We start from the raw sequence: 105,139 nt of genomic DNA, 5'->3' as shown, positions 1-105,139 counted from the left end.
AAATTGAACCTGATGTTTCTCCCCTTTGAATCAACCGCCAGGGTCATGTAATGGGGCGTTTAATGGCCCCCACAGCTCTGTCGTTCGTCTCACATGATGATTTTCAGAGCTGTGCTCCCTACCTGTAGGGCCCATTTGTTTACCTGTTGGAAAAAATTCGCTGCATACTGTACATTGGAACATCTAAAGGCGGCATGGACTTGAGATCAACTTACAGAGTTCCCAGTGGCTCATATCCTGCTTTGACGGCTGTCTTTGATGTCTGGTATGCAGTCCGTCTAAGGAGTGAGCTTCCAGATAACGCTTAGCGTCCAATCCAACACATTGCTAGATTCTGACAGCACAGGAATTATCAGTTACATTTGATGTCACTTACTGGCATACCCCTAGTCAAATGCCTTAGATTAAAGTCCCCCTCCACTCAAAAAAATGTTTTTAATATTGTTACTTCACTTAGATGTTTGGCCTTCATTGTGAAGAGCGATGTTTGTGCAGTGTTTGACACTAGAAGGCTATTTTCATATCATTTAGGACATGCACTAACATGCATGCTTCTGTGCTTGGAAGCCAATCATGGTCCAGTATGAAACATCACACAACTGTGATGTATAAACCTCCAGGGCACATACAGTACACTGAAAATAGAGCTTAAAGTTCACAAATTTAAGACATTTCCATATTCCTAGACTGGATGGAGAGGGACTATGTAAGATTTTAACTGGGTAATTGAATGTTTTTGTGGAGAAACCATATCAGAATCACAATTGTTATTCCAGGCAGATCATTTGGATATGTCTTGAAACATGTCTCTAAAAGTTGACATTGCACACAAGCATCCACAACACAGTGATGGAAGCCACTAAATCACAGGTTTTGTGTTTGTGTTGGACATATCAAGTTTTTATCTCTTTTACTGACTGTTTTTTATTCACACACAGAAGATTACTTTGAATGAATCAGCATTAATAATCCATCTCATCTAGATATTAGAAGAAAAACAGAAATCTTTTTTGTCCCTTTACTTCTATTTAATAAAATATATGTTTATTTTGGTGTTGGACTCCAACTAAATTGTTTCAGCAAAAACAAGCTGATCTGTATCATATGAAAACAGAGCTGCTGATCTGTGTCTGCTGCCTGGTTCAGCTGCAGCTGCAGGGCTGCAAGTCCATTACAAAGAAGAGCTGTTTCTCCCTGTACCAAATTTATTTTTCTTATTCGCAGTCTGGAAATGTAATGATAAGGCAGGAATCTGTGTCTTGTCTCCCTCTGTCCCATCATTTTCTGAAAATGTCCTCTATTTTAACATCAATCTTTAGATAAATGGCATTCAAGTTATGAGAGCAGGAAGTAAAGAAGCAATTTTACAGATCACGTTTTATTTGACCTGAATTCTCGAGCTAGAGAGGAGAAATACACCTGATCGTGTTTCCTTTGAAAATGACTCAAATTTGATCTTATTCTCACTCACATCTCACTCTCATACTGTCAGAATTTGTGACGGTTGGAAGTGATACTGAAAAGATACTTCAAGTAGCAGGAAAGAAGGAAGCCATAATGTGCTCAGCGAGGGGCATCCGTCCAGAACAGAGTGGTATAGCTAGCAGAGAAGTCGGTACACACCTCAGCTTCAAGCTGCTCCATGGGAACCGGGGATGGATGGCAGCTGTTTCCCTGGAGACCTGGGGACTAACACGACTTGCTCTCTAATTACCTACGCCCACCTGAGTCAGCAGCGAGGCAGGGGAGCATGCCTCAGCTCAAGACCCTTAGCACAGAAACAACAAATATCTCTTTGATTTCGTTTTGCGACTTTTTTCTGAAATAGATGAATAAAGGCCAAAGGAGAGCAGCTAAGGAGATGAAGGCCGGGAAGGAAACGACACAGGCACGTGGGAAACAACGCTGGCATGACTGTAGAGCTAAGCTGACAGGTAAATTTGAAACGTTTTGGCTGAAGAAAGGTGGTAGAAGGACTGTGTCCCCTTTACCTGCATGATAGATCTCAAATTAGCAACAAAAAAGAGCAAGCTCTGAACATGTGAGTGAAACATCAGCTAATTAAGCCCCAGCGTGGCTACCCTGTTCAAGTCAAAGGACACGAGCTGTTGGTATATTACATGAGGTGAGGCATTGCTGTTCATTAGAGCTAATGCAAAGAGAGTTGAAGGCCTTGAAATCACCCTCAACATCATGAGCATTCGACACGTCATTACCAGACCCGCTGGTATACTACTGCTTGTGGCTTGAAGATATGCACAGAGGACCTTACAGGCTGGGACTCTGTCTTTAAAAAAGGTCTGTTGATTCATGTGTAGGTCCATCTCTCTGGAAAACGACAATCATTACTCCTCTTCCAAAAAAAGTTCCCCGGAAAAAATAATGACCAGTCAGCCCTGACCTTGATTGTAATGAAGTGTCTGGAAAACATAATGATGTGAAAGCTCACTTCGAACATAAATGGACAGCTAGATTCTTATCAGTTTGCCTATGAAGACAATTGTGGCACGGATCTTATTTGGCAAGGCCTACGTTAGAATGTGTGAGTTCTCCCATTCTGTTTACATTGTATACAAATGATTGTACAAGGAGTCATCCCAGCACTTCAATGTCAAGTTGTCTGATGACACATCTTGGGACTTATGAAATCAGACAACTGGCTTTAGTTGAAAGGTTAAAATGTGGTGCGATGACCATCATTTCATTGTAAACATTAAGAAAACTGAAGCAATTAATTTTAATCCAGGACATCTGGGAGATATTTTTCTACTATTGGTCCATAATGCTTGTATTACCCAGGTTTATTGTTACAAATACTCCAGTGTACACGTTGTCTGTAATCTGTCTTGGAATGTCCATGTACATTCGGCATGCACTGGGATCCAGGAACAACTTTACTTTTTTCGCAGTCTCAGGGTGTTTGGGGTTGGACAGAGGGTAATGATGTTATTTCATCATGCTGTGATAGAGCGTCACTTGTCTGGGCTGTGCACCTTACATCTGTTACTGCACTATAATTTGTATGTACTGTATGTGGCAGCCTTTATGTCCAAGACAAATTTCCCTATGGACAAATAAAGTGATCTTATCTTGAATATCTCATATGACAGTTGACGTGACTCATTCACTCAGAGTTCTGGAAGGAGAGTCTTGACTTATATCCCCCAGAGAGTCAATTATTTGTATGTCCCTCATAGCGAAACCCAGCCCAGTGGAGAACAAAAACTGCTTTGTGTTACAGCCTCTGTTTTAGGTCATTTGTTTTGGATCTGGGGATCTGATTTTGTTTTTGGAAGCGAGCCATAGTTAGAATGCCTGTGACTGTGATGATATCATGAAAATTATAAGCATCTACCATCAGCCATAATATCAAACCAAAGGGAGATACATTATTTTGATAACACTTAATCCTCAGACAGTGACAAATTCTGCATTGACAAGACAACAAAGGAACTTTCATGACCCGTGACATATGTAGACCAGAACGGTTTGTCCAGTCAGATTTTTCTGCCTTCTATGGGAAATTTGGAGCTGGACAGTCTCATGATCTTCAGAGAGGGTCAGAAAAGGGGCAACTGGTAGATACACATTAATCAGGAAAGCTAGCAGAAGGTGACCATACATACAGCCCAGGTCTGTCTTACTGTATTTGGCTACCAAATACAGAGGAATGGAAAGGGGTTTGGAAGGAAATATGCTATTATGTAATGGACCGGGAGCTCTCTGTTATCCCTATATGCCCCTACCTTTGGAACTGTGAGACAAAACGGGCACACATTAATGGTCAGTATGTAATATGACACCTGCTGGCTGTTGTTCTTGAACTTCTTTCACTTTGTGGAAACATTAGAGTTTGTCTTTTTTAGCGGACTGAGTGACTGCACAGGGTAATAATAGCAGAAGTATTTTGTGTCATAACCTTAGGGCTTTGATGGGGTCACCGAGCCCCTCTACGGTCAAGGTCTCTGTCACCGTGGGGGCTGGTGTCTGTAAACATATTGTTACTCCTAGCAACATGTAGGAAACACTCAAATCTGTTAATATTTGATTTTTGGAAAACTGCTTTATTAGTCTTGCGGCGCGGGTGTTTTAAAAAAACACTTTTCCCCCCGACACTGTATTATTACAGTTCACAATGCAGTAATGCCGAAAAACACTGTTCCACTTTTCAGGAACATTATCTTCAATGAACGGATGTCTTAGCTCCAGTGAGAAACAACAGTACATGATCAACACATGAAAAGAAAGTTATTAAAATGTTAAAGTGGTTGTAGCTGAAAAGCCCCAAACTGAGCTGCTCAGCAGTTCGCCAAAACCACTCCCGTTTCGCTAATGAGATTTTGGATTCTTTTCTTCCGAATATTTGAGAGTGAAGCCATTTAGAGGTTAGAATCTGGGACCCTGGAGGCAAATTCTGACAAGCCTTAAAATGCCTGGGAAGCAATTTCCTTTTGAACTGTGTCATAAATTCTAATGATGTTAACAGGTTTGATTTAGATTTTCTTAACTATAGGTTTGTTGTTTAATATATACCACAAGAATTCACCGCTTTCCCTCCTAAACGCGTGACAGGATTAATGTGAATATGGCACAAGACGTTTTTTACAGCTGCGGTGCAGCAGTGAAATGCTGTGGTTCAACAACATCCATCCCCTTTTAAAATATTATCCCACAGAAACACACATTCATGTATATACATACACCCACATAAACGTCCTTCCATGTTTACACACACCTTTCTTTTTTTAGCATCATATACCTAAGAGACTCTCTTATTTTGTATCCGTTTTTGAAGAACTATTAACAATATATAGCTGTACATTGTAAAGTGTAATGCCGTCCATTGTTGGGATGTGCCTGGCAGGCCGTATAAGCCAGCCTGCTGTTGTTTGTGTGGAGTCATTTTAAAAATGACCAAGACCTTTATATAGGCATCTTCCTCTTCCTTTTTGCCCAGAGACTGGCCACCACTTAAACAACTGTATAATTCCATGATTTTTCCACTGCATCAAACATGCTAATGTCTAGTCACTGCTAAAGAAAATGGAAGAAAAAGAACCAAATGAGGACTGATTTCTAACATGGAACAATATTTGTACTTTTGGATCACAGTTATTAAGATGGATTACTCCATCTCGTAAACTCACAGAAGACATCATAGATGATGTATTAGGGAATACCTTCATTCTGTCTTAAGCTGTGCTTGTATCTGGAGCCACTATGCAAAAAGCTAGAAGAAGTTGGCTATGTTGTTCTGGGCCAAGAGCATTTCCTGCATCTCCTTCGGTGGTGCATCCGCTCCTCATCCCAGAGAACATTGAGACAATAGAACAGATGGAGGAAGAACACTGTCCGCGCATCTGGTTAAATGCATTGAAAGGCCATTTTTAGCATGTCTCCCACTGACAGAGAGGCCTAAAACAACATTTTAGTGGAGCCATGCCACTATTTCATCTTCCACTAGCACAAACTAAACATGTTGTTCTTTGTAACAATGTGCAACATTGATTTACTGATATTTTAATGTGCTTTAAAATGCTCAATAACAGCTAAAAAGATGGTCATGTAAAAAAAAATATAATCCCGCCCCACTGACTCCATTGTGTTTGCGTAGCAGGGGTCATTTAATGTCAGTAGCTGACACGTTATATAATGTCATGATTTAGACTCCTTAATGGAAAATGAATCAGGAAATTGCTCATATTCCCTGTCCATTATCATTACCATTGTTAACAACCTGCCTACCAACAGGAATAAAGTGGACCTTGAGTTACCTTTATTTGTTTTTGTCTGAAACACGTTTCTTTCTCATGTGTGGTATTATCGCATGTTGACATGTTGTGAAATGGTACTCACATATACTGCAATAGACTTTGCAGGTACTGTAGAAATAGTTATGAGGTCTAATTTGAGCATTTCTCTGCTTTCTGTTTGTAGTCAGCATTACTTTTGACTATACCAATTGTTTTCCCAGCACTGAAGAAAACCAAAATTAATTATGAATTGACAATGTACTGCATTTCAATGCAGCGCTCATACCAGCAGCAGGGCTTTGTTTCCCCCCACTTGCCAGTGATTCACTTCATGGTGGTGTTTTTAATTTACAGAAATCTGAAATTGCAGAAGTGAAACCAAGCATGCATGCACTTTGTCAGCTCAAGACTGCCACAGCATTCAGCGCATGATCTGAGGATTTTGGAAATTAGAACAATCTGTGAGGGCACCGAGCAACACATGGCAAAAACGCCCCCTAAAATGGATCCACTCAAAGGCAAACTCTGCACTGTTGCTTTAATAAAAAAAGAAAGAACAAAGTTTCAGCTTAGTACGTTTCATCATCTATGTGAGGGACTTTTTTACTGAGACAATAGCTTTGGCAATAGTTGAACTCTTACTGTGTTTTTCAAAAGCAGGTGCTTGACTCCAGTGGCCTGTTAAGAGTCGACTTAATGAAAAGACAGGAGCATACATTGAAAACAGATGAGAATGCACTGTAGTAGAAAACAGTGCTTAAACCAAAAGAGGTGATCAGAAAAAACATTGCTGTATGAATGTGGCTCATTGTGTTGGCCCATGTGTGTTTGATGGAGATGGTTGTGTTCACATTGAAGGTGGGTATGACTCACTTCACCCATTAGATCAGTGGCTGGGGTTTGGACAGCAGCCCTCCCCTGATACCGAGACCACCGCATACAAACCTTCCCAACAGCCATCTGCTCAGCATTTCGACACTGTTTTTGAATCTTTAAAGACGAATTTAAATACTGCAAATGCAACACTTTGCTGTCCAAGGACCAGTCACTGCGCCGTGCTGCGTGGCAGCAATCACACTGCTGCGGGCCAAGTTTCCTTGAGCAAACGAGGCATGTCTGCCCTCCTTCTCTGGAAATAACTCTATTCACTGTAGGGGCCCTCGTGAGATCGCTGCATCACAGATGCATGGATCAAAAGGGGGACAGTATGCATTATGGTTCACATAAGAGCAAAGTATTCCTGTTTGCTCTACAAAAATAGATACATCGTACTGACAGTGTGTTGTACTTTATGTCGTGTAGATGTAGTGGTGTTGGTGGAATTCACAACTCTGGACTAATCATTTTCACACTAACTATGCACACCAAAATCTCAAAAGCTTGCCAGCATGTGAGGCTCTGTGCTGCAGTGGGAAGTTATGTCCTAATTCTGTTTGTACATGGGTGGTCAAACCAACAGTGTGAGCTTTTTCTCAGTTGGTTTCCACACCCACTTCCAGAGGCGTCTTTGCTTCTGTCATGCTGTCAGAGCAATCAGACTGACGTATCTATGTTAACAGTGTCAGAGGGGTCAGAGCTCGGGGTGATGCCAGGTTGCAATTTAGGATTTGGCTGAAGCAGACCACTGACAGACTCTCTCTAAACTAATTCCACTGTCCAAATGTACTGAGTGAGTTCTGACTTCATATCAGAGTGGTACTGTATATACAGCGTACCAAGGGTGCATACGTTGACCGCTGTTGTTTTATTTAACCCTCCTGTTGTCCTCGGGTCAAATTTGACCCGTTTGCAAAAACCTTCTTTATCAGAACTATGACAAAAGAATGCTGAAAAAAGTGATAAATGTTTAAAAAAAACTACAAAAACACAGGAAAAAAAAATCAACAAAAACATTTTTTTTTATGTTGAAAAAGTGACCAAAAAATTGGAAAAAGTAACAACAGTAACAAACACATTCCGCTCTTTGACAACAGCAAACTTCGAGCTAGCAAGCAACAAGCTTAAATTGCAAGTTTTGATGAAAATTGGATCGTGCAACAAGGTAGGCCTGCTTAGTTGCTTCGAGGAATGATTAAAAAGATTTACAAAGAATATGTTTACGGCATTTACAATGTAAATGGAACATCTTGGGGCCGATTGGTTGATTAATTGCTGTGGACGAAGTTCACACGGTGATACACTGGAAAGAGCAAATTATGTTTAACATGTAAACTGCTGATTTAAATAGCTCCCATTACTGTATTGTGTGAACAGTTTACTCCATTTAATATTTGATGTGCCGTTTTCTTTTGCGGGGTGCAAATGTTCCACCAAAACAAGTTCCTGTCACTGCCATCGAACCTAAAACCCATCAAAGATGATTGTGATTGGTTTAAAGAAATGCAAACAACCCAAAGCTTTTTTTCTCTCCTAGAACGTATCTGTGGTGTATCCAGACCTTATTCCACAGCTCTGTGGAGGTCTGGCAATGCGAGACCAGTGCTGAATTATCTTTTAACTATTCACAAATACTTAAAGTACAAAGTCCAGTGTTCTTAAAGGTGCTCTAAGATATGCCACACGTGTTTTAGGCTATGCATCAAACATCTCCTCACTATCCACAAGCTGCATGTCCCCAGAACACACTGTAGAAAACGCTGCAGCCACTAGAGAGCTTTGTCACTTTAACACTTTAGGGCCATTGAAACAATTGATGCTGTTGCTCTTATTTGAAGAGGCAGTTTGGAATAAACCCGACACGTTCAACAATTTCTTTAACATGTCTCTGTGCGTTTGAATACTCCTGCAGACATCCAACAGTGTCCTATATGATTGCGCTAAAAAATGATCCAGAAAGTACACTTCCTTTCCTTTGGAATAGATTTAGCCCAGCAATCATTTTTGCGTTCATTAACACCCCATAATCTGCACAGTAAAGCAAGCATGAGGGGGAGCGGCACTTGTTACTGCAGCTCTGCTGTGTTTACAGGGAAAGCTTGATTGCAGACTCCATTGCAGCCTCATATTCACTTCCTGTGTTAATCCCCCTTGCCATAGCAGATCTTTCTTTCTGAGGCAACGGCTTGGAATTTCACTTCTGCTTTGCTTTACCCCAAACACCATTCACACTAAAGAGCCACATATCCTGCTAAAACAAACAGCATTGAAGAGGTAGAAACAAATGCTTTTGTCTTTGAGTTATATTTAGTTCATGCCTGCCGTCACCCAAATGAGACTTGTTTGCCCTCAAACTGAATTAGATCATACATGACCATGCGGGCAGCAGAAGCACTTTTCCTCTGTATGTGATTTGACTCATGTCTGCATCGTCAACCTGCATACATAAAGCAGAAAGTAAACCCCTTCTGCTAAACGTTATCCAATTAGTCACAATCCAAACATTATATTGACATCATGTATCTCCATTTTCATGCGTTCTCATTTGTTAACCAGCAGGCTTTGTTCTGGAGATTTGACACACAGCTGCCCTGGCCTCTTCTAATTCTCCACTATGGGAGATACGCTGATGCTGTCCTGGCACTCCCTTCACTGATGGTTTCAGTACCGTAAACCCTGCAGGCCATGGCTCCTCGGAGAGTGGTGTGGTCCAGAAGACAGGAAACAGCTTGAGAGAAGCCCAGCAGTCAAGGCTGTGGGAGGGCAGAGGATAGGGTGGGAAATAAGGGGATTTCCTCATATGGAGCTTGGACTTTTGTTAAAGAGGGCTTTTCTGTTTGTCCAATATTTGAATATGTGATGAATTTATGTTTGATAAACCCTCACAATGGGTCTGTGGGATCTGTAGTGTAAACATCTAACGCCAAGGACCCATGCATCATGTAAATATCTTCTGTAAATATATATTCATGTAAATGACATCTGTATTCAGATCAAGTCTAACCCCTTCAGGATGATACTATATTGAAACAACCAGACTAACATAATCATTTTACTGTTATCAAAGTTTGTGCTGTGCTGTCTACATGACTCTCTATATGCAAATGTTGCTCCTGACAAACCGCCTTCCTGTAGACTCAAGCATTATGTTTGTGTCATTAGGCTACACAATCAATAGGCTTCATCTTGCTTTGGGTAAATTATTCACTGAGTTATTCAGAGGCTCTGTGATGCTCTTGAGGAAAGGGGGGGGGGGGGGGGAATCTCAGCTTACTGTGTCTTTAAAGTCGTGCAGAGGGGAGCTATACTAAAGAAAGGAGGGGGCTGCTGTGCGCCAGTTGGAGGTGTCTGCCTGTCGCTGCGGCTTTGGGTTGACATTAAAGAAGAGCGCGTCCATGCGTCAGCGGGGATCTACGGCGCAATTTGAGATACTCCGATTGAACCGGTTCCAGGCAGATAGTCATCAGACTGAAGATACATGGATGGACAGAGAAATAGTGCAATCGGAATTAACTTGTCAGCCGGTGCGAGGGATTTCTGTATATAATGGGGAATACGACACCTAAACCTTTGATAGGTGAGACTTGTTATTAATTAATGTATCATTCACGAGGCTTGCAATGCACTCACATGAAGCGGTGTCTGCGCGAAACCGCTTGATAGCCAGAGATACTCATGGCTAGACCTGATACCTCTACTTGTGTTCGCTGCGCGTGGAGACGCGCTTCCCATCACGGGGGGAGCTGAGCGTGATTCCCTCAGGGAGCAGGTCCAAACAAGCGCTCTCTGAAAAATATGCACTTTTTACTCATCAATTTATAGAATTAAAACCACTGATACAGCAGAAAATTAAGAACAAAGAGTAGTCACATAAAGGGCAACAATGGATGATCGTCGAGCAAGATTGTCAAAAAAAAGTGAAGCTAATTGGTAACTCTCATGTCATAATAATTGGGTTGTTGAGAATGTATTGTTTTAAATGTATCCCTGCTTGTATCACCAATTACCTATTTCTACGCCTGTGCATTGAATAGCTGATGAGTTTATGCTTTTTTTTGCATATAATTAGATTGTTTTCCAATGTTTTCTGAGACAGTAGGCTACGTAAGTCAGGCTTTTATCTCAGGCAGGAAATATTACTGTTTACTATACATTGTTGATTTAGATAGATAGATAGATAGATAGATAGATAGATAGATAGATAGATAGATAGATAGATAGATAGATAGCCTGCAGCAGCCAAGTCACACACAAATCACAAAACTAAGACGAGGACACATAAGAGGTCAATAAGAAACAAAACATGAATAACTACAATCTTAACACAAAACTGATTAAACACTTTATAATAAGACCTTTGTCTAATACAGATACTACATCCAACCGTCTGCAGTTATCCCAAGTATCAAAGCTGTCTTACATAAGGTACAATCTAAAGGGAATAATTGATTGTCAGCCCCAGTCTTTGCATTAAGCTGTCATTACGAGCTTTCAGAAAATCCCTTTGTCATGAAACCTACAGCGCGTTACTTGATAATCAGTGCCCCATATCACTTTGATTTAATGTCTGTCACAGTCCCACGCCCCCAACAGACCCACTCAGAGGCTAAATGACGTGGTTGCTGCCACCAGAGCCAGCTGTGGGGTTTGGACTGAGAACAGTAAGTTAGTCACAGCGGAGCAGGAGCAGCATTGGTCCTTCCTTGCAATGTATGGTTTAGATTAACATGGAATTAATATGAAACCTGTGTTTAATGGGTTTGTATTAGACATGTGCACAACATATCAGGTTTGTATAGGTTCATCTCAGTCAGTATAGTCACTTTGCAGGCCTATGTGTGAGGAAGAAGTCATAACAGCAGCTGTGAAAAGAGTTTCAAGTGATGTCATTGGCTTTTTCTATTTATTTTTTATTACCAGGAAATCTATGTTCACAACTAGAAGCAAAGATCTGACAAAACTCCACAGAGGCTCATCGCATCTTGCTCAGTGAATGAGTTAGTATGACGACCATACAGCCTAGAGATATGAGAGACTAAAGAGCCTGATCATCTTGTGGCCAAAGATAACTTTGACTAATGCACATAATCAGTCTTACATTTTGTAAAACTCGCCTCTGCGGGGCAGAGTGTGTCTTGTGCAGTCTCATGATTGTCAGGGAGAAATCTTTCCCATAATTCACAATTGAACCTCATGTGGTAGCAGAAATATGCTGTATTATTGAGACTGAGCTTTGCATGGTGACCACATTTATGATCCTGATGAGGTTGCTGTCTGGTCTCACTGTAAGTTCTGTCTCATCACTTTCCAGTCCTAAATCCAAATACGTATTTCTGTCTCTCCCCTATCTTTCGCTGTTCTCATGACTTTGGCGCGCCAGCGTGCAAGCCTCACCTATATTATTGTTAAGTAACAGAAGGTTGGAGTAGTTATCCATCACTGACACACATTACCATCACGCTTGAGTCACAGAGCTATGTGCCCGATTTTCCAAAAAAGGAGTCATCCAGTTATTTTTTAAAAACCCAGAAAGTGGTTTAATAATACTTAGAGTTTTTATGGGGGTATTTCCAATATCATCAAATAGTCTTTAACCATCTGGCATTCCCTCAGCAGCACATAACAATTATTAACCTGTATCCTATCCAGGAAGCTAGACACAACATGTGTCCTTGCTCTTTCTGTGCAACAATTACAACGTTTTTAAAGCACTAATTTGTTTCAATCAATATAGACAATATGATGAAGAGAGTAAAATGCTTTAAAAGGCCCCGTAGAGTTTTCTTGTCAACAAACTAAAGTTATGAAAACATTCGGTGTCACTCACCTAAACACGTTGTGTATGTGACATTCCAGTCTAACCAATGTGTTCATCAGCCTTACTAATTTTCATGAAGTGAAAATTGCATGGCAGCTTTGTGTGAATATGCAGCAAGTTGTTTTAATTGTTTATTTATTGTTTTTCAAATTGTTAGCCAATTATTCGTGTTTGCTTGCCAACTGTCTTTGTCTTTGTTGGAACATTGCTGCGTTTCCTAGCACATTACCGCCACCATGGTGTGAAACCATTGGCAGGGCTGTGTATTGCATCAGTGTGTCCACGTGCGTGTGTACAAGTCAACCAAAATGGGAACCCACTCATAAAAAAACTGTTCCACAGCGCTAACTCTGCATGGTAGCTTTGCGTTTTTTTCCCCACATTTTACAAACATGCCAATATGTCATTTTCAAACAGCCATTTTTGGACTGAGGGACAGCCATTTTGTGTGGCTGTCCCTCAGTGCATGTCCTTATGGGCTACAATGGCAAACAAGGGTCTATAATAGCCTTCACTGTAGGTTCCTTAACTGCAGAGTCCCAGTGTGTTCTTTTTTCAACGAGGCCGTTTAGCCTAAAGCCTACAGGCTGATCCTCAGCATGCTTTTTGTCTTCACACTTTACCCAAAGTGGGTTTTACTCACAATTTTACTCACAATTTCCCAGAAGTAGAAAGGAAGGGGGCACCCGCACATCATTTGAGATGTTACAGATGTTCTTGCTGCTGCTGCTGCTGCTGCTGCTTCATAGTTTAGAATATAATCAGTGATAATGTCTAATTTAGGAAATGTACTGTGGAACATTTCACTGAGTTATTGTCTTTACACCAGATCACAGTGAATTTTAAACAGAAATGTAATCACTGTGTGGCCCTGAAGGCGAGTAGAAACACTGCCTTGCTTTGAATGTTGGATTTCAGCCAGTCTATATACCATAAACACTCATCTACAGTTTCCATTGGATTTAATATAAAAAACCCAAAGTCTCATTTAAGCCAAGGCCCAGTTTGACTTGTTTGATTTCTGACCCATGTTAATTCGTTTTGCGATGTTCATGAAGAATTTCTCCTCCCAAGTAGAACATTGACTGCAAGATGAAGATGAGATCAAAGATTAAGCATTTGATTTGGGTATTTTTTCACTGTCTATTCAATGTGTGATTCCCTCTCTCTCACTTCTGAAGATAACATGAAGGAATGAAAGTGGCTATTCATGGTTTGTTTATGCTGTAGGCCAAGGGTGTGTGTAGCCCATAAATAAGAGGAAGGCTTATCACATCTGTTGTCGACTCTCCTGTGATGCTATTAATATTAGCACTGCTCAAATATATGTGGATTTTAAATAAGTCAAATGTCCCTTTTATGTTTCCCAGTGAAATATGCACATGGGTTTTGTCTAAATTTACCTTGTTTTATTTCTGTGATATAAATGTCCCATATGGATGTGGTAACTAGACTGATTTGGGACAGTTTGCCTCTTATACTGTAAATGTGGGTTACATACTAAAAGTGACGATTTAATGTACTTGCTTAGAGGAGAGGGGAGGCTTTAAAGTTTCAGTGTGGGAAAGGAAGTGTGTGAGACTGTGGGCTCTTTTAGTTTACTGGCCTCTGCCCTCTAAACCAACTGCCGGGGACAACTTGCAAAAGTTATTGTGTGCTGATATGTTCACCTCTTTTTCCAGCTGCTGGTGTCACTAACATTCCTGTTTTGACCTTGTCTGAGTCGCATAAAAGCAGACCTGCTGTTCATGTACCACGCTGCTCTCTTGTTTGGTTGATAAGGTTGAATCATTGAGGGCTTTTCTTTTCTCACTGTACCCCTAATATTTGGTACCCACAGATGCGACTCTGCATCCCCGCCCGGTGGCCAGCAGGCAGTACTACACCCTGCCTAAGAATGGGGCAGGTGTGGAGAGAAGAACGTCCGCCGCGCCGGTCAGCATCAATGTGGAGTCCCCCCGCTTTCACCCCCACGCCAAAGGCAAGAATATCCGGCTGGATGGGCAGCTTCGGCGTGCCACACGCAAGAACAGCTTCTGTAATGGCATCACTTTCAGCCACAGGCCTGTCCACCTCTATGAGAAGGTTTGTTTTCTAATTTGCATTAATTAATGTACTTTTAAAAGCTAGGAATTTAAAGAATTACATTTTGATTAATTCCATTCATTCAGGTTCGTCTTCGCCTGAGCGGCGTGCACACTGGCTGGAGTGGAGCTCTACGCTTCGGTTTCACCAGTTTGGACCCCAGCGAATTGGTTGCTACAGATATCCCCAAGTATGCCTGCCCAGACCTGGTGACACGGCCCGGCTACTGGGCCAAAGCTCTGCCTGAGAGACTGGCCTTGAAGGACAATGTTTTGTCATTCTGGGCTGATCGCCATGGAAGAGTTTTCTACAGCATCAACGATGGAGAGCCCATCCTCTTCCACTGTGGCCTCAGCATCGGCTGTCCACTCTGGGCCATCATAGATATTTATGGCATCACTCAGGAGGTCACACTGCTTGGTAAGCACTATATTTACTTGCTCTGTGAAATGACTTGTGAAAATACTTGTTTTTCTCATGACTCGGCAAGAGTTGAGAGAGGCGAGCAGAAGTTGAGTCATATTCCAAAGGGAAGTGTGATGAACAAATTTCACAGCTGACTGGTCATTAATCTGTACACTATCCATCATTACAATTCAGATATACCCAATAAAGTATTGAGTAATACATATTTTTTTCACCGGAATCGGTGTCCTCCAGAAGGCCATGTATTTTCACCATGGCTTTGACAACCCCGAAACCTCAGGAACTTATTTTTATAGGGTAAACACATTCACAGCTAATTTAAGCAGCTTCCTGAGAGTCAAGAAAGCAGCTGTGTTGGGAAGCTCTGCAACAGCGGAGGCCAGTATAGTTTAGCACAGTAGGTAGTAGGGCCTGGGGCGGCCCAATGATCTACTATATGTTTGACACGACTAGTTTGTCTAGAAACCAGAACCATAACATCCAGAGATAAACAGGATGTGGACCACGGATTTCAATCCCCCCTGAACGTCTCACTCCTAACCACTCTCCGCTCTCTTGCTATCACTTTGTCACTTTCTCCCTCTTCCCTCATTGCCATCACCCTCTCCCTGTGGTTCCCTCTCGTACTCACTGGATGTGTTTATCTTCAGTCTGACAAGAGCTATGGCCATGTTTGGTCAAGGCGGCAGATCCCAGGAGCTTTGGAGGGGCCAGTGCACTCAACTGCTCCAGCATCACTAGAAATAGTAATGATGGAATGTATCATAAGTCAAAGGGGGACGGCTAGGACAGCACTTTTTTATAATAGTCCCTCACGCATGGAGAAATCCAGCTGTACTATGAACTTTATAACTTTGCACTATGGGCTCATGTTATGGTAGAAAGGGAATGAAAAAGGGAGTTACATTTACTGGTGACCGTCAAATAAACTGCTGGCCAACAGCTTATTTGTACAAAAAACAAAGGTTTATTTAACTCCCAACAACAAACAACTCAACTAAAGCGTCATATGAAGGGCTCACAGCGTAGAGACTTGTTCTAGTTCTTGTATTAGGTCCTAGGAGTGTCCATGAACATGTAATATCTAACTCCTTGACAGTGAATGCTGTGTAAAAGACATGCTTCATCTTGTATTTCTAAACGGTTTGCTGTAAGTCACAGTGGGAAAAAGTCATAAATAAGTGGATATAAATAATAAATACAATAAATATGTTAAAGGAAAAGATGGAGACTCGAGATTGGGACTTGGACTCGAGTCACACTTAAGTTGCACAGACAGTGACTTCAGTCTTGAATCGAGATTGGTTCTTAAAAGACTTCAAACTCGACTCGAGACTTGGGAACAATCTTTATTGTTAGGAACCGTCTGATGAGATAAATGTTATTACCCTCTCTGCGTAACCTATAACCTACCTACATAATCTGTAACCTATCTGCTGTGCCACACGGGAGAGAGGACAACAAACTTGTCGACCGCACCGGCAGAATCTGTGCCATTCATCAGAATCTTTGGCTTTAAAAATGTCATACAACAAGGCCCAAACAAAAGAAGCGCTGGATTGCATACTACGTGGTATCATGATAAAGGATTCTTGCTCATCCACATCTGTCCATGTTCGCTAGGTTAGCAAACATGTTTAGCTCAGCATTGGCAATCTATGTTAGCTTGCTTCTTGCTTTAGCTACAACCTACGGGTGGTTAACTCTGACTGTTGTTGGCTAGATTTTATTATAGCTATTTAGCTATGTTATAATATGTGTATAAGCAGCCTGGATGGAACACAGCAGTTAATACAACACTTATTATAACCCCGAGAGACTTGAGACTTGGACTTTAGTTTAGAGATTTGTGAGCATCTCTGGTTAAATGTCCCATATCATGTTTATTTTTAGGTTCATACTTTTATTTTAGGTGTCTACTAGAACATGTGTTATATGCTTTAATGTTAAAAAAAAATTCATACTGTCTGTCTGGATATGCCTGTATTATGCCCCCTTCCCGTAAAAACCCAGTCTGCTCTGATTGGTTGGTCTTTCGCATCTGCGTTCTCTGCACCTTCATTAAAGTTGGTAAATGATAGTAAAGTCTCTGTAGCAGGACTTTTCCACCGATATATAGTGTAGTTGTGACATCCCAGTCCTGACAGCTCGTTGAAAGGCATTGTTTCTCAATACGAGCTTAATGCATTTCTCTGTGAGTTGAGTGTTTTGATACTTTCACAGTATTTATACAACGCCTCAACCTATTTAATCATCGAAAACAAAAGCTCACCTTGTACAATAATGGAGCTTTATTAACAAATTTGTAGAAATGTCATGTCATAAATTTCAAGAGCGTGTCAACGATTAGTCAATTAATTGATTAGTCAGAAAATAATTGGCAACTACTTTGATTAATCATTTTGTGAATATTTGCTGGTTTTCTTTGTCAATTGAGAAGACAATCAGCAAATTAATCTATAATGCAATTAATCATTAGTCGCAGTCCTAAAATATGCCCATATGAACAAAAGCACTCATTGAGCAAAAACAGACATCAATGAGGCGGCAGTAACACATGCAGATAGTATCTCAGCATGCAGCGTTTCTTCAGGCATCGTAGAAGAAATAAGGACGCAAAAAGAAGGGAAGTGACCCAAGCTTAGATCATATCATGTCCAAGTCACAGACTTATTTGTTTATATTCTGTACCACAGAGAGCACGTTTGCTGAGAGTGTGGGATCCAGCTGCCTGAGTGCGGCCCGTCTGAGTGCCTATCTGCCCCAGAGTAGCCACGACTCAGCCAATTACAACAACAATCAACTGGAGAACAACCAGGCTGCTGCTGCCAAGATGGCCAACCTCCAGCTCACTAACTACACTCAGCTCATCCCCTGCTGCTCCTCCACCTCTTCCTCCTCCACACAGTCCTCATCTGCCTCCACTGGATTCAGCACCCCGAGGGTGGTCCGGGGCCTTCCTTCCCCGCTGGACAATGACTTGCACTTTCACCCCGTCCGTGGCTCTGATGTAATACTCTCCGCAGACCGCTCTGCCGCCTGCATCCACTTTCTGGACAGCAGTCGGACTCTGGTGTTCAGTGACCGTCCGCTGCATGTGGGTGAGACTTTGTACGTGGAAGTCGGCCACCTGGGCCTTCCCTACTTTGGGGCGCTGTTGTTTGGTTTAACATCCTGTGACCCTGCCAGCCTACATGCCGCAGACTTACCGGCAGACCCTGAGGTTCTCCTGGACCGTAAAGAGTATTGGGTGGTGCATCGTGGCTTCCCCATGCTTTGCTCTGGAGATGTGCTCAGCTTCAGTCTGCTGCCCGGCGGAGATGTGCACCACGGGGTGAACGGAGTGGCACGTGGCAGGCTGCTCTGTGTGGACACCTCTCAGGTCCTCTGGGCTTTTTTCACCCTGCATGGGGCTGTCAACAGACTCAGAATACTGGGTAAGACGAATGTATTTACAGCAACACGGACAGGTGATGGCATGAAACACCAAATATTACTGAAGTCTTACATTTATTTGTGAAAGTATTGTAATTATGAGATGCAACACAAACTCCAAAATGGAATACTTTTCGGGAAACTTTCTTTCTGAGAGTTAGAAGAGGAGATTCATACCACTCACATATTTGTCTGTAGCAAAGCCTAGCACAAATACTGAAAATGGTGTTAGGTAGCATATTTCCCAGAATGTGTAACTTTTCTTTTTTATACTAAAAAGATAAATGCCCATAAAGGACATACTCGTCAATTATCATCAGTCTTTTTTTGAGTCTAGGCAGCCAACGCATTTTATTTTTTCCCAGACTAAAGGAATGCAGTAAGTTTATGTCTCTGTGCCTGTTCAGTTTCGCGCTGTGACCCATCTGTCCTCCTCCCACATAAACTCCCATCAGCTCGAACACAACAATATTATCCTCAAACAGACACTAAAAGAAATTCACTCTATAAAATTTCAAAGTATTACAGTTATGCATATCTAATCCGACTGGTTAGGGCCGGTCACACTCTGGCCTCACACTCAAACGGTTCAAGGACACTTAATTGAAATGATACCAACTACAGTTGAATGTACACTTTGTCTGAATGGCACATTGAAAGGCTTTACATGAGACTAATTATCTGGGTTTTGTTCATGTATATATGTCTTTGTGTTACAGGAACACTGCAGTCCAGTCCTCCCTCCACATCCCCCAGCACTTCTCAAAGCAGCAGTCCAGACGACAGTGACTCAGACCTGGCGTTCAGTGTCAACAGATCCTCCTCTGCCTCTGAATCCTCTCTGGGTAGGTCACCAAATGTTGACACCATACTTGATGCTACGATGTTTGTCTCCCCCACAAGGCCACGGCAGGAAGGCCCTTATGGTAGTAGCGATCATTGTGGTGTACTAGAGAGTCACGGGAAAGACGTTTGGTTTCACTTTTGAAGTGACAACAACATGTTTTACCTTGTTACAAATATTCCTCCATGATTTAAAAGAGCTTTAATAATCAGTCAATTAATTGATTAGTCAACCACAGAAAATGGACTGGCAAATATTTTCATTATTGATTAATAGTTGTCATTTGAAAAGTAAAACATCCAAACATGTTTTAAATGTCAACATTTGCTGTCTTTCCCACTATTATAGTGGTTTTTTTTGTATTTTGGACTGTGGGATGGAAAAAATTTAATTTGATGACATCATATTAACATATTAACATATATTAGTCGTGATATTAATCAGTGAAATAATTAATATTGAAAATAACTGCAGCCCAAGAAGGCTTTTGTGCAACAATTAATCAAAGATTATATTCTAACATTGAAATCTGTATTTGTCATGGCTTATTAACAACAAGGAAACACACTACTAATACAGACATATAAGTAGAATATATAAAAGCAACAGTATTACGGAGCTGAACCTTTTCCCCCATCAATGACAAAAACAAAAGTAATCTGTTTACATGCATCCAGGTCTGCTCCATTTCAAGATCCACACGTTTTCTTTCTTTTCCTGTAGTGACTGCTCCCAGCTCCCCCCTCAGCCCTCCCGTCTCTCCGACTCTCACCCCCTTAGAACTGCCCTCTGCTGGAAAAAACGGAGAATGCACCATTTGCTTCGACCAAGACGTGGACACCGTCATCTACACCTGTGGACACATGTGTCTGTGCAACGACTGTGGGCTGAAGCTGAAGAGACAGATCAATGCGTGCTGTCCAATATGCAGGAGGCCGATCAAAGATGTTATCAAAACATATCGGCCATGATGATCCAGATGTTCAAACAGGTGCTGTGACTTCTGCTGCTGGATGCCACCTGTGACCCCTTCTCAGGCTCGGTTGGAAACGAATCTTGGCCCCAATTGGAGATTAGCCAAACCAGGACATAATTGTGCCTATATGTCTATTTTATATGGGTAAATCTTTTCTGAAGATAGTCATACACATAACTGTGATCCTCTTTATACAAACAGTAGACTGCTACATGAGCTCCTTTGATTTGACTGAGAAAGAAGAGATGAATCATGCTCTCCTTTTTTGTAATGTCAATGTGATGTCTCTTACATCACATGGATTTTCTGAGCAGAAAAAGCCTGCTGTGAATATTTTGTCCATACACTCATCGTCCTAGATTAATGTGTGCTTCAGCAGGGTGTCTGGACCGTAGTCTATGACTTGTAGTGCCTTAGATTTATGTCACATTGTGCGTACAAGTAATCATGCTACCAATCCTAGCCATATTTTTAATGTACAGTACTGAAAGTGTGTGGTGAAAAGGCTAACAGATGCAGAATATATGCAATGAAAGGTGTTATAGAAAGATTCTTTAGTGGAAAGATGTAACTGTGTATTAAGTGTGTTCAGTGCCGTGCTTTAAGAAAAGTATGTTTGGAAAGTACAAAATGAAGACTCCGGTTTTACACTTTGAGAGATTAATAAAAGTGGACTGTGTGATTAAAATCTGTGTGTTTTTCAATGATAATATTTTAATATTTTTTATAAAAAAACAAGTTTTCTACATCACAATCACTTTCATGTAGCCCTTCTATAACCTTTGCTTTTCAACCGGAGAGGGACCAAATCATGAGTATTCTACTTCAAAATATGCATCAATTTTAATTTGTTGTCTTTTTTATCGGAAGTGAGATTAAAATTAATCAATTATATCTGCATAGCTGTAAATAAGGCGGCCCTTTTAAGTGTCATGAGAATATTTTTGGGGAATTGTTTAAGCATTACCACTGCCCCCTGTGTGCTTTTCTTCTGAAATAAGAGTCAGCTACTTTTTTTTATGACATTTTGATAGAAAATCTGTCTCAATAAGCCTTGCTAAACCTAGGGCGTTCTTTTTCACTGGAATTGTAACTCATACGATTTCAGGTGACAAATAAATGCTTGATTGATTGATTAATTGATTGATGGATTGGTTGATTGATCCAAAGTCAAGATTGAAATTGAAAGCCAACGATCAAGGATGAGAAGTCCTGGAAATGCTCAGAAAATAATCAAATTTTAACATCTTTCATTTCATGACAAGTGATATAATAAAAATCTCTGGAAGAGCTACTAAATGGACCTTGTGGTGAGACAGTTTTGACAGGCATTTTGCATTAATTTTATATTTTCCTACAGTAATAAAATAGAGAATTAGTTTAGCATCCTAGTAAATATACACACCACATATATGTATACATCAGGCATCAGACATTTTGACTTGTCAGCAGAAAAAGCCCAGTTGAAGCACATTTAGTTAATGGAGCAGTTACATTAGGTAATGTACGTATATAAAATCTGAATGTCTGCTATATGAAAAATTCTTTTTTAATGACGGTAAAGAGGGTGGAGATGATTGGTATCTGTAATATCCAGACAAAGTACCATCTGAGGCAAGTTGATTTTTCAGTCTCTTGCTATACAGTCTCCTTAAAGTAAATTTGAGTATGTAGCCCAAAGAATTTACGGAAGGTATCATCAACATTTATATCACCTTTAAAAAATGTGACCTTGACACTGCAGTATGCATCTGCCAAGTTATTTCCGTAATGACGAATGGTGTTCACCGACAGCCAGGATTGAGTTGAGAATGTTAAATCTCTCTCCAGGGTTCTGAGTAAAGTTGTTGTTTTTACACAAGTTGACTCATTACAGTAATAGATTACTGTATCACACAACCACAGTGCTTGTGGGAACTGAAACTCCATTGTTAACATGAGACTCAGTCACACTGACTGACAGTTATGCACATTTTCGTCATGAGAAAAGTAATTAAACAGTTGTGTCAGGAGTGTAATTTGAACTTTACAATTTGATGAAGTGACTGCGTTATAATTCCTTGGAGATGGCCTTATATTATTAATGAGGTACCAAACGGAAATAGCTTACAATAGATCGTTTTTGGAAATTGCACAGTATCTTTGCAAGATATTAACATGCTGAGCAAGTATCCTCAAATGCTTAAATGACCTAACTACAACTTACGTCTTGAAGGACATTTCCTTTAAGCATTGTATGACATGATAAAGCACCGAAGAAAGCTTGTGCAGACAATAAGTGGATCCAAACACAAGGTCTCTCCATCACGATCACATTTTTTCAAAGCTTTTATTTTCTGCCTGCAGAGACCCACACTTCATCTTGCAGTAAGAAGGCATCGGCCTTAGTAAAGTGTAGTCTCTCGTACAGGATATTGAATTTCCTCTTCCATCAGCAGGGATCTTTTTCCATGATGGAGATTGCCCTCTCTTTTCTGTAGAATGAAAGCGGTTGCAATGTACTACAAACATATGCAGACATTTGATACAGTTCCTGCAACTAGCTGTTTATGTACCAACACTGTACTTTTGAGCTCCACCTTATGAGTTGAGTTATCCAAAATGTAAGCTATAAAGTGTCAAATTCTTAGCGGAAAGTGTGTCATAAATATGAGTCAGCGTGGCATTTTGACTATTAAATTTATTATTACAATTCAATGCAATTTGCTCTCCATAAATTTAAGGCAATCCGAATAGGTAAAGGTGACATAACCAGTAGAAATAGCACACTTGAAATTATAAGGATTTAGATATGGTATGTGCCATATTATATTGCTGAGTGTCAGTACCGCTTATTATTAAAGCCACCATGTGTACAGTTTGAACATTTTGGATTTTGGTTCAGCAGACAACTATTTGCAATAGACTTATCACCTAATTGTTTCCGTGTTTTTGCTGTCTTTATTTAATAGGCTTTTAACAAGGATGTAACGTGTTGTGAACAACGCCGTCACTCACCAGTAGGTGGAGCTCCACCTTCTACAAACTGTGTGGTGCTGGGAATGTAGGATCCAGTGGGATTGTCAGTGGGAGTTTTGTTGTTGTCGTTGCTGAAATCAGTTGCTCATGTGAGAAAACATAACGATAGCAGCTCAGACTTGACCATACCGTGAACTTGCAGTTATTTGTCAACAAAAAAATCCGTGAACTAGGATTTCAGCGATAAAGAGGAATGAATTATACTGAATGTTTTTCCTATTTATTCCTATAAACGTGCACGCCATTGGGCAAGGCTGGTCAAACCATTTGGAAATGGTGGACAGAAGAAATATTTTGGTTAAGGTTAAACCGACTCCTAGACCTGTCCATTCTACATATCAGCCTGAAAACGTTTATTTGGAAACATGCATGCATCCACAGGAGACATTTTTAAAATAAATATAAATAAGAATAAAAAAACCTCAGTAAACCTAGTAAAACCTCATTTTCTTTAGCCATCCTCCGGTCAGGAGATGGACACAGTCAGGTTACTTTTCTTAGTTTCAGCTGGTCAAACGTCCACTTTGTCCCCTCTCGTGTAAGCAGGTGTTGGCCAGACAATTTCTCTCCATTTTGGAATTCTGTCCATCCTACACCGACATTTTTCACAATTGAAAATGAAGCTTTTTCCAAAATACTTTTCAGATTGGATAAATTCAATGTTCTGTTATGTTACAGAAACCAGTCAGTTAACATGGTAATTAGATTTTAACAAACAAAAAGAAAAATGCGCAATGTTAGCACAAACCCAACCAAAATAATAATCAGATTCTGCCACAGTGCAACAAGATTGCGTAATAATGCAGAACCCGATCAGCATTGTATTTTAACGGTGGAAATTCTCTAATACCTTGAGATGACGAAAAAAGCTCACACTCACACACCGTGAACCTGCTGTTTTGGGGGCCCTGCAGGTCTGGGGCCCCAGGGCTTTGGCCCACTTTGGTTTTATTTTTCAGAAGCACACAAAAGGTAGAGCTTTATTTAACACCAATGATACACAGTTTATTATAAGAAATTATAATTTGTAAATTAGCTGTTTTGGTTTTCGATGTTTGCAAGAGCCTCTATTGGACACATGAAGGCGCCGTTTCCATGCGCATGGAAGAATAGACCGTTTTAATGAAGCTGCATTAAGAAACCTGCAAGTTGTAAAAGGGCTGCTGTTAAAGCCAGCTACAATATCATTGGCACTACGGTCCACAGACACGCATTCAGTGTTTTTATTTAATGCAACTGGTACAGAGAAGAGGGTCACGAAGTACAGATTGCACACTATTTATAGTTGGAAACAGCTCACATTCTTAGCTGACTGGCTGTTGTTTTAAATCAAGCGCTTCGAGTCTGGATGCAGAAAGAATTGACACACAAATATAATCTTTATATTATTATGATTAAAAAAAGCTAACACGAGACTCAACGTTGCCATATGAGCCTCGCACCCTGAGAATTTCCATTACGCACAGGAGAGCGCTCAGATGCCTTCTGGACGAGCCCTTGAATGAAGCAGCGCGCAGGGAGAGCCTTGGTGACTCATGAGGACCACTGAGGACGGCAGTGAAACAAGAGCTCCTGGCACCATTTATCACCGTTGATATGAACTTCTTAGATTTCCATGCATGCATGCATACAATCTATTAATATTCTATTATCATGTCATGGATCGCGTCCTCCTCCCAGTACTCCACAGGCGGAGCAGGAGTGTCAAAAAGTTCAAGACTCCCTCCAGTAAAGTCTTTTTGAATTTTTGGTCTGTAGATTTTCAGCTGAACATTGGAGCCTTCCCACCATGGCCGCTGCACCCTGAGGGGAGATGGATTTAGAGGTGAAGGATGAAAACGGGTCGAGTTGTGTGTCCCGGAATGAGAGCGAGCGCGGACTGAGCGCGTCCTCCGCCGGAGTGTCCACTGCGCTGGCCAGCGTGCTGATCTTCACCATCGTGGTAGACATCCTGGGCAATGTCCTCGTCATCTTGTCCGTGTACAGGAACAAAAAGCTCAGAAATGCAGGTGAGAGATAAAAAGACGATAAAGTGTCGATTTTGGAATAGACACAAGATACGATGTACTGCATGGTGATGGAAATAACAGCTTCATTTGACAAGTTAGGGACAAGCAGACACATAAAACATATTTTATTTCATCAAAATGAATGTGAAAGAATTTTATAATTTCAGAAAGAAAATCAGTTTGACAAGTGACTCTTTAACAAGTCACATCTGCTCAAAGCCAAAAGGACCAATCTCTGTCTCAATGACATACAGTACTGAATGTGGGTTGCCTTGTTTTCCTCTCTTCATTCATAACTACAATTATGTAATATAACGTGTAGCTGTGAACTATTTGCTTGACAATCTACAGCTGGTATCTAAAGTGAGCTTCCAGTGTCAGTGTGATGGAGTTTCCTCAGCTTTGCCTTTGCTACCTTCATATTTCTTCATAATTGATTACCCCCATGGCTTTACCCTTGGTTCCCCATCCCAGATGGATCACATGTATATCAGGACCTGTAGTGTCTCATGGGCAGCCAAGGTGAGAGATGCTGGTGTATAGCTTCAATGCCTTTTTGTGCATTTTTTTAAAAATTTTTTGGGTTGAACTCAACCTCATATTTTGTTGTGCATTTAAAGCAGAAACCACTGTGAAGATGATTAAGCTATTTTTTTTTTCTTTCATGGCAAATATGCCATCATCATTTAATTGAACCCTTTACTTTGTAGCCTTGTCTCAAATGGACAATGTTCCTGTCATTTCCATTTCCTTGCACTAATTTAGAAAAATAGTCCAGAAATTGTTCCTTTTAAGTCTTTGTGTCTGTACGGTGGGGAGGGACATTTCTGTCCAATCCCTAAACAAATCCAAGTATCAGTCATATTTTGCATTGCAGATTGTGTGTATTGCTGTCCATTTCCTTAAATTAGAACAGATAATCTAATGTCGTGGCAGTAACAGTAAGAAACAGTAACAAGAAAGTCTTAGCAATAGTCATGTATTGAAGCCCTGCAGGGTTTATGACACAAGAAGCAGTTGTAAAAAAAAACACTGCATATTTTATTTTCAATTCAAAGAAATTCTAAAAGAAGCACATTTTAATTACACGATCAAACCTCATGATTTTGTTCTTAAAAAACAACTGAGCAGAACACTGAGATGTTTCTTCCATGGGACGAAAATAGAACAAAGAGTTTAAAAAATTGTATATTTAACGTTGTGCTGCTCTGAACCAGCAGCTCTACAGTCAAAAGCAAAGTCAGGAAAGCCTTCTGCTGTGTCAAACGACTAAACACAGTGATCACAACACGGAGCTAATGAGCGCATGAGAATCTGGCCATGGGATTAGGTCAGCAAGTGTTTGGAATAATGAACTTTTAATTACAATTTCAAATACATTACATAACACATCCAAAGTGTTCCTGTGCCAAAAGCGGTGCAAGGAGTTTAGTAGCCTGGAGAATAATTTCATTATCTGGATTGGAAAAATGCCACAGTCGACTGGTCTCAAACAAGAGGACCAGAGTAAATGGCCTGTACAAAAGTCTTTTCCATGCTGGCAAACTATAGAAATTGTGGTGATTACTGGCCTAATGTGACCTATATCCTTCTCTGCTTGGACTAAGTGACAGACCAAGTCACAAGAGAGTCCTCGCCAGTGTTGTTGTCCTTTAGGTTTGCATGTATGAGCAGTAGAAACCTGAAACTCAAGCACATCTTAAGTGTGTCCTTAAGTGACTGAAATTGTTACTGCTGTTAGCCTATCATCACTCTCCTTAACAAGTTATTTATAGATTTGGCTCACTTTGAATCAATGTTTAATTGTATAGGGTTTTTCCGAAAGGAAAGCATGGACACAGCTACGACAAACAGCTGTAGGGAAGATCTGACCCCTGTTGAAATCTGCTTTGTTAAGGGGTTATGGGTGCAGTAAATTGCAACACCACATTTGGGCCCACAAACTGACTCATGAGTGGTACACTGAGGTATGGTGTAAAATTTCTGTGAGGAAAGTCATATATTGGTGAATCTGGTGTGGCAGGCTGACTGCTAAGAAAACATCCCATCTCCTCTCTCCATTACACACTGCTGGTTAGCTTCCTCATTGCAGCAGCAGCTTTCCGCTCTGCTTCACTTCAATTCACCCCCTTGCCTCCACACATCCCTCCACTATCCACCACTCAACCAACCCCGGAAAAAAAGACATGCATGTGTGCATTTGGTAGATGCTGGTATATTTTTGGATTTGTCTCTAATATCTTCATGTATTTGGGGAGAACTGGGACCATATGTTCCATATTTTCAAAGGTTTGCAGGTTCTCTCAAGTGTGCAAATGTAATAGGATATATCCAGTGAATCTTCAAAGGGTAAAACAAGGCACCATGGAACTGCCAATGGGGTGTTAACAATAGAGTTTCCCACTGGGGTTAACCAAACTAAAAATACACTCTGAAAATGCACTCATGAGAGAGGGACAGAGGAAGAAAACGATGATGGGGAGCAGATGGAGGCAAATAACGAAAGAATAAGCTTATGTGTGTGTGTGTGTGTGTGTGTATGTGTGTGTGTGTGTGTGTGTGTGTGTGTGTGTGTGTGTGTGTGTGTGTGTGTTTGTTTGTTTGTGCAGCTTGCACCTCCATGTAAAGAGCTGGGGGTTGCGGGGTGTGTAAGAATGGGAGATTGAATTTAGTTAAATCATGCATCGCATCCTCTCAGTCACTCTGCAGTCATGAATAAAATCTGAAAACCGGAGTGTCCAGAGGGGGTTAATTGAGTCAGTGGACTTAGTGAGTCTAACCAGAAGCCAATTTAAAATGACAGCACAGATCCACGGGGAATATCACTTAGCACACTACATTAAACATGCCTTCTTTTCCCGACAACAAAATGGTCACTTAGTTTTTTAATGTGGTTAGCATGGAGGTAGGATGTTATCAAATTGGGATTATTTGATGAAACCACACCAAGAAAAGCAAAATGCTCTGTTATGTTTACATTACATCCAATCTCTCCTTTGCTGTTCTATTTTCAATTTGCATTTAATTCACCATCATCCTCGTATTTCCGGGATTGCGCCTTACGAGTGAAACCTTGTTGGACCAGACCCTGCTTTTGTCCTGATGGTCTGATTTCTCTCAGGGCCAGTGAGACTTATTTTCTCAGACATAGAGGATCTAATGGGTAGATGGCCTTTGATGATGATGACAATGGTGTTTTGGCCGGATTCAAAGAAGGCTGCATCACCAAAATGCAGCTTGTATCAGTTTAATGTTAAACTTCTTCGAAACAATTCTCTGGCCCCTTGAACACAAGGTCATGAAGTATTCACAAGTAATTTATCAGCACTAATGCCCTTGCCGAAAGGTTATTGTTGCTTATTTATGATAACGTGACTGACTAACTCAAATGTAATCTAATTTTTGAAATACACTCGTAGTAATAAGCCTCACTGTACTGATTTACAGCCGGATCCAAGCAATGCTGACCCTCCTGCACATTTTTTTTTTTTTTTTGTCTTTCAAAGGTTTATAAAAATAGCTAGCGTGAATCATAGCATAGTAATATCAGGTTTTCTGTATGAGCAGTGAGAGTGATGGGATACAGACGGTGGGTCGGAGATTCACGTGTGTACACAGACATGGAACTCCTGTAATTGAAGATCAACTCTGCTTTTGTTTTGTCTTTTGGACTGTTTATCTCTCACACTTACTTCATTATGTGTCTATTCTTGCTCCGGCATTACTAATTTTTTTACATCCTAAATTGTTCCTTTTACTATTCAGAAGTATTCAGCTGGAAAAAGCAATATGCCAGAAATACGTTGCGTACCAAGCCTATTTTTAATGCATATGTAGGTTTATATGCTAGGTGGGAGGCAGTTTCTGTCCAATATATTTTTGAATATGCTGTAGCCTGGTGGGTGCTGCATGATTCTGGTGAAAAATGTCTTATTTCAGTCACACAGAGCTCAACAGTTGCCTCTTATTCAGTTTTGATTTATGTCACATGTGACAGTCAAAAAGAAGGAGAAACACCGGGGGAATCCATGGGGTGGTCCCTCAACTCTCGGGAGGGACACACTTTAGAGCAGGATTAGTTGATTTGATGCAGAGTTTCACTTGGTTGACCATTGTGTGTGAGTGTACTGTAAGATCAGATTCTAGTTACAGAGGCAATTTCAGAGAAGGTAAAGGCTGCAGGTCAGCTGTCCCTGTCGGCATGTAACCAATCAGCATTCAGGTTAAGCTCTATTCAACTCACACCCGTTGATATTAATAGCTGCAAAAGATGTCAGCAGGCACGACTCTATTCTGGTATCCAGGCGTGACAACATCAGTGTTGGTCGGCTGTTTTACACAAAAAAAGGAGTCCTGTGGGAGTTCTGGGAGTTTGGGCGTGATGAGCAGCAGTCTGTCCAAGTTGGTTGATTAAACTTGGTTTGTCCAATGTTTTAATAATGGATGCCAACAAAATTAAGAGTCATTCACAGCAATCCTCTCCGCTGTGTTTAGCACTTACCTCATGCTCTTGATGATAAGGGGGGGAGAGAGGGCCCAGCCAGATAGAGCTAAAGGCTGTAGCTTGCCCTGTCCAGCCGCTAACATGAAAACACTGAGCCCCATGCTGTCAGTGAGGAATCAAACCTCTGCACAATGTCAAATGCACACAGCGAGTACTGTGAGCGTCACAAATACAATCTGACAGATTTGCCCACTGAGCTGACTCGAGGATGAAGAACAAATGCATTTATTTTTATCTCAGTAGGGTTGGAGAGATGGCTCGTGCTGTTTTAGTAACTTGGAAATATACTGTCTCTGAGTACCTATGCCAGTACTATGGTAAAACACGAGGTCAACATTTGACTGTCTTCTACGAAATTTAAATCATAAATGTCCCCAAGTTATGAAGATATAGGAATAAAATGACATGATTATGATGTTTTATGTTCTTTGTTATTTGATGAATCGAGTTCGGGCGATTCAATTAAAATTAGACATGGGGTGACTCGAGTGTGCTGGGATTGGAACAAGCTTTGAATGCAGAGGATTGATGGCCAACATGTGTTTTAAATTCACTCCCATCATATCTGCCAATCAACCCTGTTGATTCAGCTGTTGTGAGCAAGAGCCTTGCGCCTTCAAATTTCAACTTCAGAAAGTATTTTTTGTTATATCAACCGTGAAATCACCCCAATGTGAGAAATGTTGTCGAAATGAGGCACATTATATATAATCCTTAACAGATTATTTACAAGAAGCATCAATGTTTATGTTCAAACCTGTGATGTAATGGTACATGAGAAACTGGCTAAAAGTTGATATTGACAAGCAGTATGTAATTGTGTTTTTGGACTGGTTTTATTTGTATCAGCTTGATGCTACTCGCTACATAATTATACAATAAAGAGTTTTATCTTTTAAAGACTGGGTAAACTGTATATATTGGTGCAAACACTGAGTTTATTTGAGCAAAATCTCCACTTCATCACAAATCTTTATTATAAATTGTGTATCTCGCACACACAATCCACTCTCTATTGCATGTCTACTCAAAACGTATGGGAAGCTAATGCCTCTTTTGCAAAACACCAATTTAATTGCATTGTGGCTCCACTGTACTACATATTCTTGTTATCTATCATCTTGTCTGACACAAAATTACAATTTGATATATTGTTTTATTCTCCCCCACCAAGAACAGCTGCACTGTAACAATATTAGACGTCATTTTCTATGATTCATGTGTTCTGAGGAGATCCAGTGTCACACAACCAACAGCTAAGACCTCAGGAGGACAGGAACTTGTTTGGATGTAATAGGACACTAAAATCAGCCATGCCATGGTTTCTATGTGCTTAAACTCACTGTGTTCCCCAGGGGCAAGGAAGCTTTAAAACAAAAACCGCCTGATTTGAGCATTTTATTGGAATGGACCTGCCAAATATACTAGCCTGATCATACAATGAATCGCTTGTTTCTGTGACTAAATAGATTTATGGGATGTGTGTTGGGAAACAAATTCATACTTTATATCGGGTCTGATACTTGTGTTAGTTCACTAACATGTAGTACACTGTGTACATATTGTACTTACTTGCCTAGTGTGTGAATTTCAACAGGGTAGTGTTGTCGACCGCACACACAGCTTCCTCTGACGCCATTGGGCGAGAAGTGTCGAGCGTTGACCCAACTTCTTGACTGTTATGAGAGCAGCATACGGGTACTCATAGTGCAATACATTTTGCCATACTTACATATACTTTATATACAAATATAGTAACATACTGAGTGTCAACACACTTATGCACTCAAAATAGCAAGTTTAGATACGGAGGTAAGTAATTTGAGAAAGCATGAGAGTCAACAGCCATGCTAGCAGCTCTAGCCTGCTCACAAAGACAATGCCAACATGGCAGGTTTAATATTTATCATCCTTGCTAATGTCTAATGTCACAAACGTCCATAATTGCTAGCGTATAAGCCCCAAAAACAAAGTACAGCTGAGGCTTTAGTTTTGCAGGCATGAGACCAAAATATTGGACAAATTAAAATGTTGACCTGATGATGATGCTAGATTAAATGAGTCAAAGCCACAATTATTACTTACTTGTTGTTATGAAACAAGTGGATCACGATTCGTATCCTTTCATCTACTATCTCGACCTCTGTGAGTTCATTTTGAAAGCAGTTACTAGCGCTCAGGAAAGAGACACGAAGCAGTGTTCAATTCACAATGTTCTAAAGGTTTCATGAGACACACAAGAATATATCAATTTTCTAACAATCCGTTCCCTTCACTGATGAGAGAATAGATGGATAAAAAATGAAAAGGAGGATTGGTGCAAGGTAGGTTCACGCAGATAAATCTTCAGGATGGAATATACATTATGGTAATCCATCCAACAGATATTTCACTCAAAACTATAAATCTGGATGGTGGCGCTAAAGGAAAAGTCACTGGGATTCATCCTCTGGGTATAATGAATATCTGTACTAAAAGGCATGGCAATCCATCCAAGTGGTGGACCGACCAACAGTGCACCATTGCCATCCATATGTATATAGCACTTTTAAAAGTGCTATATACATACAAATGTATTATTATTATTATAATTATTATAATTATTATTATTAGAAGTAAAATAATTTGAATGTTAGTTTTTTCTTCATGTGAGGAAAAAATGGTGTTGAAAAAAATGCTAACACTGAGAGAGCTGTGAAAATAGAGCATGTGTCTGTCTCCATATCACTGTAGTGGCGAGTACATGGTAAAAGCGTCGCCAAAATGAGCCACAGCGGCCACAGTGAAGCTGCTCTTTTATGATGGTTACACACAGTTGTACAGTGACCCAGAAAGTGGAAAGGGAATGATAGTTGGGGTCATGTTTTGTTCTGGTATCTAAACCTCTTCTGTTTCTCCAGGCAACATCTTCGTGGTGAGTTTATGCGTAGCAGACCTGGTGGTGGCGTTGTACCCCTACCCTCTGGTCCTGATAGCTATTTTCCACAATGACTGGACCATGGGTGACTTGCACTGCCAGGCCAGCGGCTTCATCATGGGCCTAAGCGTCATCGGCTCCATCTTCAACATCACGGCCATCGCCATCAACCGGTACTGCTACATCTGCCACAGCCTCCACTACGACCGCCTGTACAGCCTGAGGAAGACCTGCTGCTACCTTGGCCTCACCTGGCTGCTCACCGCCCTCGCCACTGTGCCCAACTTCTTTGTCGGCTCTCTGCAGTACGACCCTCGGATCTACTCCTGCACCTTTGCCCAGACGGTCAGCTCATACTACACCATCTCAGTGGTGATTATTCACTTTCTGATCCCGCTGCTGGTGGTGTCCTACTGCTACATGAGGATATGGGTGCTGGTGATTCAAGTGAAACATCGGGTTAAACCAGACCAAGGGACCAAACTGAAACCTAGTGATGTGAGGAACTTCCTTACTATGTTTGTGGTGTTTGTATTGTTTGCAGTGTGCTGGGCTCCACTGAACCTCATAGGCCTGGCTGTAGCTATAAACCCTGCAAAGGTTGCGCCATACATACCTGAGTGGCTCTTTGTCACAAGCTACTTTATGGCGTACTTCAACAGCTGTCTCAATGCCGTCATATATGGACTACTAAACCAAAACTTCCGTAAGGAATACAAGACAATCGTCCTTTCTATTTGTATCCCTCGTTTGTTCCTTATGGAGACCTCCAAGTGTGCCACAGAGGGACTGAAGAGTAAGCCTTCTCCAGCTGTAACCAACAACAATGTAGCAGAGATAAATGTATGAACTTAATATTTCACTGGGAAACACAGATTCACTTTCTCTGGAGCCTCGTTGTGGACGTGTGCCATGATTTACTCAGTGCCTTGTCACAAGATGTGTTTCATTTTCCAGTTGTAAAGATGTTATTGTATTTGGAAAGAACACTGCTGCCATCCCATTCCTTTTATCCATGTCAGACACCGTTCCCTCATATAGAGAGAACAAAAAGGAATTGTATCACCGGTACATTGGGCTCCTTTGTGACCCTGCACTCTATTTAAAGACAGACCATCTGGTTCACAAGCAAGAAAACAAACAGGTAACTTGTCACCAAAAGAACACTCAGACCATGGAGGGTAATCTCTAATACAACGAGCAGAGCCGTCGCAGGGGGGTGCGAGGCCCTGTGTTAACTTAATGTGCAAGCCCTTGCTCATTGACACACACCGTGATGCACACGCAAGATTCACTGTCAACCTGAGCAGGGACTACCATTATTCAGACAGCTAAATAGTCATATCTTGAGGATGTGTGTGTGTGTGTGTGTGTGTGTGTGTTGTCTTCTTGCTGTGTGTGCACGTATTAAATGTGGACGTACGCCCTCTGTCAATGTTGCTGAAACACGTGCCAAAATAGATGATGAAAGGCATTGGGACAGAGACAGTTGCATTTGTATTTTGATATTAAGAGATTTAACGGACTATTCAGCTGTCAGAACAATAGGCTGTCTGACCTACAGCAAAGCAGCTCAGCTGCATGTCACTTTATATTCTTTCTATAGCTTTATATAGCATACAACTTACCATGCTGGATAAATTGAAAGTCACTTTTCTTGCCTTCTTTCTTGCAAACTCACAATAAAGTCTTTTTAGTCCAGTGTTTGTGAAATTGGCCGGGCTCTCGTGTAACTGACCTCCTTTCTCCCGTCTCCTTCTTCCTTGTTCGCACTTTTGATTTTTTGACAAACTGGAATTTAATGTTAGATCACACTGAGTGGACGACATCACAAACAAATATGGAATGTAAAAAAAAAAGAAGAGAAAGAGAAAGGGGGTAAGCCAGCCTCCACTAAGCGTAGCTCCCATGACGCCATTTTTATGCTACCTAGCACTCACCCGTCGTTAGCATTCCATTGACTGCCATTCATTCTGATGTCCCTTTGACAGCAAATAACTTTACATCTGAAGCTATTTGTCATTGTTTAATTCTAAAGAAACACAGCAATGTATAAAAGGGCTCTATTACCCTGTATCTCACGTTATGGCTCCGTAGCAGACGTTTTTTGTAAAAATAGGCTAAAGATTGTGTCATAACCACGTGACTTACTGTCGCATAGTAGAGGAATTACTGAACAGTACAGGATAAGCTCACAGGCAGTTTGGACTTACATTAGCTGTTTAGGTTTAGATACTAATGTTAATTAGCATTTTACTTAGCAATAATTAGCCTGTGCCTATGTTATCCTAATGCATGTACCTACCTAACATATACCTACGCTCTCCGTCTCTGGAAGATCTGGAGTAATTGAAATTTGTCTTGGCACAGCTACCAGAAGACTTGCAGCTTTCAGACAGGTTGCTCACGTCCCATCCACGTCTTCAAGCTCAGTTTGAGGCTGCACAGTAACGCTGAGCCCTCACCGGAAAACTGCTTCTAATAGCCTTCACTGGTCTCTGTGGAAATCAACGGGGTCACATTGTCCATTTCTTTTACTGTCTATGGGCGCGACGCCCTGTGCGGTCACACAGTTGGCACAACCCTTGCGACGGTTCTGACAACGAGTCAATACAGACGGTACAGACTTACGTTCTCATGTCACATCCAAGTACAGTATGTGTAATTCATGTGCACGAGAATGACACACTGCTTATTTGCACAGATCAATCATGAGTATGCCACCCGCCTCGTCAAAAGAGAATAAATGTATTTCTTATTCTCACTGTGTCTCTGTGCTCTTACATGCAGCAGTAATGATGGAAATAGATGTTTGTTTTCCCTCAATATAATCCTTAATCTGATTTTGGATAGAAACTCAAGCCTTTTCATTCAATGCTCGGCTCAATTATCAAGGATTTAACGCTGTCATTATCATTTTAGTGACTGACACTATTAATTCTGTCAAAGCGATGGTGCATCCCATATTTCATCCAGAGTGTGAATGAATATCTCAGGCGCCTTCTCACTGGGAATGCGTCCGGTCTAAATTCACCATGATGCTGGTTCACCCTCAGGGTTGTCTTCTGAGAAAAGATGCTCTCACAAAACACACTGGGAAGATTGTGGAAACTTTTGCTTGATCTGAACAGCGTTTGTGTGTTAATGGAAACATTTGTGCCTTGTTGTTTGTAACGTTGAATTCCCTCACAGTTTCTGTTAATGCTTCTGGGAAACAAAGCTGTCTTTGAACTGCGTGGATCAATATATTGGACTAAAATGTTTAATGTACCAGGCGCCCACCCTCCCTACCCCACCCCCAAAATCATTGAGGAATTGGTAAAAGTTTGAAAAGGGGGAAAAAAACAAAGCTAGCTTTCTCGTGTGATGATGCCCGGGGGGGACTGGATGCGCATCAGGAGCCAGAAATGTAATTTCCGTGTTAGTGCAAGTGTGCCTGAACACATGTCACCCTCATCGAGATGAGCTCCGACAGCCTCGCAGCAAAACTTCAACCCAGCAAACAATCTATGAGCGGTTCACCTCACAGGGAGGCTCCAAGATGTCAGTGTGACACATTCTTTATATGATGCTCTGTTACTGGAATATTAAAGACATCACACATTCATAATGTCTTATTCAGAGGATTCATAAATATGTTAAGCATATTTTTAACATTTTGATTTAGATTTTTTTGTATTCTGCTGTGCTTTGCTGCAGCTAAACTTGGATAGGCTGCCTGACGATTAGATATGCAGGAATAGGGATCTGAATCCCTGATGGATCTTGGCTCAGGTGGTGTGAAGTTGCAGAGCAGCAAATTGGCACAAAACTGTTCAATCCTGCTTACAATCTTACAAGACAGCGTCACTGATGTGGAAGAGAAAAGCAGCCCACATGCCAGTGCAAGGTCAGCTACAGATGAGTGAAGGGCTCGAGGGAAGGTGACAGAGTCGAATATACGACATCATTGAGTCACAGACTAATGGCAGGATTATTATTCTTCCTCTCGCCTTCCACTCTTCATTCTCTCCTGATACTGCCCTTTTAACCTTTATTTATTCATCCCACTATCTCCTTAGGTAAAGTTTGACATTTGGGGAGACAAGTTTTTTTTGCTTTCTTGCCAATAGTAAGATGAGAAGGATCAGTACCAATCCCACATTTGTCCTTTAATACAGCCAGGAGACGGGTATCATATTTTAGCTTAACTTAGCGTAAAGACAAAGATATACTGTATTAATCCCGCGGGAGAAAATGAAATGTTCACTCTGTTGTTATTCGAACACAAACGTGCACGCACGCACGCACACACACACACACACACACACACACACACACACACACACACACACACACAGAGGCCCTAATAAACACATGCACAAATAGGCCCTAAACACGTGCATTATGTAAGAGATGTCAGAGTGAGGGAGCTGCCTCATAGGACAGCGCCCTGAGCAGTTGGGGGTTTCTGTGCCTTGCTCAAGGGAACCTTGGCAGTGCCCGGGTGGTGAACTGGCACTTCTCCAGCCATCAGTCCACACTACATACTCGGTCGATTACGGGACTTGAACCAGTGACCCTCCGGTTCCCGATCCAAGTGGGCTGAGAAGAGAGGGAATAAGGGAGAGAGAGAGGGAAAGAGCTAGCCTGTCCACAGGTCTGTTTGTTTGCCTACCAGCATTCACTAACACATTCTAACTTGTTTGTTTAATACTAACAAAAAATGACAAGTTCTCGTAAAACCAAGATTTTAATAGTCTGGCAGTGGTAAATAACCCCTCATGGTTATATAACCCCACAACTTGTGATTTTGACACACTGAGCTGTAGTGCTGAAGGGAGATTTCCATGCTACTGAAATTTCCACTCAAGCATGAACAAATTAATATTAGAAACACAGTGTAATGCAGGCTTTGTTAACATAGAAATTGGATTTTGCACAAATTCTATGTGGATAACCCATGAAGATATAACGTGTCTTTGTAAAATAGTAGTTGGCATTTTTCCGTTAAACATATTCATAGAAAGGATTGTGACACAACTCATATTCCTCAGTGAATAAATCAAAGGACAAAAAAAGTCCAGGATTTAAAAAAAAAAAAGAAAGAAAAAATGCAGAAATGTCCAGTCTATCAACCCACACTGTCTGTCATTTAGCCAGTGTTTAAATATGAAGGGCAATGGCTTCTGGAGACATATTTCTTTTATTATATTCAAGGACAGCATCATCTGTCCGCCTGACGCTATATGGTCCATCATTACTCATGACTTTGTTTCTGCCAATTTCACACACACACACACACACACACACACACACACACACACACACACACCACACACACACACACACACACACACACAACACACACACACACGCACACGCACAGACACACACACACACCACACACACACGTGACTATGTCTCTGTGGCTTACATTGTCTCCTGTTTGCTTTTGCTTGAGCTGCTACTTTGTTTCTACAGACAAGTCATGCCATAAATCCCTATGTACTGTCAAATACTTGGAAATCTCAGAATGTATTACCATAAATGATATCCTTCTGTCATATACAAGACAGTAGATTTATGCCTTGTCTTGTTTGTTTGTTTTGTTAATGAGAGATCCGCAGCGCTCTCTGCAGCATCCACGTCATGGCACCGAGATTTTATTGCCCGAACTCGACCAAGCAAAAGGGGAATGAGGCATACATTGAATTTTTTTTGACGACATGATTCTCTCATCCCTCCACAGCAATGTTTTACTTTCTTATTTCCCTCTCTTCCTCAGTGTGTGAAAAGACGAGCTGAATCTCCCCGGCTACTCCCACTATTCTCCCAGAGTGAGAGGCCTGCTCAGAGAGGGTCTTCACACAATGCATGAGGAGTGAGACATTATATGGTCCAAGGCTACAGCGTGACATGATTGTTTTTTCGCCCCGCTGGATGAAGTCAGAAATAATGCCCCTCCTTGCACAGTGGAATTATACAGCTCTTACACATCATTGCATTTTACAGGGGTCTTACACTGGACCCGCTGTCCCAATAGCAAGTCTCCTAATGGATTTGTGGAAAGGCTTTACCACTGCCTGTGTTCTCAAGCATATGATCTTTTCCTACATGTCCCAATGGGCTGTGGGTCACAATACTTTGAGGAGGTTTTAGGTGTTTTGGGTCTAACACAGCCAATAAAAGCAAGAAATGGAGATGATTTTTTCTTTATTTATAGACCAAATGGTATAGGCACAGGGGATTATAGATGGATTTGTAAATGCTAAAAGAAATGTACATAACTAAATGTTTCCTTGCACCTTGTATTTACCATTAGACCAAAGGTAATATAGGATATACATATATATATATATATATATGTATATATATATATATATATATATATAGGCATATATATACACACAGTACATTTACCGTATTTCATTTAAGTATGAATACAACTCGTCCATATAAAAATACTTAATTGCAAGTAAGAGTTCTGTGTCAAAGAAATACAGTATTATCAGCTATACTATGTAGGCCTAAAGTTCCAAAAAAAAGGTACTAAATTAAATTGTCAATACGGAAGAAACAATATATGCATAGTAAGTAAAGAATAACTGTTGTAGGTGGTTGAGGTGGAGCTTTAACTACTTTAAGTTTAACTGTTTCAGTCCAGTGATTCCCATCATGGGGGTTTGGTCCCCTCCAAAGGGTCATAAAATCCATTTGGGGGTAGCAGGAACATTAACAGGGTGGGAAAGAAGAAAAAAACGATGAAAATCTTTTGAGAGTCTATTGAGAGTCTTTTCAAATGTGTTTTGAGAAACCCACAGAACATCACATTTCTACAAATGTTTTGGACTTTCCTCAAACCTTTGCTTTAATTATGAAATATTGGAAAATTGTACCTTTTAGTGCCTCGATTAGTTTGACATCTTGCAAAGCTAATTTGCATTGCTGTCAAGTCTGACACCCAGTCTAACCCTCCATTCAGCAGATTAAACAATTGAGATTTGACTATTCTTAGTGAGTTTAGAGTTGTTGGTTGGCAGACTTTGTTAGGTTCTGTTTGCCTGTTCCCAGTCTTTGTGCTAAGGTAAATTAGCACACACACTAAAGAGTGGTGTCAATCTTCTCATCTAACACTCAACAAAGAAAATAAGCATATTTCTCAAAATGTCACGCTTTTCCTTTAACACGCCATTGTATTTTCTTAAAAGCAACTCTAGTTGCTAAATAAATGCAACGGACAAATATTTACCCCTGAAATTTAGTGTTGAAGTATACATAGAAGCAAAAAACAAAACTACTCAAGAAACCTGTGCCTCCAAATTTTACAAAAAGTACAATAAAGCACAGTAGTTGAATAAATGTACTTGGTTACTTTCCAACACTGCATGATAGAAGAGGAAAACACTAGCACATGAGCAGCGGAACACAATGCTATGAATAACATGGGATCCTTTTTTAAAGTGTTTTTTGTTCTTACTCTGATTTCTAATGGGAACTTCATTTCAAGTTACAACGCTTTGACACTGTGTCGCTCGGTCAAAACAACAGGTGTGGCGTGCCTCATGTTTGACACAGAGCGCTGGTGACACATGGAATGCAATAGGCGAGGAGTCCAGAGCCATGGGAAATACTTGCAGAAGGTCAGAGGTCAAGCTCTAAGAGGAAGGACAATTTCGTATTGAACATGCAACAGAAGACCTCTTGACCAGATCTACACACTGTTGTTCCGTTGAGAACGCAACTTTTGTAAAGCTTCAATTTTAGACGATGTTTTATTAAATTTCTTAATCCCACCATAACGGGATGAACAGGTCCTCTGTGGTTTGCAGTCTATTCTCAAAGCTCGTTGCAAAAAAAACAAACAAATTTAATTAGATTTTTGCATCTGTTTCCAGAGAAAATAAAAGTGCAGTTTATTGGGAGGATGCCATTTGGATCTGGAATAATTACTGGGGACCTGTTTATGAAAAAAGGTCACTGTTTATTTTAGTCACTGCTAGCTTTAATGATTATTGATACATTATTAAGAAGTCTATCTGCATAATTAGTAACCAGACTGTATAAGTTGCCTTGACTTCTATAAGAAAAGATGTTTGATTTTAATCAATATGTTGTTTTAGGTGCATGTTGCATGTGGTTGATGTGTTACATATTGAAAGAACACATCAACTCAGTGGTGGGAAGTAATCAAGTACATTTACTCAAATACTGTGAAGTACAAATTTTAGACAACTTGAGTATTTCTATTTCTTTCTGCTACTTTACTCCACTACATTTATCTGACAGATTAGTACTTTGCAGATTCAGAATAACACTACAAATCTACAAATTGGGATTATTATAATGATTATTTTATTAATAAGGCTTGTAGTACTTTTAAAATATTAGAGATTCAGAAAACAGTAACATTGAATTGCATGCATTTCAGAAAATACATTCCTGTTCTGATTATATCGTTCTTTTTAAGTACATTCATGTTTTCATTTTAAGGTTTAAGCAGCAATGCCTATAAAGAATAATACCAGCAGGCCTTTAACTGTACCATTGATTCTCAAACTTTAAAAAATATTGTGCCGCTTTTGATTTTTTTCATCTCCGACCAGCACAAATACATTTTTGATAGAAAAACAACAATATTGTAACTGAAAAACACCAAAATGCTACATTTCAAACGTTTCGAATCATTAAAACTATTCATTAGAATAGTACCCCATTATTTTAGGAATTATGCATGACTGATATTTTTTAAATAAACACTTGTTAAAAATCTCATGCACCCCTTGCCGTATCCAAAGTATCCCTAAGGGTATGCATACTCCCATTTGAGAAACACTGCTGTATAATGTACTGGGCCTGTTACTGTTATACAACGTGCCTAGAGGTATTAAGATCAGCCTTTATTGATCCCAAGAGGGGAAATTTGAGTGTTGCAGCAGCACAAAAATTGAGAAAAGTAAAGATAAATAGTAAAGTAGAAATAAAATTCAAATGAATTTGAACTAGACAAGAGTTTTTACAGTCAAAGTTACAAGGACGTGCAACATGTGTACTCATGATATCTGAATACAGATGAATAAAAAGACATGTATTTGGTTTTGAGTGTTTCAAGTCACATACAGGCGTGTACACACATGATCTGTGGGTTGCTATAAGTGAAGGAGGGATTGAGGGACACTGTGTTGGACCTCCCTCCACACACACACACACACACACACACACACACACACACACACACACACACACACACACACACACACACACACACACACACACACACCACACACACACACACACACACACACAACTAATATAAACTTGATTTTTCTACCGCATCAACACTTACCACTCTGTGTTAACACAACTTGACCTGAGATAGTTTGAGGAAATGAGTTTTCACACAAATTTCCAGTAAACCCAACTAATTTGGGATAACGGTGTACTCTCTAATTTGAATCACTAGGTAAATCCTCTGCGTCTCCAGAGTCAATGAGGCTTTTCGTAACTACACAAAACCCTGCATTATTCTTAGTGGTTGTGGCTTGTTCCCTATTGAGAGTCTTTTCAAATGTGTTTTGGGAAATCTGCTGAGCGTGGACCGGTGAACACAAAGCCAACTGGAGCAGAAATGTCACTCCTTGACACTTAGTGAGACTTTGACTAGAAACACAGCCAGTGCACGGCACCAAATTGATATACAGTCGACACAAAATGGACTTAATGGCTCTCTGTTTTATCTGCAATTAAACAAGAAATGGTCTACAGCGTTGCATTATTTAGGAATGTAGGGTGAACAAGCACATGCCATAAAACAAGACTGCCATAAATGATCCTTGAATGAAAAACTTACCGGTTTCCATCCATCCTCTCTTAGCTTCTATTTTTAGAGCCTAGTAATGGGAATGGAAAAAAATGAATATTTAATCTATTGTGAGGACAAATAAGTTTTATATAGACCCTTTATAGGAAAAGGAAATGCAGTGATCAATCCATAAGAGTCTAGAACTCTGCCCTAAAACACTAAACAGATATTGTGAGTAAATAGTCCAGCCAAGATGAATTGCATTACTCTTATGTCAATGTCAAATGTATTTATGTAGGATTTTATTTTTTATTTTTTATTGGGGGGGGGGAGGCGGGGGCATTTCAGGTCTTTATTTCCACAGGACAGATGAAGACATGCAAGGGGAGAGAGGGGGAATGACATGCAGCAAAAGGCAGCAGGTCGGAGTCGAACCCGCGGCCACTGCGTCGAGGAGTAAATCTCAATGCTCGTGCGCCTGCGCTACCAACTGTGCTAACCCTGCCAAACATAAACAAAGGTAGAACAACACAGAATATTAAATATCTTATCTTCTCGCCCAAGGCTTATGATATTTACAGGAAACTCGAAAAACAGGAAGAGATACACATTGCTTGTCCCATATTTTAAAACATTTTCCACCCAAAAGTATCCTATATTTCTGCAGGATGTGAACCGGTATGAACCAGGCATCAGCCAGGCCTCGCGAGACTAAGTGGCGTCTGACCGCGTCATGTGACGGTCCCCATGATCCTGTGCGGAAGAGGAAGGGATTTCATTAGTGACAACACGCTAACATTTACCTGCTTATATTTTCCGCTTGTACCTTTACCTCGCCGCCATCAGCCCAGCAATGGACGGATCTGTCGGAGCAGCTTCAGACGCAGGACCGCCGGCTTATTACAGAGGGTGAGAAAACAATCCATTATTTTAAATGAAAAGCTTACCTTAGCTAGCTTCTTAGCTTAGCTAGTAGCCTTTTCAGTCCGCGGAGTGACGTCTGTTCTCAAAACAACCCGTCCCCCTCGGGCTGCTTTTTGTTAAAGTGCCAAAGTTTACCAAGCTTTTATTTAATGTGACGTAGTCCTGGAACCCAACCTGAATCATCCCCACAACAGTGGTCAGCATGTCAGAGTCCGCTGGTCCCTAACAGTTAGGTCACTGTCTCGTTTTATCTCGGCTGACTCATGAACTTGTACTCCTCTGCAGAAATGAAAGCTCCCTGGTTTCAGCCCTCAAGACCCTGCTGTTCTTCACCATCCTGATGGTCACGCTGCCCATTGGTCTCTACTTTGCAACAAAGGCGTTCCTCTTCGAGGGTAAGGTTTGTAGCACCACCCTGGATGAGTGTGCAGCCCTTACAGTGTAAGGGCTGCACACTCACTAGGTGTTTATCTAATTAAACGTGTACACTTTTAATTAGATAAACACCTAGGCATATTTAGTTTTGTTTTAAGTCTTAGCCCACATGTTGTCCTCGGGTCAAATTTGACCTGTTTTTCTATATCACTGTTCGTTTTAACTACCCAAAATAACATGATTGATTCCACACAACGCTCTTTGGCAAGTACAAATCTCTACTTTTATTAATTTTGGGGCGTCTTATTCAATTTTATAGCATTTCAAGAAAAAAAATTGAAGTGGTTTTGAAATAATATTGAGTAAAAGTTGACATATTCCAACCTCTGATTATCCATCAACATACTTTCCATTAATTTTAGTCTAAGTAATTCCTCCTTTCTGCTTTTCTCAAACATTAGGTCAAAGTTCCTATGAATGGGGTTTATTAACCATAAATTAATTGTAATTTAGTGTTACGTAGTGTTGAAAATGTCAAAGAAAGTGACAAACATTGAAAAAAAGCATTGTGAATTGTTAAAGGGACAGAAATGTAAGAAAAAGTTAAAAACATTGATTAAAAAGTGTTGATTTTTAATTTTGGCGGGAAGTCAACACAAGGGTTCATCTTTGTTCTAGGTCAGGAGTGTCAAAAGGCCCACTGGATGACTTTTGCAAAGTTTGAAAATTGCAGAGAAGTAATACATTCCAATTCCAAATTTACCACTTTAATCTCACAGAATAGCTGATAAAGGGTTGAGATCAGGAGAGGACGAGGATGAAGACTTCAAAGATGACGAGTCCAAGGATTTCAGATCATTTGCAGCTTTATTCAAACAGTGAACAACCTTTCATGACACAGTGTGCCGACTCTGTACACACACGGATGTCAATACAAGAGGGACCAGTGAACATCAGAATAACGGTGTTTCTTGTAGTCTTCTTGTCCGGCAGCGGCCAGTTGATCTACTTCTGTGAGACAGTTACCTTTTGAAACGACTCCTTATTAGTGAGACACTTCTACTCGTTTACACATTCTGATCTATTCTTGCAACCTAGTGTCCCCTTCATGCTGACTCTGCCCTGAAAACTCCCTTTGAATGGTTAACTACATTTGAACTCTGACATGCATAAATATCAACCTATCAATAGCCAAGTTCATTTCCCATAAATTGACGACTTTACAAGGTTTTTTTCTTGGATTATTACCCCTCTCTCCCCGGGGATCGTAACATTAATGTCATTATTATTATTATTATTATTATTATTATTATTATTATTATTATTATTATTATACAAGCTGACAAGAGACTCTGGCAGTTTCTGATCTTTCTGGAGACTAAAAGCTTTGCATAGGAACCAGACTTGGATTGATATGTTGATTTATTGAGATATTCACATTGGAGAGTTTAAAGTAAAAAATTACAATGTGATTGTTTTTATTGAAATAACATGTTAATGTTTCTATTTGTAATGCTAATGTCGGCAAAGAAATGGTTTGCAGTATTTTCCTTTCATTGTTGGTAAAAACTGTCTTCAAAACATAAAAAAAAACCAATCCATTTATTTGCAGAACTGTATCTATTGGGTCCAACAGTGGCGTTTTATTATTAACTTTATTTCTAATGATGACTTTAATATTCACCAACCAGTTATTTCTTCTTAAAACCCACCTGTGCCATTTACATGGAGATTTTGACATTCGCTAATGCTTTATTTGGCATCTGTTCTTAAGAACTAAATCTACGCACACTTGCTGCCATGATTCTGTCGCGCTTCAATATCCACATTTAGGCTCAAGATATGATTCGAAATCGATTTCTGATTCAAAAACGATTCTCAATAAAATAAAAAAAATGATTCACAGTATGTAAATGTAGTTACTTTTACCATGTGATAGTATACACGCCATTACAAAACGAAAAAAAAAAAAGAATTGATTTTTGGAATTCTATGAATCGATTTTGAATCGATAGAGCTTGAATCAATTCATGAATGTGAATCGATTTATTTATTTATTTATTTTTTTGGAACAACACTAGCACACTTACGCACATTTGAGTGCTGATGTGGTTTTGCCAACTACTTGGTTATTGCATTTTCTTTAATTTTACATTTGTATAATATTGGATTCAAATATCAAATGTTGGATCATCACTTTACAAATTGTTATGGTCTTTTAAAAACACTTGAATTCCCATCAGTTATGGTAATTGGGATCCATACCATCCAATAATTAGTGAATGAATCACAGTATTTATAGGCCCAAAGTAGGCCTAGTTCTACTGGCTCAACGGCATGTTTCCTGCTGGTGATAAGGTGTTGCAGATCATTCCCTGAGGAGGGAACCCGTCCTCCAGGATCATTTAGGCCTAGATCTTTTTAATTAGCAGAGAGTGAGACACTACTGAGTTTGACACTTTGTTTGACCTTTACGTCCTACAGAAGTACGTCCACTTCAGAACTATTGTTCTGTAGTATTTTTATTTTAAGTTTGGAGTCTGGTGCTCCACCCTCTTTAAACTTTTGTTGTTGGCTTAATTTTTCTCAACTTCTTTTTAATGTCTGTGTGCACACAGCCCTCCAATCTCATGCCCTTTTTTTTTTTGTTATGTATTGGCGTGGGCGTTCTACCTTTGCTAATTAGAATCAACTGATGCACAATTTGAAATTTTGACAACGGCATGTATCATTATAAGAACTTTGGTGCGAACAATCAAGAGTTTTTATGAATCTGACGTCGGCTTTTCTTAAGGTTGCTTTCCACACACTTTATTTATTATTTCTGAGGCCAGAAGTGTCAGCAAGTTTTACTCTGATATTCAGTCCAATAGACGAGCGAGCATGTGACCGTGTGACATTTGTTAACAGTGTTTGGTGCAGCTGACAAAGTACAGTGTGAACTCAAACCGAACCATATGAAAATGCGACAGTCTACCGAACGACAGGTGTGAAAGCGCTCTTATGACCTTTCTCAAGAACAAGAATTTAAAGCAACACTATGTAACTTAAAATAATGTTTCCAAAATCGTTTCAGTGGTTCATCAACTTGTAACAGGGTGAACGCCACTTCTGCATTCGCTTTGCGGCTCTCTACCGGCTATAACCGCACTATTTGCCCGATCGGGTAGCAGATCTGTAGTTCCAATGAGACATAACGGGACAATTCCACGTCCAACCTATAGGGGCACCAAAACGAGAAAAGTTACATAGCGTTGCTTTAAGAAAGAACTTAGGAAGATAAGAGTGACTGAGGCCAATTGTTCTTATTTAGGCTACATGGACTAAATGTAATTCTATATTGCAATGTTAATATATGTAGTGAGATGGTACATTTTTCTTAACAGTTGATTAAGAAATCATACATAGATACACATTACATATAACATATCTGAATTGTGTACAAGTCCAAGACAGTTTTTAACAGTGCCCACAATTACATAATACAACCGGATATGTTAAACGGTTAAATGTCACTGTGGAAACTGTGTAGAAAACGCTGATAGTAAACAATTAATTTTAACTCCAGATAATCATCATATCCCGTTCCTACTCCTACAAGTTTTAAGATAAGATACTTTGTTATTGCATGTCACACACAACAAGATTAGGTTCAGCAGCAAGCCACTCCACAACAGCAAATATGAATAGCACATAAGTCCATACAAGATGTAGACATCCTGGCATGAAAAATGATCCAGACCGTTTTGGCACAGTAATGCAGCTGCTTGCCATCACTAATGGTTCCCCCCCCCACCTCCTTTTCCCAGGTTCCATGAAGATGTCAAGCTCTGACAGCTACTTCTATGCAGCCATTGTTGCAGTGCTCGCTGTGCATGTGGTTTTGGCTTTGTTTGTTTATGTGGCCTGGAACGAAGGGACGCCTAAAGGGAAGGGCAAAGACGATTAAGGCATGTCCTTATCAGCTCGTTAGACCGGAGGAGACGGGCAGACACGGGCATGGATCTGCAGGGCCCCCACCACCCCACCCAACCCCCCCACCATGGGCTCCAGCACCAAACACAGCACCATCTACCAACCAGACAGTTAGGGGATCTGGTTCGCGCTTAGGCTTTAACACAAGGTTAAAGCATGTAACTACCGTACTATTCTCTGGTATGGGGGAGTGGAGACTGTTAGGTGTGTTGTTCACCAGCCTCAGCAGGCCCGCTTATTGACTTTTTGTTCTCTTAAAATGTTACTTTTGTTGACAGAGCTATTTTTAGGAGGCTTTATTATACGCTGCCATTTGGCTAAGTGCTGTACGTAGGAAAACATCTTGGGTTTTGGGTGATCCCGAAATGCTCTACGTCCATTCTGTCAGAATTTGCTCTGCTTATTTGAGCATTCTGTCCTAAAATTTCAGTTCTTATCTGCAGACATTTAAAGATGACTCTTAACTTCAATATAGACCCATAATGTGCTTGACTTTCATGCTGTAATTTGAATCCAAATCTTCACGACTTCTTCTCTACAGAATATTTGGACTCTTCTGTTTGTCTTTGTAAACAAGTGTTTTGTTTTTCCTGAAAGTGTGTGTGTGTGGTGTGTGTGTGTGTAATGTAGCTCAGTGATGTTTTGGAAATTTGAATTTGGAAATTATTGCAATAACATATTGTATTTAAGATGTTTGGTGATGTCAGTGAAGTCGGTGTGATAAAGAGAAGAATGTTGACTTGCTCAAATAAACTTAATAATTCTAACTTTTTAGTTCGCTGAAACCAAATGCAGATGTGTATTTTTTGGACATGTCAAATTGTGCATGAAAATGCTTACGCATTTGTTTCGGTATACAATTCCCTATAAAGAACATGGTACACTAATGATAGATAGAATCAGATGTGATGTAGACATCATGGTCATCAGGTTTCTTATATACTGTATTTTTTGAGTTTATAATACATGTAGTCTAATACTGAAAAGGGTTGAGGTTAAATATCTGTGGCTTAAGCCTGCTGCATATGGTCTATAGCAGTGTCCTGCTAAAATCAGAGTATTTATCTTTGAGATGATGCTGTGGTGAAATCAAGGATGTTTAATATTATACTTTTTTATATGAGTGTGATTTAAAAAAATAAAAAAAATAAACAGCATCACACAAAAAGCCATGGATTCCCCTACCATCTGTTGTGTAAGCCACACCAAAATGTATGCCCAGAAATGCATGTGTGTTTATTTATTTACCTAGAGGCTTTTTTCCAAAAGAATGTCAGCTTCGTTTTATTTAGTCAATATCAGCACTTCCGATGAAAACAAACAGTAAATATGCAAATAATTGATATGAAGAGGCAAATTCAACTGTCACTTCAGCAACATGCCTAACATGCAAAAATGATACAGTAAATATTTAAATTGAGAGCAGAATGCTCACTTTTTAGTGTGGTAACTATTTTAGATTGTGGTCACAGAAAAATTAAACTTCAACTTAAAATAAAATTGATCAGCCTGATTTTTCCTGAGTGAGAATAAAGTCAAGTTGCCATCGCATTACGATCTTTCTCTCGAGTCTGTTGTGACAACAGTTCCTGAGCCACCTTATTGATTTCTGCAGGGAGTCTCCGCTATCACACGGTGGCAGCAGACAGTCAGCCTCGCAGACAAACACAATGTGGACGCCAAGACAAGAAGTGACAGAATCTGAGACATAATGTCTATTTTTTGACCTCAAAAACCATGTTAACAGCTGATTTATGTTAATTATCCTCCATGCTGTGTGAGTCTCTTTTCAATGGCACACTGCTGTAGCTCCCTCACTGTATTCTGCAGAGCTTGGTGTTGGAGCTGTGCAATCTGCATTGAGCTTAACAAGGCTGGTGTTGGTGATGAGGTGACAGGCCTGCAAGCAATCTGACTGATTCAGTCAGCAAACATCAGAAGCCTTGTTTGCCTTTTGGCTGATATTTCATAAGCTTACCCTTGCAGCAATACAAAGTTGGTGCAAGGGCATGCTTTGCTTCTGGCTTTGTCATTTATCACACATTATCAGGTTTGGTGTAAAAGGTGAGTGTGGTGAAAAACAGGCCAGAGAGCGCTGAACACTAAACACAGGGATTAAGTACCACTTTAAGTAACACTTGATTTTATTCTGTGTACCCTGCTTGTCCTAAAATGCAATCCTCATTTAGCACAGACTCTTTGGATATGAATACATTATGTCCTAATTGAACATACAGATATATAGGAATCCATCATTATAAATGTTCACTATTGTATGTAGCCTGTCTGCATTTCAAAATATAAGGAGTCTCTGGGACTTCAATTTCCATCACCCAGCAGATGGCGTGCCCAGCTGACACAACCGTCAGATGAGTCGCATGCCAGTGTTTAAGTTAAAGTGGAGAGAGAGGGCAGTAGAGTACTGTGCTGGGGGAAAATGATATGAGGCATCGCACCACAGCCAACGGAATAGAACACAGTCATAGACACATAAAATGATATCCACCATTACACATAACTGAGGCAGCGCTTTTATTGTGTTAAGTCCTGGCTGTCATTTCCCATGAAACACTGCTCAGGTGTTTTAGAGAACATTATTACTGGCTTCCACTGAAGAAACAACAGTATTACTTATTAATTCACAAAAATGTAAAACATATAAAAACTACAGTATATAGCCTACTTATTAGGCAGGTTTTTATAAAGATCTGCAGAAATTGAAAGTGTCCTCAGTCCTGACTCTTTATTAGGCTACAATAAAAAATAATATACTACATACAACATATCTTTAGACTATGAAAAATTTGCTGAGTTTCCATAGTGTGTTTTGTTTTTTGTGTTTGGCTGCATTTAAAGTCATTCTGGATATTGTGGTTTTTTTTTTAATGAGATTATGCTATTTCAAACGTTGAGAGTTTTTAATTTAATTATTCTTTTTAAGTGGAGGGCTATCTAAATAGCTCTTAATCTCTAAAATAAGCTCAATAGGTTTCCACTGCCCAATTAATTATTGCTCAATACAAAGGATGCATCGTTTTGTTATTTTTTTCCATAATTCTGGCAACTGCTAATTCCACGTCTATATTAAGTGTTTTTGGAGCTATGTGAAAATAATTATTTAATTAAGATACTAAGGTTTAAATTAGGGTATACATCTTAAACTACTGTATTAATGGCCAAATGCATTTTACCAATTCAATGTTGTCATTTATTTCTTCATTGTATGTTGACGGGAGAGTGTTACAATTTTTCTCTTAGTCAAGGGGAGAATCTAAAGAAGGGATAACACTGAGGAGGGCCTTTCTTTTTCTTTTTTTTTTTTTACATAATGTTCTGCCCTATTTCCATCCAAGTGCTTTGTGCACAGTCCTTCAGATAGGTAAACTGCATTGAGATCACCATTCTTGTAGTCAAGAGTGTCAGAGGTGATCATGCTGCTATTAATTTCACGTGCAGAGCTGAATACATAAGCCACCATTGATCAAAATCGTGGCAGCTCCGTGTCATCGAATGTTAACAAATGACATACTTTTATTGCATGACTCAGTCAAACTAGAAACCTTTAAATTGCAATGCTCTGATGCAACTGCAATTTGAAGTGTTGGCCTGACACTAAGAGGATTTCATTTCAAAGTGCTTGGATATCTGTCTATGATCATAACTCATATCTATTCATCTGTCAACATTTCAAAAAACACATTCAGCCCCTTTCTCAAAAATGATCACTTTATTATAGATGATGTATGTCTTCAAGTAGTCTTCGTGTTTTATTCTCATTTGTAAAAAGTGGATGTGTTTTTTTTTTTTTCTTTTTTTTAAGGATTAGAGACTATTCTAGTTTGTGGAGCCGAACATTTCAAATAATCCCTGACTGTTTTAACTGGGAGAGCTATAAAAAAAAAAAACATTGTTTCTGGCACCACAACACACTGAAGTAGAATAGCATGCCCAGACTACACTCAGTCATATCTCAAAGCACCAATAAACTGCAGTTAAAACAGTCATTTATTTTTTCCTAGAACTAGTTTTTTACGCAAGTTAAGTATAAATTCTATTTGTTCTTCCCTGAAGAAGTCAAACATTGACAGAAAATGACGAACATAGCAGTCCAAAGATACGAGCCAGCTTCCTCGTCACAAACTTGCTATGTCATTAATCTCAAGGTTTCCATACCAGGGGGGGCCTGCGTGCTGTGCTTTCCCCGGCACACACGAGTGGAAGATGTGCGCGTGTGGGATATGCAGACAGCAAAAACTTTACACATGTGTGTTCCCACTCGAGCACGTCAGCTTTTAACTGGTCGAAATGTTTGTGGGTGGATGCTGATGACTCAAGCTACACCTGGTAGATTCTAATTCTAGAGATTCAGTGTTAATGTGGTTACTACATTCTATGTGTCAGAGCTACTGTGTAAAGAAACAAAATGTTACCAATATCATCGCTTCTCCTGAGTTGATTTGTTTTAGGAATATGAAATAACAGTTGCAACATGTGCTCCAGTGAGAGGATGACCCTTTTCTGATACAGACTTGATCATAAACACACCGCTAACTTTGCAAATTTAAGACAGATTTATTTCAGGCAGCTTAACAAATATGGTTGTCACCAAGTGCTTTACAGAAAACAAACGGCACAAACACAGGCCTAAACAAAACAATGTGCTTATAATTATGTGCTCGCTGGCTGTCACAGTAGAAAGAGGCAATACATATGTGGGAACTCCTGAGACCAGTGCAATTTCTTTTGAGGCGCATCCTGGAATTAGGTAAAATATTTCCAGTGTCCAATGTGTTGTCAGGTATTGCGCAACTTTTAACTTCAAGTCTAAGCAAGTGAACTGTGCTAAATGGTGCTGTCAAAACAGTTAGTGGAAGTTAAATGTAACTACTCACTAGTCATCTGATTTTCTTAAATGCTGTCAACAACTTTCTGCCCTGGATTCCCATTATGTTCCCATAATGTTCCCAGTATTTGGGCAACTTAATACACGGAGGTGCACGTTTTGGGTTCATTCACATTGCTGTAAAACCTGAGCAGACTGCATTTCCTGTTGAATGTGTTCTCAGTGACAATAGTGGAGAGATTCATACCATACACAATAAAAAATAAAAAAACTTCACAAGAACATTGACTGAAAATGTGCCGTTGTGACAAATGGTGTACCGTCTACCATAAATGCTAGTCTAATGTGAAATCCAATTAAGTTTTAGACATGAAAAGCCAGCTGTGGGACACTTCTCAGTGGAGCCGAACTTCCTTCGAGAAGTCTAAGTTCATCAGAAATGTGATGATTGACCTACATCAGTCTTTACACATTACTGAACGACTGCAGCTCCTCTGTGTGCCCTGTGAATATCCCTCCCTTCTAAGTTGGAATGAGTCAAACCTGTGCCATCTTAAAAAGGGGAGTTAGTTCAGCATGTATAAATGCTTCCAAACAACATACGATCCCCTCAAAGCAATTTAAGACACCCTCAGAGGAACATAAACCTCCTCATATCTGCAGATCGTCTATTCTAGTCTTGTTGTTGCTGCTGTGTTTGGCACTACGGCCCGGCCTGGCCTGCGTGGGGGACCCAGGGGCTGATCCTGCTCCCTTCTTTCCTTTCAGGTCACATTCATCTGACTTGCTGCTGCTCTTCTCCACCGCCAAGTTGTCCTTATTCTGTTTGTATGCCGCCTTGCTGTGGTAGGGGTGGAAGGATGAGTCTGTGTCCTCAGACAAAGGGGAGAGGTTGTAGCTCGGTACGGGCGGGTAGGGTGGCTGGACTTGGTGGAAGTAGTCGTCGTAGCTCGGCACATACGGCATCGCCGCCTTGCCGGGCTCCTTGGGGAGACTCACAGAGGACTGATCAGCTCTCCTGAAGCTGATGCCCTGGCGACATTTGGTAAAGCCCAGGTGGTAGACCTCTATGAGGTTTAGGAGCAGAGACACGCTGGACACTCCCAGCATGAAGATGATGAAGATAGTTTTCTCTGTGGGACGGGATATGTAGCAGTTTACCACGTTGGGGCAGGGCGGTCTGTCACATGTGTACATGGGTTTCAGCTTAAAGCCGTACAAGAGGTATTGAGCCACAATGAAGCCCACCTCAAACAGGGTTTTAAAGACCACATTAAAGACATATGTGCGCAAGAGCTCCCCCTGCAGGTGAACTCTGCCCTTTTTGTCCCTCACCAGAGCCTTCTTACGTTTATCATCCACAATAAGGGCCTGCTTGTCTAAGTGATCTGCATGTTCCACCTGCTGATCCCTCTCCTTATGCTTGTCCTCCATCCGCACCAGGTGGAGGATGTGTCCCAGGTAGATCAGTGTAGGCGTGGACACAAAGATGATCTGCAGAACCCAAAAGCGGACGTGGGAGATTGGGAAAGTGATGTCATAGCACACGTTCTCGCAACCTGGCTGCTTGGTGTCGCAGGTGAAGCCCGACTGCTCGTCGCCCCACACCTTCTCGGTGGCAGCACTCAGGATCAGGATGCGGAAGATGAACAGGACGGTGAGCCACACCTTCCCCACCACGGTGGAGTGCTCCTGGGCTTTTTCTAGAAGCTTTCCCAGCAGGTTCCAGTCCCCCATGGCTGTGTGAGCTCAAATCTGGGACTGGAAGTACAAAAACAGTCAAAAATAGTTTAAATAGTACTATTCCAGTAGATAAAGTAAAGCTCCAGTATTCCTGATGACTACAGCTTCTCTAAAACGTCTTACCAAGTTTAGCAGAGCTCAGACCAACTGAGTCTCTAGGGATCCAAGCTGCTAACCAAGTGCACAACTGGGGCACTCTGCTGAGGAGCAGGTAGTGGCCTTTTCCACGTGGACGCAGACAGGATTATATTTACTTTAGGAGGGTATATATTTGGCAAGTGCGGACAGGGGGGAAGGCAGTTTCCCGTCATGTTTCTGCGGCTCCTGGCCTTCACGGTTCGAGCCACAGCAACATGATCCACACGCAGATGTGGTGGAAGTGCGAATTAGAAACAGTTGAGTAATGTCGGTACTGTCAGCTCCTGTAACACATTATGTTATAAATATATTCTACTTCTCATGGATGTAGTGTAAAATAGCAGGACAGCACATTCAGACGATGCTACTGCAAGGGAGAATGAATTCTGATAACTGCTGAAATGTGGCAGGTGGAATGATGTTTAGGGAGCCACAATTGATATGTATCTGTCTAGTGTTTTAGCAACTGTGGGTTGCAATTATAAACAAATGTATGATTTCGATATCAAACCCTTCAGACTATTCAGACTAATCCTCCTTGACCAAATATATATAATATGATGAACATTAGAAAGAAGAGGTGTAGATAACTCTAAGATTGTGTTCCCACACGAGACAGCCTGTGAACAAACGACAACCTTTGATAAGTTATTTCAACTTTAACTCCGGAAAGTACTTGATAAGTTGTTATAGCTTTTCCTGAAGGTACTTCAGTTCACAAAAGTTTAACGTCACAAATCAGAGAGAAGTCACATTTACTGAATAAACCCACCTTGTCAGCTGATGCATCCCCTGCGGTGAAGCCCTACACGTCTTCGAGGGTCCATGAGGCCGCCTGCTTTACAGACAGGCCTAAGCTCCAAGCTATTCTTCGGGCCCCCAGCAATGCCCTTGAATGGACAGGAAACGTGCACTTCTTCTGGCCACAACCTCTGTTCCACACCGACAAACCCACCGACTCAGTCTCCTGCTTTCAAATACAGCTGAGGCAGGAATCAGGATCCAGGCCTCGGGGTCCTCCACTGACCACAACACACACGTAACCTGCTGGATACCCTCTCAACATGTCCGGCCTATCCTGCCTCAACCCCCCCCCCCCCCCCCCCCCACCCCGGGTTAAATTTGGCACAGGGTACACTCTCTGATGCAGACTACTAAAGCCCCTCTACTCGCCTTGTTACAGTGAGTGACAGAGCAGCTGGCCAATGATGGTGTCCGCTAAGTTCGTCTGGCTACAAGTGGTCTAAATTTAGCACCGGGGTCTCTCCTATCACAGGGGGCATGATTTGGAGATGAGTAGCCATTTGTATTCTCAAGTTACAAATCACAGTGACAGGAAAGAAAAAGTACAGAAAAAAGGTTTTGTTTCAACGTATCAGTAATGAGATGAGCTCCAGTTTTAATTGGTAAAATGAAAAACGCTGTTTATATAACTACTGAGGTTACTGTCATTTAACAGATGTGATTATTTTACCCATTTATCACAACTTTTTGAAAGAAACTAGAACGTATGATGGCTAGATGACTTCAAATAACATCAGATTTATTTCTTTATATTTCATAAAGAACACATATTGTTTCAACCCATATTATTTATTAACGGCATTGTTGACCTGTGTGTAAATTCATATACTGTACGTGCAGAATAAATGTCGACAACAGGGGTTTTGTATGCACTAGAATGTGTATAACTTTATAAAAGAACAGTTGTATAAACAGATACCAGCGTATGGGACATTACATTTTCAGGACCAGAGAGAGACTGAATAATTTTGAACAGGACAATATTAAGGAAAGCAAGTACAACTGTCTCTGTTACAAAAGAAGGTCGACCTCAAACATTTTTTGCAAACCGCAGACAAAGATCACCTCAAACAGAAGCCACAGTGAAGTAAGTAGGCAGATTTTACAATTGAATCCAAAGACATATATACAGTACTGGGATTTTACAAGGTTTATTGAAATAAACCTTTGCCCTGTGCACCATTCTGACTACTCTGTCAACATATATAATCAACAGGTCAGTTGTAAAGATACAATTGTGGAAAATAGTTTTCAAATGAATTTTTTATATTTTTTAAATCATTAAAACGCTAATATGAAATGACAGTTGTCCATACCTGGACTATTTTATCTGTGGTTTTCTAGCACCAAATGTTAAAATATTGGAACAGCAGTATGCTAAGATACATAATAGTTACTGCTGTGTGTCCAAAGTTCATCAACGTCAAAGAACTAAAACTGTCTAACATAATCCAAGCATACCATGTGCTTTAAAAGGCTGTTACTGACATATAATGGCATTTACTGTACACTTACTCATTTAATTTACTACATAAATGCTCTTTTTCTCTATTACATAGAATTGACTCCGACTGGAATAAATACGGTACATATTAACATATTTAATGTAAATAAAAAGATCCCTTTCTATCCAGCACTTTAATCTCTACTGTAATCTTTGAAACTTTAAGGAAAATACCAGTGTAACAGAAATCATGCAAACTTTTGGATTACCACTAAGCCTATTCCAAAGCTTATCAATTTTTAAGTTTTTCACGTTTTAGAGCGTTCCGGACAGCTTCCCGTTTCCTTTTTTGTGTCAAAGCTACATTACTGTTGCGTGACAAAGCAGCTGATATGTGGCTGAGTGTGACCAATCTGCTGCGCAGTAGATTCATGTGCTGGAGATAAACTGACATCCAAGAATCGAGTTGTTTTATCTAACAAAAACCTTTATAATGCCAAATAATAAATATTCATATTTCAAATCAATGTGTGCTTAATGGGCATACTTCCCACGCATCATAGCTTGTAAATACAACTGCGTGGCAGCAACTGGTGCTTTCTAAACAGTGTGCCACCACATATGCAGGATTTTCAAACAAATCCATATTTTGAACTTTATTGTCACTCAACACACACAAGCATGGTTTCTGCGCCTTGGCTAGTCAAATGAAAGCACTAAAATCAACAACAATGTAATGTGTTTTAGGAAGTGGACTAAAACACCGGTATGCTATGGTCCTTTAACTTTCACTACTGGCTCCAAATAGTTTAGACGAGTTCCAACAGCAACACTTGTGTCAGTATAACCAATGACAAAGAAAAAACGGATGAATTAATAAGCGATAGACTGAGTGATGCATAAATAGTGTAAATGTGTCTGCTGACAATGATGAAATATACAGACTATGTGACATTTATGCAGAGCAACATACTCCAGGGACGTGTGTGGTTACTGTTGATTAGTTAAACGGGAACAGGAGAGGCAGAGTCTCAGAAAGCAGAACACATTTCACCCTTCTCAGTTGGGCTCTTTTTGGTCACATTTAATTTAGACTTGAGAGAATGGTCTGCTATCAGCTGATTGATTTCATTCTGTCTATAAGTTGACAATCGTTGACTTATCCAAGCTACTTTGGACTCTTCTTCAGAGCCTCGTAAGCACCGTTTGCAGGCCCTGCCTATGAGGTATACCAACTCAGCCAGGTTCAGCAGCACACACACCCCAGACACTGCCAGCATGAACACGGTGAATATGGTCTTTTCAGTCGGCCTGGAGACAAAACAGTCCACTGTGTTGGGGCATGGGTACGAATCACACTTTACCAAACGCACCATCTTAAAGCCAGGGTAAAGCAAGTAGAAGACGTACAGAAAAGCCACCTCCAAGATGATTCGGAAGATGATACTGATCGTGTATGTCCACCAAAGAGCTCCGATGATCTGAAACTTCTGGTTCTTGATGTGTTCGAGCTCCTTGGGGGTGCCGCGGCCCGTCCTCTTCAGGATCTTCTTGTCGATGTGGCGTCGGTGGGCCACATGCATGGCAACCAGCAGGGCGGGGGTGGAGACCAGGATGAGCTGGAGCGCCCACAGGCGGATGTGCGAGATGGGGAAGAACTGGTCGTAACAGACGCTGTTGCAGCCAGGCTGCTGGGTGTTGCAGGTGAAGCCGGACTTTTCATCTCCCCAAACGCTCTCAGCAGCGACCACCAGGACCAAGATACGGAAGATGAAGATGACGGAGAGCCAAACGCGTCCAATGCCCGTAGAGTGCCTGTTTACGCCGCTGATCACGGCATAAAAGGTCCCCCAGTTCATTTTCGACTCCAGGTCTGCAAAAAATGTGATACATTTTCAGTCAAGGTTGCGTAGATGTAAGCCAAGTTATATCCCTGGCTTGCGTTTAACTCTTATTACCATATTATTAATGTATAACAATATAAAGTAATGTAAAATTAAAATAACCCAATTTCTTAAAAACAACATGCACCATTTAGCCTTTTTGTATTGAACAAAAGTCACATTTGTAGCAATCAGTTTAAGTGATTTAGTTATTGGTGTTGTCCAGAACAACTTTGTGATTTCGTAAAAATCTGAAGTAGCAGTAGTTTCTAGAGGTTTACCAGACTCAGCCAGCGGTGCAAGCGGCGTAAGCAGCGCCGGGTCCAAAGATGACCATCTTGAGGTGTGGCCTGAGCATCAAGCTGGCAGAGTGAGGAACACAGAAAAGAATTGCCAAATAGCAAGTTGGCCGTATAAAAGCAGGGGTGATGGCTTACCGCCATGCGCCGTCACAAGACGCAACAGGACGAAGCCAATTGCGAAGGATTTTGCCGAGCCACGTGATTGGCTCACCCTGTATTAATACTGTACTCCCAAACTGACCTACAGCCCAGTTGCAGACAGACTGACTGCCAGCAAATTTCTCCAAGGAACCAGCAAGACATCCATCTCATTATGAGATTTTTTTTTTGAAGACAACTAAGAGACCTCTTTTGTTCTTAAGAAGGCAACAGACTTCACCAGATTTACCCCATAAAAACTTGAATGATCACACTTTATGAGCTGATTCACTCAAATCATATTACTATAAATGGTAATGATAGGTTAAACATGGCAAGTATTTGTTGAGGCAATGGGGCATGTGAGCCATCACTCACATAAAATCTGACCTCATTACACACTGAATGTTAGCATAAAACAGAATGAAATGATAGAACATTTTACCTTCAGCTGTGGTGGTACACAAAAATGTGTACAAAGAAGAAAGAAGAAATTATTTAAAATATTTTGAGATTTTTAGGACGCCAGAAGGCTGGCTGAGAACACCATGCGTTAGGAAAATGCTAATCATTCCTCCGCCACTAGCCAGTGCCCTGCACCGTAGCAGTCATATGCTCTTATATAAACTATTTACATACAATGGCAGCCTTCATTGGGCTGCAACAAGACTCTTTAGAATTCAGATCAAACGCCTCGATTTCCGCCTACCCCGGGCAAAAGAAGGAATCTGTGTGGACACAAAAGGCCTCGGCATGCCACATTATTTATTGTGCTTGGCAGGGCAGGGAAGTGAAGGAAGCTTTAAACCTGATGTCTTTGAGTCACTTACAGGTTTGCAGATTCATCCAAAAAAATACATGAGCTGTTCAAAACACTTCAAAATTGAACGCCAGTGTGCAAGTCATAACCATGTCACAAATGTAACTGCTGCAATTCTGTAAATTAAGCAAATATAGTGTAACTATGACCTTTATAATCATTTTTTTGGAGCAGTTGCTGTTCTTAGCCTAAACTAATTGGACAATTACTTTTGACTAAAGATTAACTTCCGTTGTTTTGATATTCTTTTGTGGACACGAGACATCTGACTGAAAAAGAGAAAAATATGGCTTTTACAGCCTTAAATCATACAGTATGCAGATTGAGACAAATATCCAGTCCTTTGGGTTAAAGCTTACTTCCCAGTCATGTCTGCCATCTGCTATTACACACAAGTGTGCATGTGAATGAGCTATGGTACACCATTTGAACAAACTATAAGGATTTATAATTCTTTTAGCATCATCAAGATTGCATTTTGTCCTGGTCAAACTCCTCCCTGTAACAGTAGAAACAATAATTTACAGTAGCAACAAACTGAATGCAAGTGAAAACACAATGTGGTCATTTGTGGTGTATTATCAGATGACCTACAGCAGTTCACTGTGTCATGGGCATTTCTGCGTCACTTATGACAGATGTAGTGGGAGGGTTTGGGAGGCCTGGTAGTTCTTTCAATGAATTAAACCTCATTTATATTCCCTTTATAGAAGATACAGTACTGACGATGCAGAGACAGAGTATGCAATTTTAACAGTTTTATTATGACAGCAGAGATGTAGACAATGTACATTTAAGATAATATATTGTCCATTGTAAAATAATTCACCATTGACAAGGCAACATGGCTCTAACAATGATTATCATGAAAAGAAAGTGATACATAAAAATAAAAACCAGACCTACTGCATGCGGCACACAGACAAATCAAGTATCACTTAACAAGAACTAAAGGAGTGTTGTGAAGGAAATGCTAAAGAATAAAACTACAGGGGGGAATGTTATAAATAAAACAACCTGCACTACAATTAGATATTCATGTCCCTATTCAACGACATAAAAAAAGTTCTTTTGTTTAATACTTCTCTATCAATGCTTCAAAGACAACAGCCACAATTTGTTAGACTCTAAAAAGATAGTTAAAAAGACCAGAAAAGAAGTTTCTTTAGTTCCAATGAGCTTTACACTCACATTCACTACCCACAGCTTTGACTTTATGAACCGCAAGACAGAAAGATACACAAGAAAGCTGATGCTATTTAATGTGTTCTAATCCAGCCAATGCCTTCAGCTTTTATTCAAAATGTTGATATAACATTACATTTTTATTTAAATATCCCTTATATATATATATATATATATCAATGTACTGCAACGTGCCAATCACAGCAGTTTGTCCATGTGTAAGCTGAAAGTCCACTGTATGCTTGTACATATCCAGAACCTGGATGCTCTATCTCTCATTTCAGAATCAATGTCTGGGTTTGTTTCTTTTTATGTTTTTTTTTACATTGGTGTGCTGTCAGATGAGACAGACACATTAACACCAACACAACCACCCACATTCGGTGCTTTCTGAATTACTTGTTACTTTTGAGTATAGCACGAGATGAGGTATTTCTCCCACGCCGAGTCCTGCTTCTTCTTCTTAAGTTGAACAGTGTCTAAAAAGAAAAACACAAGATTTTGAGTGGAATGGGCCGCTGCTCTGGTCATACATAGGCTGTATACTGCCACCTACTGTAGATGCACTATTCAGGGGAAAACCATTTCCAAACTGTAACTCTACTTACTTATTTTCACGAGGCTGACATTCTTGAGTTTGCTGTGTTTTGCATGTCCGTTCTGGGCCAGTCTCAAAGACAATGGTGCACCCCTCCTAGAAAAGAAAAGATAATACAGTTACAGTTAAAGTGGGTTAGTTACTAGTCTTTAAATTGTGCAGTATATACACATTATAAGGTCAACATAAGCATACAGTATAGACAGTCACTGTACTACTACTTCATGCAACAAGATAAACCATTTGTTTAATGATTGAAACATTAGTCGATAAATCTTAGCGACGTTATCAGCTTTTACAATTCTGTTAATTCTATCTTTGCAATTCACAATTAACTGTCTGTTTCATACTTAAGTACCTCATAGCTCCGAGCTTTCCCTTTTCCAAAAACAGCTCGACTGTAACCTTGGGCCCCTGCGGGTAAAGTCTGGCATAGAGTGTTCTGTTGTGCACCATTGTTTTGAACCAGCCCACTGCCTCCTCAGACCAATCGCTCCCATTCACAGGCGTCACCTCGAGGGGGGAGGAAGCAAACAAAAAATACCATGAACTGAGATAATTCATTTCCTTTATCACAGCCCAATAGATAGGGCTGTGACTAATCATGTGGACAAACGCCAATACTGTAACAGAGTCAACACTCTCACAGCAGAGCACAGTTTATTAACCATTTCCATGTATGCTAATCCTGAGAGGGATAATATGCACGGCTGTCGCTGGAAAAAAATCTTAACGCGTTTTCATGGTACTCTAGATACATGTGAAAAATGATGAAGCCAAACATTATCAGTAGGGAACCACTCACATTTGTCAGTGAGACCTGTACAGCCTGAAGTGGTAGGACAGCCATTTCTGGGGTCATCTCCTTGGTGTTCAACAGCGGCAGGCAGGCTGTGTCACCGTAGTCCAGCCTCTTCACCTCCACCTTGATGGAGGTCTGACTCCCAGGGCCATCAGTGGCATTATTATCTGGCATCCAAAAGACAAGAGTGCATGACAAGTTTAGGCTTAAAAAAAAAAGAAGAAAAAAAAAGAGCCAAGTGACACTGCTACCATCTAGAGGTATGCATTCGTAAAACCATTCCAATACACAAAACTAACCAACAACCCACCTTCACTTACTCCACATATCTTTGTCACCTGAGCCCTGCACCATTGTTTTTGCTTAGGGAACCAACCCATTACTTGGGTTCCAATGTCTGGAATGCAGTTCTGCTCGGCATATGAATTACTGGCTTTCCAGCTGCTGCAAATGAGAAAAAAATAATGACAACCAGAAACATGTGGATTATTAAAAAAAGAAGAAAAAAAGAAATTCTACAAAGAAAGCAGTAATGAAAATAAAAAGGATAAGGGGCTCTGGAAGTTCTGTTAATGTGATCAAGGAATCAGTGAGGGATAAGAAAAACTGAGAAAAAGCAGACAACGGCGTACTCTGTGAGGGCCTGCAGCTTAATGATGGAGTCTGCGTGTTGGACGTAGAAGTTGCCTGGGCTGACAATATGAGACACCACAACTTCAGTCTCTTCAAACCTCCGGATCTGGAACTCAGGAATGGTACTGGCGTTGACCGCTGGTGTTTTTGCACCAGAAGATTGGCTAACATGTTCAGGTTCTGTGCACTGGAGAGTTTGGGTTTTCCACTGGGTGTTTAGACTGGAGTTCTCCACCTGAGCTGTTGTATTTGGGCAGTCTTTTTTCCCCAAGGGGCTCGCTTCGGAGTCTCCGTGTCCCACCTCTGTGAAGATGTCTCCAATATCCCACAGTTCAGTCTTTGTTGAAATCACACAAGTGTAGGTCAGAGAGCCACTTGATTCCACTCTTTTTACCCTGAAGACAGGGGCTTGGTTTTCGATGTCTGCACACAACATTTTCGGAGCTGGTGCATTGATCGGATCATCCGTCACAACATGTCTGAATTGGTAGCTTTGTGTTTGGATTGTAGGCACCTGTGGCAAGCTTGAAGGGCACATTCTCTCATTCCAGTCCATGACAGTGACCTCTAGTGCACCCATGTTTTTAGCTTTTGTTCTGAGGAAGTGAAGCAGCTGAGAGGATGTTTGTTTTTGGTGTTGCACCTGGACATCATCCACACATCCCCAGCCTATTAGTGATGTTATTTTCCTTGGTTTAGGGTTACTGATCTCTGGGAGTATAGCTTGTATGGGAGGTATTAGTATTGGTGGCCTCTCTGGGTTAATCTTGGGCCTCTCAATGGTCGCAGGTGAAAGAAACACAGCGTCTGATGGGCCTGCCTCCGCAAAAACAACAGCATGTTCTTTGTCTTTAGCCTTTAAGTGAGAGGATGAGCTCGAAGTCGAAACGGCGCTGTTGTAGCTGGACGTGATGCTGCATATCATGTCATCCTGCTGGACCGCTTTAGGCTGGGAGATGGGGAAATGTTTAGACTGCTGGAGGGACAGCGTGGCTCCAAGCACCTGGACAGCTTTGGCTATAGAGCCTGCCATGAGCGAGTTCTGCAACATTGGCCCAAACTTGAGAACTTCTTTTGTTAGGATCCATTTGTCTCCGACTGGCACAAGTTGATTTTTTCTCACTCCATTTTTGTCAGTAGGCTGGACAAAAACCTTTGCCTCTGTAAAGATGAGAAACGCAGAAAGCAAGTGCCACTTAATAATCACACACTGAATACTTAAGTAATTTATTTTACTTTAATCTGTTTATTTATCCCCAGTGGGGAAATTACAATTTACACTCTGGCGATAGATAATGCATTTATATTATATCAAGAAGTTACACTTGTCTTGCAAATAGATATTTGCAATCTGACATTAGCAGCTAAAATGATATGACAAATACTTCACTTACCAACTGTGAGGTCTTTTAATAAAGCTGAAAGCTTGTCAATGACTTGGCATTTTGTATCCAAAGCTTTTGTGAGATCACGGAAGTCACTAGTGGGAAAAGATGAATTCAAGAATTCTTGAACTTCTTTGTAGGCCTGAGGGTAAAATGAAACAAGCTAAGTCAGGGTTCCTGTACACCTTAAACATCAAATTCACGGTTGGGCTTGGCAATAGATATTAAATCTAATAGATGTTAAATTTTTGGGTATCGTACTATCATGTTTTTTTTTCCTGGTTTGAAAGGCTGCATTTAGGGATGTAACAATTACTGGTAAAACGGTAAACCATGGTAGAAATGTTGACGTAACAATTACAGTTTTCATTTAAAGTATCATGATTATCGCGGTGCATTACCATGCTGTGGAAACCATGTGTTTAATACTTCCCAGCTTCATCCAAGGCTCCTGAAGTTGCCACGCAGGCGCACTGCGCTCAGACAGGAGAATGGGCCACAGTGTAGCAGCTGTTAACAGATTGTTTTCTTTATCTTTTTTATTTTCTTTGTTGAAAAGATTTGAGTAGCCCAGAACGTAAGTTAAAACTACTCTATAGCTTGCTAAACTGTCGTGGGTTTTACTGCCTCATTGTCTTCAATAAGCGTTCTGCTATAATAACTACGGTCATGTTACATCAAGTTACGATCACGTTATGACGTGACGTTTCTTTGGAGAGAGAGAGAGAGGTATTTATTGTTATTGCTGTGTTTCTTATTGCATGACTGATAGATGTGCAGATTGTTTATTACTTGTCCAGCCATGTGTTGATATTTAGGTTGTTTGCTAGCAACGTGCAATCGCCAGTAACAGACTAGCCTGTGGAGCCACATGCTTATGCTTATGTTTGCTCCCTTATGGATATGTGTGCTTTAATAGATGTGCCTTATTCTCAGTTTGTGTTACTGAGCAATATGTTAATTATTACAGAGAAATGAATGTAATTCTTAGTATTGTTTCTTGTTATATGCTGGTGGCTTTACTATTTAGTTTTGGTAAATAATGTTCATAGTAAGTCGGATTCTAATTAATGTACATTATTATTTGCTTATATTTCAGAACACATCCAACTTCACATGTAACGTCAAATACGACTTCATGTTGGAGTTGTAAATAAATCTTCCTGGATCTCACAGTCCACATCTCTGGGTCAAGTTCTTACCTGACACCCTACAGCGGGTCAGTGTTTCAGCGGCCAATTTTCAATAGTTTTTACCAGCCTATTGCCTATATTTTTGTATAATTAACACAGTTACATTTTTTGAAACTATTTCAGCTTGTGTAGGCCTATCACTGCTTTCTGAAGATATTGAACACACTTTTAAAAATACCATGTCAATACCAAAAACCGTGATAATTTTGGTCACTATAACCGTGAGGTTACATTTTCATACCGTTACATCCCTAGCTGCATTACAGTAAAGTGATGTAATTTTCTAAACTTACCAGACTTACTTGCTGTATTAGTTTTTGCCTTTACCCATTTAGTCATTGTATCCACATTATGGGGGATTATCTACAACAGTATTTGCATTGCTTTAATTGCGTCAGTTTGATCGTGGGATCGTATGTGTTTAATCGCGTTACTCACACTACTTACGTTACCCACCAGAGTAGAGTTGTAGGCACAACGTTTATTTCCGTCATCAATATGGCCGAAATAACCACTACTATTACTTTGTAGCTGTTGTCCCATATAGGAAGGAAAATCAAGCAGCGTTGTGTCTGGATTAATAAAATCATAATTCTAGACCACAAAGCTTCTCCCGGAAGTAAATGTCACATCTGGATGACCGCTGCTTCCAGCACTATTTGAGGTACAGATTTAGCCATTTAAAAAGTATGTCAAAATGATTACACTATGATGACAATTTGTATAAAGTCTGAATTCATACTGTCAAGTCTGTCTGCAAGAGGACAAGCAAACAACTTTTAAAATCCTTGTTTTCTGACAGAAGTTAGGATCGATCAGGGCTATGCTAGCATTGTAGCTGCTCCATCAACACAAGAACAGAAACATCATTTCAGAACTTACCATGAAGTTCAACTTCCCACTGCTTACTTTTGCAAAAGACAACTTTTTGTTGAATCTCAGTACAAATAACAAGGTACTATAGAGCTCTGGGTGCCCACAGACAGCTATAATTTGTTCATCCATTTCTATTCAACAACGTCAGGACATTTGGACAATTTAAACACTGACAGGCTTCAGCAACACAGCGTCACAAATTCTTGCTCAAATTGAAATATTGTAACTCAGGCAAATAGCAAATTTCGCATGCTCGCCTCATTTGCATCGCGCCATTCACGTTACGTGCGCTGTCCCAGCAAATTTGCGTTTATTTGTGTAATTTATCTGTTGTGCAACAGAAAGTTGCATGGTTATGCCACAATCTTTAGTCTATTTTTATAAAAACGGCTGATACGGGGCCATAATGTGAGATACAAGGTAATGGAGCCTTTTATACATTGCCATGTTTCATTAGAAATAAACAATGGACAAATAGAGTCTTTAAACGCTTCAGATGTAATGTTATTTGCGGTCAAAGTGACACCAAAATGAATGGCAGTCAATGGAACGCTAGCAGAAGGTGATGGCTTGATAGCCTATGAACCTCCCCATAGGAAGTATGTTTTTCAGATGCTTGCTTACCCCCTTGCATAACACAGCAAAGAAAGAAATTGTGTAAGTTGAGTAGTAGAGATGTATCCTTTTTCCTTAATTAAAAAAAAAATATTAAAAAGAACTTCAATTTCTATTCTTGCAACAAATATATAAATTCAAGCACTTTGAACGCCGTGTGTGATCTGTGTATTTATGTCTATATTAAAAAACTTTCAAGAACTTGATTCCCCCCCCCCCCCCAAATTCTTAAATTTTCAAGGATTTCAAGTATGTGAAGTGATGTTGAAAGCAGAAAAGATATAGTTATTTTATTTGAAAATACAAGTAAATTTTAATGCTATGCTTTTAGTTGATAGACTGAAAATTAATCTTTGGCTGTGAGAAACTGTAGCATTATTAAGTCCCTATTGTCTGACACCTTATGGACTGCACATTATTCAACTGACGTTAAAGATAGTTGGAAAAAGTATTAATTATTACTGAAAATATGCATTGATTGTAGCTCTGGCAACAGTACTCTGGCTAAAGTACATTTCTATAGTGCTTAGTTTCATTCAAATTTAGCATTGCCATTTTAAACCTTAGCCATATTATAAATGATCTGTTTGGGGTAACGTTAAGGTTAGCACGGTTTGACCATGTGGCTTGCGGGATAGCTATGTTTAGCTAAATTAATTTTGGAGATAGCTAACTTTAGCGATAACCTGATATGTAGCTAAAGATATGTGACATTAGCTAGGTAACTTACCGTGTTGATGAGATTGAGAAGTTCTTTTTCAAGTGTATTCCGGGCATTTTCCAGCATAAACAGTTTGACAGTTAACTGCACTTTCTGTGTGATTATGGTGGGGTGGTGCTCGCGGTGAACAACCTGCTGCTGAGGAGTCATGGTCGCCGGGGACGGACTGGAGACCGGGCTCTGACCGCACTAGCTAGGTAGCTAACGTTAGCTGACTAGCTAGCTAGCCAAAATGTCAATAAAGTTGTTCGCTAGTTGCAATTTTGTCTGTGGACGGCGTTAGGGTTCTGGTTGTGGAGGTTCATCTTCTTGTCCTCGATGGTTTGTTGCAATCCTGCTGTTTCTTCAGCCACCGACCGACGGTGGTCAATGAGAGCTTGTAACCAAAGATTCTCAATAATAGCTAGTTAGCTACCCGCCATGTTGAAAACGCTGTTTAGTAATTGCAGCTTTGAGTAAGCTAGCGTTAAATTGTTCAGTTATCAAATTTGAAGGAAAGGTGGGGCATAACGTAAATGTTACTGGGTGGCCTGATCTTTCGTCAAACTATCTGTCACAATAGCCAACTTTTTACATGATATTTAAGGAAAGGACTGCTAGTCTGCCCGTGCTTCGTCTTCTTTGGCTTAGGCAGACTAGACGCTGCAATAGCATGTTCCTGCCAGAGGGCCCGACCCGTGCAACGTTACCACGATCAATGTAATGCAGCCAGATCAGTATTTGTGAATTCACAAAGAAAATCCTCCAATATCACACATTATTTAATCTTGTCATGTGAAATTTTAAATGTTGCGCTTGAAGTAGATCAATCAGGGGGAATGTCCAGAAGGATTTTCATCAGAGTAACGTGGGGGACAGTGAACTCAGGGACAGACCATATTTCAAGATTTTTAATATCAAAATATGTTTTTAATTTAACAAATAGCATGTGGTGAGAAGTATTAAAAGTAGTTATTTGCAACTATAGTTAAATAAATAAAATTATTTGATTTTTATTACTTATATTTGCAACTGAAGTTTAAAAAACTGACTGGGGACATGGCATTTTTGAGTGTCTGCACTACAGTCAGAGTAATTATTTTAAAATTAATAAACACTGAGGCATTAACCTTGTTTTATGTAGTGGAGAAGGGGTTCCTTTAGTTAGAAAGCTTGAAAAAATGTGTATCAACCCATTTTTTCACAACTTATTCTTGATTATATCATGGGGACACAAATGGCACCATTTGCTAAGAATGACCCAGCTACTTCAGCATAGTTGATGAAGGCAATATGATTCTTGTAATGTTTGGGGGTAAATGCCCTCATGAATGCACTTATTGCAAATCTCTTTTGATTAAAGTGTCAGCTAGATGAAATAGTCTATGGATTATTGGACAGGACGACAACAGCCACAAGGACCCATAGGAACAAGAGGCCCTGAAGCCAGAAAACTTCACAGTAGTTGCCCATAAAAAGTAATATTTAGTTTATATTAATATATTTTATCCTATACATAATACAGCTACTACCAAGTCAGACCCATTTAAGTGTGTACTGAATAATTTAAACAAGTTGTAGCCTATGTGTCTTAAATCTCCTGTTTCCATTTAAAAGAATGCATTGTCAAAGTACTGTAAATAATATTGTTTGGAAGATATCTGTATTATATTTTCTTGGGTGAATTTTTGTTGCAAAAATGTGTTGGGAGCAGAATGCATTTGTCATCCGATTTCTAAATAGCACAATTACAGAACATTTGAGCAGAACAAACAGCTGGATGCGGAGATATATGCAACACAAATGGCAATCTTGTGCTATATTTGATGCAATATCAAATTATCCTGAGAGCTACTTCCAGAGTCTCGGGTCAGGATGACAATCCTTTACTTGTAAGATGGGCTTTACAGGAAATACAGTTAGTCTAGTGACAGTGATACACATTTTCAATACTTGCTCTAATGTGCTAACCAACAAGCTGCTGCTACTGTCTAAATGTCAGCTACCATTAATCACCAAGTAGAAGAATGAATGCAATTTTCTACTTGCATTCCTATGGTTTGCCACCTAATACTATCCACACGGTGTTGTTTTCTTCCAGTGCTCTTTGCTTGAACTTGTCAAGCTGCTACTTGATCTAGTAAATCTTGTGGGTGGGGCAACAAAGACGTTTCCTACAGTTATATTTCTCAAGAGCTAGATTGATAGGCATATTGGCTCTTTTTGCACTAATGCTTGCATCGCAGGCCTGGCTCTACCCAGTGGACAAAGTGGTAATGAGCATGAGAATTGCAAAATGACACTTTGCATCAGTTATAAAAGAGAAGAATGTATAAATAAGAAGACAATAGGAGGATTGCTTAACAGGATATCCTCTTGCAACAGCAGTTTCTCCCCAGTGTACCCTGAGCTACTTGCTCAGATTGTAATAGAGTCTTTTGAATTTTATATTCATTTTACGATGCAACATGTCATGAGGCATTTTGCACATTTATGGTGCGACAGCAATCACCTAAAGCTCAATATCAGCCAAAAAAGCTGGTGGTGGAATACCAGAGGAGGTAGTGGAGAGGGTGCACTCATAAAAGTATCGTGGGGTTCAAATAAAACTAAAAACGTGATTGGTCCTACAACACAGACCCCCTCTTTAGGAAGGGACAGAGGAGACTGTTCTTCCTGAGGACACTCAGATCCTTTAGTGTGTGTAACAGGCTCCTGAAGACTGTAGTAGCCAGCGCACAGCGCTTTGCTGTGGTGTGCTGGGGTGGTGGCACCAAGGCTACAGAGGCCACTTGACTCGACAGGAAGGCCTCTGTGGTTGGGCAGGAACTGGACAATCTGAAACCAGTGGCGGAGAGAAGGATGATTGACAACCCCTCTCATCCTCTCCATGACAAGATGTGGGAGACGGGCATCTCGTTTGTCCACCGGATCATTTTACCCAAGTGCCAGACGGAGCACTGCAGGGCACTCTTTTGTACCTGCTGCCATCAGGCAGTGTGAACCACGGACTATACACACACAGAGCCCTTTCTCCACAGTGTCTGGTTCACTGGAGACACTCACCGCTTCCTCTCCATTGTCTCTTTGCTGGATTGACCACATCCATCGCCATACTGTTGATATATTCTTGTTATATTTGACACCATATTATATTTATTGTCTATTCTATTCTGTTATATTGCTTTATTATACACAACACATGTTATATCTTACGCTAAGTTATACTATGTTATATTGCTGCGGCATATACTTATACTATATACTTGTTGTACTATACTATGTATTATGGTATACTATATACACTTCACCTTATGCCTCAAATCCCTCACTATACCATAATGTACCATATGATGTTAATATGTTACATCGATTCTTGCGTTATATTTATAAGTTATATAAATGCAGACAGATACTAAGTAGTACTACTAAATCATATATATGTATATATACATATATATATAGTGTGTGTGTTATATATATATATATATATATATATATATATATACACACACACACACATGTTAGTCTTGTGTACACTGTTTACATGTTGACTCTGCTGATACTGTTTACACCACTGTCACTTTGTCTTGTAAAGTTTCTTTTTTATCCTATTCTTATTTAGTTAATGTACATCTTATTATGTATTTGTGCTACTTTCTTTACGGTATTTAGAATAAAAATGTATTCTTTACAATTTATTTAATTCCGTTGTTTCTGTGGTTCTGCTGCAACAACTGAATCTACCTTATGTTTTCTTATTTTTCTATCAATTTTTCTATCGATTAGGACCATCAACCCAATCAAAGAGGGTCTTTTTTATTTAAAAGTAGGATCGGTTCGGTGAGAACGCAATTTACAATAAATAATAACCCTTCCACATTTTACGACTTGGTGGAATTCAAGTTGCTCAACTAAAAGCAGAAATTCACAGAAACCACAATTCTTCCCCTCCAAACCTCAGTGATTTATTTAGCAGGTGCAGAAATGGGGAATTCATATTCTAAAATGAAGACTGCCAACATATTCTGGTTATTAGGTACAGCATATATTATGTACACCATAACTGTTGCCATATTTACCATTGTATTTCATAACCAGGGTCAGAGTTACATCAATTATATGTAACAAAACACAAACAGGTGCAGAAAGTGATATGTATTAAAGTGGATCTTGTAAATACACACACACATTTAAAAAAATAAATAAATAAATATATATATATATATATATATATTATATATATATATATATAAATATTTATATATACATACTTTATCATATAGTTATACATAAACTTGTAAAAGGTCTCTTATTGGCGTTTCTTTATTGAATTGTTCAGGAGTTCAGATTTTAGGAATGTTGTGCAAGGCCTAACAGATGTCATCAAAATTTGAGCCAAGGCTAAATTTTTTGTTGCAAGCAAACATTTCACAATCAAGGATTTTCACAATCACCAATTCGCTGCATGATTAGCGATTTGGCACGCACCCTAACGCAACATCTTGGGAGTCGATAAAGCCAATTTGAATCATAATATTTTCACTGCACAGTTCACACAGCGTAATGCATGTTCTACAAGATTAATACGATTACGCTAGTTTTTACAATCCAAGCAGCCACTTCTGTTTACAGTAAAATGGATCATGCAAACACAGGATTTATGCTTCAGTTAGTTCAAGTTTCTCACGGCTGTATCTGCTTTGCTTACTTTATACAGTATAACACATGTGCATATGCATAAACCAATGACAACAGATTTTTCACACTATAAATGATCGCTGTGTGCCACACACTTTCCTGGTGAATATCATGAACACTGTTAATATCACAGCTACAAATAAAACAATTATGATCACTGTTCCAAAGTGGATTTCCTGTGCTTTTGTATGAAGCAAACAATACACTGAAGGGTTTCTCAGATACTCTGTCATCGCAATGTTACTGTCACTTGTAAAGCACACAGTGTCACTGACATCAGGCAGTTTTCCCTTCAACTCATGTAGGATTGTAAGCCATTTACTGTCACAACAGTTGAAATGATTTCCACTGATATACATACGATTGAGGTGCACTGATAAAGCAAGAAACAAAGAATGGTTTAAAGATACAAAATGATTATTTCTTATGTCGATTTCTCTCATAGGAGAGCAGCTCAAACTGCTGGGCATCACATCTAGATGGTTATTAGATATGTTTAGCTGAGTTAACACGGGCATGCAGGGTAAAGACAGATCAGAGCTGGTCATGTTCATTTCACTGATGATCAAGGACTGAAGAGTCTTTTGCACACCTTCTAATGAGCTCACTTGCATTCCCATATGTGAATTTCTCGCAAGGTTCAGAGAAACCAAAGAGTTTTTTAAAAACGTGTTTGGTTGAAGCATTTTGATGTTATTTTCTTTAAGATTGAGGTGTTTAAGAGTCCTTAACCGTCCAAAGACAACACAAGATGTGTTGAGATTTATTTGCTCAGTTGATTGGTCCACAGAGGCACAAGGTTGCACAGAATTGTCTTGTAGATTTAATGTTTCTATTTGCGTGAGGGCATTGAAAAATAGTGGAGAAATGTCTACAAGTCCATTACTCTGCAAGTCGAGGTACTTTAAGGAGGGAAAGAAAAGCTGCCGACGGTATCCCGATTCATCATTCCTTATATTCCAGGTGATGTTTTGCAAACAGTTGTAACTGAAATTCAGAGTTTCTAAAGATAAGAGATGGCTCAAAGTCTCCAGTGGGAAAGAACTGAAGTGGTTGTAGCTCAGGTCAATATAAACCAGTGGCATCAGCCTCCAGTTGGAGTGAAGGTTATTTTTTCTAACGTTTTTCTCATTTATAATCTCGTTATAAAGAGCATTGGCCTCTGATACCATCGTAGCCTCTGAATTTAAGGCGCCAATTAAATTATTCTGTAAATGAAGATACCTCAAACGGTTCATTTTGGGAACAATTGGGAAATAAAGAAGTTTGTTGTGACTTAGATCAAGAACTTCAAGCCTGTACAACTGGTCATCCTCACGCGTAACAAAGAACTCTACTGAGTTTCGACTCAGATTCAGATATTTAACTTGCTGCAACTTAAAATCACAGATATGAGCGAGGTTATTTTTGGCCAAGTTTAGCATCTCTAATTGGCTCAGTGGTTCAAATGTCCCCTGTTCTATCACCGATATCTGATTGTCATCAAGAGTAATGGCCCTCAGACCTTTACTCTCTTTGAACAAGTTGTGTGAAAGTCTTGTTAAAACATTACCAGTCATCTTCAGTTCATCAAGAGATGATTTGTTTTGAAGGTACAGTTCCAAAGCATCATCACTCAAACCATTCAATGATATGTCCAAACTCTTCAGTCTACTAATGGATTGGAGGGCTCTGCCATTACTGCCCACATTGTTGTTCAGCACATTTCTGGACAAATTCAACTCCTCAAGTCGAGCCAGGTTTTCAAAAGCGCCCTCGGAGATGAGATCCAGCTGGTTGGAGCTCAGGTCCAGCTGTTCCAAGTATGGCAAAGCAAGTGTATGCAACTGTGTGATGAAGTTATTGGACAGGTCTAGTCTTCTAAGCCTTACATCCAAATCCAGAGGGACAGAAAAGAGATTCTGGTTGTTCCAGGACTGCTCCTTGAAATGAAAGGAACATTAATCATAATCAAAGAGTAAACCATGGAAACCTAATATAACAAGAACATCTAAAACAAAGACAATTATATTAAAAAATCTTGAGCCTACCTTTGGCTCGTGATATGTCAGTCCAGTTATATAAAGGTCATGGCTGATTGACCAGAGTAGTAGGAGATTGGAGAACATATGTCTGACCATCCTCCCTCTGCTAGTGCATCTGCTACTGTTAAACTGTACCACTACTGCTGTCAGAGCTCATTTAATATACACACACACACACACACCCTCTTATAGCCATGCTTCATAAAAAAGGGAGAGAGAAAACAGCTGTGGACACCAGATAGGCACTGTGGATACTATATTTAGACAATAAAGGCTTGACTACTGATATATCACTTTCTCTAGAGAAAACATCTTGAATAAGGAACTTTTCAATTTGGATATAAACAGACAAATATGGTCATGTATCTGTGTTTAATGTAACCAATTTTACAAATGTATACCTTCAAAATTAGTTATGAACAGAAATACCAACTGAGAATGTATTTGTACAAAGGCACATTATCCAATTTATAACAACTTCAATTTGATATAATAATAACAACGTATTTTACAGTGTTGATACGCCCAGATATCCATTTTATCTTTGTTTGTTCCTGACATAGTCTTAGGAAAACGGAAACCATTCTGAAATAGACGAGAGGAACAATAAACAGACGGCGCGGAGGTGGAGGGTACAAAGAGACATGCTAAAATAGACAGATGAAAGGATGTGGTAGCACACATAAACAATGCTAGGGGACAGGCCCAGGTGGACTAACTGAAAGATACACCGCCACAATGGTTTGGATGGTGGTAGGATTTAAAAAGTAGTTTTTTAAGTTATTTAAAAAACGGACACATGAAACGTCTATTTAAAAAGTTCATTATAAGATTAATGACAGTTTTCCTGATGCTGTCACTCGGTCCTTTATCAGCATCCCCTGACACGGCTCAGTGTCAGTTTCCTACATCCGGCAGCAACAAACTCCATGGTTATCATCTTGATATTGTCTTGTTTCAGTTTAGCTGTATGACACCGAAAAAGGTCTCGTCTGCGTCCATAGAGATGAGGCCATGGGGCCTGTATGGTATCACCAATTCTAGCTCATCGTCCTGATTCAGCTGCACTATGCCTGTAGCAGAGGACACATAGAAGACGGCATCAGAGGACAAACAAGATGGGTCACAAATGAAAGGAAAAACTGACATAATGTTTCCTAGTTAGGCCAGCTTCAATGCTTCTTGGCAACGCCAATCTTACAAAATATATTATTCCCTCCTTTGGTGTTTTAAGAAAATGGTTCAGAACAAGTGTGTCAAACTCATTTTGCACACTGGAAAATAAAAAAGCCATCCAGTTCCAGACATTTAGCGTTTATTGACATGCTTTTTTTGAGAAAAGTGAAATATTGTTGACTGTATAAAAGAGTGATGCTTTTTTCTTCATATATGTTGCATTTTTCATCATTTGTGTTGCTTTCTCCAACATCTTTGTTTGCTTTTTTTTTTACTTTTATTGCATTTTTGTTGACATGAAGCCCTACAAAAGTTAGCAAAAAAGGTCCCTAACCATCATAGAGTTTAGCAAATCAAGCAAAAGAAATTACATTTTTAAAAGCAGCTGACTCACAGCAACCTGTTTCACAGCCTGAATAAGAAAACTCTGCTTCGGTGGGAATTTCTGAGTCTCAAAATTCAATTAAATGCAACGTAATTGCAGTTTGAAAAACAGTTTCCTTTCTTTTTGGGTTCATTGCACAACTAGATTAAATTTATTGTGAACCTAAATCGACAAGTGATAAAACCTGCGAGGGGCCGGGTTTGGCCCCCGGGCCTTGAGTTCGACACATGTGGTTTAGAGGCTGCTGAAGTTAAAGGAATAGTGCAACATTTTGGGAAATAAGCACAAATACAATTTCTTGCCCAGTGATCGATGAGAAGATTGATACGACTCTCATTCCTGTAATGTAAACATAAAGCTACAGCCGGCCAGTTAGCTTAGCATAGCGTAGCACAAAGAGTGGAAACAGCAAGCCTGTAACAAAATCCTCCTCCAAAAACCAGCACCATTAAAGCTCACTAAAGAAACATATAACAACTCATGTATTATTTCTCTACAAAAACCAAAGTGCAAACGGCCAGACGAAGTCTGGAAACCTCAAGGTGGTGATGAAACTCCAGGAAGTCACTACTCCCGGCCACAACATAGTCTGACGTGGCACATAACAGCTGTACAACCGCAATGTGTCGCTTTTACACCCCTGCTAAGCTAAGCTAACCATCTGCTTTATATTTACCGTAGACACAAGAGTGATATCAATCTTCTCATCTAACTCTCGGCAAAAAAAAAGCAAATGAGCGTATTTTTCAGAATGTTAAACTATTTCTTTAATCGGCCACAATGCAGGCCAGCATTCACTGACCTGCAGTGTAGCATGTATTGGCAGGAGTTTCATCGGGCATCTCTTGCAGGCAGCACAAGAGCTCTGTTGATGTCATCCCTGTTCTAGTGGAACCCCAACTTCGAATGACATGACCCACAACTGTACTTGGGCTCTTGAACAAAACCTGTGTATTAAGCAGAACATTAGCGGAACAGTTGGAACAAATCACATATAATTTCAATTTAGTTATGCTTGAATTACAGTGACACCATACTTGTCCAAACACCAAGTAATATCCCTGTTCTTGGACAACAATTCTGTTTTCCTTTTGTGAAATTGTATTTCCCTGTTGCGCAGAAACTGTCCAAGGGATCACTGCTATATTTCCTATGGGAGAAGGCAAGATACACGTATTCAAAATAATGGCATACGGTACGATGCTGAAGCCCAAGACTTGAATTTAGTTTTACCTCTTATGTCTGGCTGTTTGTTAGTGTTAGCTGTTAACTGCAGGAATGATGTTGGAGCTGGCAAGAGGAGGAAATAAACATAACACTTTAAGTTTATTAACTTAGCGTATACTGTTTATGGTCTCACTACCAGATTAGACCGTAACTAATGCACACATTCTCTGTTCTCAGCTCCAACCCACCTCTGCCCTCTTCCCGTTTTACTCTTCTGGAAAATACCTTCAGAGAACTCTGAGCTTTTTGCAAAGTACTTGGCTTTATGTCCTGAGAGAAAACAAAGCATTAGGAGAAAAATTATTATTGCAGCGCTATCTAAATACTCACTAATGGTATAAATCTCAGTAGTACAATGTCCAAGATGACTCCATCCTGCATAATCAGTGACATACCTCCCTTGTATTAGACATCTTGGCCATTTTCCCATTGACTCCCTCAGAACGTGGCTGATTTAATTGTAGAATTATGTCCCCTTGGAGCTTGCGAAAATCTCGTTCTAAAACACTGGCTCTGTGCACCAGGAAAAGACTAAGACAAAACATAAACGCTGTAAATGATAATAAAGCATTGTAAAGCATTTTGAGACTAGTGAGACATACTGGGTGTCCTCAAGTTACTCAAATGGGTGAGATCACACATCAGTTAACCCCGGAAACCTAAACGTTCAGTTTCTAAATGAGGAACTATCTTCTCTCGGCCTCAAGATGGAACTCATTTAAATTGTATGAAGATGACAGCCAAATTTGCATTGCATTGTGAAACTTGCAGTCAAAGTAAAAGCCACATTTTAATAAAGACAAAAGGCCTCATTCAAAGAACATCATTTGTTCTTGTCAATACTCGTGCCAGCGGAGTCCAGCATAAAAGAGATGTTTTTGACCTTTTAAAATCAATACCACCCGCTACACAAACACAAGACACAGACAAATGCATTTAGACAGAAAATGAAACATTTTAATCCATCAATCAACTCCATTTACAAAAGTATATCCCTTTTTATATACAATATGTACAGAGATGTATAAACAACTATCATTTTTCCACATGGATTCATTCATACGGCAACTAAACAATAGCACTGTAACAAAACATATCACTGATATTCTGCAGGGATGCTGTAGTGCAAATGTGTGCAAAATATATAGTGCTGTTGCTCTGTGAATACCTTATAACTCCAGTTTTAGTAGATTATTCTCAGCTTTGCATAGGTATATACTTGCTTTGAACATGTATATTAACTTTTTTGTTATGTTTATAACCCTGGGGCATATGGAGCTTTAAACCCCTTGTTAAACCACTTACTTATTACTGTTAATACAATTAAACTAATTAAAATGACCAAGTATACAAACTGCAGATAAAACATAGCTGGTGTTTTTGGAGATACAAGATTATCATTCAACAGCACTTAAAAATATGTAAATATTAAGTATATGTCAGCGCAGTGTCCTTCCTTGTTATAAAGAGAGATGCCGTCTGTGTTGACACGAAATGGTGACTATAAATAGAACCGTTTGTTTGATGAGGCTCATCAAGGCTGATCTCTTTGCACAGAATCAATGGGAGGGGGGGGGAAGCGTAACAGTCTATATTGTCTTTTTCTTAATACACAACTGTGAAAGTGAACAAAAGTCAACCAACGGCTTCCCCAAAAATTGATGACCCGGGAGAATTTTAGTTTCCTCTAAACAGGTGCGAGACAGGGGAGGGGGCATTTCATGAAGAGGGCTGGTGGTTGTGTAATTATCAGTTCTGTCCAGCAGATGGAGCCTCTCCAAGTCTGACACTTCCCAGGAAGGTGGTGTGGTTGGTCATGCTGATGAGCGTGTCCTCATACACTATGCGTATGGAGATCCTCTGGCCGGCGCGGAGCAGGCTCACCCCAGCCGTGTAGCAGGTGTTGAACTTGCGCTGGCCCGTCTCGATGCTGCAGGTGCAGCGGAGGAACGGGTTGGAGTCCACCATCACCTCATAGCTGGCGATGTCGGTGAAGTTGAGGTAGTACACCTGGCGGAGACATACACTTTTACAAGAGACTGAGTGGGGTAGTCAAAACAAACACATAGAATATTATAGAGCTTACTTAAAGCTGGAACAGCTGGAATATCACAGTAGCAAACAAGTTATAGATGTTTTAGCCACAGGGAGAGGGAAAAGAAATATGTCTCATAATATAACTCAAACATTTATGGAAAAGCAAAGCACGCTGTTGTTTCTTTTTAAGCTTAGCTACAGAACAACTGCCAATTTGTTTGACTCTAAGCTGTAAATTATAAGAGTTACGTCAAGGACCGTACTCACTTCTACCTGACTATATATGAAGTAGACACCGTCCAGCAGCACCTCCAGCTCTCCGGAGCGGGAGTGCATTTTAAACACGCGGTGATGGATGGACACCATCTTCCAGTTCCTAAGGATGCCTTCAGACAGATCTAAACATGTCACAACAAACAAACAAGAGGCAAAGAGTCAGCATAAACAGCTTTCAGCGGTGTTTAACTCCAACCAGCGCTCAGTACTGGGGGAAAATACAAAGCTGCTAAGGATGCGTATACGCTCCTTTTAGACTGACAAAGTGATGCAGGACAAATCTGCTAGCATGCAATGAGGATCACTTTAGGGTTACTATAATCTTTTAGGGATTATTAGTATTATTAGCCCTCTAAAGCATTAAATCTTATATTTATTCTGGTGTAAGTCTGTGTATAGTTGAGCAGTTACAGAGCCAGGCCTTTAACAAAGGACGTTGACATGTTTATTGTTTTGCGTCAAAGACACTGGCGCAACTACAACGAAGAACAGACAGAAGACCCACCTTCTCTCACTTGGATGGTTGTCTCCTGCCCTTGCAAATGAACCACTGCAGGCTGAAAAGCAAAATAACAAGATCTCTAGTGACTAATCTGGTTACACAGCAAAACAAGAGAACAGCTCTTTCATCAGGGATCGTGTGTGTGTGTGTGTGTGTAGGGGTAAAATTTAATTTCAACGGCTGACAAACTCTACCTGGAATTCTTTTGTTTTCGTCTTATCGATAACCCCTGCAACGAGAAGAGAGAGAGACACGATAAATTTCTGGCCTTCGACACTGCTGGGGAACAAAGAAGACGATGGTGATTAAAACAAAAACAAACACTGACATAGTTTAAAGAACGATCACTGCTCTCCCACACTGTGTTTGACATCAGAAACTCTCACAGTGAAGGCGATGAGTTCATCGATTTTGACAACTTGAGCGCCCCTCTAGTGTGGGAACTTGTCTCCGTGCGGGAAAATACCGTAATCTAAGAACAAATCTCTTTCCAGTTTTCCAGCCCTCTGGTTCGAGTCTTGGCTACCTCAGTGCGTTGTTGCGCCGTTTCTATTTTAAATTTTAATACCTGCTGGACCTTGAGTGCCTGGAGGTCCCTGCGGCCCGGGGGGTCCAGGGGGTCCTGCGGGCCCCACAGCGTTGCTTCCTGGAATACCGGGGATTCCAGGGATGCCCGGTGGCCCCTGTGGGCCCGGGGGGCCAGGGGGGCCCGGCACAGACCTTTTTTTCCCTGTAAAAGAGAGAAAGCAAAATGGATTTCAAACTAAAAACTCAGCAGGTTACTCTTTTGACTGTCAAGTTTAAATACATTTATATAGCCCGGAATAACACATTTGCTTCCAAGGGCAACATTCGAATTGACAATTCTGATACAAACAAAGGCAAGAAGCAGGAATAATGTGCCCGGCGGACAGAATCAAATATTGAATCACTTTAAGCTAATACGGTTATTGGATTTTGGACGCCATCTCAAGGATATGTCCAATAGTAGGCAGCAGGTAGCAGTCTAATCAATGACCAGGTTCACAGAAATGTAGGCTGAGTTATGTATTACCTTTTTTCTTCTCTTTCCTTCTCTCCCTTCCAGTCGATTCTGTAAGAAACAAAAACAGTGTGATTTAGCTTGATATGGTCTCCTGAACAATTATCATCTCGGGTAACATCTCCAGCTCATTCCGTGTAGGTATCCTAAAAACGGGCTAAAATAACAGATTCAGATGTTCGGCACTGAGCACTGGAGTGGAGGTATGTCAGTCTGTGGTATCTTCTAGTGTAGTAATTTGTAAGTGTGGTTTCACCTCCTCTGTATGAACAAGTGCCTTAAGCATTCACAGGCAGTGGAACTGGAGAAGATCATTAGAGAGATACTTTATCCTGCCAAAATCCTTTTCTTTGAATTAAGCCCAGATGGAGAATGAAGATGAAAGTGTGCGTCCATGTGTGTGTGTCTCCCCGTTACAAACGTGTGTGCGTGTGTGTGTGTGTATGTTGGTGAGGCATCTATGTCAGTGCTTGAAAGACAAAATGCACTTAGCGTGCATCTGTGTGTGCAGCTGAAGAATCCTTTTCAAAAAGCCGTCTCGCTGCTCTTGTGTTTACCATGTCATTACAACTACAAAGGCCATTTAACCTTAAAACCTCACAGTTTGAGTCCCCCTCAAAACATATGGCCAGTGTTTCTCCTCTGGCTAAATGACTGGATGCATCCGCATAGATTTCTCTTAACGAGCAGCCCTATCTGGAATCTGGTGCCCGTTAGGAGTGCCCATACACACACACACACACACACACACACCACACACACACACACACACACACACACACAACACAACACACACACACACACACACACACACCACACACAACACACACACACACACACACACACACACACACACACACACACACACACCACACACACACACACACACACACACACACACACACACACACACACACACACACACACACACACACCTAAGGCTGAGATTACAAAAGCTTTGTCTGTGCGCTGAGAGCAGAGGAGAGACCTGGGAATGATTAGTGTTTAGAGGCTCGGGACTTTACTGATTTATGTAGAAAGTCTCAAAGGTGAGTTTTTTCTTGTAATTTAAACACAATCACTAAACTTCCCCCCAAGTATTCAGTGTCACGCCACAGACATTGGAATGCCTTGTGATCATGCTGCACTTGTTGCACTCAGACGTGAAACTTCAAAGGCTCTGCATTTTTATTTGTATTTGCATAGCTCACATTCTAAACAAAAAAAAAAAAAAAACTACAAAAGCCAATTCAGACATATTGGCCATATGGTTTTCTGCAAAGCTATTAATTACAATAAATCAATTCAGTGGAATTCACAAAAGCCATCAATGTCTCAGATGATAAACTCTTTCAGAAAAAGACAACTGGTTCCTTAAAATGCTTGCATGTACTACAAAGTGATTTGGGGTTTTTGGTCTTATTTTCTGATGGTTCAGACCTGACAGGTAGAAACCATATTCTGGGGGACCCAATATTATTTGGAGACAGGGGAAATCAACGCGGGCTTCGCTGTGTGTTTTGAATTGGTGAAACCCTCCCAAACTCACTGTTGTCCTTGTTTGCCATCCAAGAGATAATCAATCCCATTCCATTTAATCTCTTGCTCTATAAACTCTTCAACATTATGTGGAGGAGCAGCTTTGTTCAGTAAGCACAGAGCAGTAAAAAAAAAAAAATCAATTCCACAAAAAGTGAGAAACCATTAACAAACTCTTGTAAGAGCTTTAAGCCCACCAACAATGTACCAAACAAACAAGAGTTGGAGAAACGATTGCTCAGCAGATGACAAGGCCTTTGCCAAGTTCATATCCAGAAAATAGACTGATGCAGGTGCACACCAGAGAACAATGGTTTGCGCTTACTCTTTGTCATTAAGGGTACTGAATTTGGAGTTTGAGCCTGACAAATACAGAAGGGTGAAGTTAGAGTATACAACTTCTGTGTCAATGTGTAAGGACAAAAGACACAGCATTAGTAAATGATGATAAATCCAAACACACATACCTGTTTCTGGCTGCCTGCCGGGACTTCTTTTCGCTCTCTGAGTAATGCCCCTGTTATCCTCTGTGGCATGGAATTCGCTATTTCTGTGCAGTAACTTCTCCTGGTGAAAAAAAAATAAAAATAACAATAAGTATGGAAAATTCAAGAAGGTCACTTGCTTTATACACTGAAACTCTCCTCAGAATATGAACACCAGCCAAGACCACCTTATATTAATTCCGTGAAGCAAACAACTGAGTGATCCAAGTTTCTTGAGAGCGAAACCCATTTTACAAGTGGCCTTTTCTATTCTTGAGGTATAATGTTTGCACAGAGACAACTTGGGGCATTTGAAAAAGATGCGAGACAGCAAATTCATTTGTGACCAAGTCATTGTCTGTCCCATTGGGGCTGTAACCCATCCTGTAACCCAAGTCACTTTTGTCTGTGTCTCTGCCGTTTGAGACAGTCACCTGGACACGGCTGCTCTAAAATTCACCTTTTTATACAAAAGGAGGACATGAATTGTGGTTAATCTGAGAGCAATACCCATTCAGACGGCACCTGGTCCCTGCCCTATTCAGAGGTAAAAAAAGAAAGGATCTGATGGAGCTGGTCTGAGCTCATCCCTAAAAACAGGAAAAAGCTATGCTACGGTGGTGGGGTGTTCCCATGGGCGTGTGAGTGGCGGGACAAACCGCATGCTTGTGTTCTAATGTGACCAGTTCTGGTCGACCTACATTCACATGAACTCTGAAGGACGTGCTGACCTGACTGTAGCACGCTCGAGACATGACCGGCTCTGACACCAAAAATGTTTCGTGCTAAGGATTCAGAGTTTAAAACGCAGTTGGTTTTAAAGTCGCTTTTTGTTACAACAGCCGGTTTGTGATCACATCTTTGGAGGATTCCCAGAGTCTTCAGACAAAGAATCTCAGCACTGGAAACACAACAAGACCACCCAAAGCCTTCTCTTCGTCGAGTCGTGCAATGTACGAGATTGCTTTCGGACACACTTTTGGAGTGTCGGCATACATGATGGTAAGAGAGTGAGCATGAAGACTCTCAATGGCTGAGGACAGATGACCAGACAACTTGTATTTTGTGCTGGACATCTGCTTAGGGGTTGGATAACCTAACATCTCCAAAGCAGTGACACATGCAGCCCCTTAGCATGGATGAAAAGATAATCAGTAATGATGTATCATTTATTCTTACTGCTGGGAATGAATCAGACAAGTTTACTGACAGACACTTCGGCCTGTCTTTTTCCATAGGGGCCTACCCCATTTGGGTACAAGATGACATACTGCATGTTTCCAGCTGTGACGCTCAAGTAAACATAGTTGTTAAACCCCGACGGCGAGAAATCTCCCTCTCTGGAAAGCAGCGTGAACTCCCATTGCCTCTTTGTGTGGTTTTCCAGCAGAGCCACTGAAAGACCATAAGAAGACAGACAACAAAAGTTATGTTTTGAATGTCTTCTATACCTCATCTCAGATGTGGGAACCCTTTCCTGCGGTGAGGGGATGAGCTGTATTATGTCAAACACCCCCGCTGGCTGTGTTGGGCAAGCTCAAAGTAGTTTAAGTCTACATCCCTGACTAGCTGCAAAACCATGTCTGACCTTATAAGCACGGGAATTCCAGCCTGATGGAGGAGTATGTGTTGGAATGGTTTATCGGCACACAGACCTCCAGATGTTCCCGCAAGCAGCGACGTTTGCTGTTCATTTGGTGCGCAGGTGTCTCCACATCTCCTCTCCAGCTGTTGGCATATAGGGGGCTTTTACCTCTCAAAAAAAAGGAGCCTGGGTGTATGTTTAGGCATATGGCATTACACTTTCGTCTGTTCTGACAGCCAAACATGGTTCAACAGCCAATGTCTGGCCCGAGATTAAGCTCCAGTAGAACGACAAAAAAACAAACAAGCAATCTGCTAGGCTACTACCAAAACCGCGTGCTGTTGCAGATGAAGGGAACAAAGTAATAGAAGAAAGAAGAAGAAAAAAAAAAAGTTGTTCCATTATACGACTATGAGAAATGGTTTTGCGCCCTTGTTTGCTTCATTTCACTTCATTACAACATTTACAGCCTTCATAGCCCTCAAAGGCACGAAGAGTTACAGTAAATCAGGATGACAACGTGTTGGTATGTATGCCAAGTGCCAACTATTGAGTAAAGCATTCTTTTTTAGCACAAGGGGGGAAAAATGCTATTAATTAGAGGGCTTTCAAATCTTCAAAGCGTGGGGGGTGCTGTTGCGCGCAAAGGACGCGATTCCCTGTTGCTTAGTGAGGGTATGACTAAAATTCAGTCACCCCGGGGATGTGCGATTTAGTGATCACAAGACTTTTTGCCCCATTAACACTTACTATTACAACAACTTTTATCTCTCTACCCATTATTTCTGCACATATGCCACAGAATAAGTTCTCAAGCCGTTTATGAAAATAAAAGTCTACTGTACAGCTCGAGTGTCTTTTCTGGCATTCTGGTTGCAGCAACGCCTTTACATCTCAGACTAGCAGCGAAAATTAGTCACTAAATTGTGGTTGAGAATGTGAAGTTACAAAGTTGAGGAGGTGAAACTCAGGGCTGGTGGCTGTGGGTGCCAGATGCAGACTGGGTGCTCATCACAGCTGTACAGGCATTACTAACTTTAATGGCATGCACGCACACTGCTGAGAACAGCGTGTTTTCTTCTTAAATATCGTACAGAAAGAAGTGTCCTTACCCCAGCCAATATCTGACACTGCTCTCTGGAAGGCCATGTGTTTTAAACCATAACTCGGGTAATTTAATAACAGCATCCATAGATTATCATCTTAAAACGCTCAACCTAAGGGAAATGTTGCCTGTCAGCAGCCAATCACATTTCAGATTGTTGCAACACTGCTGGCAAAGGGGACTTCTTGCTGAATGCTGTGAATGCTTTGAGAATTTATTATTTTGGTAGATGTTTGCGACTCTGGACTTAATCTTTACTGGGCGTCTACGCCATCTGTCTGTCAAGACAATTCACTCTTGTGTGGAAAAGTTTGCAGCCTCATATTTCTGATGTTTCGACCTCCTCTGCCATGTGCTTTTATGACACTTGTGTCCACGCTGATTAATTCCCGATATGGAGGCTCGCTCCATCTGTACATGTGATACTGCGTTTTAACTAATCATGCACTGGTCACAATTAAAGGATATGTGGGTGACAGCCCACCCCCATGCTGCTGAGGACTTTGTGTCCCATCAAACTGACTTTTTTAATAGCCGTTAACTAGACTCCAGATGTTTCAGCATCTGTTCTCTGTGTGACTTTGAAGGCATACATCAGAGGAGAAAATTATTTCATATAATGGTTATTAGAAAAAATGTTAGGCTGAAGAATAAAACGCTATCTGAGCTAACACTATTCAATGTTCCAAGGGCTGACTTTAATGACACGTCCTTACTGAGGTTAGGTAATGAGGTTCAGGGTGGCTGTGAATGGCACACATGAACGAACACACACATGAACACACACACACACACACACACACACACACGAACACACACACGAACACACACAAGACACACACACACACTTTATTTTTACTGTTGGGAACTGTGCAGATCTGCTGGACAGCTGGGGTTTACTGCCTTGCTCAAGGGCATCTCGACTATTGAGGGGAAGACTGTTCACTCCCTGGGCCCAGATCATAAATGACGAGATTATCGGCTCTCGTTAAGAAGCAACAAGATGAATCAGAGAGAGTGTGAGATGTTAAGTGGTATTTATTTTAAGGGCATGCCAGAAACGAGTGCAGTTCTCCAACGATTTTAACTAAATGTTTCCATTGCTCCTTTTCCGGCTTTTAATTGATATGTTCCTGTTAAGTATAATTGCTAGGGAACTCTCTTAAGATCTATAAACCGTTCAACAGTATTGTTTGTATTTCTGTACATCTGAGGAAAGTGATACAATAACATGTTAAAGACATCCTGACAGATACAGAAAGGCTCAGATTAGGTTGTATTGTAACAAATTTGGTTTGATAGCATTTGCTGATCTGCCTTATTTGCTTTCTTTGGCTTTGATCACTCATAGACCGAGTTACCATCAGTCCCTCCTCTGTTCACAGACCCATTCTGAAAGCTAATCAGACACTTGCAGTCCCAGTCAAGAGTTTGGACACGCTTTCTCATTTACTTGAATGGGAAAACTTGACTGGTACTGCATATAGCCCAGATCCTTATCTGGGAGTCATAGCCATGATCACTTGTCTTCAGATCAGTTGGTATACATTTTCAATACAAAACACCTACATTAGGTCAACTTGACTTTCTTTCGGTGAAAGACTTTAAAACAAGCAATGAGTGGTAGCCCAAGTACAAGACGGCAAAAATGGGTTTAATTTAAATGTCATCAAAATGTGACAAAAACTAGATTTTCTGCCAGAATAAACACAGAACTTTTTATTTTTATTTTCCTAAAACACTTTAACCTAAAGTGAAGAAAACACCTTTGCTTATTTCCACAAAAAGCACTATACATCTTAAAACTCATGTCAGTGTCATTTTTCAATGTTTTTTCCTCCTAATAAGGATAAAAAAAAAAAAATTTTGTACCTTCTGGAGGGGTTTTGGGGTCTTCAGTCAAAAAAGGCATGACCCTCCCTTTGCCAGTAATACATTTTTCTATGACCCTCCAACTTGATTGGGAAAAAGGCATGACCCTCCCCAACATTTTGATAACGCCTTCTGTTCTGGTTTGCGCTTGGCAAAAAAGGCCAGGTAAACATTGGTTTTATCCAACCATGACATACAAGACTTAACCTCTTTTTTCTCATCTTACCCATCCCACTCCACTGTTATAGGGGCCATTTCCGTAGATTTACCCACTAACATAGTTATGGAAATACAATAAGCATGGAAACTAAATGCACACTCCCTGCATTACTTCCAATACTAAGTTACTCCTCTAGTATTCACATGAAATAAACAATAAACCATTGAAATTTGTTGTGCAAAGCTGTTTTCACATGTAGCCACGCCACTTATCTCTCTTTTTTTTTTTATAAATACAACTTGCCCACAAAGTGGACTAAGTCCATCTGCACTGAGGTTACACATTGATGTCTGCACTGATTGTCTGCTAAGCATGTATATGTGGTGTGTATGTTTGTCCCATAGACTGTATAATAAGTAATATACATTGTAATTGTTTGTCAATGTTCCTTAAATATACAAAAATAAATAAAAATTTGATCACAAAAAAATAGTAATATACAGTTTATATATACAGTTTGTTTTTCTTAAGACTTTACAGGTTCTGTTACACACGTCTGTATACCTGCACATCAAACTGCACTGATGCTGTTGTGCCTTTGATGAAGACTTGTGTGAAAAATCCAATAAACATGTTTTTGCTCTACAGAAGAGATTCTTCAAAGGAAATGCCTGAAAAAGCTAACAAGTGCGGCCGCTGCGTCCAAATGCCACATGCTCCTGTTTCTCCAACTATGTAAACTGTGGGATGTGTAATCAGAGTTGTTTAATGCAGACATCTGGCAAGGACAGCATCACAGCGCTGTTAAATATTTACAGCTGGACCACAGTCTTTCACCTCATGAAGCGTCACCATCTGGGTTGAATACTCGGCCCATCTCACTCGGCTTTCACCGGGAAAACCAAACTAAAATAAGCTCAGCAAAGGACACGCTGACTGGCTGAGCTTTTCACTTGTGAGAGGAAGATGCTTCAGAGCAAAACACCAATACCAGCAATTGATCTCTATAATCTGCTCATGAATGACTCCATCCTCTGGGTGACTTATCACGTTGACGGTCCTACACAACTAAAGTCCAGCCAAAGCCCCCCCTCCAACACAGAGGATAGTTTTCACGGCAAAAAAAAGGTTCCACAACTGGCAGTGACATGAAAGCTAATTGACTAAGCAATGCAAAGTTAAGACCTACCATTGGTCCCTTTGTGCTGATGAAATTAGGGAGTGTGTGGTGGTGGTGGTGGTGGTGATGATGATGATGATGGAGGGGGGGGGGGGGGGGCAGCTGTTGCTAAAGCCACAAACACAATGAACATATGAACATTCAATCAGCCCACTTGCAGAAAAGAAAACACATGTGAGACGAGGCTGGCTCAGCTCCAAGTACCAACTGGCCCATCTAAGTCCTGATGAATTTACATCAGCCCTTGGGCTTTGCACCTGCTAGTGATCCAGTTCATTTTCCGTCCACCTGCTCCAGCACACTGACTGACTCTCTCTGTGAATCCAGCTGGGCAGGCTGCCTAAGTTTGGAGCATCAACATCGGTCTGTTCACGGGGACGCTCTGGAAACAAGACAAATTGGCCTAAATGTGGTTTGATTAAGCAAGAAATAAAGCCATTTCTTAAGTAAATGGTTTAACTGTGGTTGTTTTTTTTTTTTAATAAGCAGTTCCCTGATTTATGATTACATTTGCACCATTATCTCTGTAACTTCCTTGATACGACACCCTGGATCCATTTACCTGAACAGTCATTCAGTCTTTGGCCAGGTGACAGACCTTGAAGCTAATACCTTTGTGCATCTTTGTCCAAGTGGCTGAATCACGCACACGGGAGCGCGGATTCGAAACATATTGACCTGGTAACAGAGCTGGGGCAAAACTTCGTGACAGGCTACTGTAAAATAAGTTGCCCAGAAACATGCCATAACAGAGCAGAGACACAAAACCTGACACCGTGAGACGGGAACAGGAGGACTGAACGGAGGTGAATGAACACGAACAGCCTCCGTGTGAGGAATGAAAGCAATGTCGCCGTGAATGAGCTGCTGTGTGGCTCTTCATTTAGTTTTTTCTTTTTGGGGTTATTATTTGTAGGTTTTTACCTCATGACCATCTTCGCCGCGGCTGCTGCCGGAGTCCTGTCGCGGGAGTCCGGGCGCGAGCACCGCCGCCGGGTCAGCCAGGTCACTGCCCGCAAGTGTCAACATTGTATCCCGCTTCTGGTGGATAATTTCCCTTTTGACCTCGGACCGCAGGTCCAAATAGCAGACGAGGGTGACAGCGTGTAGAGACAGCGACAGCAGGAATAATCCCAGGAAGAGGACACTGCTGCTCCGACTCCTGCACTTCTTGTTGCACGTGCAGGGAGCTGCTCTGGGCATCACTTTGTCCGGGAAGTCCTCCGCGGATGAACCATCGCGTGCCATTATCGGACAGAGCGCGAGTCAGATGCTCTTTATCTCGGCATAATCGTCTCGTTTGTCTCGCGCGGGCCGCGGCTATTCATTAACGGGTTAGACTCATAGGTGCAGCTGCAGCAGGTCGGTGCAAACTTCTTCGAGTATCTGTAGTAACAATGGAGACCCGCCCACCTCTTCTGTGATTGGTCGAAGACAAATACGAACCCAGATAATCCGGGCCAGAGGTTGGAAGAGGTTGGGGGGCTGGATGCACCAGGTGAAGTAGTTGAGCGACACCTAGAGGACAAAGTGAACAGCTGCAGCGCCTGTGAGATGATGATATGATGGCGTGAGAATATTCCCCTCTTTATATCTGTTTGGGTGGCGTTATAATTACTCAGCACTTTGAGACAGGAAAACCCATTTGGTGATTAATTTTCTGTTGTGTGAATGGGAAGAGGTGGTCACTGATGAATGTATTGTTTATGCATGTGTTTTATGTGTTTTAGGTTTTGGACGTGCTGTTTTTATTGGGTATACATTGTTTGGCACGTTGTTTTGTTTTGTGGGTGGCACATGGGCGGTGACACATGGAGCGGTGGTCCTATGTGAAGAATTGATTCAGAAACCTGGTAAATAATGTCCAACGTTGTTATTGAAAAAGCCCGAGCGGTTGATGATTTCATCATATCATCAAAGAGTGGAAAAGCATTTCAAATTATATTCTTAAACAGACTACACATTATACAATTATATGTAAATGCATCTGGACCCTGTCAGGCAAAACAGTATAATAGCCTGACAGGCCTGGAAGAGAGCCCATGTCACAGTGAGGTCAGCACCACTCTGTGTACAACACCATCAAATACTCTAAACACATGTCACTCACTAGACTTGGGGAATAATTTGACATTTATGTTACCAAAAAGCCAGCCGAGGACAATGGTTTAAGAAGATTAACTGTGGCACATGCGGTTTCTACGTTTTCAACATCTAAAGCTGACCTTAATTTTGTTCTTTTCAGATGGAGACACTTTGATCTCTGAAGCAAAGAACCAGAGGTAGCCTGTGGATCAGCCCGTCCTTGAGCCTCGAGATGATGAAACCAACCAGTGCACCGAGCGGGGCTGAAACTTGGGGGCTTGATGGATCACCATCTTAGATTAGATTTCAGGCAAGTGCCACAAAACATCTGTCTTTATTTCTTTGGGAAAAAAAACCCCCTGACATTTGAGTGCACTTGACCTACAGAGAGGTGCCCTCTTTCATGATATGAGCTCACCCTGTCAGACACTGAGTAATCACTGGTTTTCACTTGATATTGTGTAAGGAAATAATGGAAAAGAATGACTTTTAAGGGCTAAGAATATAGGTATTTTATCACTGTGAATGTTGTCAGCACAAAGTTGATTACGAAAAGAAGGTGAGAATTTATTACTGCATTTCTCTGGGTTGATTGTGCTCCTGTTGCCGCTGCATCACAGCATGTTTCACCTCAGCGCAATAAGTTTCAATCCTTCAACTCATCTGCAGAAAAAAAGTGATTCTAGTTTGCTGCCACTGAAGGGCAGCATTGCCAAGCCATAAATCAATAACACGGCACACCCGTGTCCTGCTGAACTTGAACTTAAAACGGCTTCACATTGGGTGAATGATGGCATTTAAAGAACACCATATTTTTTAAATTCTGCGCGTGTATATTTTTATAGCTCCTCTGTGGACTGTTGATCACATATTGAGTATCCTTTGTCTTTCTCTCCCGGGAAGTCATTTCTCCATTGTTAGAATATAACAGTAAAATCATAGAGAGAAAGCCATTCAAAGTAACCCTCACAGGGCCTGTGACTGAGGGCTCAGCCTAAGCAGGTTTGCCACGCTTTTCATCCAAGCAGCAGGCACAATGACTTTGAGAAGCAGATAATTCAGCACCAAAATAGTTAGGCACATGCATCCCCTGGGATTTCAACCCATTTCCGAAGATGTTTTTAGGTTAGTATATATATATGATCTTTAGGCTATTCACTTATTCACTAAAACATTTTTGTAATGAAAGTTTTGTGGAACGAGGTCAAACTCAAAACAATGCCACTGTTTGAGTCACTTCTCTGTAGGCTATCTGCTTTGTTTCTGACAACACAACTTTAAACCCTGTGACAATTAAAACCAGTTTTGTTGTCATGATATTTTTTCTGGCATCGAAAAAAGCAGGAATAATTCTTATAACATCCCTTGGGCTTCAATGCAGCGTTCATAAATGGTGTGCCACTCTATCCTCTCTGAGCTTATAACAAGATTTAGAGGCTTTCCCTGCCAGATGAGAGAGTTTTTGCAGGAGGAATAGGCACTCTCATATTTTACCATGGAGAGTTGAGCGGTGGGCTGAGGCTCACGACTTCCACAAGCTGTTGGAAGATGATGGCTGCTTGGTCTCAACTAAAGAGGCACTGTCTGGTAATTTCTCCTTTCTCCTATACTCATTGATAAAAGAGCACAAATTAAAATCGACTTTCAATTGCCATCAGAAGGAATCACATAGAAGCTAAAGTGATTCATAGCTAATAGAATAATACCGTCCCATATTACATTGAATTGTTTTAGACCTCTCCACCCCTTACATTACATTCTCAGGAGTCATTGTCTCTGCACATTGTATTGCGGAGTTGTAACCTTGGCTAATGGATATGCTGTGGCATTTGATTTCCTACCTATAAATCCCCTGTAAATTGAACAATGTCTCCCATTTCCCCGGACAATGATTAATTCCTTCTCATTGTGGGTATCTGTCTTAGGAGTCCTTATCTCTCTCTCTCTCTCTCTCTCCCTCTCTCTCTGCCTTTCTTTTTGCACAGTGCTGCTTTTTTTGCCCTCACATCGTCTCTCTGCTTCCATCTATTTGCTGACCATTGTGTGGAAGTATAGAAACTCTTTGGGTAAACTTGATTGACTTTCTTATTCCACATAGAATTGGTTTCAGTTTATTGGCCTTTTTAGCATGCAAGGGTTGTTTTGTGTGTTTTTTCGAGGCAACCCTGTATAGGGGGGGATCTGTAAACAATACCATTTTTGGGTTGCACTTATGCAATAATTGTTTTTTGTTTTATTATTACATTTTGGGGCCTTTTGGCCTTAAGTGAATAGGGACATTGTAGACAGGCAGGAAATGCAGGGTGAGAGAGAGAGGAGCATGACATGCAACAAAGAACCTGAGCCAGAAACGTTGGTGTGCATCTTAACCACATGGGCCATTCAATAACTGTCATAAGTAATAAATATCACAGTGTGAAGTGAAAATCCTGCATTTTTGTATTGACATAAAACATAGTAAAATCGAGTAAATAAAAAAGTAAATACTAAGACTGTTAAATAAATACAGCATAGGCTATATATAGGATCAATATTACAATGCATCATATTTGTATGAACTGAAAATGTTCTTTTATATGTAAAAAATGTAAATTAAAAACGTGTTTACTTAAGAAAAGGACAAGTACTGTAAAATTATCCGTAAAGCAGTATAGCTGGCATGTTATTACTTTTAAGCCAATGTAGGTAACCGCCTTTCCAGCCGTCACAGAGCAACATTATTATTCATTCCGAGTCGTGTTTTTGTCCACCTTTCAGCTCTGTGTGCCCCCCACTAACTCCTGAGGGACATGTTTGTCTCTTTAGCTGCTACATTCTCCTCTGTGTTAAACCAGCTCGTTGCAAACTTTGTCTGTCAGTAGTGTCAAAGCGACGCTGAGCGCAATGAGACTGAATGTAAACCGTAACGTTTCTGGCCTTAGAACCAAAACAATGAGCTGAAAGATGTTAAAAACCTTTGTAAGGTTGAGTGGAACTGCAGAGTCTGGTTCTCCTTTCACATAAGTCATCTGTTTAAAGTGTACAGTAATTGCATACGTTAAACACTTCAACTTTCTTTTAGTACTTGAAGTTGGTGCACACTTTCGTCAAATTTCCTGTCCCTAAAAGCCTTTCTCATGTGCCAAGTTTTCACTGGTTAAGGTAATTTATTAAACACAGTGGTGTTATGCTGTACAAGCTGTAATTTTTTCTTTGCCTTGCCTCAAGCTCAGCGACACTCCTCTGTGAGTAACCTTGTCTGTAACACCACAGCACCATCAGCAGAGACACGGTTCTGTAATTGTATTTATTAATGAAAAGCAGAAGACCGAAGTGGCATACAGAACATTCACATGACACGGAGGGAAGAGCTGAGGAAATCCCAGAGGAGAACAACCATGCCATTGATCAACTAGATCGTGGATGTTAAGTAATTCATATTATCATGTTTTTAGATATTAAAAGTATAATGCTTAGCTAATAGTTACTATTTATAGTGTAACTATACACTATAAACTAACATACAAACTAAAGTAACTAATGTTAAGTTTCTGTATGGGACGGGCGGGGTTGTTCAAACTGTTTTGCGCTGAAGCGATGCAAAGGCTCATGGGAAAAAATTATATATGTTCTGAATGGTTTCTGTCCTAGTTGAACTGTACTTTAATAATGTTCTGTCAACATTTTGGGTGTGCGTTTGTTATCTGGGTTTTAGTTTTGTACATTTCTTGTTGTTGGGACTGATGGTGTCTAAGCAGTAAGAAAGTGTTCAGTTGCACACGCGCAGTGTTATGGAAAGCTGGAGAATGGCGGACACAAAATGCAAAAGGAGGAAACTGAGGATAGTTTTCATGATTTGATCACAACCCAAAAAATGTACAAAAACAAAAGGAGTCCTGGACACAAGCAGGCTAAACGGGAATCCAAAAATAAAATCCAAGTATAACAGAACGCACGGGAACACAAACACGAACCGGGAAGACTAAAAAACAGCCATCCAAACAGGAGACAAAACACACAGAAGGATCGGACGCAGGACAAGGGGAACACAAAGACTAAATACAGAGGGTAATGGGGTAACAAAGGGCAGTTGACACCAGGGCTGGGAAACAGGTGGAAAACATCACGCAATCACAAGAGCGGGAAAAACCAAAAGACAGGAAGTAAAACAAGACAAGGCGAGACCGAAAACCAGACTGTCAAATTAAAACAGGAAACGGAGCAAAATACAAAATAGAAAAACAGACTACAAAAATAGACAAAACACCAAAACGATAACACACAGATCAGAAATTAGTAACTCTATTCCCCTGGTGGAGCCTTCCATGCAGAATAAAGTATTGGGATATTATAATTTATGTGAGTTAACCATCTTACTGATTTGTTGGAACTAATGCATTGAAGACATTGCTCTAAAAGTCATACTTATATAAAGGAAAATAATTAATATTTAGATGAATATATTATTTATTAAGAATGATATATAGTAGGCAGCTTAATGTTTTACCTTTCTTATGTTTCATTGAACGTTACAAGCCGTAGTGCATAGTTCCTGTTGCCCACATGAGGATTTTCGAAGTAACTCCCCCACCTCTCCTTCACGCAGTTGCTAATAACCAAGGAGGACACGGAGGATTAAAAAAAAAAACATGATGCGACTCTTCAGAAGAAGTAATTATCTTCACTCGATTTTCTGTGTGAAAGTCGAATGAAAGTCATAGACATAGACATACTGAGAATTAGAGAGTGAGTCGTGTGAAGCTGATAGTCTTAATTAGCTTTGTATAAACTCATTTGGTAACAGCTTGAATGTAACGTTCATAACGTTCATTAATATATAAAAGTTACGCACTAAAGCTTTAACTTAACATGCTTATTTTAGACACCATGACTGATTTGTCTACTGTATCAATTTGCTGCTCTGTGTTGATACAACTTGAACTGTTAAGTTTCACCTTGCATAAAAACGTGGACGCTTTAAGGCAACGCAAATTCCCAGTAAAGTCAACTAATTTGGGATAACAGTATACGGAGGGCCAAAGAGTACAAAAGATTTGTCAGCATTACATTCATTTCTAGACTACAATCTTAATCTAATTGTACTTCTGCAATGACAATAAAGCTATTCTATAGTAATAATTAATTTATAACAGTTGCAGCAGCTATGGAACAACTTTAGTTTTTATTTAAAGTCGTGTTGCCGAGGGCTATTTTACAAAACCTAAAAAGCGGATTGAGCCTGGATTTCAGTTATCCTGGAGGATTTAAGCCATGACTCGGTTTCACGAAAGCAGAGGCAGCTAAATTACGATGGAGATTTATTCTGTGCAGCTAGCCTGCTCCTGACCAGGCTAACAGCCAGGATTTATTAATCCTGGGGCCTTTTCTTTTCACTCAGCAATGGTTTGACCTTATTATTATTGGCCTGCATAATAATACAACAGGTAGATTTTGCTGTTCTGAGCCCTGAGGCCATTTTTACAGTTTATTGTCCGTCTGAATTTATTTTATAAAAAAGCTTGTAAAACATCAACCCTGTTGTCTACAGTCAAGATATGAACATCATTTTTTTTAGGACAAACTGGGTTATTAGAATATTTGCATTTCACTTGCATGTTAAAAATGGTTGTAGGGCCTTAAAGACAAATAAATAAAGAAAACGCAACATGACTCTTCCAGATATGTATTGATATCCCAGACAGATAAGTAATAAAAAAGCCATTTTCTTTTCTAAAACACTTTTCATATGTCTTGGGAGTCACACTGTGAAGAAATAAGCATCATAACTTATACAGTTGACAAAATACATACATTTTTTCCAAGAAAGTCAAGACGCTTTTGCTCTCATGACATTTTCTTATGCCAATAATAAGATAATAATGTCATATTTATTGATATTACACCCACAGCAATGCTACACAAGCAAATGTGTGTCAAATATGTGCTACGCTTGGCCTTCTATACAGCCAATTGGCCTTTTTGTCCCCTGTGGCCTTCCATACAAGAGGGGTGACATTATCTCCCATATATGGGCATACTTGGGCCTTTATTTCCGTAAACAGACACAGAGGAGAGACGGAGCTGCGAGCTAGCGGCAGAAATGAGCCAAAACGTGATGAATTATGGACATAAAGTGGATCAATCTTGGATGTAACAGTGTGAATTTCCAGGCTCAATAGAAAATCACCTGTAGAGCCTAGAAAGACCCAGAAGAGACCTCCGTAACCGCTAACTCGTCAGGTTTTAGTCGCAACTTTTGGTGAGTCGCTAGCTGTTATGGTGAAAAAATGATTAAACTATGAATCAGAGGTGCTGTTTTTACTCGTTGGCGAGTGTCTCGGTCACAGAGGGTACTGTTATAATTTTAACATTGTGACCATTATTTTTTTAAATGATTCAAATGACAGTTGTTGGTGCTGTTATATTGCGTTTATGAAGACTGCTGTTCATATTGTTGTTAGAAGTTGGGTGCATGTGCAGTTATAGTTAGTTATTGTGCAGTTATAGTTAGTTATACAGTATATAGTTGTAGAAATTGTGAATAAAGTTGCAAATATGTTTTAAATGAAGTCTGTGATGGATGGGGTTTCTATAACGGTTCTAACACGGGCAGACTGGTCAGAGACCAATGCATATTACTTTTCCATGTGCATTTTATCTGCCATTCTTACAACACAATTTGTATTTTGTCCAGTCAACTCGGACTATAATTATGAATTATGAAAACCTATACTAATTGCACAATCCTCACAAATTATAGTCTTAGTTCACCAATAACTATAAGGTGTAAGCTACTGTACATTCATTAAAACAACCGGGAAAGGACACCTCAATGGTTTTAGACCTTATATGAAACAACATTATACAGAGAGAGTTGTCATGGCTCTTTCTGTTGTGTTTAAATTTAGAAACTGTAAAAAAATATGTCACGCGAAGCATTCCTAAGATATGAATCAGGATGCTTTGAGCTATTATCCCTACTCAGATTTATCATGCTTTGCTGCCAGCTCCATCATCGGAGGAATGTTTACATTTTGGGTTTTTAGGCATCAAATTGCTTAGTTACCCAGGGATAGAGAGATAATTTAGACTATCTTATTGCAGACACTTGTATATCTTGGGTGCCCAACGGTATGAAGCTGAGTCCAATACAGTGGTGATATATGAGTGAGATGCATGTTTATATGAGCCTTTCTATGTGCCAGGATGATGGTTTACGGCCTCCCGGTACCTTGGATGTTTTCCACTCTGCTGTTTCTGAGGCTCATGTGAGGTGGCCAACTCCAAGAGCACAACTTGTGCCAGCTTCAATAAACAGTCACTACCCATATCAAAACCTCTAAGCCAGACCAACAGCACGATCAGGAGGCACACCTGAGGTGAACCCAGAGGTAATCTACCCGTCAGCCTCTCTCTCTGTGCTGTGCTCTTTGTTTATTTATCTCTGTCATTTGTGTTTTACTTGCTTATATTTTCTCCTGGTTTGGGAGAAGAGAGATATTTTGCAGTGTCAAAATATCCTTGATTCAACTCAACAATATCATGTCGTGATAATCTAACACTCTGATATGCCAGGTTTTCCATTTCCGTTCCAGGACCCAGTCACCTTAGTCCATTTTATATACTGTCAACCGTGTACTCTGACAGGTCTTTTTTACCCTTATCTCCCTCAACATCCCTCTTACACTTAACTTCTCAGCACAGTCTTTGCTGGGAAGAAAAAATATCCGTCTGCTCAGGTCATTGTTCATATTTTTTTCCCCTCATGGGGTGAGTTCACCTGTGCTCTACAAGATGAATGACTCCAGCACTCTCACCAGGAAATGGTTGTAGTCAAACAATACAATCCCCTCCTTCCTCCGAACAGCTAAATGGACAGGCTAAAAAATGTGAATGGGAGGTGGGAAAAGGCCAAGCACTGAAAGTAATTGCGTCTGTGTTCACCAGAGAGAAAGAAAACAACTTACAAAGAAGTTGTTTGCAGCACACCATGAGAGCAACATATCGAATTGCCCAGGCAGGAGTGGCACAGGTTCAATTACCTGGAATGAACTAATCATTTTAAAGTGTGAATTCTCAGGCATTTTGACTCTCTTTTTGACAAACGCTCCCAACACAAAGAATGGCATCAATGCCGCCGCAGGCACCTTCACACCTTAGTGACTTTAAAAGGCATCAAGAGAAACCAAGAATGTGTACTCTGATACCCAGACATCATGAAATGTGGTGTGAGTAAACTACACACAGCCCTCTCAGGTCGGCAAACCTGGCTCATCTAGGGTGGCTTTTCCTGCTCAAAGATCTTGTAGAGAGCCTGTGTTTCAGTGTTTTTGTCACTTGCTTTTCCTGGGAAAGATATCCCTTGAGTTTACCCATATAATATATTAATTGAAAATGTGCCTGTTTGGAACAGGCCAATTGCTTGGCCTCTGGTATTGCTGCTTGTAGAATTTATCAGAACCAAATTGTACCCCACAATTACTTACAGAAAGACCACAAACCACATCATATGCAACTACACTATACCCTACCACTAACTGATTTACCTGACAGAGAATGCTGCAGATTCAGAATGTAACTACAACATATCACAAGGAAAGTGTGCAATAATCAGACATTAGCCTCATGGACTCACGGCAGCGCGCTAGCCACCCAGCCCTTTATGAGAGCTAATCAGCACATATCTGTGTCAACCACTAGAACTGGACCGTTTGTGTACGTGTGCAGAGAGAGAGAGAGAGAGAGAGAGAGGGGGGGGGGGGGGGGGGGGGTTAAACAAATTTACCATTTCAGCAGAGATCTTAATTTCCATTCAGGTTTAGTGGCTTGACAGGTAACACTGAAGTATGGATTTGATTCGCGGGGGTATTTTGGCGATGGTATTGTTATTAGTTAGCAGTATCCTTAATTAACCCAGGTGAGTCTGGTGAATGGTGCTGAGATTTTATCGCATTGCACAGTGCCGTGAATCTCAGAGATTACTCTCTATTCTGCCTCTGGTTAGACGAGGTGAATGTAGTCTACAGCTCAAAGCAATTTAATAGGGTCTGGCTTTTGTTTGATATTTAGAGTTGGCAAGTGGCTTTTTGTTGAATTTCCTCTCAGTGAAAAAAGTGTAGCGCTTTTTTTCACCAACATTGTTCCACACAACAGTCATGATGTTCCTTTCCACTCGTGCTCCAGGAAAGTGAAGAAAAGTAAAGTTTGGTTTATCCAGCAATAAAGTAACTAATGTTGGAAGCAGGAAGAGTCAAAGGCGGTAACCCCCCAGATGTTCCTGCAAATTATAGATAGATGTAGAAATCCTTCTGTCTAAGGATAATATTATACACTGTTTTTTCATGCTATGGTCATATTCAGCAGTGGTTATGAACCACTTCCAGTTAAATAACTCTTTTTCATTTAGTTTGTACAACTTAGGTCTTATTTTGTTTTTGTATATATGTTTTCCATGTCATTGCTATCAGTTATTTTAAGAGTGTTTGTGGCAATTCATTGAATAGTTGTTGAGATATTGCAGTCTGGACTAAAATGCTGGGCTGACCACACCAGAATGTTGTTTTTGTGGAAAGATCCCCTGTTATTTCAAAAGCCCCCAGGTTACAATTAAAACCCCATGTTGTATGTATGCATGGCTAAGACACTCTGCAGTGCCTGGGAAGAAATTTGGTGGACAAGAATGGAGTCTGGGTTTCAACAAATAGCCAATGGCCTGATGAGTTACAGTCAGTAATAAATCCTGTGAAGAAGCAAGGTGCATGCTATCAATATGACAACATGGCATTGAGGCCCAGAGTGAGGTTAAAGGCCTACAAATAAAGCCATTGGTAAATATGACATGGCAAATGAACCTTTTATTAACAGGTTTATAGTCATTGTGAAGTCATCCTATTGACTCAATCACTCAGACCAGGCAAGTTCAAGGCTTGGATATATAATGGCATACTGTCATGACTTATGTTGTCATGAAAGTACTAAAAGGTCCCAAAATAACCTTTGACTTTAGTTTAATCAGGTCCTCACTTTGTTTAAATGATGAAATGTGTGTCATCATTTTGGAGGGAGAGGACAGAATGATCAATAAGCATGTCTGCAGGGGCCTGTTTTTCCTTTCAAGCCCTCACGTTTATCAGGCCATAAGAACTGATCAGCTACAACTTCCTTTGACTTTTGTAGTTGAAGTTCAACATGGGAAGCGCAGAACCACTTAACACCGTTTGGACCTGTCTCATCCATTTCATTCACTTCCTGGTAGACACTCCCAGGGGCTCCCATAGAAAAGCTTTGTGAAGCGGCTGACCACAAGTACATTTTCCAAACCAACCAGTTATTCTGCATCCTTGAGGTCTTTTCAGTAATAAAACCAAATAATAGCCACTCAAAACCCAATAATAAAATACAGCATAAATCCCACCTTTATGTCACTTTGTGTTTTTGAAAACCTACTACGCCACACTTTGTAGGTAAGGCTACTTCTACATTCTTCTTAACTGGCACTGACTGGTGGAAACGGGTAGTCTACTAGCAAAGGCAGTGGTTATTTATAGATGGCTGTAGGCACCAGAGGATGTATTGCCAGCTAAATTAACAATCCAATAAGTAAACCTTTGTTTCGGATTTATTACAGGTGTGGTGCTACATGAAGCCTGAGGTTCCGAATGATGTCGTTTTCCATCTCTCAAGATTTAATGCAGCCAAGCACTGAAAGCCTGTTACACTACAATGACCATTATTCATTGCACCTATATGACACAGCGCATCTGTGCATCAGAGCATCAGGGCTCCTCTGATTTGCAGTGTGTCTGTGGCACCACAGGCTGAAAGGGGAGTCAATTTAAAATGTAGCCTTGATCCTCAGGTGGAAACGTTGCAGTCAGACTGCCTTGTAACATCATTAGCTCATGCTAGTGGGATTTGGCGTGTCATGCAGTCTTTGCATTCTCCGTTCTCCGTTCCCTTGTGTTTGATCAAACATCTTACTGACTTGTTGTTGTTGTTGGGTCAGATGTAAATATGTTCACATTAGATGGAGAAGGTAAAGGACATGTTAACAAGAAGACGTCAATGAATTCCCTGCTAGTGACTTTCAAACATTCTTGCCAAGTTTTTTGTTCTTGATATCTCCATTTGACATTGAAAAGCACCTCAAACATCCAACTGTCAGTTTGTGTAAAGACTTTTCTGCTGATGATCTCAGCTCCTTCATACCCTCAATCTCCTTCCCTCCATCTCATTATCTCTCCAAATATCATAAGTTATTCAGAAGCCCTTAAAAGGCAGACTATACCCTGACACAGCGATATCCACCAGGAATCCGCCAGTTCATTAAAAAACCTCATCAAACATGCACAACACACACACAAGCATGCACGCACGCAGGCATGCACGCACCACGCACACACACACACACACACACACACACACACACACACACACACACACACACACACACACACACACACACACACACACAGGTAATTCAGATTTCTGGGAAGCTTTGCCCTGTGGTACTAACAAGTTTCCTTTAGCTCGTTTGTATATTGTGTGTTATCGGGATGCAAGATCTAAATGTCCCCTCTAAAAGGCCTTTGTCTGAACATACTGCATTAAATTCAGCCGTGAGACGAGAACGTTACTGTACATATGGAAAGAGTGTGCTGTCTGTCCACAACCTGTGAGCAACCTGTGTAGCTTTGGTCTGTCACATGTAGAGCCGCTGACTCTGAAATCTTTTACATTATGTCATCAACTGTCACATACCCTGATAATTTTCCCTTCTGGCATCCAGTGTTCAAATTACCCACACCTGGTTGCCATGTTGCATGTTTTCGATGAAAGTCAATTGCCAAGAAGGAATGCTTTTCAATAATCTCTCAGTAAGGCTTTATTAGGGACCATACGCTTGTCTGACAACACACTCCTGATGTTGTGATAAATCCCATATGCAGCTGTGTGTTACTCAGAGCGTCTTAAGGTATTTGTGTGTGTGTGTGTGTGTGTGTTGTGTGTGTGTGTGTGTGTGTGTGTGTGTGTGTTGTGTTGAGTAAACGGCCCTCTTCAGTTTTATTACCTGGCCATGAATCATGAGCCTTCATTACAGCCTGCTCATTGTGCTCTGAAGGTTAAGCAAACCAATTAGAGTTCCCCACACGCCGTTGGGGTTCTCGGCAATAACTGCATCCCCTGCTTGCATTCTAAACAGGCAAGACGAAGGCCGGGATTAAAGAAAGTAAGGAAGCAAGGACTAGGAATGAGAATGCCTCTAAGACGCTGGGAAGGGCTCACAGCTGGCAGTGCACAAGAAAGAAGGAAACTATAGCAGACGAAAAAGAAGTAGAAGAGGAAACAGACTATGAGAGAGTGAAAGAGAGGGAGAGAGAAAGAAAGAAGCCCTATTAAAAGAAATGACACCGTTATGGTTCACTGAGCGCCTGCACTGGGCAGCAGTACCCCTGTGCTTTATGCTCTCTGGCTGTCAGCGCCACAGTCAGCAGCCCTGCCTGGCTGCTCCCAGGGGGAAGCTGTGTTGGTCTATGCTCTCGATTAACTCTGCCGCTTATTAGAATAGATACTGGGAAAGGACTCAGCCAACCAAAGAGCAGATTTGATAGAGTGCAGACGTGGCACACTGTAATCATAATGTGAAGTGTAATTTTGAGAGCTCTTCTGCGAGTCAGATCTGAGGTTTAGATACAGCCATCCGATTTTTTGATTACACCCTTCCTCATGCATTTTAGTTTTTGACTAAGGCCTTTTCACTTTTTAATTTGTCATTACATTAATTTTGCTCGGATGAATGAAACAGCATGATTTGTCTGTCAGGAGGATGTGTGCATCTGCATCGGGAAGAGCTCGGCACCATGTGTTGAGACTGTGGAAGTGTGGAGTCTCTCTGACATTCTGGTGAGCCCCCCCCAGGAAACAGCTGAAATCAAAGCTTTCATCCACACGCAAAGAGCATAAAGGTGCCTGAAAATGGTTCTCTTCAGAACGGCAAAAGAAAGGTTACTGCGTTGGTGAAAGTTGACAAGGACGACTGTTTAAAGGTACATGGCTGTTTAAAAAAAAAAAAAATTGTATCTTGTCTTGGAGGATGCAAAATGTACATGACCACTGACCTTCTCCTGAGTTAAGATATTTTAAATGAAATGGAACTAAAGTCTTCTTTTGTGCAGAAGAGGAGAAACAGAGGGACACGGAGAGAGTGTTCTCATCCAGGAGATACAAAGATGTGCAGCGAAGGCTGGGGAAAAGGCTGACGCCGACGCACTAAGTTGCCATATTAGCATTTCAGAGGGAATAGTAGAGGAATGAGCTAGGAAACAAAAAGGCTGGATCAGCACTGACTGACAGAAGCAAGGACTAATGTTCAGTGGTTGAAAAAAAAAACCTCGTCATCCTCCTCTTCCTCATTCTGCTTTTTCTTCCAACTCCGCTCAGCCAGAACACCAGCTAAAGATGAATGACTGCCAGGCTTTCACTGTCTGGCCCTTTTTAGCTGGAATCACTGTTGGTCCAAAAACTATATATTCTTTTCCAGTTTCGGCAATTATTTTGTCCTTAGTGGTCATGCAAAGGTCACGACTAAATGTCAGTATTGTAATGATTTAATACTGACAATGGGGGATTCTGAATAATGGCTACTTTTACTTTTGGTGCTTTGCCATATCAACTGTTTTGACTTGCTTTTTCTTCAGTGCCACCAGAATTATTCCTTACACACCAAAAGGATTTTTTTTTTTACCTTCTTACCTTCAATACCTTCGGTCTATGTTTGCTTGTACAGCTTTTACTATAGGTGTTGACATATCTGTACAGTTTATTATTGATGTGCATGTTTGCAGATGTATTATGGGCCTACTGACTGGAACACACTGTTCTGTTCCCTGGTGTGTGTGTGTGTGTGTGTGTGTGTGTGTGTGTGTGTGTGTGTGTGTGTGTGTGTGTGTGTGTGTGTGTGA

At 40.5% G+C, this 105,139-nt stretch overlaps 9 protein-coding genes across 16 annotated transcripts; 3 read left to right on the top strand and 6 right to left on the bottom strand.

Moving 5' to 3' along the window:
- Positions 1-9,802: 9,802 nt before the first annotated feature.
- Positions 9,803-20,901, top strand: neurl1b (neuralized E3 ubiquitin protein ligase 1B). Its single transcript, XM_032528188.1, has 6 exons — positions 9,803-10,206; positions 14,288-14,532; positions 14,619-14,952; positions 17,655-18,395; positions 19,113-19,238; positions 19,961-20,901. The coding sequence occupies exons 1-6, from the start codon at positions 10,176-10,178 to the stop codon at positions 20,206-20,208; spliced, it is 1,725 nt and encodes a 574-aa protein (XP_032384079.1). The 5' UTR covers positions 9,803-10,175; the 3' UTR covers positions 20,209-20,901.
- Positions 20,902-24,776: 3,875 nt separating this feature from the next.
- Positions 24,777-33,798, top strand: mtnr1c (melatonin receptor 1C). Of its 2 annotated transcripts, XM_032528190.1 has the most exons (3): positions 25,110-25,240; positions 25,715-25,762; positions 32,645-33,798. In XM_032528190.1, the coding sequence occupies exons 2-3, from the start codon at positions 25,750-25,752 to the stop codon at positions 33,508-33,510; spliced, it is 879 nt and encodes a 292-aa protein (XP_032384081.1). In that variant the 5' UTR covers positions 25,110-25,240; positions 25,715-25,749; the 3' UTR covers positions 33,511-33,798. The 2 variants fall into 2 exon arrangements, with proteins under 2 accessions (XP_032384080.1, XP_032384081.1); XM_032528189.1 differs by lacking the exon at positions 25,715-25,762 and having other exon boundaries at positions 24,777-25,240.
- A 9,376-nt stretch (positions 33,799-43,174) lies between these two features.
- Positions 43,175-48,941, top strand: vma21 (vacuolar ATPase assembly factor VMA21). Its single transcript, XM_032528041.1, is given in 4 exon segments — positions 43,175-43,240; positions 43,242-43,351; positions 43,652-43,761; positions 47,551-48,941. Coding segments are annotated over 4 exon segments (411 nt in total). The 5' UTR covers positions 43,175-43,189; the 3' UTR covers positions 47,691-48,941.
- Positions 48,942-52,268: 3,327 nt separating this feature from the next.
- On the bottom strand, positions 52,269-55,549 carry LOC116696835 (gap junction alpha-3 protein). Of its 2 annotated transcripts, none has more exons than XM_032528036.1 (2): positions 55,213-55,549; positions 52,269-54,320 (listed from the first exon to the last, which is right to left on the bottom strand). In XM_032528036.1, exon 2 carries the CDS (start codon positions 54,294-54,296, stop codon positions 53,211-53,213), a length of 1,086 nt encoding a protein of 361 aa, XP_032383927.1. In that variant the 5' UTR covers positions 54,297-54,320; positions 55,213-55,549; the 3' UTR covers positions 52,269-53,210. The 2 variants fall into 2 exon arrangements, with proteins under 2 accessions (XP_032383927.1, XP_032383928.1); XM_032528037.1 differs by lacking the exon at positions 55,213-55,549 and adding an exon at positions 54,426-54,652.
- Positions 55,550-57,000: 1,451 nt separating this feature from the next.
- Positions 57,001-59,647, bottom strand: gjb1b (gap junction protein beta 1b). Of its 2 annotated transcripts, none has more exons than XM_032528039.1 (2): positions 59,457-59,647; positions 57,001-58,561 (listed from the first exon to the last, which is right to left on the bottom strand). In XM_032528039.1, exon 2 carries the CDS (start codon positions 58,545-58,547, stop codon positions 57,720-57,722), a length of 828 nt encoding a protein of 275 aa, XP_032383930.1. In that variant the 5' UTR covers positions 58,548-58,561; positions 59,457-59,647; the 3' UTR covers positions 57,001-57,719. The 2 variants fall into 2 exon arrangements, with proteins under 2 accessions (XP_032383930.1, XP_032383931.1); XM_032528040.1 differs by lacking the exon at positions 59,457-59,647 and adding an exon at positions 58,853-58,933.
- A 1,548-nt stretch (positions 59,648-61,195) lies between these two features.
- Positions 61,196-68,495, bottom strand: LOC116696834 (uncharacterized). 2 transcript variants are annotated; one of them, XM_032528035.1, is made up of 8 exons: positions 67,849-68,495; positions 64,444-64,576; positions 63,049-64,210; positions 62,727-62,857; positions 62,420-62,583; positions 61,973-62,127; positions 61,625-61,710; positions 61,196-61,495 (listed from the first exon to the last, which is right to left on the bottom strand). In XM_032528035.1, exons 1-8 carry the CDS (start codon positions 67,987-67,989, stop codon positions 61,419-61,421), a joined length of 2,049 nt encoding a protein of 682 aa, XP_032383926.1. In that variant the 5' UTR covers positions 67,990-68,495; the 3' UTR covers positions 61,196-61,418. The 2 variants fall into 2 exon arrangements, with proteins under 2 accessions (XP_032383926.1, XP_032383925.1); XM_032528034.1 differs by having other exon boundaries at positions 62,727-62,860; positions 67,849-68,493.
- A 3,354-nt stretch (positions 68,496-71,849) lies between these two features.
- Positions 71,850-74,702, bottom strand: LOC116697147 (transforming growth factor beta activator LRRC32). Of its 2 annotated transcripts, none has more exons than XM_032528464.1 (2): positions 74,550-74,702; positions 71,850-74,441 (listed from the first exon to the last, which is right to left on the bottom strand). In XM_032528464.1, the coding sequence occupies exons 1-2, from the start codon at positions 74,637-74,639 to the stop codon at positions 72,582-72,584; spliced, it is 1,950 nt and encodes a 649-aa protein (XP_032384355.1). In that variant the 5' UTR covers positions 74,640-74,702; the 3' UTR covers positions 71,850-72,581. The 2 variants fall into 2 exon arrangements, with proteins under 2 accessions (XP_032384355.1, XP_032384356.1); XM_032528465.1 differs by having other exon boundaries at positions 71,850-74,435.
- Positions 74,703-74,856: 154 nt separating this feature from the next.
- On the bottom strand, positions 74,857-77,995 carry LOC116697148 (tumor necrosis factor ligand superfamily member 13B). Of its 2 annotated transcripts, XM_032528469.1 has the most exons (6): positions 77,727-77,995; positions 77,520-77,601; positions 77,338-77,394; positions 77,142-77,254; positions 76,907-77,051; positions 74,857-75,616 (listed from the first exon to the last, which is right to left on the bottom strand). In XM_032528469.1, exons 1-6 carry the CDS (start codon positions 77,910-77,912, stop codon positions 75,501-75,503), a joined length of 699 nt encoding a protein of 232 aa, XP_032384360.1. In that variant the 5' UTR covers positions 77,913-77,995; the 3' UTR covers positions 74,857-75,500. The 2 variants fall into 2 exon arrangements, with proteins under 2 accessions (XP_032384360.1, XP_032384359.1); XM_032528468.1 differs by having other exon boundaries at positions 76,907-77,254.
- Positions 77,996-78,262: 267 nt separating this feature from the next.
- On the bottom strand, positions 78,263-90,567 carry eda (ectodysplasin A). 2 transcript variants are annotated; one of them, XM_032528478.1, is made up of 8 exons: positions 90,039-90,567; positions 83,195-83,294; positions 81,201-81,239; positions 80,715-80,876; positions 80,341-80,375; positions 80,150-80,201; positions 79,642-79,766; positions 78,263-79,341 (listed from the first exon to the last, which is right to left on the bottom strand). In XM_032528478.1, the coding sequence occupies exons 1-8, from the start codon at positions 90,360-90,362 to the stop codon at positions 79,081-79,083; spliced, it is 1,098 nt and encodes a 365-aa protein (XP_032384369.1). In that variant the 5' UTR covers positions 90,363-90,567; the 3' UTR covers positions 78,263-79,080. The 2 variants fall into 2 exon arrangements, with proteins under 2 accessions (XP_032384369.1, XP_032384368.1); XM_032528477.1 differs by having other exon boundaries at positions 79,636-79,766; positions 90,039-90,565.
- Positions 90,568-105,139: the final 14,572 nt, after the last annotated feature.

The sequence above is a fragment of the Etheostoma spectabile genome, chromosome 10 (assembly GCF_008692095.1).
Source record: "Etheostoma spectabile isolate EspeVRDwgs_2016 chromosome 10, UIUC_Espe_1.0, whole genome shotgun sequence".
Classification (NCBI taxonomy): Eukaryota; Metazoa; Chordata; class Actinopteri; order Perciformes; family Percidae; genus Etheostoma; species Etheostoma spectabile.
Note: the sequence above shows the minus strand (reverse complement) of the source record. Positions and strands in the feature narration are given on the sequence as shown.

Bases quoted from the DNA above. Each gene is read 5' to 3' on its own strand.
- LOC116696835 (XM_032528036.1), bottom strand. From the start codon at position 54,296: ATGGGGGACTGGAACCTGCTGGGAAAGCTTCTAGAAAAAGCCCAGGAG.
- mtnr1c (XM_032528189.1), top strand. From the start codon at position 25,045: ATGGATTTAGAGGTGAAGGATGAAAACGGGTCGAGTTGTGTGTCCCGG. The intron at 25,241-32,644 runs GTGAGAGATAAA...CTGTTTCTCCAG, and splicing joins CAAAAAGCTCAGAAATGCAG to GCAACATCTTCGTGGTGAGT.
- gjb1b (XM_032528039.1), bottom strand. From the start codon at position 58,547: ATGAACTGGGGGACCTTTTATGCCGTGATCAGCGGCGTAAACAGGCAC.
- LOC116696834 (XM_032528034.1), bottom strand. From the start codon at position 67,989: ATGACTCCTCAGCAGCAGGTTGTTCACCGCGAGCACCACCCCACCATA. The intron at 62,128-62,419 runs GTGAGTGGTTCC...TCCCCCCTCGAG, and splicing joins TACAGGTCTCACTGACAAAT to GTGACGCCTGTGAATGGGAG. The intron at 61,496-61,624 runs GTAAGTAGAGTT...TTTTCTTTTTAG, and splicing joins TGTCAGCCTCGTGAAAATAA to ACACTGTTCAACTTAAGAAG.
- neurl1b (XM_032528188.1), top strand. From the start codon at position 10,176: ATGGGGAATACGACACCTAAACCTTTGATAG. The intron at 14,533-14,618 runs GTTTGTTTTCTA...CCATTCATTCAG, and splicing joins CTGTCCACCTCTATGAGAAG to GTTCGTCTTCGCCTGAGCGG. The intron at 18,396-19,112 runs GTAAGACGAATG...TTTGTGTTACAG, and splicing joins CAACAGACTCAGAATACTGG to GAACACTGCAGTCCAGTCCT.
- eda (XM_032528477.1), bottom strand. From the start codon at position 90,362: ATGGCACGCGATGGTTCATCCGCGGAGGACTTCCCGGACAAAGTGATG. The intron at 81,240-83,194 runs GTATGTGTGTTT...TGTTTCTTACAG, and splicing joins CGGCAGGCAGCCAGAAACAG to AATCGACTGGAAGGGAGAGA. The intron at 79,767-80,149 runs GTGGGTCTTCTG...TGACATGTTTAG, and splicing joins AACCATCCAAGTGAGAGAAG to ATCTGTCTGAAGGCATCCTT.
- LOC116697148 (XM_032528468.1), bottom strand. From the start codon at position 77,912: ATGCTTTACAATGCTTTATTATCATTTACAGCGTTTATGTTTTGTCTT. The intron at 77,395-77,519 runs GTGGGTTGGAGC...TCCTCTTGCCAG, and splicing joins AAAACGGGAAGAGGGCAGAG to CTCCAACATCATTCCTGCAG. The intron at 77,255-77,337 runs GTAAAACTAAAT...CTTCTCCCATAG, and splicing joins CAAACAGCCAGACATAAGAG to GAAATATAGCAGTGATCCCT.
- LOC116697147 (XM_032528464.1), bottom strand. From the start codon at position 74,639: ATGGTCAGACATATGTTCTCCAATCTCCTACTACTCTGGTCAATCAGC. The intron at 74,442-74,549 runs GTAGGCTCAAGA...TTTCATTTCAAG, and splicing joins TGACATATCACGAGCCAAAG to GAGCAGTCCTGGAACAACCA.